Genomic DNA, 144179 nt, shown 5'->3' on the forward strand with positions numbered 1-144179 from the left:
CATTCTCTTTTATATCGAACAACGTACATCCAACTTTGTAATTGTAACAAGGTCCAACATACTCCATCGATGCGACAACTTTTTTGCAAGAGACTTTTATGTCATCCATCAAAAACAAGCCCAAACCATGCAATGATGATGGTGTAATGTGATATATCCTTTCATTAACACAAAAATGAATGTTTAGTGGAGAAAGTTCCTTAGGTATCCATTTCTTTTGTAGATGTTAGTACCTAAAGGGTAGCTTGGAGTCTCCTTCAGGCTTGTCATCATAAGAACATGACCCCCTTGAGCAAGGAAAAAATTCATGTGTTTATTGAATTGGAAGCTTGAATTATGATGATATTCCTATAGGAGAGTATTGTAGAAACATGATTAGATCATTATCATGATGATATATTACATTCATGACTGTGTTTGTCATTGATGTCAACATAACAGTTTTCTATGGTATCTGATAGAAGAACAATGGAAAGATTAAGTTAGTATGGACAGATTGTTAAGCAGTTTTAGTAGCAAGGTTAAAAGGAGATTATACTATGTGTCTAGTATATGAAGCTAACCTTAGAAGCATAAGATATTAAGTCTGGAAGAAGTTATGCAAGTTTTGGTGAAGACCATTCCGTGATAGAGTTTACAGAGGCATGTTCTCGTAAACTTCTTATATCTCTTAGTAGAGTTGTTATTCTAAGAAGCCAAAGTTAAAGATGTGAAGAAGACATGTTGGTGACGATGTGACTAACCTTGCTCATAATGATATGTGTACAGAAAAATATTCAACTTACAAGGTGAAAGATTAATTTTGTCGCTGAGTGTAACATGTTCTTAATGTGGTCCTATAATAATTAATCGAGAAGGTGTAACAGTCAACTCAGGGAATTGTTTTATAGATTTAGTATAAAGGAAGGACATTTTCCTTTAACATGTATGATGGATGTATGGAGGAATGTGAATGATTGTAAGCATCACAAAGAGCAGAATGCAAAGATAAGCAGAGCAGAGCAAAGGTGAAGGAAACTTCATTGTCGAGGTTTTATTGTATGATCCAAAGTTAGATACTTTGATCTGAGGTTGATACCCTAGCCTACAAGGTCTGACAGTGATTGGTTTGGTTGAAAAGACAAAGGAAAGAAGTTAAAGTATAGTACATATAATTATTCTACAAGGAATACTTGAGAGATCAGTTGGACAATGAGTTCGGTGATCTTGCCCCAAAAGTTGTTTGGACAGTGGGTCCTTTTGTCTTCTACAACTTTTAACAAGGTTGGCACAACTCCTAATAGGGTTGGAATCTTCTAACAGGGATTCAAAGTCTCCTAATAGGGACTCATATGTACTAAATGTTGTAACAGACTCCTAATAGGGTCCATCCTCTAACAAGGAATATTTATATTAGTACATCATCTTGTGGGCATCATTCCCACTAGGGTTTTCCCTTTGATCAAGGGTTTCCCTAGTTAACATATATGGTCTAATTGTCTATGTGCATCTTGTTATGGTTGTTGTTTACTTTGGTTTAACGGATAAGATTTTTTAAGGTTGATAAATGTTTTAATTATTGGGTAACTGATTCACCCCCCCCCCCCCCCTCTCAGTTATCTTGGTGGACTATTATTTCTAACAATTGGTATCAGAGCATTAGGTCCTTGAAGATAAAGTCTAACAACTTTGGGAGATCCATGGCAAAACATATTCAAAAAAGATAGTCCTACATCTGACAGAGGAAATTTCAACACTCGAATGGTGGAAATTCTTGGTGAGTTATCAGATTTGTGTAAAGAACAGAGCATTGAGTTTTCAGATCCAGAATCCTTCTATTGTATACAAAAAAATAGAAGCATAAGCAAAGATAAGTCCAAATTCGAAGAAAACATAAAGATAAAGAAAGGTATTGATCTACTTACAAAAAGAGAGCCAAAAGGTATGAAAATTTTTGTTTGTTGGACATGTAAAGAATTTGGTCATTTTTTGACTAGACGTCCTAAGAGAACAAAAAAAATGAGAAAGAGTTTACTTTTTGATAAAGTTGAAGAATTTAAAGCAAGTATGGAAAGATTCTTGAATGACTGTGAAAATGAGCCTAGATTGGTTAATAAAGAGGAAGTAATAGAAGAGACAACTTTGGTGACTATTATGGAAAGTGCAAATGTAAGAGTTGATGAGAAATTTAGGATACAAGAAAGAGTAGTTGATTACAATCAGATGATGATGTTGTTATTGTTATCTCTAAAAGTTGCACCCTGACTGGATGTCTTAATTCAGTCACTTTGAGTAACATGGAAACACTCCTAGGTAGTGCGTGTATCGGGATTAGGAGTGAATCTCCAGGTTCTAGGCAAGTTCCTCACGATGCTTCGCCTATTTGCTCCTTGAACATAAAATTAAACTTGGGAGGGAAAGAGATAGAAGGATTGCTTGCATGAAAATAAATGTTGAAAACTAAAATGAGATGATACACCAAATGATAAGATGGAAATTTTGTTGACCTAACGCAATGAATCTTTTCTAAACAATTAGAGAGGGGCACAATATTGACCTCATAAAACTCATATATAAATATTTTACAAGAAGAGTAAAATTTAAACAAGGTGCTGAGGGGAGTGATAACATTCCCAGTTAACAACCTAAGAAGAACCATAAACCCACGACTTGTAACCTATATGAATATTCCAAACTCATTTGCAAATAAAAATGGGACATAATTCAGGGATTCAAAATAAATCACAAGAATTATATCAGACCAATAATCCACACAACAAAAATGAACACAATAAGGGCTTTTGAATTGTTCCTTTATTCAAGATTCAAAGAATAGTTCAACAACATTCATCCAACTGGTTAGAAAGTAATCTGCAAGAAATATTATGAAAACTCCTAAGAGATCATGACAAAATGTTTTTTGCAAAGAACTAGCACCTGAAACATATTTATAACTGCCTTTTATAAAGTTCAGGCATAACTCTGATTTAGCCATGAAGTTCAAACCCCAATGAAGGTGGAGTCAAGTTGCAGAGAGAAGCAATAGATGAATATCAGACCTAAATCTAATCTTGAAATCAATCTGTTGCAGTGAAGTGATAGGCAAGGCAAAACAAATGACCTCAGCTATAAAAACAAAATCAAATCCCATGAGATTTGATCACTGCAATCCATAAAGAGGCATGGTGAAGCAAAGGTGTCATGCAAACAAGGTCAAAGAATTTCACTCAACATTAAAGAGTAGTCCTTGTAATGTATTATGGCTGCAACAAAAGAAATTGCGCCGCTATCAAAAGAAAATGTGAGATGGGATAACACGCAATGTTAAACCTCTGCGAAAATGCAGAGTCAACCCACGTGGAATAAAATTGATTTTCCCCCAATAATATGAGTCGTCAATGTAGATATTCATTCTAAAATAGATGGCTCAGATACTGCAAGAAATCTCCTCAGCAAGTGATTAAAACCAAATCGTAGATCAAGATCCCTTCATTCTCCAATGGACAATTATAATACACTTCAAAATATCTAAATATGTATACAAATCTGACAATCAAGAGTAGCCCAGCACAAGAAGGATCTGTCGTGTGGCATTAATATGTTGGTCGGTACATTCCCAAATGTATGGTGGAGGAGGTAGCATGTGATTTCACAATTTTGCGAAAGCAAGAAAAAGTCACTCCCTGAAATAGTGAAAATGGTTCACGCAAAATTTTAATCAGACAGAAAATGCATGTTAACCCACAACTCAGCAAATGAAGGAAAATGAGCAAACTAGGTCAATGAAGGAACTAAACTAGCTCGATCAATGAAGGAATCGAGCCAACCCAGCTCATGAAGAGACTAAGTTAACACAAAATGTTAACCTGACCAAAAGTGTGTTAACCCACATCAAAGAATTCAACCCATTGAATATCTCTCAGATCAGTTATTAGTGATGGGATGAATGGGGGGCAAAAATGGTCACAGTTATTAAAACAAGGAATAATGAAGTATTCTTTGAGATTAACAATGATTTATAGAATGAAGGAGAGCTAAGATAGGAACAAAGCTCAAAACCTTCAACAGAGCCAAGAGTTGAGATAACAACTACTACTTTGGGTAAGAATATGACAAAGAATCATCCACCCAAGCAGATCATTGAAAGCAGAGATAAAGGTGTGATGACAAGAAGCAGAATCAATGAAGAACTATGTTTGATATCTCAAGTTGAACCTAAGAATGCAAATAAATCATATGTATAGATGACTATTGGAAATAAGCTATGAAAGAGGAATTGGATCAGATAGTAAAAAATGAGACAAGGGAATTGGCCCCCAAACTAGTAGACAAGAATGTGATAGGAACTAAATTGGTATTTAGAAACAAAATGAATGAACAAGGTGAAGTAGTAAGGAACAAGGAAAGATTGGTATGTAAAGGTTACTCATAGCAAGAAGGAATAAACTACGATGAGACCTATGCTCTTGTGGAAAGAATAGAAGCAGTAAGGTTATTCTTAGCATATGCATCATATAAGAAATTCAAAGTATATCATATGGATGTCAAGTCAACATTTTTGAATGAAGAACTTGAAGAAGAGGCATACATAGAACAACTTGAAGGTTGTTCTTTGATAGATGACAAGGACATAGTGTGTAGACTGAAGAAAGCATTGTATGGCTTGAAGCAAGCACCTAGAACTTAGTATGCAAGGTTGGGAAAACATTTGACAAAGCTTGGATATAGCAAAGGTATGCCATATAGTAATCTCTATTGGAAAGAAATTAATGATGGATTAATGATTTTGGTAATATTTGTTGATGATATCATATTTGGAGGAAATGATGATAAAGTGACAAGTTTGTAGAAGAAATGAAGAAGGAATTTGAAATGAGCATGATAGGAGAAATGAAACATTTTATAGGATTACAAATCATACAAGATAAAGAAGGAATCTTTATTTCTTAGACTAAGTATTTGAAAGATTTACCAAAAAAGATTTGGTTTGGAAACATGTAAACTCATTGGAACACCTATGGTAACTGGACACAAGTTATCTACAAAGGATGAGACACCTACTCTTGAGTAGAAGAAGTACAAATCTATGATTAGAGGATTGCAATATCTAACTCACACAAGGCCAAATATATCAAATGTAGTTGGAATTATTGCAAGTTCCAAGATAATCCTAGAGAAGCACATTATGCAATAGTCAAAAGGATATTTAGATACCTGAAAGGAACACCTGAGTTATGATTGTGGTATGATAGATCTAATGATTTCACTCTATATGCTTATACTGATGCTGATTGGGCAGGCAATACAGATGATAGAAAGATCACTGGTGGTGGAGCCTTCTTTCTTGGAGGAAGATTGATTTCTTGGATAAGCAAGAAGCAGGATTGTACTTCACAAAGTACAACAAAAGCAGAAAATGTTACAGCAGCAGACAATTTTAATCAAGTTGTTTGGATGAAGCAGATGCTGAAGGATAGAATTTAGTGAACCTGTTGTCATACATTGTGACAACACAAGCATAGTAAATATGTCTAAGAATCTAGTGTTGCATTCTAAGACCAAGCACATTTCTATCAAGTGTCACACGTTGAGAGAAAAAGTTGCAAAAAAGGAAATTAGATTGGAGTATGTGAGCACTAAAGTGCATATTGCAGATATTTTCACTAAGCCTCTTCCCAAAGAGACTTTTGAGTATTTGCAAGGTATGCTAGGGGTTATGGCCCTTCCTATATCAGAGTAGATGATGCAAGAGTGCATCAATCCAGTGTAACAGAGTACTATTGTTTGTCTCGACTAAATGTTGATGCTTCCTATATGGGGGAGTATCTGTGATGGATAGAGTCGTCGAGGACTCTTATTGGATGTTGTTTTTGAACAATGTCTTTGGACACTTGAGCTAGTCAGAAACAATTGTTGTAGAAATTGTTGGTTGCTGAAATCTTTGACATTGATGTCAATGGGGGAGAAGTTTAGCATGAAAAATAGTTTGGGAAAAGTACAAAACAGACAAATAGTTTTATTTAGAGCACATTGAGGTATATCAATGGGGAGAATGATTGATGAAGAGTATTTGAAAATTTATTAATGAAGAGGATTTGAAAAAAAAGGTTAATAGTCTTTTGTAGTTGGTATTCTTGGAACTAGATGTTTTCATCTATGTTGCCATCAATGCCAAAGGGAGAGATTGTTGGAAGCGTGAATGCTAATGATATTCTTGTGGGGGAGTATTGTAGAAACATGATTAGATCATTATCATGATGATATGTTAAATTCATGATTGTGTTTGTCATTGATGTCAACATAGTAGTCTTCTGTGGTATCTGATAGAAGAACAATAGAAAGATCAAGTTGGTACAGACAAATCGTTGAGTACTTTTAGTAGCAAGGTTAAAGGGAGATTATAATATGTATCTAGTGTACGTAGCTAACCTCAGAAGCATAAGATATTAAGTTTGAAAGACGTTATGCAAGTTTAGGTGAAGACTGTTCTGTAATAGAGTTTACAGAGGCATGTTTTGGTAAACTTGTTATATCTCTTGGCCGAGTTGTTATTCCGAGAAGCCAAAGTTAAAGATGTGAAGAAGACATGTTGGTGATGAGGTGGCTAAGCTCGCTTGTCATAATGATATGTGTACAAAAAGATATTGAAGTTACAAGGTGGAAGATTAATGTTATCACTAAGTGTAACATGTTCTTAATGTGGTCTTATAATAATTAATTGAGAAGGTGTAACAACTGACTCAGGGAATTGTTTTATGGATTCGGTATAAAGGAACAACATTTTCCTTTATCATGTATGATGGATATATGGAGGAATGCAGATGATTGTAAGAAACACAAAGAGTAGGATGCAAAGATAAGCAAAGAAGAGCAAAGGTGAAGGAACTTTTATTGTGTGATCTGAAGTTGGATACTTGGATCTGAGGTTTGTGACCTAGTCTATTGAAAGTGATTGGTCTGGTTGATAGGATAGAGGAAATAAGTTAAAGTACAATACATGTAATTATTCTACAAGGAATAGTTGAGAGATCAGTTGGACAGTGAGTTTGATGATCTTGCCCTAGAAGCTGTTTGGACAGTGGGTCCTTCTATCTTCTACAACTCCTAACAAGGTCAGAATCTTCTAACAAGGATTCAAAGTCTCCTAACAGGGACTCGTATGTACTAAATAGTGTAATAGACTCCTAACATTAAGTTCCATTCTCTAACAAGGAATATTTATATTAGTACATCATCTTGTGGGCATCATTCCCAATGGGGTTTTCCCGCTGATCAAGGGTTTCCCTAGTTAACATATCTAGTGTAATTGTCTATGTGCATCTTGTTATGGTTGTTGTTTACTTTGGTTGAATGGATAACATTGTTTAAGGTTGATAAATGTTTTAATTATTGGATAACTGATTCACCCCCCCATCCCCCTCTCAATTATCTTGGTGGACAATTGTTTCTAACATTTTGACATCTAATTGATCTATTGATTAGAGACCTACTAGATGTCTCACTTTCATCTTCTATTCCTATATTTCCCTCACTCAAGGAAGACAGATTTGGAAAATAATTATTTATTGGTACCTGCACTCCATCAAATGTGAGAGAGAGAGAGAGAGAGAGAGAGAGAGAGAGAGAGAGAGAGAGAGAGAGAGAGAGAGAGAGAGAGAGAGAGAGAGAGAGAGATAGATAGATCTTATAATACATTAATATTACTATTCATAATTTATTAAATAAAGTATCTGTGTACAATATATTGACTTGTACCTATCAATCCACGAGACTATGAGGGATGCTTAGTAAAGGGGATCAGGTTCCTGCATATGTAATACAAGTAAATTATATTAGCTAAAAACTATACGATACGTATACTACAATGGGACCATGGTCGCTACAATATCTCTTAGCTACTTTGATGTTAGCTCTTCTAATCTTTATGCCCTTGCAATTTTTGCATGCCAGACCACAATCTAGCAAGTGTTAATATTTTCCATCACCTCTACATTTGAAGTTGAACCACAATCAAGCAAGTGTCTTCCTATTTTGTCCTTCACTTATATTATTTGACATGACTTGATAGGCTGCAAGAAAATAAAATTAAGCTATCAAAACTTTGGTCTATAACCATCACAAACTAAGCAAAAGGATGTCACAAGTACACTAATCGTCTTAGCCATAGTTATCTATGGAACTTAAAATATTAGTTATGAAATGATGTTTTAGTACAAGGAATGTTGACCATTGCATCAAGGGGGGTAATTATGGGTTATAGAGTTTTAAAGGGTTTTGTTTTGAGAAGAGGAGTTATGTCAATAAGGGTATGTTCCAAGATAAAGAAGATAAGTGTTTGGTCAAGACAAGTGTAGAATAAGAGTGTATTTACGGGAAACCAATTCTTCCCTTGATATCATTCTATCTTGCTTTTAACAACTAATTGCAAACCAAGTAAAGCAAGAACATGAGGAATCATGAACTCACAAACATAAATAACCAATGTAAGCACATCTATAAATAAAAACCATGAAATAATATGATAACATTATAGAATAATCCACATGAGAATCATGAAGTAGTACTTAACAAATTGCATTATAGAAGTATACTTAGAGAGATCACATTGACCAATGAGCCATAATTTATACAATAATTGAAAAAGGATATTGATGTGGAAATAAGCATACTAATTTCAAAAAGAGGAAGACAATTGATGCAAGAGGAAAAACTAATGATAATGATAGGGTGCACTATTAGTTCAACCTTAGTTTTTGATAGTTCTATCAATAATAAAGATGTTAAACTCGTAAGTTGTTGATAATATAGAAACAAGGTCACACTTCAACCCTTATGATAAGAATTTCACATGGACATTACATATTCTCAATAAAATGACAAGATTTATTGATACTAAAAAGATCTTCAAACATCTTCTGATGCAATGAGTATGGCACTTCAACAATGACCCTTCCTATGAAACTGCTATCTAAAACCTTTCTCATGAGATAATATTTTACGAGATCTTCATCAGTGGGATGAAACCTAAATCTAGGAGGTAGTTGTGCATCACCCTTATCATGACTATAACCAAAGTTAAGTGCCTCCATTATTTGGATTATAAAATTAGGTCATAGGGGAACATATAGAAGTTTGTGGGATTGTAGCTAAGATCAATAAATGATTATTCAAATTGCCTGCTACATGATCATATGATGGGCATGAACAAGCCTAGACCTAATTCTTATTTATGATCGTAATATAGTCTGCCTATACAAATATAGTATGGTATAGTTAGTATCATTGCTACTATTGACTAACCTAGCCTCCTGCTACTCCTGCTAGCCACTAATGTGGTTGTATGTAAGCCACTTGTACTACTGTGTATACAAGACCCCTCATTTTCCTTTTCCCTTCCTTCCTTCTCCACTAAAATAGATCACTGCAGAGACATAGATCACAAGGGCACAATAAGAGACAAAATATATATTCACTCTTGAGTCCTAATTAATGAATGAAAAAACTAGGTAGGGGCATAAGTTATAATACAAGCAATCAAGATTTAATGACTTTTCGTTTCCCTTCCATTCCCCCAACTCAACAAAATATTCCATTGTGCAGCCCCTTGGTTTCTCTTTATCATTGGTTTGTGTTTATGTAAAGAGGAGAGAGTGAAGATCCTATGATCATAACACCACATCAAATTCATGTACAACAAGGAACTATACTGTTAAGTGCTTGGTCATTCATGATTGTTTATATTCTTACCCTCCAAAAAATCCCAACTATTTCTCATCAAATCCCATCTAGCTTTATAAATCAAAACAACACAAACCAGAATAAAGAAAAACATAATCAGGGTCAGTGGATACTAAATGAATATATGAATGCCACGAGAATGGGCATATTGTATAGTTGGGCTAGGGGGTTGTGTGTGCTAAAACTTAGTGCTGATTAGAAGTTGTCTCAAAAAGATGGTGCCACAAATTGTGCTACTCAAACACATCACGAGTTATAGTGTTCTTAGGGTATAATTGATGGTGTTTTTGCACATATTTTTTGTAGTTTTAGGCAAATTCCATTTTGAAAAAAAAGAGAGGTTTTAAAAAATTTCATTTTTCAAATTACATAAATCAAGTTTCAAGTGATTTCATTTTCAAATCACATAAACTTGAGGCAATACACATCCTTATCCTAGTAATGTTGATGATATATCAACATGCAACATTGAGACACTAGCATGAAACTTGTGTGCTCAAATGTTGTGTCCGAATAGTGCCTTTCACACCTAATCAATTGTGAAAATAATTTGGTGTTTGTCTATTGGAATTCCTCGTTATCATCTAAAATATGACAGTTTTAACCTAGGTAGTCATAATTTAAACAACATTGGGGTGCATTTGAAACAAAAACACCAATTTCACAAAATGTGCCCCCTCTGTCAGAAAGTAACGTCAAAAAATAGGGCTAAATGTAGTAGTGATTGGATGTAGAAGGTACCCTTGTTGAACATAAAGAGGTTGAAGAGGACCCTAATGTGGTGTATCAACAAATTATGCAGGACTGTGACATAACTTTAATAATAGAAATACCATCTTCTCCTATTCCTTCTACGCATTTGATTCTTTGACTTGCATGTATTGGTCTATTGGGAGAAGGTGATACTAATAGTGTTGGATCAAGCCTCACTTCCACTATCTAGTTGAAACATATGGTGGAGAAGAAAAGTAACCCCAAACACTGATGAAGTAGAAATTGTTTCCTTTCTCTTTCAAAGTGCTAGGAATCCTAAGAAGGCCAAGATAACATCTAGAACCATTGTCAATTCTGGTAATAGGCATAATATTTTTGAAATAGTTAACCCTAATAAGGATGTAAACATGGATACAATCACAAAGGTTGACTATAATATCTCTCGTGTTGGTATGGGACCTTCTTACCTATAAAGTGAAGCCTATCATTCAAATTTCCATATAAAAGCACCAACTAAAAGGGCCACAGAATTGAAGAGGAAGAATTATGAGCTACAAAATAATTTGGCAATGATCAAACCTATAAGGAATCTATGATCTCTATCATCAATTCTATTAGGGGAGAAAACTCTATCTCCATTCAAGTTCTCCTTAATGCATAAGTCCTCGATCAATTCAAAAATGGCATCAATAGCATACAAGTATTAGCTAAGTAGGTTGAACAAACACAAAATCAAAGTATGACACACCTAACCACCCTCATAAACCTATATATCAACATAACAAATAAAGGGAAATCCTTGATTTAAGAATTACAACAAATGAGAGATGTACAAATTAGCTTATATGTTCTGGTGAAAATCATTGAAAAATATACTGAAACTAAAGCCTGCAATATTAATAACTGGAAAGATAGAAGATACTCAAGTGCTGAAATTTAGACCTCCTAGTTATATTCTACCTATTGGAAACTCTCTATGTATAAATATTACATTGGTTATTTTAACCAAGTCCTCAAGTACTACTTTCACAATCTGATTAATATTAAAGGTGATTTCAATTCTTTGGATGTGGACCTGGCAGATAAATTTAGAGATAAAGTTATTGAATTGAGGGAAACCTAGAAGCAATACAAAGAGATGTTGTTTGAAGGGGTGGGGGAGGTCCATGATAGTAATATAGAAATGTTCAATAGGGTAAGCAACTTGTACATGATCCTAAAGACTCTTAAGGTCGAGGATACAACGATTCCTAAAGATATTAGGGATACAAAAAAAGAGTTGGCCAAATAGAGAACCAAGCTATAGGTCACAACCATCTCAGATCATGGAAGAGTCATGACATATGCTAGTAAGTACCATGCATATCATTGGATATTGAAGGAAGTTGAAGTGACAAAGGGAGTTGTAGGGGTTGAGGTGACAAGTGTCCAAGGCTGAGGAATAATGGAAGCTTAGAACTCTTCATGAGTTTTATTTTCAAATGGATTTTCAAAAACTTTATTTTTTGGTCATACAAAATACTTGGTAAAGTAATAGTTTTGGAGAACTGCAATTTTGTGATGTTTTAAATAGTGGAATGAATGCTTAGTTTTTCAAGATCTTTTGGGTGGACTTTGATTGTCTCTTAAATGAAAATTAATACTGCTATATGTTTTCTTACTTTTTCAAAAGACTTCAATACAAAGTGTCATGTTGAAGTTCTGTATATTTGATCTTCGAATCAAGATGCGTGAATGTTTTCCTGTGGAAAGATATCAATAGATAAATGTGTTAATTTTTTCTTTTATCTTTATGGAATATGGAAATCTTATTTGTGGACGGGTTCCCATGAAATATCTCAATTTGCTGGAATCTCTTAGTTTAATATTTCTTTGTGTGGATTGAATACCTTTGCAACCTTTTTGGTTAAAAGCCCATTTTTATTGATTTATGGTTAAAAACAACTTCAAGATAGTATTTTGTTTTAATTATAAATTATATGTAGGTAGCTACCACCTTTGAAAATAAGCAGAGAATTGACAAATAATAGATATTGTATGATCAATTCAAGTGTGGTTGCATTTATCACCTTGTTTGGGCGTTGGAAGATTAGGTGGTAAATCCACTAACCAACAAATGTAGACAAATACTTCCCCTATTACTCGTTTATTTTCTCCCCTTGTTATTGGCTACTCACTTTCAATTTACTTCCTTTTACAAACAACTTTTCTTGAAGCTTTTATGGACATTTTCTTTGACTATGGTCTTTCATGTCTTACAATTTTACAATATTCTTCTTGTAATGGTCTTATTAATTCTATTCTCTTACGATGAACAAGGCACCGTATTTTATGCTCACACCATTACATTCCACATCTTATTGCCATTGTAAGACATCCCTCAATATTAATTAAAAACATCCTCTCATAATTAGTACATACCCTAGAAATCATAACCTCTATTAATCTTCCAAATCATTTCCTACTCATTTCTCAATACCAAAAATATCCACACCTCCCTTTGAAGTTTCCACATATTCATCTCTTTTTATCTAAAAAGAGAACTTTTATTATTATTATTAAAGAAACAAATTACAATTTTTGTTTTTAAAGTTTCAAAGCATTCATAAGAGGGTTGTAGCACCCCGGTTTAGAGTCTGAAGGCTATAAACCATTTATGTTAAACACGTGATCTCTGCCAATATATGCAAATTATCATCACACTTCCATCGGCTGAATGTGGTGAGATCCGAAACTCCGATCTCGACATTTTGCAGTTGCAGGGCAGCAACAATCAGTAGGAGCCATGTATGGATTCGAAGCGCTGACATTTAATATTCATGGAGGATATCTGGAGGCCGTTGTACGTGGGTATCGTTCGGGCCTCTTAACAGCGGCGGATTACAACAATTTATGCCAATGTGAGACTCTCGACGACATCAAAATGCATCTCTCTGCCACAGACTATGGCCCCTACTTGCAGAACGGTAAAAACTGTCTTTTTTTTGGCGAATAACAATAGGGTTTTATTGAATTGCGAACATTGCGTTATTCAGATCTTTGATATTTGGTCATACTAAAGCATGCATCCACCCGACGATAGGAGTTCCCGATCTAAGAATTTGGCAAGAAAATGCCAATTTTCCCAATATTGTTAACATTAGTAAAGAAAAGAAGGATTTGCAACGACTGTTTCAAAATAGTTGATTCTTGATATTTTGGACCGACCTCTTAAATTGCTTTTGATGTGCTTGAATTGTCCAGAGGGTAGCCTCAACAAAAATCGACCATGAAAGCTCATTTCGGGAATTTGTTCGTCTATTTGTTTCTAGAGCCAGGGAGAGGCAGACAATAGTTGAATTTAAGTGATAATAATGTAGTTAGTAATTGTTCTGAAATTTCGTGAGGGATAATCTAATGGTGGGCCATATGTACAGTGGCTTTCAATCTTTGAGGGGTAAAACTGAGCGAATCTTTGTATTCTAATCAAAACGATATTTGTACCATATAGAGGGAGGATGTATAGATACTGACTCCAGGATATGCATCCCAAAACTTGCCTCTAGATTTGGAAATTTATTAATATAAGCTCATGTGGTGTCTTTGGAACTACACTTGGCTTATAAGGTTCTCGAATTGAATCAAATGCTACCCTATGCTATATCGGAACACCCGAGTTCAAAGCTTGTGGGTGGAGAAATTATATAGCAGTTGGGCATTTCCCGTTGCTTGAAAGTTCAATTTAGTTGCAGGAGGAATCGCACAGCTCTCTGGATGTTAAAATCCCTGGAATGTATATTAGGGACAGTGAAAAATGGTACATGGTTCATAGTATTGAGATTCTGCGAGTCTTTATGAGACTTTTATGGTCTTGACCCAAGTGAACGGCAGTGAGTTTTGTTGGGTCAACAGGTCAGAACCTGCCACCATTTACCGTACTTTACAAATGTTATAAAATTTTTGTACCTGCAAATCTCTCTAATCTTTGTTGTTGTTTCTCTCCATGTTCAACGCTTTATGCTTTGTGAAAGGATGGCTTAAAAATTTCGGGCTCTAGATGTGCTGTTTCTGCTCAGATTAGATTTGCACATCTGCAACTATGTGTCTTACCTTAGGCTTGTGTGCGTGTGCCCCTATCCATGTGTGGGTGTGCATGTGTGTGAGTGCACACATTGGGTGGTTGTGTGTGTGCTCGTGCTTGTGCATGTGTGCGCATGAGTGTGTTGGTGTGCATGTGTGTTAGAATATTTGAATACCTCATATTCATAATTTGTAAAAATGAAAATACTCAAGTTTTAAATGTTATTAGACAATGAAACTTTGAAATTGCAATCAATATTTAATAGTCTTTATATTCTTCTTTGTCAAAAGCATCAAGGTCAACTTTTGGTTCAATTTAATTGGAACCACAATCAATAGGAGTGCCACTCCTACTAGCCATGCCGCCTACAGTGGCTGCCCAATCTATAAAGACTTTGGCAAGTTATGAATTTGTAGCATCTAAATCAACACACTGAAGTGTTTGATCCCAATTCTTTGTTGCACCCTCCTGTATTCAAGTGTCTAATGCAACTAGAGACTGTTGTTGGAGAGTACATAGATCAAACTCTTTGCTTATTTTGCACCCAAGCAGTTGCAATTACTGAGTGGATGGAATACGCACTCCAATTCTACTCAATTGAAGAAGAATTTGCAACCCTGTGAGGTTGCATACACCATTTAGTATACTAATTTTATAAATTCAAAACATAAACTATAAAATTATATTATTAAAAAATATAATATATAGAATAACATCCAACAAAAAAAACTAGGAAAAAAGGACACATACCTGTGATAGAATTCTAATTGCAAGAGGCTGCAAGTAAATGGAGACTTGAACATCTTTACTATATTTGTTTAAAAGCGTGAGGACATCATGATTCTTTGAAGATATGAAATGGCCAAAATCGCCCAAGACAATATTTTGGGTGTGTCTCCATTTGAAAATATCATTGTAAATGCAGCCTTGTAGCCGTGAGCAACCTTCTCATTTGTAAATGGTAGTATTCTCCTTGGAAATGAAAGTATCTTTTTGCTATTCTACTTTGGCAACAAAGCAAATGTTAAGGGATATAGGGGGTGGTCATCTTGTTCCAGTGATCTACCATAATCTTTTCTACAATTTTGAAAAATGTTTCCATTGGGTCATGTTACTTGGCTTGTATTCTTATTCTTATTTTATATGGAGTCGATGCCATCATAAATTTCATCCAATTATGGTAAATCAGTTTCGAGTTTCGACATACCTAATAATGCTGATGATGTGTTCAATGATATTCAAAACATATTCCACACGGGCCTCCTAGTCATCATCTAGGATCAATGCTTTTACTTTTTGGGCTTGGATACCTCTATACAATCCACAGGTTGTTGATGACCATTGAACTCAAAACTTTCACACCTTCACAAGTTGTCTTAAGACAATTGTTTGATGCAAATCAAGTTTCAACAACCTAACATGATATAAAAAATACATGTCAAATAAAACAAATAAAGAATAAAAAATATATTATTTAATAAAATTATTTTCAACAATCCAACTTGGAGAAGGTGATGAAGATGTCAGATGGCATATGATAACTAGTCACAAACATTTGGATCTCCTTACGCTCTTGTCGATTTGTTTCTTTCACTTAATTTGTGTGCCAATATTTTGGTCATATCAAATTAAGGAAGTGGATTGTACATGGTGTCCAAACACTATGACTATATGTACCATTTACCATTGACCCAACTGCTCTACAATTTTTAGTGTTGTTTGCTCTGATTCGGACAACATTTTTAGACCCCACCATTTCTATGGATTGTATGATGATATTGGCAATAAAACTTGCATCTTTTATTTGCCCCCCACAATCCATTTCCTTAAAAAAGCTCCCCTTTACAGGACATTGCTACCATTAATCAATAGTTTATTTTTGCAAACTTTCTATCCATCAAGAATGATGGATACTCAATCTTCAGTTAATATATCCTTGATTACTCTCAATGATGTCTCTATTGAAGATTTATCCTTCTCGCCAATAAGGTGGTTTACACTGATTCATACCCAAGATGAATTGAAAAGGGTTATCACCATTTCCCGCCAATAAGGTGATCTAACTATGTTGAAAGGTGAACATTGCCACAAATGCAATGAGCAATGCCTAATCTGCAATCTCCCTCACTTCATTTTTGAAGGCATTCTTTGATGGATTTATTAGCATGAAAGAAAGTGGGCCAGGTGGTTGTGATAAGCCAGTAAGAGGGTTTGTGCAACCTTTTTTTGGCAAGAGAATATGTAAGAGCATTTGATCTATTACTTGCTATGACATCCTCTTTTTCTTTAACATAAGTCAATATTTGTTTGTTTGACAAACCTTTTTTATTTAGCCGAAGACAATTTTTTACTCCCTATTAAAGATAGTGCAAAGTGAGCTTTCACTCAAAAGCATGAGCTTTTATACTCTTTCTATGACAAACGGATTTTCATATCTAATTCAAGACGTTTTATACTAAAACTTTACAACATTTATATAAATAACTGGATCCTTTTCACATGACAATGACTACTTTTAACAATTAACAAAAAATAACAGTAATCATATTCAAGATCGACTATTAACTATTCATAACTGTACTTCATGGTCAGCTGAAATAGATAGAACAATGACTATCTTTCATAACTGTAATCACGATCGACTGAAAATAAACATAACCATATTCAATTGAAATAACAATTAACTATTCCTAACTGTAGTCATGTTCAACTGAAATAAATTGACTAACACATGCATTCATGATAAATGATAAACAAGTAATGTAAATGCTTTATCTGGTAGTGCAAGCATCAACATCGGTGAAAGGAGAAGCATTGTCATAGGCTTAACCTCCCAACTTCGGACCATACTTATCTCCACACATCCTATTATATTAGAATGGCCCTCCCTACCTCGGGATCGGGCTTGGGATGTTCTTCAGTCCAGCCATCTGAGCTTCCGGGTGTTTTGAGTGCCCACTTAGTTATACCTATATAATTGATGTTATGGACATCAAGTGATCATTAGATGGCACATATGCCTATAAACTACCTTGGCCAAGGATTTCCGATGGGTTCATCGACCCGATCACCACCGCTCGACTTGACAACAGGTTCCATTATAGGGATAAGCATGAGCTATTAAGTATATTTCTTTTAAGTGATTCATGTCTGATTTCTTTTCTGTTTTCCATCTTGTAGATTCAGTTCACCTCTTCACCACGCATGGCTACATAGCCGGGTGATTCCCAGGTGCTTAAATGATTTATTAGCACTCTGCCCTATTTACACCTCTTCACCCTTCAAGCTACATCACTGGGGAATCTCATGTGTTTTGGAAATGATGAGCATTCTGCCCTTATTATCTTTTAATACAGTTGTGACAACATGAAGCAAATTCTTAAGATCAGCATTACTCATTGGATAGTATTTCCAGTTCAAATGTTAATATACTTTAAGACACTTTCATATGGGTTGTATCTAATTGACTTGTGAAAGTTTAAGGAAAAAGGACTGTCAAAGAGGATATTGAATTAAGTAACAATTCATATTGAATTTTGATAATAAAACTAATATGATAATTATCTTAGACGCCTAACTGGCTGCTTGGAAAATAAAATAATATGGTAATGTCATTACAAGACTTGATATAAACTTGGGATATGCTTGAATCCCTTGCAAATCCGAATTGGAGGCTGTTCCTCTTTTGCTGCAGACGTTTCAATGTAGACTTCTCCAAGGTCTGAGTCATCACGGCATAATTTCTCTGACAGTTGGGAGCATAAACTAGAAGTTGATATAGTGAACTTCGACTCATGGGATTATGTGGACTCGAATGTTAAAGATATTAGAGGGATAAGGAATGCAGTAGGTTTTGGAAGGTTGATGGTAAAATGATAACAAAGGGACGTAGTAGTATGAAGATGGTTGAGATGTGCGGAAATACATTTACGGTTGAGCTTGAATGCAAAGGCAATCGAGCATAAATAAGTGCTGGTCCTCTTGCCCGACTTAAGTTTAAGGAAGCCCGTGCCTTCTTGGCTTCCGCCAGTTTTTAAAAGATTTAAAACCATTCAAATTCCAAGTATTAAATCGAATAAGAAATGAACAATTTAAAATTAGGGCAAAATTTGGGATGTAACATACCCTCCCCCTTAGATTTTTCATCGTCCTCGATAAATATCACAACAAAAATTTAAACAATACTTAATCAGTTTATTTTAAGAAAGAAAAGAAATGTTTAGTTTCCAACCCTAGAGAAAAGATGAGGGTATTTTTGGAAAATTTCATGATAATCCACTCAAGTGGCATTATCCTCTGCATATTGATCCCACTGGACCTTGCATTGAGTCACCTCTCGATTTCGTAAGCGTAGCTTACACACCTCGAGTATTCTGGGTGGTCCTACCTCTACCACCCTTGGTGCTCGCATCTGTAATAATTTCCAATTGATTATATGATCATGATGGGTAATGTATTTCTTAAGATACGACACATGGAAGACATCATGCATCTTGGCAAGGGCTGGCGGTAAAGCAATTCTGTAAGCTACTGGGTTCACAACTTCCAGTATTTCAAAGGGTCCCACATACATTGGGGCTAATTTGGCATTCTTACCAAACTTGATAGTACTCTTGTGAGGTTTTACCCTTAATAGTACCTTTTCTCCTACGGAGAATTCTCTATGTGTTCTTTTTGCAACTGCATAGCTTTTCTGTTTGTCATTAGCTTCCTTCAATCTTTGAGAAATCTGGATTATTTGTTCTTCCGTTTCCTTCAGCATTTCGGGTCCAACAGTGATTTTGTCTTCCAAACGATTCCAACTCACAGGAGTTCTACATTTACGGCCATACATGGCTTCAAAGGGAGCCATTTTAATGGTGGACTGATAGGAATTGTTATACGCAAATTCCACCAAGGGTAAGTATGTTTCCCACTAGTATTGTCAATCCATACAATATACTCTCAGAAGATCTTCCAATACTTGATTTACTCTTTTTGTTTGAGCATTTGTCTCAGGATGATAAGCTGAATTGATGTTTAGTTTAGTACCCAATGCTGAAAATAATGTTTGCTAGAATCTAGACGTTATCCTAGCATCCCTATTTGAAATAATTTTCTCTAGAATTCCATACAATCTAAAAATTTCTTTTACAAATTTATGAGCAATTTCTGGTGCTCCATTAGTTAGATTTCCTGGTATAAAATGAGCAACCTTTGTCAATCCATCAACCACTACCAGAATGGTATTGTGTCGATTCATTGTCATAGGTAACCCTTGTACAAAGTCCATGGAAATTATCTGCCATTTCCACTCGGGTACCTCATTAGGGTGCAAAAGACCTGTTGGGTATCAATGTTCTACCTTTACTCTTTGGCATTCTAGACAACCTATGACAAATTCTGTTATCTCTCTTTTCATTCCTTTCCAAAAATATTGGGGTTTTATATCAGATAACATTTTAGTTACCTAGGGTGTCCTAAATATGGAGCTGAATGAGATTCTTCCAGAATCATTCTTCGGAGTTCAAGGTTGTTAGGTATATAAATCTTGCTATGATATCTTAGTAATTCGTCCTCTCCTAAACTAAATTCCGAAAACTTAGAATCCTGTGGGTCCCTGATAAGAGCTAAGCTGATTTCTGCATAAAACTTGTCATGTTCTAGATACTGTAGAATCTGGTCTTTAATATGAAGTTTATAGTAACCATTGCAAAAATGTACCTTCTCCTACTTAGGGCATCTGCCACTTTGTTTTCCTTGCCTTTAATATAATTTATGTCGAATTCGTAGTCTGCTAAAAATTCCAGCCATCTTCTTTGTCTAGCATTTAGATTTAGTTGTGTGAAAATATATTTCAGACCGTGATGATCAGATCGAAGTTCAAAAGGTTTTCCGATTAAGTAATGTCTCCACATTTGCAGAGCATGTACAATAGCTGCTAATTCGAGATCGTGAGGTGCGTAATTCTGTTCATAATTCTTCAATTTCCTAGATTCATATGTAATTACCTATTCATCCTGCATTAACACACCTCCTAATCCTTCTTCAGATGCATCTATTATAACTACAAATTGCTTTGGTGGATCAAGTACCTTTAATATGGGTGCTGTAGTTAGCTTTTTTTTCAAATACTCAAAGGCCGATTGACATTTTTCTGTCCAGATGAATTTCTTTCCCTTTCTCTGAAGTGATGTGATCAGATAAGCTATCCGTGAGAAGTTCCTGAGAAATTTTCTATAAAATCTTGCTAATCCCATAAAACTTCTAACTTCTGACACATTTTTAGGTATAGGCCATTCGCTAATTGCTTTAATTTTTGACGAATCTACGGCTATGCCCTGAGCTGATATAATGTGCCCTAAATATTGAATTTCCTTTTGATAAAATGCACATTTAGAGAAATTTTCCATACAATTTATGTGCTCTTAATCTTTGCAAAACCGTTTCCAAATGCTTTTGATGTTCTTCCTCATTCTTAAAATAGATTAGAATATCATTTATAAAGACCAACACAAACTTAATTAGGCAGTCTTGAAATATGCTATTCATTAGGTTCATAAAAGCTACTGGGGCATTGGTTAACCCGAATGGCAATATTGTAAATTCATAATGTTCGTACCTAGTTCTGAATGCAGTTTTGTGTATATCTTCGTCCTTAATATGAAGCTGGTGATAACCTGATCTGAAATCAATTTTTGAAAAAAGTGTCGCGCCCTTCATTTGATCAAAAAGATCATCTATTCTAGGAAGTGGATACCGGTTCTTGATGGTAACTTTATTGAGCATTCTGTAATCTATGCATAGTCTCATGGTTCCGTCCTTCTTCCTAACAAACAACACTGGGGCTCCCCATGGTGAAATGCTGGGCCGGATCAATTTCTTGTCTAACATGTCCTATAGTTGTATCTGTAACTCCAATTAATTCCTTGGTAGTCATTCTATATGGTGCTTGCGAAATGGGTTTTGCACCTGGTATCAAATCTAAGGTGAAATCAAAGGCTCGGGAAGATGGTAGACCAAGGAGTTCTTCAGGAAACACTTCTTGATAATTCTTTAGATAGGAATATTTTTCTTCAAAAGATTCCTTTAACTTTTCTTTTATTTCTCCATCTTCATAAATATAGTCATCTCCGTATGTGGTGTTTTTTGGTCCTCTCATGTCCTCAACCTTGACTGCAAAGATCTCATAGCCTTTTCTTCCATATTTCTTAAGTTGCATAACATATATTTGTTTTGATTTAATTTCATGTTTAATCCCTATAATACTTGTCGGCCTACCTCGATCATCCAAACAATTTATAGTTTTCGCAAGACAATTCACCTTGGCCTTATGCTCACTAAGCCAATTGATGCCTATGATAATGTCGTAAGACCCAAGAGGTGCTACATATAAGTTCAGTTCCGTTGAAAATTTGGAAAGTCAACCCGAGCCTCAAATACACACTGCTCTGCCTTAGCCCTTGACTGGTTTGCATATTCGACTGTCCATGGTTTTGCCATAAAAGTAGATCTCTTTGGAAATCTACTTAACAGTCTAGGTGATATAAAATATTCATAAGCTCCAGTATCAATTAAAATGGAGATAGGGTTTCCATAGATCTTACCTGGAGTTTCAGTTGGGCCTATTTGCTGTTCTGCTTGTCCATTATCCAGGACTGCATGGATCCTTTGCTAATAAACTTGCTGTTGTTGTAGAAGAGGTGGTCGTTGTGGCTGATTGGTGTTGGGTTTGTTGGGGTATTTATTAGCAAAATGATCTCTTCCACAAGTGAAGCACCCTGAAAGTGGTCCCTTCCTCTCATTACTATTATTATCCTATTTGCATTAAAATTACTTTTAACATCCTTAACTCTGTTTCCCTTTGACTCTGGTTTGCTGTACTTGAAATCCTTAAATTGTCTTTTTCGAGATCCAAAATCAGCACCTTCTGAATTCCAATTTGTTTTCCTTTTATTGTCCCGGATGGAGTCATCTTTCTTGATTTTGTGTTCTTGCTGAACAACCTTTTCTAGAGCTTCCTCCATGGTTCGAGGAGTGAGAACATCAATTGCTCCACCTATTTTGTTGTTTAGATCCATAATGAATTTCCTCACCTTCAGATTTGTATCCTGCTGATAAGGTGGTACATACTTCAACAGTCGGGTAAATTTCTCCTAGTACTTATGTACTGTCATATCTCCCTGCTTCAAATTTGGGAAGTCTAGAAGTTTCTGGTCATAAAAGGTTTGGGGCAGCCAACGGGTCTTAAAAATGGTTACAAACTTTTCCCAAGTAATCTCGGTGGTTTTAATGTTTTGCTCGACTTTGGTGTTTCCCCACTAGGTTGCAGCTTCTCCAGTAAAGTGGTATATTCCCCAAACTACTTTTGAGGTTTCAGAAAAGTTTCTAATTTCAAAATATTGTTCCATTTCAGTTAGTCAAGCTTTTGCGTCCTCCCTAGACTCAGAATCGACAAACTTGGGTGGTTTGATTTTCTTAATATCTGCTGATAGATCAGCCACTATTTCTTGTTTCTTTTGTTTTTCGATTTGTTTGGGTGAAGAGGTTCTCTTGTTATATCCGGAGACTTTTGTCTCTATTCTAAGAGGAGGTGATGATTGTGCTTCCTTGTGATTATGCCTCATCTGGGCTGCCATCTCATTCATTCTTCTTTCCATGTTTTCCAACTTCAGTTGTGTTTCTTGCAAAATCTGAAGTAACAAGTCATTAGAAAATTGAGTGTTTTCACGGACTGTCCCGATCTGCAACGTTCTCGTTGTTGTTCATTTTATTGGTTTCACCTGTTAATTTTATAGAATTTGTGTTAATTTATTGAATTCATACATGTTTTAAGTATTTCCACAGTAGAAAGAGCTTGTGAATGCATGAAACATATGAGATAAATTTATTTAATTAATTTAATACTTTGCTACTGTACTTAGAGCAGCCTTATTTATGAAAATTTCCTCTATTGAGGATGTTTACATCAAAATATTTAATCTTGCTCTTCAGCATTTAGTTTTGGCTCAGATTAGTACATATTACGCACCATCCAGGATCTGTGGAATTGCAAAAGAGAGTTGCCTTGTCGAGCATTCTAGTTTTGAATTAACTTGTTCCTATATGCTGCTTTACTAGCAGGGGTCCACTTGACTCTTTCTTTCTTCATTTGTTGTAATGCCTGGTTCAGAGTTTCGTTGTCTTGGGGCATGGAGCAGCAAGTGTAATCGTATTTAGGCATGTTTTTAATTAAATTAGGGAAAATGGGATGTTGAGCCTTCTTGCGGGGTGTTTTACGTATTTACATCCTATACAATCATTCTAGAACTTTTAGGTTTACATAGAAGGTAGTGTGCCCTAGGCTCAATGTTGAACCCAGTGCTCTGATACCATATGTGACAAATGGATTTTCATATCTAATTCAAGACGTTTTATACTAAAACCTTCCAACATTTATATAAATAATTGGATCCTTTTCACATGACAGTGACTACTTTTAACAATTAACAGAAAATAACTGAATCATATTCAAGATCGACTATTAACTATTCATAACTGTACTTCATGTTCAGTTGAAATAGATAGAACAATGACTATCTTTCATAACTGTAATCATGATCAACTAAAAATAAACATAATCATATTCAATTGAAATAACAATTAACTATTTTTAATTGTAATCATGTTCAACTGAAATAAAATGACTAACACACATATGCATTCATGATAAATGATTAACAAGTAAAGTAAATACTTAACAAGGAAGAAGGAACATACAAGCATCATCGACAGATCTTTTATCTGGTTGTGCAATCCTCAACATTGGTGGGAGGAGGAGCAATGTCATAGACTTAACATCCCAACCTCAGACAATACTTATCCCCGCACATTCTATTATATTAGAATGGCCCTCCCTACCTTGGGAACAGACTTGGGATGTTCTTTAGTCTAGCCATCTGAGCTTCCGGGTGTTTTGAGTGCCTACTCAGTTATACTTATATAACTAACGTTACGGACATCAAGTGATCATTAGATTGCACATATGCCTATAAACCAGTGTAACGAGACTTTGCGAGTCCGAGGCAGAGGCAACCTTTCCGAGGCAAATGGCCTCTGGACTTTGACTCGGCCGAGTCCTGGCAGAGTCCACGTGGACTCACTGAGTCCAGGGATTCTGCCTTTTCAAAATTTAAAAAGATAAAATTTTTGGAAGGTGTTTTTTTTAGTGTATATTATTTTTGAAAATCGTTAAATCCTTAAAAATCTTTGAATTTCATGGGTTTTTTGATTTTTCGAGTCCTTGCCGAGTCCTGGCCGAGTCTAGTTGCCGAGTTTGAGTCTGAGTCGGATTTTGACTTTTTGAGTCAGAGGCGAGTCCTAGTCCCGTAACTATGTTATAAACTACCTTGACCAAGGATTTCCGATGGGTTCATTGACCTGATCACCACTGCTCGACTTGACAACAGGTTCCATTGCAGGGATAAGCATGAGCCATTAAGTATATTTCTTTTAAGTGATTCATGTTTGATTTCTTTTTTGTTTTCTATTCTTGCAGATTTAGTTCACCTCTTCACCATGCATGGCTACATAGCCGGGTGATTCCCAGGTGCTTAAATGATTTACGAGCACTTTGCCCTACTTTCACCTCTTCACCCTTTGGCTACATCGCCGGGGAATCCTAAGTGTTTTGGAAATGATGAGCATTCTGCCCTTATTATCTTTTAATACAGTTGTGACAACATGAAGCATATTCTTAAGATCAGCATTACTCATTGGATAGTATTTCCAGTTCAGATGTTAATATACTTTAAGACACTTTCATATGGGTTGTATCTAATTGACTTGTGAAAGCTTAAGGAAAAAGGACTGTCAAAGAGGACATTGAATTAAGTAACAACTCGTATTGAATCTTGATAATAAATCTAATATGATAATTATCTAAGACGCCTAACTGGCTGCTTGGAAAATAAAATAATATGGTAATGTCATCACAAGACCTGATATAAAGTCGGGATATGTTTGAACTTTGAATCCCCTGCAAATCCGAATTGGAAGCTGTTCCTCTTTTGCTGCAAACGTTTCAATGCAGGCTTCTCCAAGGTCTGAGTCCTCACGGCAGAATTTCTATGACAGTTGGGAGCATAAACTAGAAATCGATATAGTGAACTTCGACTCACGGGATTATGTGGACTCGAATGTTAAATATATTAGAGGGACAAGGAATGCAGTAGGTATTGGAAGGCTGATGGTAAAATGATAACAAAGGAACGCAGTAGTATGAAGATGGTTGAGATGTGCAGAAATACATTCAAGGTTGAGTCTGAATGCAAAGGTAATCGAGCATAAATAAGTGCTGGTCCTCATGCATGGCTTAAGTTTAAGGAAGGCTGTGCCTTCTTGGCTTCTGTCGGTTTTTTAAAAGATTTATTATTGTAATATATATTTATGCACGTTTATGTAAGTATATAAATGGGGTGACATCATTTGGTTATGTTATTATAATTTTTTGGTGCCACTTCATTTGTGTATTTATATGTACCTATATAAGTATTTATTATAAAAATATGATGAAGATCATTTTAAATAAAAAATAAAAAAATCTCTTGAGGTATGTTTTATATTTTAAATTAGATTATTTTTTCCTAGATTATTTTCTTAATAGGTCATGTGGGTCCCATAAATGTACCCTGTGGTCAAGTCATTACATCCCATCCAAGGAAGTTTAAGGTCATACCTGCCGATCTTGGTGATTGAACTAAGTGAACATCCCATTCCGATGATCCCGTTTAGCAATGCCTCCCCTCTCTTCATCTTCTCCTGCAATCACCCATGAAAAACACTTTCGCCATAATAATAACTCCATAGTAATTCATAAAAACATATTAATCGTTATTTTAAATCAAACAACTGCTAATCATCTAATAACAGTTATGGGTTACCGACCATTTCATCAACAGTCAATACAACGTATATAAATAACTAACTATTTCACATGATCATGAAAGAATAATTCGTTAAATCCAACAATTGTGAACAAATTTAAAATTAGGGCAAAATTTGGGATGTAACACTTTCCACATTGCCTACAATGCCAAAGATAAACCCTACCATTAGGAAGTTGCTGAATGATTTGTTGTATAACACCAAAGATGTGATGATGCATCAAATTTAAAAGAATTTTCTACATTTTGGGAAATCAATCTAGAACTTCCATAATCCATCCGTTTTGTACTAATCTGATTTTTAACATTGATTAAAGATAAAATTTAAACTATTCTGTAGCTTCTTCCTAGTTTCATCAACTTGGTCACCAAGAATACAATCCGTATTGTTATAAAAATGCATACATTACTTAATGTCCTTAAGCTTTGGGATGCATGAGAAGCGAATTAATTCATTGAAAATCAAATTTGTTTTAGTGAAATACATGTTAATATATACATTTTTGTTTGTCAAGTCAAACTGGTTTTTAATCGAGGACGAGTTTCAATACTATGATGTGCAATAAGTTAGATGTAGGACAAACACAGGACAGGGCAGTGAAAATAAGCATACGCGAAGTTATTAGATACATTGGATTACCCATTATGTATCTATATTGCTACATACAACATTTATGTGGACATATGATCTTTACAGACCATTTTTTTTTGGTATTTGTAAGATGGCTTGAATACATTGATGTTAAGCATATAACCTGATAATCTCTAGGTCTGGAAGTGCAGGTCGCACTTAATCTTCTTACTCTAAATGTCTGCGAATGGCTTTATATACTCTCCTTGGTTTCCTATTGTTAGGCGGCAACTTTCCAGATTGACTTGGTATTGACACTAACCTAACACAATATGTCAGTTAGTGACTGATTCTAAATTAACTTGAAATTGCCGATTCATGAGAAGGTATATTAAAGCCGACTAAGGAAAGGGACATGCCTTTTGAGGGTGACGTCTTTTGGTCTAGATATTTAGAGGGATGGTGATGCAGTTTTGAAGGACACACAAAAACACAATTCAGTCTGCTCCTTCAAGCATCTATATCCAGCGATAACATAGCTGAGAGACTCTCATTTAATATCAGATCAGGATTGATTATTCCCAGTTATATCAGAGTTAAAGAAGTACAGTATTAACCTACTAAGGATAGTTGATAAGGTCTGATCAAAGCATAGAATTTGCAGATTATTTTCATGGTAGCAGAGCTCTGTTAGTCGAACCTAGGTTCTGCAAAATTCAGTAATCAAACTTCGTATATATCTAGCAACTATCTCCTATCTTCAATGGCATACACAATCAGACCTGAGGATAGATTTGATGGGAAAGAGCATTTTGATGTCTGGAAATTCAGAATCATGATGATTCTCGAAGAGAATGATGTAAAACAATTTGTTGAGAGAGCTTCCAATCAACCTTCAGTTGAACCTCATAAATTTATCTGGAGTAGAGGAAATAGAAAAGCAATTCAAATCATATTAGATGGAGTAAAAAATGATATTGTACCCATGCTTACAAAACATCAAAATGCATTTGATATGATGAAAGCATTACAAAATGTTTATGAGGTCAACAACGCAACTAGGGTTCTCGCACTAAAAGGACAACTAAATCACATTCAGATAAAGTAAGGAGAATCAATGAATTCCTTCTTTCTAAGGGTTGCCGACATTAGAGATGAACTGTCAAGTATAGGAACCATTATTAGTGACTCAGGTTTAACACTAATTGCTATAGATGGATTGCCAGATTCATGGGAGACTTTTGCACAAGGGATAAGTGCAAGAGATAAACTTCCTGACTTCAACAGATTGAAGAACAATTGTCTTCAAGAAGAATCCAAAAAACTAAAGAAAGGAGGGAAACCGAAAATAGAAGATGAAGAACTTCATGTTCTTAATACAAACTCCTATATAGGCAAGAAGAAACATTTCAAAAAGAAAAGGGGAAATCAAAAGAATGGAAAACCCAAGAAAGATTTATCTAAGATAAAGTGTTTCAAATGTGAAAAGTTTAGACGCTACAAATCTAATTGTCCTGAGAATTCTAAACAACAAGCAAACTGTACTAATGTTTACTAGAGAAGAAGATACCTATGACCCTGACAATCGAGTATTGTACTCATCACTATCAAATGAAATTTCAAGTAAAGCATGGGTAATTGATAGTGGATCTTCTAGACACATAACGAGATACAAAGAAGCACTAGACTTCTTTTCAGAAAAGGTTAATGGCAAAGCCACCATTGGTTATAATTCAGCACATTCTGTTGAAGGAATTGGAAATTGCACTTTGAAGCTAAAATCTGGGAATTCTCTTCTTCTCAAAGGTGTACTCTACGTACCAGGAATTAAAAAAAATCTAATCTCAATTACAGCGCTTGAAGATGATGGGCATAATGTTGCATTCATGGATGACAATGTGTTAACTTGGGCAAAGAATTCCTCAATCAAGAAAGCAAAGTTGATAGGCTAGAGAAAAGGATATTTTAATGAACTGAATATAGAATCTAGCCGACATATTCAAGCCTTAATTCATGAAGCTGCAGACATAAATGAGATATGGCACAGAAGATTAGGGCACCTAAATTTCAAAAACCTATCAACTATGGAGAGGATGGTTATTGGGTTACATAAACTAAATAAAGACCACTCAAGTATATGCAAAGGGTGTGCTTTGGGTAAGAACACCAGAAGTCCATTTCATGATAGTACTAGGAAAACAAATAATGTATTAGAATTAATTCATTCAGATTTATGTGGACCTATGTTTGTTCCTTCTCTTGGAGGATTTTGGTATTACATTTTGTTACTAAATGACTTCTCTAGGAAAACATGGATTTACTTCTGAAAATGCAAAGAATCAGAAGATATTCTAAAGAGATTCAAAGAATTGAAGACATTAACTGAAAACTTTTTAGGACTTAAAATTAAAACCCTTAGAACTGATAACGGAGGGGAATATACCTCAAACTTGTTTAAAAGTTTTTGTAAAGAATCAGGGATTAAGAGGGAGTACACCGTTCCTTATAATCCAGAACAAAATGAGGTAGCAGAAAGAAAGAATAGAACAATTATAGAAGTTGCTAGAGTTATGATTTTTGATCAAAATCTAGAATATTATCTTTGGGCAGAAGCCTCTTGTACTGCTGTATATATTCAAAATAGAAGCCCTCACTCTTACCTTAGAGATAAAACTCCTGAAGAAATATTTACGAAGGTCAAACCCAATATAAGTCATCGTAGGATTTTTGGGTGTCCCGTATATATCCATGTTCCAAAATAAAAAGAACCAAATTGGAACCCTCTGGGAGGACAGGTATTTTTGTAAGGTATAGTGAAACATCTAAGGCATATAGGGTTTTCATACCTAGATAGAAAAGTATTGAACTTAGTAGGGATGTGATTTTTGAAGAAGATCTTGCATTGAAAAGAGCCCTAAGTTCTGAGGAGCCTTCTCCTTTATCTAGTTTTGAAAGAAATAGTGAATCTGGGTCCCGGAGGGAGAACTTAGAAGAAATTGAAGATGAAATTCAAAACCTGAATTTTGAAAAAAATAAAAATTTAAAGAAAAAACCACTTTGGGCTATTAAAACAATCGAGGTAGCTCGAGACTTTGTTGTACCTTCCAGAACAGTCAGAGTAAGCAAAAGACCTAAAAGATTCTCTAATTATACAACAAACATGAGTTATTTATCCAAAACAGAACCAACCAATCCTTCTGATGCTATTAAACAGACAACTTGGAAAGAAGCTATGACAGAAGAATACCGATCTATTATGAAAAATGGTGTTTGGGAAATTGTTGCAAGACCTAAAGAAAAATCTGTTGTTTCTTCCAAATGGATATTTAAAATAAAGCATGCTGCTAACGGTAGTATTGAGAAGTACAAAGCCAAATTTGTAGCTAGAGGATTTTCTCAGAAAGAAGGGATTGATTATGAAGAAACCTTTGCTCTTGTTGCCAGATATACCTCCGTAAGAGCAGTCTTAGCAATTTCTGCATTGAAGGGATGGAAGGTACATCAGATGGATGTAAAAACAACATTCCTAAATGGAAAGATTACAGAAGAAGTATATCTGGAGCAACCCGAAGGATTTGAAATTCATGATCCTAACATTTTTGTTTGCAGGCTCAAGAAAGCTCTCTATGGGCTTAAACAGGCTCCAAGGGCTTGGTATGAAAGAATTGATAAGTATCTCATCAGCTTAGGATTCTCCAAGAATGAAGCCGATTCAAATTTATATTATAAAAGAGATAAAGATGATATGGTAATTCTGATATTGTATGGTGATGATTTATTAATCACAGGTGATGATCATCTTATAGATCAATGCAAGAAAGATCTAACTAGAGAATTCGAGATGGAAGACTTGGGGGGCTTTTTCATTACTTCTTAGGATTGGAAATACGACACAATTCTGACAGTATCATAGTTAATCAAGGGAAGTATACATCAGATATTTTGAAGAGATTTGGAATGTGGAACTGCAAGTCTATGTTTTCTTCAATGGAGACTAATTTACATAAACTTAAAGAAGCAACAACAGAATCACCTTCCATAGATTCTACTCTCTATAGACAGATGATTGGGTCCCTTATGTATTTAGTTAATACAAGACCGGATATTTGCTATGTTGTTAATGCCTTAAGCCAGTTTATGTGTGAGCCAAAGGAAATTCACCTAGTTGCAGTTAAGCACATTATGAGATACTTACAAGGCACTCTTAATTTTGGACTCAAATATGAGAAGGTTGTTTTAAATTTGCATGGATTCACCGACTCAGATTGGGGTGGAAGTGTTAAAGACAGAAAAAGTTACTTTAGGATGTTGTTTCAGTCTAGGATGAACTATGAGATCTTGGATATGCAAAAAGCAGTCTTCAATAGCTCAGAGCTCCATAGAAGCTGAATATATTGTAGCAGCAATGGCCTCTCGAGAAGCAGCCTGGCTAAGGAAGTTACTTGTAGGATTATTTGGGCAAGCCATGGATCCTACGATTATTCATTGTGATAATGAGAGTTCCATCAAGCTTTCAGTGAATCCAGTTTTTCATGACAGATCCAAGCATATTGAAATTCCTTACCATTATGTAAGAGATATGGTAAACAGGAATTCTGTAAAGTTAGAATGCATTTGCACTGCAGATTAGACAACAGATATTCTCACCAAACCTCTATCTAGAGTAAAGATAGACCACTTCAGGAGAAGAATTGGTATGGTTGAATTATAATCCATTTGTATTCTTTAAATTATTAATAAAATAATTTTTGTCAGGCTATTGACTATTATGGGCTCCACCATTTGTATTCATTATTTTAGAGGTGACGATCTCTGAAATGATGAACACTTGTATGAAAACATTATGAGAGGTGACGATCTCTTAGATAATGTGCTAAATAGTAGAGTTCTATTATAAGATCTAGATGAGTTCAAGACCATATTGTGATGTAGACATTGCTATGTTTATGAGTCACAATTTGGATAAAGGAAGAATTTTAGTATTCTCCGGGTTTATCTTGTATTTTGGTAGATCTTAAACTTAGGATCTCGTTGTGATATAGAAATATCAGTTTCTATGAGTCACAACTTGGATAAATGAAGAAATTAAATTACTCTTCAGATTTATCTTGTATCTTATCACTAGTAGCAATGATTCGTCATAGCACAGGTTTAGTAATATGACATTGTATTATGTGCTCTATGATACCACATACTAAGAAGATTCAGACTGATATAGAGTATTAATTCTTACTTATTCATCTGTATTGATGTTGCTAGATATAATATCTCTCTGTATGATTATCAAGTTGGGAGTGTTAAGCATATAACCTGATAATCTCTAGGTCTGGAAGTGCAGGTCGCACTTAATCTTCTTACTCTAAATGTCTGCGAATGGCTTTATATACTCTCCTTGGTTTCCTATTGTTAGACGGTGACTTTCTAGATTGACTTGGTATTAACACTAACCTAACACAATGTGTTAGTTAGTGACTGATTTTAAATTAACTTGAAATTGCTGATTCATGAGAAGGTATATTAAAGCCGACTAAGGAAAGGGACATGCCCTTTGGTCTAGATATTTAGAGGGATGGTGATGCAGTTTTGAATGACACACAAAAACACAATTCACTCTGCTCCTTCAAGCATCTATATCCAGCGATAACATAGCAGAGAGACTCTCATTTAATATCAGATCAGGATTGATTATTCCCAGTTATATCAGAGTTAAAGAAGTACAGTATTAACCTACTAAGGATAGTTGATAAAGTCTGATCAAAGCATAGAATTTGCAGATTATTTACAATTAATAGTAGGTTTCTGGTCAGAGGAGGACAATTATATCGAGTTTATATCCAATATAACTTGTTTAGTACATCAGGAAAAATACCTGCTTTCTTATCATCTCAACCCAATTTTTGAGCATGTCTAGTACAGCTGTTTTTATTTATTTGATTGGTGAATGCTGCCAAGGAGACTGCACCTTTTAATGAGTACGGAATGTTTATCTTGGACCACATCAGGTGAGGCCATAAATGAGTGATCTCATCCCTTTGAACAAACATCCCTTTCAGCAAGAGTTTCCATAAATAGGATACACAACATTATGAGACACCTCTAAGGTTCTGCTTGTCATTTGTTGTGGGAGCAAAGGAGCATATTGAAATATACTTCATCTTTTCCCCTTTTCCTTTGGACCCCAGTTTTTTTATTTTGATTTGAGATTTCCCTTCACTCAGCCTCATCTAATATTACTGGAGGAAAATACTTCACCAACAGACAGGGTATTTGATTTCTCTGTCTGGTTCACCAACTCCTCAATTGTAATGAGGTACATAGCAGCATAGTTGGAAAACTCGCCAAATGCAAAAACTCGCCAAGCTCCCCAAAAGTTTAATCGGGAAAAACTCGGCGATTTAAAAAAAAAACTCGGGAAAAACTCGGGAACCTAAAAAACCGCTGAAATTTAATTAAAAATACATTTATTTTGCAAAATTTAATGAGAAGATGCATCTAATAAGTTAATTAAAGACAATACAAAAGAAAGAAACAAAGTTTAGATATATATAAATGCATAATGCGTACAAAATTGCATTCTCATGCAGAATGCTCATGGTAGGAAGCAAAATAGTAAATTACTAAATAGTTTCAATCTGTCAAACTAGAAGTAAATACTAAAAGTCTAAATACATCAATACAATGTGACAATGCCAATCACATCTTCCTCTTTCCACTTGCACTAGCAGGAAAGCGAGGGGGTCTAGTCCTAGAAGAAGTGCCCCGCACTGGGATAGGGCGTGAGCTGCGTGACTGTGAACTCTGTGGCTGTGCCCCCTCGCTCGACGTCCCTTCTGACTGGCTCAGCGTCCTGGAAGAGGATGCATCTCCTCCTAATGGTAATGTCTGATCCTCGCCTGAATCATCATCATCCTCGTCCTCATCCTCAATGTCATCCATAGTGAACTGAAAATCAGTGTCAACCTCCCCCTCCATGGCCTGCCTCTCCAAATCAGCGATCTCATCTGGTGTAAAAAATGGACTTGGCTCCTGTGCTGTCCAATCAGAATAAGGATCTATCTCATCTAGATCAAGCGGACCAGGTAGTTCTAAGAGCTGTGACTTTTTTATGCGCAACTTAAGATTATAGTGCACATAAACAAGGTCATTAAGCCGTTTTTGAGTCATTCTGTTTCTTTTCTTTGTATGGATGGACTCAAATAAGCTCCAATTGCGCTCACAATGGGATGAGCTACAAGGTTGGGATAGGACTCTGAGAGCAAATTTCCTTAAATTGGGGGTATTGCCACCCCAACTTGCCCACCAAGCATCTGCAAAACAAAATTTAAAAAGTTATAAAGCAATAAAAAACAAAATCAGAAGCACAACTTATCAATTAGCAAAAGTTTTAATGTTTGACGCTTTACCTGGTGCTTGAGTAGATCTTGCTCTCTTTGCTAGCATAGAAGAGAACAAAGGACCCCTTGATTCCACATAGATTTGTTGTTCGGTCACAATAAGGTCTCTCTCCTCTTCACTTGATATCATTCTCTCAATGCATTTAGAGAGACCTTCCATGACCTCTCCATTAGGATCTGAGTAGGAATCATCAACCCTAAAACAAATAGAAAATGATATCAAGTCTTACTACACAACTTTAAAAAGTAAAGTAAAATAAAGACTTATTAAAATCCCAACTTCAAGGACAATCAATTATCATAGTACCTGAATTTGGGATTGAGGAAGTAGCCTGCTGCATGAATAGGTTGGTGGAGCATATTGTTCCACCTCCTATCAATTATTTCCCAAATGGGGTCAAATCTGAGACTGTCCCCGTGATAGTAACTTCTAACAGCCTCTTTCGCCCTATCCATGGCCTCATAAAGACCTCCCATTGGGGATTGCTGCCCATCACATGTGCGCAAGACTAGAACCAGGGGCAGAGACATCTACATTTGAAATTTGAAAAATACAAATTAGTTAATAACATAGTAAGTTATGAACTGAAAATGAAACTTGAATAAACTAAAAGTCTAAAAATATAATGAAGTTACCTCCACAATCTCCTTAGCCTTTGCAAAAAAGCTATCATCAAAGACTATTCGTGCCATAGCTTCTCCTTCGGGCTTCTTTGAGTAAGGTGAAGCAACCCAATCAGCACACACAAACATTTGCTTCAAAGCCAATATGTGGTCAAGAATACTTTGCAACGTCAAGAAGACCGTTGCAAACCTTGTCATAGCAGGTCTCATCAAATCTTTGCCTTTAGTGGCTTTTCTCATCAAACTAAGAACCCATGGGTGATTATAGATATATTTCGTGACTCGCCTAGCATCTTCCACAACTGGACTCACCCAATCAAGTTTTCCTATGTCCTCCAAAAGAAGGTCAAGGACATGTGCTGCACAAGGTGACCAAAAAAGTGTGGGATGCCTCTCTTGGAGGATTCTACCTAAAAGATTAGCAAAAAATCAATAATCAGTAACAAACTTTCCATATTTAGTATTTACAAATTACATCAAATCTAAATTGAATAATACCATAGCATTACATTCATGATTCATATTGATTCAAATATAAAAAATTAAATCTACCTGCTGCCACATATGCTGCTGCATTATCTGTGATTATTTGCACCACATTCTCTATTCCCACCTCCATGACAACATTCTCCAACATTAAAGCCAATGTGGCTGCATTTTTCACTTTGTTGGAGGCATCGACAGATTTCCAAAACACCACATCATCTTTGCAAGCAATCAAGAAGTTAATAATGGTTCTACTTCTTCCATCTGTCCACCCATCAGATAAAATGGTGCAGCCATACTTCTTCCACTCTTTCTTTTGGTCTTCTATCAACAATCTTGCCCTACCAACCGCTTTGTCAAGCAACCTACAAAATTTAAGTGTAATATTAAATAAAGTGTAAGTGTTAGTAAAAAATTAGGAAATAAGTTATAACAATTAAGATTTAAAATATAACAATGAACTAAAGTGAATCTCAATTATTTACAATTACTAAATAGTAAAATACTAACCTTCCACTCATATCCTTGCGATTAGGCGGCTTGTACCCTTTGCCTGATATTGTCATTGCATTCACCATATTGACCCAATAGGGACTATCAGCGGCATTCATTGAGATATTGTTGAAAAACCAAAAATCAGCTGCTGCAATATCAGTTTGCTCATGCACCTCCTTAAACCATGCAGTGCCCTCTAATGATGGCTGTGCTCCAGGTGTGTTCCTGGGCACAAAATAACCACCTATCCCTGATGGGGATCTGGATGGTGATGATGAAGAAGTAGGAGATGTAGAAGAAGTGGAACCGGTAAAAGAGAAATTTTGTTTGCGGATCCGTGGGCCACGAAGAGATCCTGGTATGTTCTCAAGTGCTTCTTCTTCCTCTTGCATATCAAAAGGAGCTCCTTCAGATTCAGCTATGGCTGCCCTCATAGCTATTTTTGCCCTCTCCCTATTCAATTTTTTCTCTTCAGCAGCTGCAAGTAGGGCATGGATGAATCTTTTTTCTTCATCAGTTACCTTGAGACAAGGATTTGAGTCATGTTTCTTTATGCCTGCAAGGTGGTATTTGAGGCGGTTTATGCCTCCAGAAATAATTCTCTCACAGGGAATGCATATCACCTTCCCAATATCATTTGGATTTGGAGCTTCATAGGCATACCGCCATGCCTTATCTCTTGCATTTTTAGGCCGAGTGCCTATATATCCAGATGGGCATGGTGTTTGTGGCCACTCTTCTTGTGGGTTTGTCATTTTTTTAATGGTTGACCGTTGCCCTACACATAAATATATAGAGAAATGAATAAACAAAGTTAGAACTTAGAAGCTAGGGTTTCAAATGATTCAAACTTCAAACTTGAACCATATCCTTAGCAAACAACAAACTTCAACCATATCCTTAGAAGCTAGGGTTTCAAATGATTCAAAATGATTTTAAATGATTTGAAAACATTTACAAAAAACAACAAAAACAAAAGAACATTTGTTATAAAACTATAAAAAGTTTTCAAACTATGATAAGATGAACATACCTGGAAAGAAATTTGTCTTCTAAAATCTGTTAGAATCCTCTACAATCCACTCAAATCCGCCTTGAATCACTTGCAATCAGCCAAGAATGCCTCCAAACCTTCTTCTCTTCACTCCTCAAGGTTCTAAACAATGCAAATACAAGAAAGAATGAGAAAAAACACACTCACTGCCGCTTAAATCCTCACAGGCCGCGTTCACCAGTAAACCGCGAGTTTTTAGGGAAAACTCGCCGAGTTTTTACCAGTTTGCCGAGTTTTTAAATCGGCGAGTTAACTGGTTAAAAACTCGCCGAGCTAGGAAACTCGGCGAGTTTTAAAAACTCGCCGAGTACTCGGCGAGTTTTCCATCTATGCATAGCAGCATCAATGATGTCCTCTTCCATAGGAGGAGATCCCTCTGAAGCCTTTGGTGTGGCCTCAATAGTGATTTGTAATTCTTTTGATTGCACTAGCTCTGAGGTAGCTGCAGGGTATTATATTCTTGAATGGAATTATCATTATCCACTGTAAAATGATGAGGGGAGACATCTCTTCAGTAGGTTGTTTGGTTATTAAACTTACATCATGCAGTGTGCAACAATATGACTTGTATTAAAGCATCTGCACCAATGAAAGCACAAACCATTGTAGTCCAGCAGTTGATTCCAAATTCTGCCAACTGTTTTCAGAGACCATCTCCACAAGAGTACAAGCATAAGTAGTGTGATAATAATTTGAGGAGCCCTCTTCCGCCCTTATAAACTTGCTCATAGAAATTTGTATGGCCTTGAAACAAGATGCATAGCAAAATTGTAAAGGTAGGTATGGGATCTCACCTAGATTGGAGTAGCATCAAAGAATTCAGAAATAGGCTTGGAAGCAACATGGTTTCAACATTAACATAAACTGTTCGTAGCTCTATTGATAGTGGCATATAATTCTGTTCCTATCTCAAACATTATCCAATACCACCATGAAGAAAAATCGTGTGCATGGGTATATTTGGGCATCACCCTCTAGAAAGGGGTGCCAAGTATCTATAATCCAATGGTGCTACACTGAGAGGCTTGGCTGGAATCCTTTGGATCTCGCAACCGATCCCATTTCTGAGAAGTATGCTTCATTTTCAGTCACTTCATGTCTAATTTCTTCTCCAAAAATCTCTTTTGGGGATATAACTTCCATACTGGTGCATTTGGATCGATGAGGTGCTGGACTAAACCCCCACTTTAACATGTGGGGGCTTTGCTTCTTTGTCTGCCCCTGATGTGAAACCCTTGTCTGGTCCATTCTGATATTGCATACTTTTCTTAAAACTAGCCTGTGATAACTCCCCCTTCTTGTCATCAACAGCCTCTTTGTAATGTTCTACCCCAGATAGTGTTTTCCAATTCTGATTTCTTTTTTCAAATCTAAGTATGGCCAGCATATGGAAGTTCTGATTTTTTAAATGATCAATTTTTTTCTGTTTTATTTTTGAAGTGTTTTTGCCTTTTTGTGTTTTTTTATGATGATTGTGCAAAGAACAAAGACTGGGACTAGGAAATGCTGAAAATAAGCAATAATCGAACTTAACACCGAAGTGAACTAAATAACTAATTTCTTTAACAATGTGAGCTGTATGGAGTACAAATCTGAATCTTGAAAGTGGATGTATGACTGGTATGGAATTGTTATCTGTTGTAGATGCCTGACAATCTTCTGATTTTTTGTGATATTTTCTGCCTCCACTGACCCATGTGCTGACCTGGTAGTAAATATATCTGATTTGCTGGTTATGGTCTGCTACCACAGTAGATGTTCAGATCTGAGACTATATTGCTGAAGTCTCTTGATATGTGGCTGGTGCTTCCAATATTGTTTTGCCTGGTGACTTGCGGAGAGGCTGCACAGGCCTAAAAACCAACTCCCTCTGCCCAGACACCTGATTATTAAGTCTGATCTGCATTCTTTTCAAACCTGCATCCAATATGGATCTGATATATTGCTTCTGGGAAGGGTACGAGAGACGTGGTACAATTCCATGATGTAACAAATGCATCACAACACCCAATCTGCACTGAATGCTCCAAATTTTAACTTATAAATCAGATGTATTATTTACCTCTACTGAAAGTTATCCTTTCTTCACCTTTCAACTCAATGTATGCTGAATTTCGAACCTCAAGGGTCGGATTTCGTCCATCACTTTATCGTGTCAAGAGGCTATGTTCCTGAAGAATTCGGTGCCAGAGCTCCAAACCAGAAAACATTGAAACAATGAATTAGCAAATGCCTGGAATGAATGCTTTTTCCCTCATTTTTCCCCTTTATGGCAATTCTTTTCCTTCCAAGAGCAAATCATACCATATTAGGGTTTTGTGGCATTTAATAAACATAAAAATGTTTATTTTATTAAGTCCCTCTCTCTAGGAAATGGCCAACATGAAGGTCTTTTATTCATTGAAAATTGCCCACTTATTAAGTTATAATATCAAGTTATATGCTTTGGCAATAGGGCCAATTGTTTTACTAACTTGTCATATTGTAAAGTGATTATAATAATCACCTTTAATATTAATTTATTAAGCCAAACATGGGGAATAATTAAATTATCTCCAAATTATTTGTAGCTCACTCATTTGGACCCCAATCTAGATTCTGTCTGATGCTCCCCTTCCATTGATGTTGTCTGACCACTGCGAGCTTGTTGGTAGTCCCTGCCTTAAATTTAGGAACTCTCCTAAAAAATGGAAACCATGCCAGAAGTGTCTAGGCTGATCCCAGAGGTCTCTTGGTGTGTCTCTGCTGACTCCCAGTTCATCTCTAAAAATTAGGGATTCCTCCTAAAATTTAGGAGACTGCTCAAAACTGGTCAAACTGGCTCTCCGAGCCATGATAAGTCGTCAGGAGTCCTTAAAAGGGTTCCCCATCCATCTCAGTGGCCTATGGGACCCCACTAATAGGCCAATCCTGCTAGTTAGCACTATACTAAGGGAGGTGTAAAAATGGGGACATACACTCTCTTTGCACCCTTGGCACACTTCCTTCTTGCCATATCTGTAAAGGACCTCCCCCCATGCTGCTCTGAAAAACCCTCTGCACGCTCACACTTGCCTGCCTTGGATTGTTGTTTCCTGTTTCCAGGAAGCATTCTGCTTGTCGCTAAAGATTGCAAATATTCACCAGTAAAGTTTTCAATCAGAAGCCCTTTTGCCAGTTACAGCAGAATGCTATCCTTGGAGGACCTTAGCAGAGGCTGCATCACTCTGATCAGAAGCGTTTGTAACTTTTTTAACAAATTATGTGTTCTTGATAGCTGGCAGTTGATTGGTTGTGGCGAAGACATTAATAGTCATTAGAATTCCTCTTATTGACATGAAAAATATTTCATGTCTCTAGTAGAGACTAGAGTTGCTGAAAAAATTATTCATTCCATTTATAGAATTATGAATATTAGTTACTAAAATGCATCTTAGGCCCCTGCAGTTGTATATCTAGCAAAAATTGACGGAGAGCGAATAAATGAACAATATCAATGAGGCATACGGGATTATAGGAATGAAATAAAAAAATACCTGAAAAAGTGCATAAAATTTTGCAGTGGCTACCCTATCAGATTTTACAATTTTTATCACAGAGTCCAGATGCATTAATAAGATGAACACTAAAATGTTGGAATTTTATGTTGACGCATATAAAAAGAAGCAAACAATTTAAAACTCATCATTCAATCCAAGGTTTGTGCTACGCCCTTAATATTGGTGTATATAGGGTTATGAATAGTCTACTTGTGGCTATCTTAATCCTTAATTAAATCATGTTATCATTATTATACTATTATTTAGGAAGGTGGGTCGTTCCAGGTGTTATGTAGGGTTGTATCTATTCAGCCTAAGCATAATTAGGTATCTATAGGAGGTTGTGAGTCTTATTTCAACATCATATTGTGAAGTGTGTTCTCATTGGAGATATTTGGAGGTTGCCCCCTCGAAGTGGCCTATTACTCTCAGTTATTATCAAGTATTTATTGAATATTTCATGTTATCTCTTCCATTGTGCAAGTTATTTCATTATAGTTTGATGTTGTAAGGGCGTATCATTATATCGTTTGTCTTTGGGGGTATCTGAAATCTTTATATCTGTAACAGTATCCATATATTGATAAGTTATTGTATAAGTGGCAGAAAACATCAGATAACTGTTAGAGACCAAATTTGTGAATCTGTATTTTGGAAGTGCCAAGTGCTTGCAAAAGTAGAAAGCTTCACCTAGAAATGCATGTTGACAGAAGAAGTGAAGCCCCAGGCAAGGATTTTAGAGGCCTTGATTGGAAGTTACAATAATTAACAAATGAACTTCTGCTTGAAATGTTTGCCCCCATCCTAGGGCAGTGACAAAACATGGAGCAATGAGCATCAGGACACTGTTACAACAATGGTGCTTTAGAGCTTAGTTTGCATACCTGGACTGGGTAGATCAAAATTTTTCGACTTAGCAAAAACTTGGCGAAGTTTGACAATACTACTCACAGCTTAGAAATAAAATTGTTGTGGTGAAAATGTTGTAATTGTGTGATTTGGAAAATTGTTTTATTGGCAGGAACTTTCCAATCATGTAAGCAAAGAGTTGGCATCAACAAATTCTTATTTTGCATAAATGATCATGATGAAGGAAGCAAAACAGAGAAAAATCTGTGATAGGTAAAGGGACAATTCATCTTAAATCTTGGACATGTTGGCAGAAGTTATTTGTGATGGCAAACTAGTGAAAACCATAGTAGCAGAGATAAACGAAAAGGTATGATTAATTCCCAAAATTGCAATACACCACTGCAGACATTATTTTCCCCTGTGGAATTGCATTTAAAATAAAATTGTGGTGAATGTTAGTTGACTGGTTTATTCCCATCTACAGGGTAAAATTCCATTGAAATTGTGTTTAAATTGCATTCTGTAATCTTCAGCAATTTTTAAGCCATCCCGTGATTCTTTGCAATCAGGGTTTCCAATATCACTTTTAATTCCCTGTACAAACTTGGCATCACTATTTATAATTTTAGGATGAATAATAAGTAAAAGAGAAGGATCATGATTGCAATTTACACCATATACTCTACTATTTTATTTTTTAATAAATCTCACTTGAGTCATCACTTCTCCAAAGCCCATGGAAAAACACTGATTCTAACAAGAAGTATATGACTTCAAATATGCGCACTATAGCGAACCCACAGAATGACTGGAGAATTATGTTAATGGTTAACCAACAAGTGTATAAGGAAAACCTGTCAAGTCAAAGATGGAGGATGCAATCCCCCTGGGCTCTACTTCTGGGCAGTGATCCTAGATCATGAAAATATTCTTCAACAACTTTCCATAGTTATTTAACAGCCAAACCTCTTTGTAGACACTAGACCCATCTAGGATTTCTGTTCAAACACCAGTTTGCAACATTTTAGAAACATCTTGCTCATACAATTTATAAGAATTCCGTTATTTGTTAATAAATATCTCACTATTCTATCTTTTGGCCTATGTAAAATTAATGACATTATAACAATGCTCATATGATTTTGATACAAGATAGAGAAATTACCGAGTGTTGAGCATATAAATGAGATGAGAATGGAATGGAGGGCTAGGATGATGAGATGAAGATCAAGGGTTGGGAATACATGTGATCTCTCAAGGTATGAAATGATCACAAGTGTCACATTGAGAGTCCTTGAGAAGGAGATTGGTACCTTCGAGCTTCTTTGGAGCATCGAATTTTTTTGCCATAAAGACAAATGTTTTTTTGAGGTAAGATAAAGGGACGAAAGGAATTTGAAATTCCTTTGAGGTACTTTTGGAAGGGATACCCATGTGGGATCCCTTCCAAAAAGAGAAAGATTTATGAGGGGAGGACAAAGTGTGGGTAGCAATAAATGGAAAGGGTTAGCAAGCTAAGTGGGCTTAACCTTGGAAGAAAATCCATGGTTAAAGTGTGCTTGAGATGGTGTTGTACTAGGATGTGGATCCCTTCCCAAAGGGGGAAGATTTATGAGGGGAGGACAAAATGTGGGTAGCAATAAATGGAAAGTGGTAGCAAGCTAAGTAGTTTTAACCTTGGTCAAAATTGCATGGCTAAGCATGCTTGAGATGGTGTCATATCGGGATGGTGACCTCCTACGAAGGCCCAATGCTTTAACTCTTTGGGCATCACCTAGATCCAATGAGTGCTAAGTGTTCCATTCATTCTCGTGAAAGATTGGTCCTTGTGAACTTCACTCATGAAACTTGGGTCAACATGAGTGCTCTAGCTATTTAATCCAAACAACACAAACAACAAACGCAAGACATAGATTAGGCATGAGACTCAAATCGACATAGAAATGGATGAAATGAAAGTATGTCGAATCTTCCATTGTGCTTGATTTGCCCAACATGCTTGATTTGGATTTTTCTCACTAACAAATTTAACTTCAATACAATGTTTGGTTGCCAAATGATTGAGAGTGTAAAATGGTTAAGTGTGGAATATATATGGTTGGGGGATGGATGATTGAGTTTGAGAGATAAAAATCAAGAATGGAGGATGATTTGGACCTCTAACCAATGGGATGGTGACGAGTGGCATCATGAGGCAAGAGGAGAGGACGCTGTTACTTTTGAGTGTGAAAGATCTTGCCCTACAGGCAAGGTTTGTTGTTACACTCAAAAGGGGAGGAATGATAGGCATAGGAATTGAAAATTTCTTTGGAGTTCTTGAGTGTACTAGGAGGGGACAAGACCCATATGGCATGGTATTGAGGTTTGTACATGATTTGGTGGGAGTAGGGTAACTGCACTTAATCAAGTTTATAGAAATGATTGGGGGTAGGTTAGGATTGATTAGAGGATAGTTTAAAATAGATGGAGAATTTGACATGTGAGGGTAAATCAAATGACTAAAAGTTATTTATTTAATTTTCAAAAGAAATTGGATAGGGATAAGGGTAAATAAGAAAATTAATTATTTAGGCTAGGTTAAGACTTGGGAAAGTAGATGAGAACATGGATAATCTAATTAATATAAATGATGGGAATTAACAAAATAGAGAAATTGACCAAACACAAGTGGTTAATTTTGGTTGTTTATAGACCCCTTCAATGGCCTCTCTTAAGTTTTGAAATTGAAACTCAAAATCATTGTGTTTCTTGAGTAATCAGTTGCCTTCAAGAATTAAGGTCTGTCAATCCATGAAACTATAAGGTTGATGAGCGGGGTGTCAAATATTCAACCACTCATCATGATCATGCTAATACCATGTGTTAACCATTTGGCTCCCTCTCCTCCATATGGGGTCTCATGCTAGAGCTTTAAGTGTGCTATATAGGCTTACAATAATGCTTGTCATTGTAGTAATAAAAATATATTAGAGCTGCTGCAACACCCAAAGATATTGGATTCTTGGTTTGCAAAAAAAGAAAAAGTAGGCTCTAATTTAAATGATTTCTATCATGCAAAATAAACAATGGAAGAGAAGGTGGATGTGGAAGTTGAGCCTTTGCTTAGTGGATCAGCTACTAGTTCTTCTCATGCACATGACAAGGGAGACTCTTCACAGAGACATCAAGGTATGCTTTTTTTGTTTGAGGACAGCTGCATTGAGTCTCATTGTTTCCATGAGACAGGAGCTTGCGATCATGGGAATGCTGATGACATGACAACTACCATTGATGGCAGCCCTACATCAATAGATAGTAATGAAGTTATAAATGATACAGGTTCTGATTTTTACAGTAGTAGTCCTATGTTTGTGCCTATTGATGGCTTTGATGATAGGGCAAGTGTGGAGGATATCGTTGGTGCCACCTTGAGTTTTGACACACATGATGGTAGTTTCACTTTTGAAGAGTGCATGGAAAGTATGAGCTCTTATAGCTCTGATTTTTATGACATCAGTCATAATGGTGAGCCTATGCAGGGGATACCAACCTTTCCATGTGCAGGAGATGATTGTGTGTAGTTTCCCAGTGTTAACACTCATGATTTGGGTGTTAGAAATGAGTTATATGATATAGATTCATTCCATAATGATCTTGATTTTGATGACAACAATGACAGGTGTTTGCATTAGCATGAGATATCAAAGGTCTTACAAATAGAGGATGTTGATACTTTGGATTTGTGTACTAGTGATGTTATTTGAGGAAGACTCTTGCGGCACTAAGTCTAATATTTCATATCAAACATTAGGAAGTGAACTCAAGAATTCATTGGTTGATGATAGATCCCAACATTGTGACTTACAATTATATGGGGTGTGGGAGTGTGTGAGGAGATTGATATAGCAACAACTTTTACTCTTTCGGTTGAGTCATTTGTTGAGGTACCCAACAACAATATGCCAGTTGTTGATGTGCATAGGGATGATAGTGCTCGTGATGATATCGATAATCAGGTGAGCATAATAGACACATAGGAGTCTCCAAGTTTAGAGACATCATTTGAGTGGGCGATTGAAGGTGAATGATAATCAGATGTTAGCTATATTTGGATGGGGTGCTCCTATGTCAGATGACCACAATGGTAGTAACCTTTTCGTAGTAGAGATTCATTCACTATGAGAAGCTATCGGAATCACGAAATATAATTACTTGCAGTTATTAGCTGACAAGGACTACTTTTTGAGTGGGCTTTAACTTCTTGTGATTCTTTGATAGGAAAGGAAGAAGAGGTAGTTGAGCTCCCTCCTGAGCTTGAGGCGACTTCAAAGATATCAGTTAGCTTTCAGTTGGCTCTTAAAGAGTCACAACTTTAGTTGGATTAGGTTATTGTGGAGTTGAGTACAACCTTCATCAACTACAAATTTAGTTCAACTTCCTATAGTAGCAATTGGTGATGAATTGATACCCATTGGTTGTAGTGAGGATGTTACTACATCTATTACTGATTTAGGTGTAGTGGATTTAGTTGGGATGAGTACTTTGATCGAGAGAGTCTCTTGTTGTATCAGGTTCTTTAGTAGTCTTCACATTGACAAATGATGCACATTGGATTATTAAGAGTCCTTGTGAGGTACAAGTGGATTTGTCAGTGAGTTTTATGACAATTCATGGCAATACTCCATCTTCTTTACGGAATATATGTAGAGTACATTTGGTTGGAAGGTTAATTCTCATGTTGGGTTGTTTGCCTTTGGAAACGATCTTGTTATTTCATCCCATGCAGTTGATTCTGTTTAATAATTTGCTGAGCCTCAGAGATGGAGGGACTTGTTGACAGTTTTTGGAGAGAAGGTTGATTCAACCTTGTCTTGTTTTGACTATACACATAAATATGTTGAATACCTACTTTGGAGAACTGAATTTGAGCATAGGTAGTATGGTGTTGAGGCTGGTTCTCAAATTTATGATTTGAGGTTCATCTAGAAGGCTTTGGACACACTTAAGTCATTGTTAGAAAGTAAAGTCCACCGAGGTAACTGGGGGGGTGGGGGGGGGGTGGGGTGTTAACCAGTTATCTAACTATTAAAATATTTATCAATCTTATTAATCCTTAAACATGTGAGCAATATAATCAGCAACCATAAGAAGATACTCATACACAATAACACCTTATATGTTAAACTAGGGAAACCCTTGACCAGAGGGAAAACCATGGTGAGGATGGTACCCACAAAATGATGTACTAACATAAATGTTCCTTGTAAGAGGGTGGACTTTGTTAGGAGCCAATGAAATAAATTCATTACATATCAGTCTTTGTTAGGAGACTTTTAATCCTTGTTAGGAGATTCCAACCCTGTTATTGTTAGCAGTTGTAGAAGGCAAAAGGACCCACTGTCCAAACAGCTACAAGGCAAGACCACCAAACTCATTGTCCAATTGGTCTTTGTACTATTCCTTGCAGAATAATAGAAATGAATAATCTTGAACTCCTCTGTCCTCTTGACTGGACCACTCCTCTTTTGATCTCAATACTAGATCACCAACTTCGCATCCAAATAATCCCTTGGATCGCTTACAAGCATTTACCAACTTCGCATAGCATTTGTACGATTTGCACTTTACACATAAATCACATACTTCACAATAAGGAAAATAACCTTCCTTTATACCATATCCTCAAAATAATTCCTTGAGTTGGCCTTGAGGCTTTCCCAATTAATTATAATAGGATCTTATTAAGATATTATAGTTATTTTATAATTACACGACACTGTCATCTCACAGTCTTCACAACTTCTCACACGTGCGATCTTTGACCTTGCGCACTCGCTGATGTTATCATTAGGCTGTCTTCTATCATTGTCTAACTTTGCTCATCATGATTCTTTCCCTGTTAAGAGATATAGTCCAAACATTAGAAACCACTTATCAGGTACTCTATCTACTTACTGTCTTCTGTAATTCAAGATTAACTTCTGCATGTCTTCGATTCTCTGTACGTGCTCTTGTCCATAGAACCAGGACACAGTGTAGAATACATCCTCAACTACGATTGACTTGATTATCAATACATAGTCCGTACGACCTTGTTCTCTGTCTGCTACTTTGCCAGTCTTCAGAGAAACAATGCTATGTTGACATCAATGACAAACACAGTCATGAATGCAACATGTCAATCATTCTAACAATCTTTCCAATGCTTAGGATGCTCCCCCTAAGTAATACCATCAGCATTCATGCTAACAATCATAATATCTCCACTTGCTTCATGGTAGAGTATGTGATTGGGTATGCAGAGATGTTTGACAGGGCATCTACCCAGTTAGCTGATTGGAGCCGTATTTTGATTCTTGAGTTGTCATTGATGAGCTACTGACAGAGATCAAAGCCTTTTACTGTAGCTACACAGTAAGGGGCGCACATCATTTCTCTTCTGATTCACAAGTAGAGGACTTGGTTATGCATCTATGTGGGTTCCAAGATCATACCATTCTTTATGGGGTGGTTATATGCCATGTTCAATTGATAGGGTTGGTGAGTGGAATTTAGTGGTAGACTACTTGTAGATTTAGTGCATCCATGGTAGTTTAGCGGAAAATGGAGATTATGGTTGTGATACAGACACCCTTTGGAGTTTTCTCCATAGTACAATTGGGTCCCACACCCATGGGGGATTGCTAGAATGTAAATGGAGATTTGATCTACCCGATGTGTCCATATACCCTGAGTTATTTTTACTTTGGGACCTTGGAGGTCACGAGGTTAGCGCTATAGATAAGATGGGTCTCATCGAGTTGCTACACCATTTGCAACATGGTGGCATTGGGATTAGATTAGTGAGGCCAAAAATGAGGTTTGTTCTTTTTAGTTGCCTTTGCTTTAGGATTTGGGATCCATGCATATTTGGTTGGACACTCTTCAGTGTGCTATAGGGTCCTTCGCGTGCATTAGGATTCCAGTTAGGGTTCATTGGGGAGTATTGCAATGTGTACATGGTGTGGATTAGTCCCCGTTTCATTTATGATTTTCATGTACATTATTGGTTTTAGATGCACAAGTCCATGGTGCAGGGATGGGATAGTTGATTTGTTCATTTCAATGCAAATGTGTTATGTTGATGCTTCAACAATGCTATTGTTATGTGGGATGTTTCATAGTCTTCCTTTGGACTTGTCATGCAATGGAGTTTCTTTGCAATTGTGATTGCTCAAGGACAAGCAAGCTTAGGGAGTGACTGTAATGCCCCCATTTTCATCACCATCAAAGTTTGAGGGGTCTATTGTTGCGACCCTCTTAGGCTAATTGCTTTGGATGTCTTTGAGGAAGAGGCTTGGTTAATGGAGGCCTTTTCCAGAATACAATATTTTCCAGCTTGGCCTTTGTTTGGGCTCTGTTTTGCTATACTTACTAATGCTAGTAAGTTTAAGGTTAATCAAGAATGGGCCTTTCTTTTCTAGTAAGGCATTGATATGGATAGAGGATGCAATGGTTGACTCCTTGGTTCAGATGGTTTGTCAAGTTAAATGAAATATTAATATTTTCATGACCTTTATTGATATTTAATTATTTGAGTTATATTATAAAGTTATAAATTAACTTTATAATAAAATTGGGGGCCATGTTGAGGATAATGACTAAGTAATACTCATTGATAAAGTGTGCTTTATGAATGATATATTAAAATCAGCTCATTATTATAAAAGATACCAAAATAATTAAAGAGCCTTGCTAATGAAGGTTCATAGAAAATTACTATAAATATTATGATATTAGATAGTTTCTATTTACTCTCTTCTGTCTTTTTGTAATGGTCACTCTTTTTGTATTGCTTCCATAAATTCCTTCAGTTCATTATGGGAACTTTCCCTCCCTCCTCAAAATGTTTCGATTTCTCTCTCTTTGTTCGTTATAGAAACATTCTTGTGTATATAGATCATTTATTATCTTTGAATAATAATACATTTATTATTTTACCATAATAATCAGAGTAAATTCCTAGCCTTTCGAAATTTTTTAATTTCTATGTTGAAATTATTAGTTCAAAATTTTGAAATATTTGCTGAGTGTGTTCAAAATTTGCATCCTTGTATTTCCCCCAAACTTGACTAGGAATTCGATGTCCAATTTTTTTGTTGTTGCAATTTTCTTTGTGAGAAATTGTAGGTCATTAAAATCCCATTTTTTCCTCAAGAATGTGGGCATCTTCCTCATGTTGCAGATGCGTCTCTAACTTTGGTCATGTTTTTCTTGTTTTGATAGGTGTTTTTTGGTCTTCTACAACTTTTTTTTATTCACCGACGGTCTCTTTTTTTGTAAAACGTGTGAGTTTTGTCGCCATTTTTTTAGTGTTTTTCTGCTACATTTTTGCTCATATGAGACACTTCTTTGACATTTCTTGCGATTTCTACCTCCATCTTCTGCATTCTTTTGCTAACATGACCCCCTGCATAGATTAAGATCTACCTTTTTTCAAATCCGCCCTTTGTTTAAGAACTATGCAAAATTTTTCAAGTTTTTAAATCCGACTAAGGTTTTTTTGAAAACCCTCGATTCTTGTGTCGGATTAACAGTATTTTTGCATATGTCTAGTGGGGTTTTGTAGATCTCAACTGGGTTAGTCTCGCTTTTTTTTGGGTGCATCATTTTTTGTGCCTCGATTTTTGAGCCAATAGAAAAAAAATTGATAGTAGATTCTATTTGGGTTTTTTGAGCTCTTATCCGATTGTCTCTTCAAATTTTTGGGTCTTCCATCAATTTGCCTTGATTTCATGCCATTTCTCATATTTATGCTTTTTGTGTCAAAAAATGTGGCATGGCATTTCTCACCAATCTTCTCTTGGAAGGCAATCAATGATTTAATGGAAAGAGCTACAACACCTGGAAGTAGAGAATGCTAACAATCTTCGAGTATCGTCGCCTTGAGATGCTTGTTCTAGGTACTGAGACTTGTCCTACCACAGTCAATGCTACTTAAGAGAAGTTTGATGAGGGTAATTGTGAAGTTGTTATGCTTATTCAGCTTTTAGTTACTGACGATCAACTGCCTCAAGTGTTGTCTGGCAAGACAACTGCATAGATCTGGACAACATTGAAGGATCTCCACAAGACATCATATAAAAGCAAAGCCTTCTTTTTGAAGAATCAACTATTCTATATTATTATGGATGAGCACGTCCTTACAAGAACATCTTCTAAAGATTATGGACATCAGAGATCAGCTTGAGGCTGTTGGCTGTACGATGGAGGAAGAGGATATGGTGGTCATTACTTTGATAAGTCTACCATCATCCTATGAGCACTTTATTGAGACGCTCAACATTATTGTAACTAATGTTGACCTTGAATTTCTAGATTTGTGCATGAAACTTCTGCAGCAGGTTTGTTGGAAACAATAGCTTGGTAGTAGTGCTCCTTCATCTCCCTTTGAACAAGCTTTTTCAGCCCAATCCTTTAACAAGGATAAAGGCCCATCTCAGTCCTCTGCTCAATCTCAAAATAGCTCCAAGAAGAAGCAAATCCGGTGCAACTATTGGTGCAACTATTGCCACAAATTTGGTAATGTGCTTCAAGAATGTAGAACTCGTATTACTTCTAACCAGCGGAAGCAGGGAGGGTCTCAGCCACATGCCAACATTCCAGAACATGTAGACCTCTCTGATCAACTCGAGGCTGCCTTTTACGCTTTTTGAGGACATGCAAATTTCTGTTTTTGGAAGATAGATTGACCATTAAGGGAGGGTATTATGATATTAGATAGTTTCTATTTATTCTCTCTTCCGTCATTTTCTAATGGTTACTCTTTTTGTAATGTTTCTATAAACTCCTTGTGTTTGTTTTGGAAACTTTCTCTTTCTCTCTTCAGAATGTTTCTATTTCTCTTTTTGTTCGTTATAGAAATATTCTTGTGTATACTTGTACAGATATATCATTTATGATATTTGTTTAATAACACATTCATTATTTTACCATAATAATAAAAGAGCCTTGGAGAGAAAACATAAAGGAATTTTTTTGTGCATTTTAAATTTTATGAATGTGAAGAGAAGTTTAGAGAAAAGGGTCTCAGATTTCAAGCTGCATAGTGAATTGGTGAAGCACCAACGAATGAGGCCAGAGAACTGTTAATTGGGGAGGTTTGATGATGTCCTAGGATTCATAATTGCTGTCTTCATTACTAATCGATGGAACATACATGTTACATTGTTAATTTATTTAGAGATTGAGGATATTTGATATTAACTTTAGAATTGGTGAAGCACCAACGAATGAGGCCAGAGAACTGTTAATTGGGGAGGTTTGATGATGTCCTAGGATTCATAATTGCTGTCTTCATTACTAATCGATGGAACATACATGTTACATTGTTAATTTATTTAGAGATTGAGGATATTTGATATTAACTTTAGAAATTATTTGCAAGTCCATGTCATCCTCAAATTGGCAAACATAGTTTTATTAAGACCTTGCTAACTATTTTTGCAAATGCATGGATGTATGTGCTTTATGCTGAAATTGATTATTGAATAGATTAATTAGTCTGAATAGATCTAAAGGTTTTCTGTTCTTTTGTGTTTGTTAGAGATGCTATATAGGTCAAGTTGTACACAGGATTGCATAAGGCTGTGTCTTAGTCTTATGACATGAAAGGTGAAATGATAACTACCTCTATGTACCCTAAGTAAACTGAAGTAACAAGTGTGAACAGGACCTAGGTGATGAACTAGCTAGGTAAAACACCTATTTCACACCAACACCTCGCCTTGAGTGCAACTTAGGGAGAATGCACACAAATGCATCTATTACTTAATGCAAAGATGGGTCTCGGCCATTAGGCCATGTTAGGTTCCAATGTACAAATGCAATGCAATCTCTCTCATAAATGGAGGAAATTGTAAAACCTAGTAGGGTAAAATTCCCTTCCAAAAAAGATGGAAACAAAAATGCTCTTTAATAAAGAACATGGACAAAACCCTATGCAAGGAAAAAGTCCTCCCATAAGAGAGAAGAAGAGTGACCATGCAACCCCACCTCACTGTAGAGTCTCTTGCAATGGTGGTAGATTGTTGACAATGATTTTTGAAGACATTTGAATCGCCAAAAGATGGTTTGAAGGATATCTTCCCATTGCTGAAATGAAGATGAGGGAAGAAAGATTAAGTATGATATTGTTGAACTCTTCTGAAGTGTCTTCGTGTTGATGCTGAAAGCTTAATCCACCAAATCAGGTGTTCTTGGCAACACTAATGAAGATGAAATTCCAAAATCTAGTAAAACTATTGTAGAATCCAATTTAAAGATAAGGATGCCTCCTCTGAAGATAAAAAAACCTCGTCCAAATGCTGCTCAAATATATCTACTCATGTCAAACTATATGAAGAATGATCATGTAGAGAAGAATCACCACCATCAAAGAAAGATTAGTGTAATCAATGGTGTACAATGGCATCTGCCAGGCCTGAAATGTGGGACTCTGTTAAGAAACCTGCAACATCTGTCAAGTAATCATCCCAAGTAACCATCTATGGAAGACGATGTATATGTCCGACCGCACTGAATCACAAGTAGCCAAAAGTGTGGCAATACATCATCAAATGCAATAGAAGACGAAGGAGATGAGATCTTAGTTCTTGCTGTTTGACTACACTTATCATCCCCAAAGTTGTCCAGAAGAGATGCCATAATGTGTCCATCAAGTGATTTTGTTTATGCTGGATTACTCAAGTTCTCAGCCTTCAATCGTTGACTCACAGATGAAGAAGATGAACCTTGTAATTTGGATTAGGAGCCATAGGAACTTGAGTCTTTATGGAAGGTTATATTGGAGGAGTCTCTCCAGCATCAAGATAACAAAAATGTTTTCATTCAACAACTACTACAGGCTACAGCTATTTTATCATCAATTGGACAAAACTCATCTAGTGGAACAAGACATTCCACAAATGATCATTAGGGAATGAAGGTTCATTTGAGTCTCTATACATGGTTATAAGTTCACGGGGGGACTCAATGCCATCAGTGGCCATTTGTGTCTCAAAATCACAACTACAACCAATTACTTCGAGGATATGTTCAATCTTTATGTCCAATACAACTCCTTTCCAATATGACGATGGTTTAGGAAGTTGTCCATGATAGGGTAAGAGATTAAGCCACCTACAATGTGTTAGGATTCCATCTCACCAATACTTGTAGTTTCATCTAGCCAACCTGATTAAAACATGATGTCTTTTGATACCCATGATTAACTTCTCAATTTTAGGCATTCAATAGACCAATCAAAAGATTCAATCCAACAGAAGCACAAGTTTACCACCCCAAATTATAATCGTAGAACCCCCCAACAAAGTATGATTTGATACTTTTTGCTTAGTGTGATTATAGGTGCTCAATGCCAAAAACAAGAAGCTGGACATGAGTGTGGTACACACAAATTGGAAATTTGGTCACAAGTTCAAAGCATAGTTTTTACACAGAATGAGACCAATCTGATCACACTGCTATGAAGTACAGGATAAATTGTGCATTAAAAAAACTGGCACCCAAAACTATTATCCCAGGAGGAAGAACAAAGCCCTGGAAGTTCTCAAAATGAGAATGGCGAATTAAAACCTCTAAGAATTTGTAATTGATGAAAAAACCAGGCACCAAAATAAAAAACTGATGACACCATTACGAAGAGTATAAAATTCTATGCCAAATTAAAACAGAACACTTGCAAGTTGGAGGTTTGGAGCCCGAGAGCTTTCACGGTTTGCCTGTCAAAATGAAAACTGAAACGGAGAGAGGCCTCAAAAGTTTATAGGAGCTTTATGTGGTTGCCAGTGTATACTATACAACGGAATATTTGTTGGAGATTCTTTGTTTAATGATGATGGAATTTTCTGCACAAAATATTCTTGTTTATTCGTTGACAGTTGTCCAAATTTTAAAAGGGCAGCTTGGTCAACAAAAATTGACTGACACTTCGCAACATAGTTGTGCTCCAGTCTTGTCAGTACCCAAATGTACAAACTGCAGGTGACATACCAACACAAGGAGTTGCAAACATTTTGCAATTTTCTTCTTGATGATTTATTGTAGAAAAAAATTGAATTTAAAAATTAGAAATGTTTTTCTGGTCATATCAGTGCAGTGACATGTGCATGTCAATGCCATTAATGCGACCATATGTTTGTTGTATGGATGATCTGAGGGGTGGAGCAATTTTTTTGGAGGGCTTTGGTTGAAGAACTCTCAAATTTTGACGAATTGATAATTGATTTCAGGAATATTGGGGATGTGATGGAAAGGTCTATTTTCACCTAAAATGCTCCATAATTGTAACCATGTTCTAGATCTTCCCTGAATTTGGACAAAACAAAATGCAAAACCTACTTCTGGAACCCTCTTAACTGAATAGCGAGCTCAAATGTGCACTAGTAATCTCTGATTTTTATCTACAATTCTAAGCCACAAAGAGGAAACATCCAGAATCTGATATTTCTATCAAGTTTGTTTGATTCCTGAGATCATCATGTTGTAAACTTATAAGATTGTTTATTAGTGGAGACTTGTATTGAAATAATGAATCTTATGGAGTTTTTAGATCTTCTTGAATATGTAAGTTCTGATTTATTTAAGCATGTGTATATATATGTGTGTGTGTGTGTGCAGATCTGAATATGCCTGAGAATGTAATGCCTTGTGATTGATATATTTTCACAAACAATATAAATTAATATCCTTTAAAATATTGATCGGATGTCTAACGCTTCATAACAGTTGCTTTAGACTTTATCAAGTCTTACACCCGATAATGCACCGTTTCACTTATAAGAGTTCTGTTAATATGGTATATGAAACATGATCGGTGTACATAATACAAGGAATATGATCGCATGTATAAACAACTTGATCGGCACTTTATAAACAGCTCTGATCGGTATTTAAAAGGATATATATATATAAGATTGAGTATAAGAGCATAAGGAATTAATATAAATAAATCTGTACATATATATATGTATGTATGTATGTATGTATAATCAGATTAATATACTGATTTATCATCAGATATATATAAGAATATATATACATAATTTTGCTTCAATTTCCTTGAAGCTAATCTTCTTAACACTCCCTCTTTAGCAATGAGGAAAATTGAAAAATATAATACAAGGTTATGTACCACCTTTAAAATGGTTTAATCAAAACTACAGTGTCTGCAAAATCCGGCCTGAAGAACAATGATAACGCATATTTCAACACTTTTGCTGTTAGAAGATAGATCAACTATAAATAAGGTTGTCACCTTACAATAGTGATCTTAAGCATAAGAAAGGTCGTCAACTTTCATAACACAAGTTTGCAAACATCTAATTTTATTGATGAATATAATAATTTACAATTGCATTTATAAATTTGTCATACCAAGTTTACCTCTGAAGTACACTATTTTCAACTTTGCAAGAGGCTTGGTGAAAATGTTAGCATTTTGCTCATTTGTGCTGATATAAATTAGTTTGATAACATTTCTGTCAACCATGTCTCTTATGTAATGATAGGGAGTCTCGATGTGCTTTGATTGATTGTGGAAAACAGGATTTGCAGAAAGTTTGATCCAGCTTTGGTTATCACAATGAATTAATGTAGGACTTAGTTGTTTTCCAAAGAGTCCAAATAATAGCTTTCTCAACCATACTATTTCGTGTGCTCCCATGGAGGCTGCCATGTACTCAGCTTTGGTGGAACTCAAGACGACTGTAGGTTGTTTTCTATTGAATCAGGATATCATTGCTGATCCAAGACTGAAGCAACACCCTGTAGTACTTTTGCGGTTTATAGAACAACCAGCCCAATCAGAATCAGTATATCCTTCAAGTTTGATCTCTACATTTTTGTACTTCAAACCAAGACCAATGGTACCACATAGAATCTCAAGATATGTTTGACAGCCATCAAGTGAATCCTTTTTGGTTCACACATAAAATGACTTAAAACATTTGTGGCATAGCATATATCAGGCCTAGTATTTACAAGATACATAAGAGATCCAATGATCTGTCTGTAAAGAGTGGGATCAATAAATTTTGAATTCACGACTTCTTTTAGTTTGTGTAGATTTGTTTCCATCGGAGTTGTTAGAGGTTTGCTGTCCATCATTCCAAATCTATTCAAGATGTCCTGAGTGTACTTCCCTTGATTGAGAAAAATATGATCTTTCTTTTGACAGACTTCTAGGCTCAAGAAATAGTGTAGTAGGCCTAAATCCTTCATTTCAAATTCCGCTATGAGATCTTGTTTGCATCTTTCAATCAAGTGATCATTATCTATTATCAATAGATCATCAACATATAAAACAAGTATTAACATGTCATCATTAGAAATTTTGAAGTATATGTTTGGATCATCTTCATTCTTTGAGTATCCTAGTTTGGTGAGGTAGCTATCTGTTCTTTCATACCAAGCTCGAGGTTCTTGTTTGAGGCCATAGAGAGTTTTCTTGAGTTTACATACATATTTATCCTTATCTTTTATAGCAAAACCTTTAGGTTGTTCAATATGTACTTCATCATTTATGACACCATTTAGGAATGCGGTCTTGGCATCCATTTGATCTATCTTCGAGCTCAATGTTGCAATTGTAATAATTGTTCTCATGGAAATGTAGCGAACAACTGGAGCAAAAGTTTCCTCATAATCAATACTTGCCTTTTGAGAGAACCCTCGAGAAACAAACCTTGCTTTATGCTTTTCAATACTATCGTCAGAAGCATATTTGATTTTGTATAACCATTTTGATGAAACAATTGATTTGTCTTTAGGTCTAGGTACAATATCCCAAACATCATTTTGTAATATGGATTGATATTCCTCAACCATAGCATCATTCCAAGCTTGAGAAGTTAGGGCTTCCTCAACAATTGACGGTTCAGATTTAGTAAGCTTAGTTACTAAAGCAGTGTAATAAGATTTGTTTTTGGTTTTCTTGCTTTTCTTGGAAATTTCATCTGGCTCAACATTATTTTCTTCAATCATTTTCCTCGCCCATAATGGCTTTTCCTTGATGCTAGTGATGTCTCCATTCTCTATATCTGGTAATAATTCATTTTCTTCTAATATGTTCTCCATTTGAATTTCAGTTTGTAGATTTTCATCTAAGTTTTTGATGGGCTCATCTTCTGTACTTGTAGATATTTTAAAAGCAATGTGTTCTTCAAATATGACATCTTTGCTTACTTCAACTAATCTTTGTTCAGGTACATAGACTCTATACCCTTTAGAGTTTTCACTGTATCCAACAAATATCCCTTTCTTCCCAGATGGTTCTAACTTGGTTCTTTTTTCTTTAGGTATGTGAATAGAAACATGGCAATCAAAAATTCTATGATGACTTAAGTCAGGCTTAGTTCTTGTAAAAACTTCTTTAGGTGTTATGTTTTCTAGTATTGAGTGTGGGCACCTGTTTTGAATATATACAACAGTATTGGTAGCCTCTGCGCAAAAAGAGAAGTGTAGGTTTTGATCATGAAGCATGACTTTTGCTGCTTCAACGGTGGTTCTATTTTTCTTTTTTGCTACCCCATTCTGTTGAGGAGTATAAGGTACTACATGCTCTCTCTTAATCCCAATAGATGTGCAAAAAACTCTGAAATTTTCAGAAGTATATTCTCCCCCATTGTCTGATCTTAGGGTTTTAATTCTTTTTGAAGTTTGGTTTTCCACAATCTCTTTGAATTCTCTAAAATTTGATAGAACCTCATTTGATTATTTGACTTTTAAAAATTAGATCCAAGTTTTCCTAGAGAAATCATCAATGAATATTATTTAGTAAGAGTAACCTTCTAGAGAAAGTGATGGCATAGGTCTACATAAGTCAGAGTGAACTAATTCCAGAACTGATTTAGATTTGTGTTCACTAGGAGGAAAAGGTCTTTTAATGTTCTTTCCTAGAGCACATCCTTTATAGATGCCTATATGTTTTGAACTTAGGCTTGGTGTTCCGGTGGTGATTTTCTCTACATTTGGAAGTGAACTAAATCCAATATGTTCGAGCCTTCTATGCCATACTTCATTAGAATTTGTTACTTCGTGGTTGAGAGCTTGCTTTTGAATGTTGCATAGTTTATATAGGGTTCCATCTCTAGTCCCTATGGTGATTGCATTTTTTAGATTAAAGTTTTTAGGCTAGTACAAAACTGTCCTTGTTGAAAGTAACTTGAAACCCTTCATCAGCTAATCCAAAAATCAAAACTAGATTTTTTTTATGCCTGGTACAAAGAGAACATCTTTCAATTTTAGTGTGACGCCAGTCCTTAGTTGTATAGAACAAGTCCCAATTCCTTTAATTGGATAGGTTGAGTTGTTTCCAATGGTGACTCCTTCAGTAAGATAATTTCCAAATGTTTCAAATTTATCTTTGAATCCTGTTATATGTTGAGAAGCACCACTATGTATTATCCACACATTTTTGTTGGATTTCATTTTCACTTGATAAGGTAGAGTAGAATAATAGATTTTCATCCTTCTTTGTTTCGGCTAAAGAAGCTAAGATTTTTCCCTTTTTGGACAATTTTTGAAGGTATGTCCAAGTTTCTCACATTGATAACACTTAACTTTGGAGAAGTCATTTCTTTTGTAGTTATTATTATTCTCTTTCCTTTTGTCATATTTCTTTCCTTTGAATTTCCTCTTTTTTCCTTTGTTGTTAGAGACTGAGAAGAGAGCTTGATTTTCTCCCTCTTGATTTGATATAATCGTTCTAGAGATTAGTCTTGATTCTTCTGATTTCCACTCATTTTTTGGTTGATCAAAGGCTAGTATTGAAGGTCTGTTGACAACTTGGATGAATGCCTCCTAAGACATGGGTAATCCTCTTAGTGCTATTATAGATAGTTCTTGGTCTTCTGCTTTGCTTCCAATCAGTGTAACGAGACTCGAACTTTGCTCGAACTTGGCAAGGGTAACTTGACTCGTGACTCCGCTCTGACTCGTGACCCAGCTCGGCGGTGAGTCGGCAAAGTGAAAAGATCTCAAAATTTTGAGATTTTTTAGGATTTAAAGAACATTCCATGCACGCATTATTCAATAAAGCATAAAGACACAATAACATCATTAAATAGAAGATAATTTGATCATAATGCACATACTTAAAGTTAAAACTTAAAACTTAAAAGTCAAACATCGATCATAAGTACAATACTACAAACTTACAAAGGTAAATTGCTAAAAGTAAATACTATATTACTAGTAATTAAAGTCAAACTAAGATAAATCCATGCAAACCATCAAAATGTATATGTATTATCATTTATGCATTATGAAATCCAACACATCAAGATTCAATAGTCATCATCAAATTCAAATGTTCCAAATGCTGATCATATATTAAGTTAAACTGTTAAACAAAAAGTTAAAACAAGACTATAAGTCTACAACTATGGCTCCTAGTCGGAGTCCTCATCATCATCCTCATCCTCAGGTTCATCCTCATCATCATCGTCATCGTCATCATCATCCTCATCCCCAACCTTAGACTCAACTTTAGGCTCAGTATAATCTATAAAATGCCTCTTAGTAAGGCGTCTAAGGTAGGTCCTGGATGTCTCACTAGCTTGTGAGGTGCCTCTAGGATCAACTGTACTCTTTGCCTCTGGCTCTGCCAATGTCTGTGAGGTGCCACTAGGAACAACTGGAGCTCTCTGGTCCTCCACTGCCATAGCCACAGCCTCAGCCTGGCCCTCTCTATCTGCCTGGTCAACCCACTGTAGGTCCTCATCATCAAAGACAGGATTAGTAGCCTCAGTGATCCAATCAGACTCTGGATCAACCTCCTCTAGAGTAATCAGAGAGGTGTCACCATCCAAAATCTCCCTGATCCTAATGTGCAGGTTGTGGTGCACAAAGACTAGACTATTCATTTTCTGCACAGACAACCTGTTACGCCTCTTTGAGTGGATGTGCTCGGACATGCTCCAGTTGCGTTCACATCAGAAGCGCTACTTGGCTGGCTCAAAATGCGGATGGCGATTTGCTGAAGGTTTTTGGTTGAAGGCCCAAACATTTGCCACCATCTATCTGAATTTTGAAAAAAGGAAAACAAAAAAGTATTAGTCTTATTTCAAAATTTGAACTTTAAGTTTAAAGCTAGAAATTTAGAAACTAGATTGTATAAGGCTTAAGCTGCAATTTTTATCTGGCTGCAATTTTGTACGACCTTCTTTGCAAATTTGACTTGAAAAAATAGGCCCTGATGCATTATTATAGGCATCCATCTCAAGCAATATATCTGTGGGATTAGGGGACATCTTCGATATCACTGTGTATAGGCCACTAAGAACCTCCTCATCTGTCTTGAAATCATCACAGAAATTGTATGCCGGATTGAGGTAATAGGCTGCTGCGTGGATGGGCTTATGAAGTTGATTTTGCCATCTCCTATCAATTATGTCCCATTTAGGGCCATAGTTTTTCTCAACTCCTACATATTTGGCCTTAATAGTCTCTTTGACCCTATCCATGCCCTCATAAATGTAGCCCATAGAGGGCTTCTCGCCATTAGCAACTCGTAGGAGGGCTACAAGGGGCTCGGTGATCTACAAAACAATTAAACAAAAAAACAATTTAGTGAATGATGAAACTTTGCAAAGTTGAACAATGAAAATAAAACAAAAATATGTATGAGACATTAATTTATAAAATTTTAAGACTTAAGCTTTTAAAATTTAAAATTACCTCCACAATCTTCGAACATGGCTCCCAAAAATCATCATCATCATAAATGCATTTTGTTGCATCTATCCCTGCAGGGTTGTTGGCAAAGGAGGAGGAACTCCATTCTGGACCAACAAACATGCACCTCAACTCTAACCTTGAACTCAGCAAGGATTTTAGTGTGATAAAGTTAGAGGCAAATCTTGTGATACCAGGATGAGCCAACTCCTTTCCCTTCGTGTATTTCCTCATAGTGCTAAGGACCAAGGCATGATTATAGATGAACTTACAAAGATTTTTGGCCTTGGTAACACATGATTTCACCCATACAAGCTTGCCAATATCCTCTAACATGAGGTCGATGCAATGGGCCGCACATGGAGTCCAAAAGATTTCAGGGTGTCTCTCCATCAATAGTTTTCCTGCAGCAATTTTAAATTAGTTAGTAAACAATGAAATTTTTTGATGTATTAAAAAACTTTTAATTTTCAAAATTTAATGAAAAACTAAAACACATTTTTTAGAAGTAGAACTTAGAAAGTTAGAAGTTAAAATTTTACCTGCAGCAACATAATTAGCTGCATTATCTGTCACCACTTGGACAACATTGTCTTCCCCCACCTCCCTTATGACCTCCTCAATTGTCTCACATAAGAATTTTGCATTTTTCACACATGAGGAAGCATCTATGGACCTCAAAAACATGGTGGATTCTGAAAGTGAAAATTAAACAAAATAATTATCATTCAAGAATCAATACTCAATAAAACGAAATTTTCATTATTCAATAATAGTATATATTAAGTTTTAGACTTCAAGAAGTAGAGCATGATGAATTACCTCCGCTAGAAACAAGAAAATTTAGGAGGGTTCTGGACCTCCTATCTGTCCATCCATCTGTCATGATGGTACACCCCTTTTGGCTCCAAATCTTTTTGTGGTCCTCCAACTCAAGTTTCATCTCCTCAACCATATTTAGCAAGAGGGGGCCACTCAACTCATCTTCAGTGGGGGCTTTGAACTCGGCACCACAGATGGAAACTGCATCAATCATCCCCTGCCAATAAGGAGTCCTATTACATTTATAAAAATATTTTAATTAACATATTTCAAATTTTCAACATCAAGTTAAAAGTATAAAATTGAATATAAATTTTAAAACTTAAAACGTAAAACAATCAAATATAAATGAAGTTGAAAACTTGAAGTACATAGCTGCTATAAATGGAATGTCGCAGAAAAACCAAAACTTGCAAATTGCTCTTACTCCAGCTTCATGTATCTCCCTATTCCAGCCCATGCTCTCAAGTGAGGGTTGTGCACTAGGAGTGGTACGCGATACAAAAAAGTTGTCCAACTTACTAGATTTTCTGACTCTAGGACGAAAGGTAAAGCTAGCACTACTAGAAGGGGCAGAAACAGTAGCATCACTAGAAGTGCAAGGAATAGATGTAGAAGAAGCACGAGCAACAGAAGCACTAGGACGATAGGGGGGACGGGAAGAACCTTCTCCAACACAGCCTACTGACTCAGAAACATTTGCAGATGAGCGTGGAAGGGAACTAGAACCAATTTGAGCTAACTCTTCTAATTGTTTTCTTTTTAATTCTTTTTCTTGTCCATATTTTTTCAAGGCTACATAACAAAAACGTTGAGCTTCAACAGTTGCAGCGCCACAAGGCTCAATATCATGACCACGTAAGCCAGCAATATGGTATTTTAATCTATTTATCCCCCCACTATTAATGGTTTTGCAAAATAGGCATTTTGTTTGAGTTCTCTTTCTACCCGGAAATTCTATGGTGAACTTCCAACACTCATCTTTTTTGTTGCCTTTAGAGAGCTTGGGTTTTTTTTTACCTCCGGAAGCCATTATGACTTAATTAAGGAAAAATGTAAAGGTTGCTGCAATAAGACATTTTAGACCAAATATTATCATTTCAGCATTGCATTTTATGAAGATCTAAAGTTATAAAAAAATTCATAAACAAACAAAAAAAATTCATGCAAAAAACCCATAAGCATAGACAAAAAAATCATCAAAATATAAACAATCCAGTCTTACCTCTTTCAAATGCTTTGGGAAGTGTTGAGAAGAGCTCCTATAAACTCCTTGATGATCTAAATGCAAGCTCCAATGTCACAAATGCAAGCTTTTCTCCTCCTCCTTTCAGCTGGTTGCAAAACAAGAAAATTCTATTTCTCTTCTACCTCTCTCTCTCTTTCTTCTTTTCACTATAGACTGTTATGGGAGCCCTTTTAGGGTTATATGAGTGAGAAATGTAAAAAAAAAATAAATTAAAAAAACTTTTAAAAATTTATATTTTAATAGTTGGATTTAGAGCCTGTCGTGGCCGGGTCAAGATGGGCCGGGTCACGTGAGTCGCTCCTTGTGACTCTATGTTCGCGGGTCACGAGTCATTGTGACTCAGCAAGGTCAGCGCGGCTCGCTGACTTGCCGCAAGTCACGTTACCCTGCTTCCAATAGAAGATAGATGATTTTTTATCTCGAATTTGTTTCCACAGTAGGATGAAGTTGATTCTCTTTTAATCATTTTAGTATTCATCAATTGATTTTTTAACGTAATCAATCTGCTTGAATTGTAGATTTCAAATGTATCCTTAATTCTCTTGAAAACTTCAAATGCTTTCTTTAGATTTGAGATGGATGGGAGGATATGATCTTTTACTGAATCAATAATGATTTTTCTAGCTTTATTATTTCATCTTTTCCAAGTGGCTTTTTCCGTCTCATCTTCAGGCATTGAGATATCTGATTCAATGAAAGATTCTAGTTCTAATTTTTCAAGAATTGTAGTAATTGGTATTTTCCATGAGAAGTTTGCTGCTCTTTCAAATCTGTCCTCTACTCACATTGTTTGACATATTGTTTACTTTTGTTTCAAGATTTTGAATTTGAATGTCTTTCTACCAACTAGGCTTTGATACCATGTAAACTTTTAAGATTGTTTATTGGTGGAGACTTGTATTGAAATAATGAATGTTATGTGAAGATTTCAGATCTTCTAGAATATGTAAGTTCTGATTTATCTAAGCATATATATTATATGTGTGTGTGTGTGTGTGTGTGTGTAGATCTGAATATGCCTGAGAATGTAATGCCTTGTGATTGATATATTTTCAAAATATATATAAATATATATATGCATTGAGATGTGTTTATGTAGGGTTGTGACCCTACGTAACTGTTAGCCTTTTTTGCCCCCCTGTTATCCTTATGCAGTTCAAGTTGCGATCTTGCGATCGTTCCTTGTTCGCTCTGTAGCATGGGGTTATGGCCTAACTGTCAAACAAACCACGAGAGCGCGAAGCGGCTATCTCCACGGTTAGTGCGGTTTCGCAACATTCCATGTTTGAATGCAGTAACTGTTTGTGAGGATGCAAAAGGCACAGGCATCTACTGTTGACTTTACTTGACCGTTGATCTAGAGTAGATCAACGGCTTGCGTATGCGCACTTTTTGGAGGTGCACAATGTTTAGCCATTGCGGGGAAATGACACGCTGCCTCGTGGACTTTTGGGGCCAGATCTAGCACGTGGGCCACGAAATGGATGTGTCAGAGGGAGTTCAAATGATGACGCTTGATTGGTGGAGAGTGCAAACTATGTTAGATTTCTCCCGTCTTCTCACAATCATTAGAACTTGTTAGATCGACGGCTGGCGTATGTGCACTTTCGGAAGGTGCAAGAACTTTAGCCATAGCAGGGAAGTGACGAGCTGCCTCGTGTTCGGGTGGGCCCAAGATTTTAGACTTCCTGTTCGCATCATCACAAGGGAAAATGACTTTATCGAGTGAAGACTTCTTTCATTTGATGCTTTCTTTCGAAAAAGGCTTCATGTTTCAGGTTGTGAAGGTGCGACAATGGAGGTAACTGCAATTGGGTTTCTGTGTTTTCGCTCGTTCGTAGGGTTTAATCCTGGGTTAATGGATCAAGGGGCGACGTTGCGGTTTACTTTTTGTTTGCGTAGTCACAAGGAGTTAAGGCTAACTTGAGGTTTAGACTGCGTAGCTGCGATTCAGTGCTCTTCGTATGATCGCTAGAGTTAACATGAAATCATGGGTTAGGGTTGCGAAGGCGTTACATAGTGTTATGAAGGTTCTAATGATGTGGCGGTTCGATGTTAGAACAATTGACAGGTTGGCAGTTCTTGATCGGTCAAGGATGCAGAGTATGCACAGGGATTTCAGAGTTGTCGTGATCGTTGGATCTTGTTAGATCGACAATTTTTGTATGTGCGCTTTATCAAGATGTAAAAACTTTAACTGATGCGAGAATACGACTAGCTGCCGCATGTCATGGTGGGCCAGGTCCACAGGGGTTGTCTTGGTCGCATCGTCGCAAGGCTTTTAAAATCATTCGAGTGAGGACTTCTTTCATTCTATACATTCCTTCGAAGAAACCCAATGTTCTAAGTTGTGATGATGCGCTAAATGAGGGCAGTTTCATCCTTGATCTTCACCATCAGATTCTACCAAAGCAATGGCTGCGAATGTGCACATTCTGGAATTGCATGAAGTTTAACAAATGCGGTATTATGCCCTTGCCACACTTGTCTCAGTGGAGCCCATGCATAGGCTTCCTTAAGCACAGGTTCACAAGGTTAGCATCAGCAGTTAAGTTTATGTTGCGATGGTGCGAAGTCAATTAATTTAACAATTTTGCTTGTTTGCCGTGGTTAGTAGAAGGGACCAGTTAACAACTGCGATTATGCAATAAACGACTTCAAGGGGTCTCCGCAGCTTCGTAGTGTCTAAGTTGCGATTAAATTTTATGTTGCGAAGTTGTGATAAGCATCAAACGGTTACAAAGGGTGGGATTGGCATGATTGTTGAGGTTAATGACGAGCCAGGGAAAACAACTGCGAAGTGGTGACGAGGCAAAAATAACTGTTTGTGCACCATCGCACGGTTAGAACACTGTTTGGTCTAAACCGTGATGATGGTGCGAAGGGCAAGTTTCATAGTGTTCGCAGGGTTGCGGCAATTAGTGGGAAACAATGATAAAGGGTTGCGAAGCAGCGATGACAGGTTGTGCGTGGTTTCGCAGGGGCAGATGGTTAGTAAGGATTCTTAGTTGGGAAGCCGCGAAGGAATAGATAGTCAACAAGTCAACACAGGAAAGAAAGCCAAACAGGGTGGCAGGGTATTCAAATGTCATTGGGCCACGTGGCAGGGTTGACAATTGATTTTGTTTGACTTGCTGACATATCTGATTTGGCCATGATCAGGAACACAAACCAGTGGCTCTTTAATGACCAGATTGATCTTATGATCGTTTAAAACTACTATTTTGTGTTCCCTATGCCCAGTGAATGTATTTTCTGTCTTTCTACTGCTTTGGGTTATCCATCTACCTAATCTTTCAGTTATGGCTTCCAGTTCTGTCCCTTCCAAGGTTGAATATGCACATACGGATCAGATTTCTACATATGGGTGTGCACCTGATCAAATCCTTCTGGATCAGCATTGATGTCTTTTTACTGCAACTTGATGCAGTGGTTGATTCTTGGCTTCCAGTAGAAGTTTTTCAGTTATGCTTGAGCTATAAAAACAAGTTTTGAACCCTTTCCAAGGGTTGATCTTTTCTCTGATTCTATAATAGTAGTATTCTATATTCTGTTATTGTAATTTCCTTTGCCTCTAAATTAATATAATTCTCTGTTGTATCACTTTCTTCCATTAATATAATGTGCAATACCTTCTTGCCTAATGTTAATGTATTGTCTTTATCCTTCAACTGTATGATTGTGTCTACTTGGCCTTTGAATGATATAGAGTGAAGTCTCTTCCTTATAGTATTCTTTTGGTTTTTGATCTGCATATAGTTGTTGAGTTAAACAAGAATTTAATCTATATATTTTGGGATTATATTGATGAACTATGCATTTCTAGGCAGAGATAAGGTTGAACATACTATTTGGTGTATCACCTCTTCTTAGATTATAATAGGTAGTTTGCTTTCATGCATTCCTTCTCCCTTTTCCTCTCAAGAACTAGTTAGGTGCATCCTGAGAGTAAGGAAGCCGGCCTTCTCCGAAGAATCAATCTGATTGGTCAAGTCCCACAACTTGGAGATGGTTTCCATGTTTCACAAGGTTGCCTTTAGGTCAAAACTTTACGCAAGGGTGCAAGCTTTTGTGACAACAGTAACCACACCTCAATACAAACAATATAAATTAATATCCTTTAAAACATTGATCGGATGTCCAACGCTTCATAACAGTTGCTAGACTTGATCAAGTCTTACACCCAATAATGCACTGTTTCACTTATAGCAGTTTTGTTAATATGGTATATGAAACATGATCGGTGTACATAATACAGGGAATATGATCACATGTATAAACAACTTGATCGGCACTTTATAAACAGCTCTGATCGGTATTTAAAAGGATGAATATAAATGTACACACACACATGATTGAGTATAAGTGCATAAGGAATATATATCAGATTAATATACTGATTTATCATCAGATATATATACATAATTTTGCTTCAATTTCCTTGAAGCTAATCTTCTTAACACATTTGATGCAAGAGAATAGCATACTCAACTTTTCAAGAATGACCAAAATTTGCAAATCATATGTTAAACTAGATTGAATTGAATTTGCAAATCATATGTTATTCAGGCCAAGGTGAACATAGAATTACATATGATTAAGCCACGTGTAATCTTATGACTTGAGACATGAAGTGAAACTATCCCACGTGTACCTTAAGTAAACTTATGTAACAAGTGTGATGAACTAGTGAGGCAGAACATCCCTTTCACATCAATAGTGTTACAAATAAGCTGAGGCGATGAAGTAGGTATTATAGTTTATTATAATGTGATAATTTGCTTCTATTGGAACATAATTGTTGGCTGTTCTCATATAACAGATGGAACTTCTACGATAGTCCAAGGAATGAGTTAGAAACGTAGTGCTGGACTTTTTTCCTAAACAATTTCTACTTATGTGCTATTTTTCAGGCTGCTAATTATTTTCTATTATGATTTTGTCCATTACTGTATATGTGAATAACAATTCAATAGGAATATGAATTAGGAGCCAATCCTTATGGCTCTGTATTTCTTCTCGAGTAGCATCTCGGAGCTGTGGATTCATATTTCACATTGATTTAAAAGCTTCCAATAATGAAAGCTTTTTGTGATATGACTGACATGTCAACTTTGTAGCATTCACAATCTTGGATAGTTAGACATGCATATTGGAACATGTATTTTGGTGACTTCTGTTTATATATTACAGGAAAAGCATATTCATATTGTCTCTCTCTCACACACACGTGTGCATGTATCATTTGACAATTATATCATTGTTTAGGCAATTTTCATTTTTTTGGGTTCAACTTGCAGAGCCCTCACCATTGCATACATCAACGATTGTTGAGAAGTGTACCCTGAAACTGGTGGATGAATACAGGCACGTGCTTTCTCAAGCGACTGAGCCATTGTCGACTTTCCTTGAATATATCACGTAGGTGTCTCCTTTCTCACTTAAGTAGAAAGATGGTTAGATTATTGTTAGGGCATGTCATCATTCTGACCTATTTATTGGGGTGGTTTTCAGGTATGGCCATATGATTGACAATGTGGTTCTTATTGTTACTGGGACTCTCCATGAAAGGGATGTTCATGAATTGCTAGAAAAATGCCATCCTCTAGGCATGTTTGACAGGTAGTGTTATATTTGAAATTTTATATCCTGTAGGGATAGTGTTAGGATGTGGCTTCTTCATGATTCATACGATTATAATATTATAAGATACTTTCCAGTATTGCAACGCTTGCAGTTGCACAGAATATGCGAGAACTGTACAGACTGGTGCTTGTTGATACACCTCTGGCTCCATACTTTTCAGAGTGTATTACCTCTGAGGTACTGAAGCATAGCTTTGAATGATTTATTAATCATATTGTTTTAAAGTGTTTTGAAGGGTCTGGTTAGCTGCTTTGTCAGTTTATAGTTCATTGTGGAGTTCCAAGTTTATTGCCAATTGTAGTAATTTCTTTTTTCACGGCTTTAGGATTTGGATGACATGAATATAGAAATTATGCGAAACACACTTTATAAAGCATATCTGGAAGACTTCTACAGGTTTTGCAAGGTATGTATTTCTCCTAACGTTTCTTGTGTACCTAATTATAGCATTTTTCTGTGGAGTTCTGATATATTTGTTGCCAACAGAAACTGGGAGGAGCTACTGAAGAAATAATGTGTAATTTATTGGCATTTGAAGCTGATAGAAGGGCCGTCAACATCACAATAAACAGGTACATAGCTACTGAATCTGTTGATTGCTTCATTTATTAATTTGTTTCAAACAGTTGTTTACATGCAAGCTGTTGGATCCTGAAGTTTTTATTAAATTGAAATTTCTGATTTTATGAATTACCAACAGAAGTTATGAAATTTATTGCTGAGTGTAGAACTTGCATCCTTGCAGTATTGGGACAGAATTGACTCGGGATGATCGACGAAAGCTTTATTCCAATTTTGGACTGCTGTAAGGATTACATAAATCATTGTATCCTGCCTACACGAGCTTAAATCACTTTGCGTTTTGTTTCACATTTTTTTGTTATGGGAGGTAGGCAAATTCATAAATTTAATCTTGGATGGCAGTTATCCTTATGGCCACGAAGAACTTGCTGCGTGCGATGACATTGACCAGGTAACTATAAAGTTGATCATTTTCATTTTTCATGATTATACAATCTTGGATTCTTTGAGGTTTACTCTTTTTGGTGCACTTATTAAAGCCATTTATTTGATAGGTGCGTGGGGCTATGGAAAAGTATCCACCATATCAAGCAATTTTTTCCAAGCTATCATATGCAGAGACTCAAATGCTTGACAAGGCTTTTTACGAAGAGGAAGTTAAGAGGCTTTGTCTGGCCTTCGAACAACAGGCATGAGCATCCCTGGAACTTGGATTGTTTTCCCTTTATCATTTTTTTGAGTTGAAATATTATTGTTGTATCACAATGCAGAATATTTGAGGAAATTCTATTCTACCTTGTTTAAGCTGTTTTTGGCTGGCATGCAGTTCCATTATGGCGTCTTCTTTGCCTATGTGAGATTGCGAGAGCAGGAGATTCGGAACTTGATGTGGATTTCTGAATGTGTTGCACAAAATCAAAAGTCCAGAGTTCATGATAGCATCGTTTTTATATTCTGATGACTTCTTTCTCCCTTGAAGATTGTTTATGATTGCTGGGAATCATGTCTGCATATTTTTCTTGTATCTTATTGCCATATAAAGTTATCTAGGCCTTTCAAATAATCATTCTCATCAGAGAAGGAGCTGGAGCTTTTTCTGGTACCACTGGGGTTATAATCTGTGTTGTGTATCAGAATACATCATTATTCTAAAGACAGCTACTGCCCTGTGATGTGTATCAGAATACATCATTATTCTAAAGACAGCTACTGCTCATGCTGTAATGTTTTTGAACATTGAAGTAATTGAATTCTTTAAATGTCAGGATTAAAATGTGCAAAGGTTGATGTTCCATAGGTTATAGAGATGGCAAAAAGTGTTAGACCAAGTTTTCTGGATTGGGGGATGGCCTCACATTTGTCAAATGTTAGGACACTGGGGGGATGACCATTTTTCCCCAAATTCTTGGGATTAAGCTAAAAGCAGTTGTCATTTTAATCTTTCAGTCTGTCCGCCCAAATAGGGACCTAGAATCTAAGTCATTGTCCGGTAAGTTGGGGAAGTTATCTAAATACCTGGGGATACACCCCTTTCAAATACTGCGTTTCTTATTATGCTATTGGTTTTACTTTTGACAAAGCCACGAAAAAGTACAATGAATGTGTCTTCCTTTACCAAGATACATAGCTAGCTATATTTTTTGGGTGCGTGAATGGCTTAGAAAAAAATTAATTCCAACCTATATGCTATCTTTCATCATGTATGTTAACAGATGTGACAGTTTCTGAAGTTTTTGTTGGCGGATTCTGAATTCTGTTATTATCAGCTGCAAAATTTCAGCTATTGGAGGATGGTTCTTTAACAAACCAAAAACAGTTGAGATTAAAAAAATGTTAGTTATAATATTGCTGAATTTGCAATTACAATGATCATTAGGTTTTTTAGTCAAGAACATCAGTTTTCCACAATCCGTTTGATTTAGTTTAATGCTTCTAGTTTTCAATTGTGTCAAGTTTTTGAATCAACGTATTGGATCACACTCTGTGATCCATCATCAGGATAACACAGTAAGAGAGCTTTTTAGTCAATTCTAGTACCAATTTTTTTTTTTCAGAAACTATTTTTTTTAATATCTAAGCACCAAAAGGAGCAGGCTGCCTATCATATGGAAAAGGGATGTCCTATACGCATCCCCAAGCCCATGGGAGATTAGGAAGTTGACACCTGCTGTATGATAACGTAGCATTAAATTTTTGACATTTAATGATTAAATTACGAATAAAATACAACTGTATTCTAACTTAATTATTAAATTAAAAAACTTGTCTCACAGGCTCTCTGATGTCTATGTAGGGAATTCCATTTTGTCATACTTTGTGATTTTGCTAGATATGAGAAAGTAGCATACCGAGTCCTTAATTAACCAGTTACAGAGCTAGTTTTTTGCAAGACTAGTTCTTTGGCGCTAGTGATCATTTCAAGTGATAAGTGACAATTTGCTCGCTTTTGAAGTTCAATGTAACTCACAGAAATCTCAGTTAAAATTGGAGGAAGTTGTTTTCTTTAAAAGTTTGATAGGGTTCAGACTTTTGGAGGGAGTTGAACATAAGGATTTACCGATTGTAACAGTTTTAGTGGTATTCATGTATATATTTTCTTGTTTTGCATAAATTGTAATGTTTTTAATATATATTTTTGTTTAATATTAAAAGCAGAATAAAGGTGCTGAACCTTACACAATCATACTTAACGAGCATTATAAAAGATTAACACACTAATAAAGGTGCTGGCTATTACAAATAAATGCCATTAAAGACACATTAACAACAAAATTAGTAGTCTATTTTCAAAATTTAACTATATACCGATGAGCAAGGATGGTTTGGTGCTGGCATTGGTGATGGTCATGTTGTTGGTGTTGGTGCTAGTGCTGGCGCGATTGTTGGTGCTAGGGTGTTGTATCTTTTGTTGGGGTTATTGTTGGCTATGGTGCCACTGGCTTAGGGGTCGCTAGAGTTGGAGTTGGAAATGGGTCTGGTGTTAGCGTTGGTGATGGCGTATTTGCTAGCACTATGCTGTTGGTGTTTGATGGTGATGTTGGCTCTAGTGTGGCCTGTTCAGCGGTAGTCGCAGGTTCAGGGGAGGTGTCAGCGTTGGTCTCGGCGCCAGTGTTGGTGTTGGCATTGTTTTGTCGGCTGTTGGCGATGCCGTTGGTTCCTATGTGGTTGGTTTGAGGGTTGTTGTGGGTTATTGGGTAGGTGCTAGTGTGGGTGTTGGCGCTAAGGCTTTGCTGACGGTTGGTGCCATTCACTACAACATTTGGGATCAAATTGCGGTGTGATTTGTTTGTGATTTTTATGTTTTTTTTTTTTTGAAGTGTGCCCGACGCTGTTGTTATATTGACGATGATGTTGTAATTGCGACGTTTGCGTGATTACAAAAAAATAGAAAAAGAGAACACGAGATTAATCATTCCCCATTTGATTTGATCGATTGTGGAGAGCTGCGTGCGAAAGAGTGTGGAGAGTTCCAAATGAGCATGGAGATCTCTAAACATTGGTGGAGATCTAGGATTTCGTTGTTGTGCCCTTGTGATCTCTGTGCCCTTGCTCTGCGATTTCATTGCTGTGTTTGCAATTTTGTTGCTGTGTCGTGCCCTTGCTTTGCGATTTTCTTCAAGGGGAGAAGAGGTACCTATGTAAATGTTCTTTTTTTCATCTTCTAAACACTTATCTCTTTATATTTCCCCCCAACAGGTGATTATAGAAGCTTTTCTTTCACTTGGGGTCTTAAGTCAAAGATTTGTTCTAGAGCCACCAATCCCTTGGGGATGTTTTTATCTCAGATGATATTACATGTGGTTGAGCCTTCATTCGTTTATAATATGTTATAGTGACTTTTGATTTCTTCTCACCTCCTGAGAACTTACGACCAGTAGAACTAAAAATGTTGCCTTTATCAAATTGCTGCATTCCATATCTACCACCACTGGCCTGTGTGTAGCCAATAAGCACCAACATTTACACAGGTTCTCTCTCTATTTCACGTTCACCAATACATGAATTATTGAGATTTCATACACTTTCCTGTCATTCTTCACAACTCGCATAGATGAAAAAATAACCTTTCTTACATTCTCAAGATCTACCGAACAATAAGTCCCATGGGCATTGGTGGCATTTTGTCAAACAATTCAAGCTATCTCCTTTTCCTCGGGAGTGAGCGGATTGTGGGCATGGTTGGTGCTTCGTTGATTGCAACCCGATCACTATATGTCCCACGTTTGACCACATGGTGAGAACGTATAATTATGCATTTCCTACACCAATGTTCCTTGATAAATATACTAGGGATGTACGTATGTTTATCGGGTATTAGTGGGTGAAATTGTCGAACTTGATAGGTGCATTTTGTCGATAACTTTGATTGCTAACAGTCCACGTGTCCATAGTCATGCAATTGTTAATCAGATAAAAGTCTCCCTTCAAATGAATCCAAACAAATTTGTTAATGGAAAATGATCAACTCTTGATTTAAACCTTACATTTCCAATGACACTTCCAAGTCTTAATGTTGATTCACCCTCTCAACGGTGCTTGAGATAATGCATATGATTTCCTTTTGGGAAATCAAATTGACAACTTGCATAGTCATCAAAATGTTTGGCTTGGGCTCATTCATCGTGCTAATTAGACAATGTGGGTAAATCATTTTCAGCTACCATGCTTTTTAATCACATAATGGAAGTTTGTGATGTTTAACAGAATGCTATGAACATAAGTAACACTTCCTCCATTGCCCCCCATCCCCATGCACAGTTGCAGAGTATTGATGCTCTGCCAAACTCATTTGGCATAAGATCCTTCTGTTTAATAGATTTACAATACATTGGCAATCAACCTAATTTTGTAAAGATCTTGACACAACAAGAACAATAACATTTTACCTTCCATATTTAAGATTCTAAATTGCTAAAAGTTGTAAAAAAAATCACCCAACTAACGTTTTTGATCCAAAGAGAATAACCATTTTAATACCAAAAGATGGGGGTTAAAACTTAGGTGGGTTGTTCTTGCTACTAGAATTCAGCCATTTTCACCAAATCTATATTTCATGTTAAATAATTTCAAATTTATTGTAAATGTAACCTCCAAAACATTTGGCCACCATGAACATGGCAGTGCCCTCTATGTGAATGTTCCACCACTCCAAAATACGCGAGATATCTGGGTGGGAATTCCACATTCTTTGGAATATGAAGGGGAAGTTACGTTTAATAACAATGGGATCCAAAGTGAGAGAAATAGTAGAGTGATCTGAACCAGTCCAAGCCATTAGAGATAAATTACAATAGTTGGAATTCATCCAATCTAAAGATATGAGAGCCTTGTCTAGCCGCACTTGGATGCAATCCCTGCCCATTCTTCTATTAGACCAGGTATAGAAGCCTCCCTGAAGCTCCACTTCCATCAACGCTAGATCATTGATGAAGTTAAAAAGGTCCTACCTACTCTCCAGATCTGGAGCCAGACCACCCTATTTCTCATCATCCCTTAAGGGGGTATTAAAGTCCCCCATAATGATACAATTGCCCACATGGAATCTAGTAAAAATATTCCTAATCTTAACCCAATAGTTCCTCCTACCATTCTTAGAGTTAGGAGTGTATACATTCAAAAGATACCAACATTCATTGTTTTTGATATTAAGAACTTGAATGAGTAGAATATTACCTTCACCATATAGGACTTGAGACTTGGAAATGTTGGAGTTGCAGAAGGTAAGTAGACCCCCCAAAGCCCTATTTGAGTTCGTAGCAAACCTCTTCATACTATTGCTGAAGAAGATTCTCTCCGCACTCTCCTTTTTCAGAAGTGGAATAAGTAGGATTTTGGTAACATATTCCAATCCAAAGCCAAGATTTTAGAGGACCTCAATATTATTCAGGGTGCTATTCAGAAGAGGGATATAATGAGGAGAGGCTAGAGGAGGAAAAATTCATTCTTACCGATCTTTACAATATTATTGGGCAAGAGGAGGCTTTCTGGAGATAGAGATCAAGAGCCGCTTGACTAAGAGAGGGGGACTAGAACACTAGATTCTTCCATATCTCTACTCTGAAGCACAAAGTTCATAACAGAATCAATAGCATCAAGAAGGGGCATGCTGTTTTGGAGGATGAAAAAGAAATTGTTGCAGAGGCCATCTCTTTCTTCTCCAATCTTCTGACTAGAGAACTCAATCTTGAGGATGGGGACCAATAGGATATATTATCCCCAACATTCTAGTTTTGATCCTGCCAGATCATAACTCCATGATTGAGGCTATTCCTTCCCCTTTAGAAATTGAACAGGCTGTTTTCTCCCTTCTTGCAGAGAAGTCTTCGGACTCGGATGGTTTCCCTACTTTCTTATTTCACTTGTTATGGGAAGTGGTCCATCAGGATGTTATCAAAGAGGTTCAAGAGTTTTTTGGAGCTAAAAGTTTGCTCAAGGAGGTGAATGCTACCTTTTTAGTGCTTATCCCTAGAATGCCAGGGGTAGATTCTATGGATCATTTTAGACCCACCAACCTCTGCAATTCTTTCTATAAGATTATTTCTAAAGTCCTGGCTAATAGGATAATCAAGATCCTCTCTTTGATTATTGCTCCTCAGTAGTCCGATTTTGTTTCGGGGAGACAAATCCTAGATTCTGTAATAACCCCAATAGGTTATAACTTCTTCAAATACCAAAATTTGCTCTAGTTTAGTTGTTTGACATTTTGTCAACACTTTTCAAGCAAGCTTTGATACCAATGTAATATCCTCTTATAAGGAACTAATATGCAAGTGCAATTCTTTTGGTATTTTCAATGGAAATACATGGAAACTAGCTATGAAATGCAAAACAATTGACATACAATAATGATTACAGTAATGCCAAAATTTGATTATGAATTATCACAACAAAATCATATGCTTGTGAAGTACAATGATAACTACTAATAGTTACAAGAGGAACCTGATAATAGTGATGCCTAAGAATGGAAATGAATCAAACATAAATACTACATCGTGACATCGTGCATGCGTACTGTAGCAACCAAAATCTATTCTCCAATTTTAGCACAAATAGAAGTCCTGAATTGAAGCTCTCCTGAGTACCAAATTCAATGGATATTTCACCACCTCAAATGGTTACAACACTGAAGAGTTGACGTTCTCCAATGGCTGACTGAAATCAGAAACCTTAGTTTCTTCTCCCAACTTAATATCAAATGCAATTCAAAATAAGCAGATGATAAACAATGAAGCTCTCACTTCTATTTATACTTTTCCTTCACCCTTCTAGAAGGAAATAAAATATTTAATAACTGCATTCTCTAGAAGTTTCTCCCTTTCCAATAATTAATGTGCTTTTAGCAAATTAAATTACTAGAAGTTTCCCCCTTCCAATAATTAATGCACTCGCTAGAAGCTTCTCTCTTGCAATACAATAATTAATTGTGCTTCTAGAAAATTAAATTACTAGAAGTTTCCCCGTTCCAATAATTAATGCACTCTCAATTAATTAAATTAATTAAATATAAAATCACCTTTTTATTTTAATTTATTTAATGACTTTATAAGAAATTAATTTAATCGATTTCTCCTTATTTCTCCACTTAGCCTTCAGAGAATGTCAAGGCTAAGAACTCCATTGAGATGCTAAAATGATAGGGACATTACAATCTGCCCTCCCTGAAATTGTTTGTCCTCAAGAAACTTCAAGTCTAGATGCTATAAAATCTCCTCATTCTCCCATGTCGTCTCCTCTACTGGCAGGTCCTTCCATTTCACCAAGTACTCCCTTATAGTGCACCACCTCAAGTTTCTTTCCCTAAAATCAATGATAGCCTCTAGCATCAATATCAATTTCCCTCATCATCCAAGGGTGGGAGGACTGTGATGTCCTAGCGCCTTCTTGAGGTGTGACACATGAAAAACGTTGTGCACCTTGCTCTTTGCTAGCAAATCTAACTCATAAGCCACCTGTCCCACTTTCCTAATAATCCTGAATGGACCATAGTATCATGGCTTAAGTTCCTCGACATCACTCTTCTTGAGAGTGGATTGACGGTAGGGCTGCAGCATAAGATACACCATATCTCCAACCTCAAAAGTCCACTCTATCCTCTTCTGGTCTACATGCTACTTCTGTGCCTTGGTTATATTATCCTTGAGAGTCTTAACAATGTCTTGACTCTCCTATAGCAAATCACCTCCACTGGGCACTCTACTATCACTCAAAAGCAGATCCATAAGATTGGGTGCCTCATATCCATACATGGCCATAAATGGTGACATCTGAATAGACATGTGATAAGTGGTATTGTAGCAATACTCATAGAGATAAAATCACTTTGCCCATGCCTTCTGTTGCTCTGCTATATAATTTCTGAGATATCCCTCCACCCATTTATTCACTATCTTTGTTTGACCATTTGTCTGAGTGTGGTAGTTGGTACTCGTAGTGAGCTCTGTCGCACACAACCTGAATAGCTCATGCAAAAAATGACTCATAAACCTACTGTCTCTATCACTCACAATGCTCCGAGGTAAGCCATGCAATCTAAATATCTCCTTGAAGAACAACTCTGCCACTTGTGTAGCAGTGTATGTAGCAATGATCAGAAAAAAGTGTGCAAACTTCGTAAGGCGATCCACAACCACATATATGCAGTCCCTGCCTTGGGCTCTAGGCAGTCCTGTGATGAAGTCCATAGATAAACACTCCCACTTCCTATCAAGAATCAAAAGTGACTGAAGTTAATTGCCTGGATAGGAGTGATCCTGCTTATTCAGCTGGCAGGTGGGACACTCCCTAATATATTGAAGTACTTCTGCTTTGAGCCCTTTCCATGTGAAGCACTGTCTAATCTGCTGGTATGTATTGTAGAAACCAGGATGTCCTGCCATAAGTGAATCATGAAAAGATTTCAAAACCATCCTTCTCATTGTTGAGCTTGAAACCAAAAATATTCACCCTTTGTAAATGATGAGCTCATTCACAAGGGTGTATTTGTTGTTTGAATAGTTCCATCTATGAATCCGACAGTCCACGCATCCTTTTCATACTCTACAAGGATCATGTGTCTCCAATCCTCCAATATATTTGTTAATAAGCTCAAATGGGGCTTACATGATAAAGCATCAGCAACTACATTCTGTGTCCCTTTAAAATATGTAATATCAAAGTCATAGGACTGTAACTTGCTCACCCACTTCTATTGCCTATCATTGAGATCTCGCTGCCCCAAAAAGTGTTTTAGGATGTTATGGTCGGTGGTTTGATACAAAATTTGCTACCTACCAAATATTGCCTGAATTTAGCCAAAGCATGCATAATGGCTAACATCTCTTTGTCATATATGCTAAAGCTCCGTTTTGGCCCTCTTAATTTTCTACTCTCATAAGTAATAGGGTGCTTCTCTTGCATAAGCACTGCTCCAATTCCCTCTCCAGAAGCATCACAGTGTAGCTCAAAAGATTTGCTGAAATCTGGTAATGCTAACACTAGACAGGAAGTCATCAACTCCTTAAATTTCTCCAAACAATCCTGGTGTCTCAGGAGTCCACAATAAAGCTCCCTTTCTTATCAAATCTGTCAAGGGTGCTGCATTCTTGGAATATCCATCCACAAACCTCTTGTAGAAACCACAATCCAAGAAAGCCCCTCAACTGTGTAAGGTTCACCGGTGAAGGCCACTCAATAATGACATGAATCTTTTCAAGACCCATGCATATGCCTTCTGCACTGATGATGTGACCCAAATACAACAACTCTGTCATACCTAAACCACATTTCGACTCCTTTCCATACAAGGACTCTCTGCCCAATATATCCAACACTATGTCAAGGTGAACCAAGTGCTCCTCCCAAGATCTACTGTACACCAAGATATAATCAAAGAAGACAAGTACAAATTTCTTCAATTGAGGATGGAAAACCCTATTCATTGTTGCTTGAAAAGTAGCAGGTGCATTAGTTAGCCCAAATGGCATAACTACAAATTCAAAATGGCCACAATGACATCTAAAGGATGTCTTCTTGATGTCCTGCTCTCTAACTCTGATTTGGTGATAACCTGATTTCAAATCTATTTTTGAGAAGAAGCAAGATCCATGAAGCTCATCTATCAACTCATCAATCTTAGGAATGGGGTACCTATTTTTAATTGTCTTCCTATTAAGCACCCTGTAATTAATGCACATCCTTAATGTCCCATCCTTCTTTTTCACCAACACCACTGAAGAAGAAAAAGGAGACTTACTTGGTCTAATGTATCCCATAGCAAGTAACTCCTTTATGGTTTTTTCAATTTCATCCTTCAAACTCTTCGGATGCCTGTAAGGTGTAATCATGATGGGCTTAACCCCCTCCTCTAACTCAATGATATTCTCAATACCCTTGTCTAGTGGTCTACTTGGTGGAATGTCACTGAACACCTTAGAGTGTTTAAATCTAAGTTTTTGAATATCAGGAGGGTATTCAGTCTTCTGCTACCCCTCCTGTGATGGCATCAACATGCACTCTGCTGCCCACTCTACCTGATCATGTCAAATCAATCTAGCCATCCTCTGGAAAGAGACTATTCTGAAATCACTATTCCTGATTGCCTTAAGAATTTGTGTCTTCCCATTTACTTTAAAACTCATCTCCATCTCCTTGAGATTAAGAGTGAACTCACCAATATCGTGCAACCAACTCATTCCAAGGACTATATCTGTATCTCCCATAGGCACAACATAGAAATCTGCCTTAAAGACATAATTATTAACTTCCAATGGGAGTCTAGTGATCTTACGATCATAATTGAGGACATAGCCATCAACTACCCTCACTCTAATTCCTCCAAACTCCTCTATTTGTATGCCACGCCTTTCTAGCAACCTAGCATCAATGAAATTATGAGTAGCACTGGTATCAACCAAAGTGATAACTTGCTGTCCAGCAAGTACTCCTCTCATTCGAAATGATCCTTCTTGCTTAATACTAGTGAGATGAGCTTCCCTGAGTTGCCCATCTCCTTCCCCATCCTTAAACTGCATTTTAGACAAGTTTTCAACCTTGTCTTTTTTTTTTCCACCATTTATTTCCTCTATATCAGATTGCTGGTCTGAATTATCTGATTCTGATTCCTCATAGTATGTCCACATAACTCTGTTAGCTTTGCCCTTTGGTCTAAGAGGACAATCATGGTTTGCATCATAGGGTCCCTTATAGTAGAAACATAATTTTTTCTTTCTCAAATTATTTAATGTTTCCCGATCAAAAGGTGTTGGAGTTTTGTCTTTAGAATCATTTTTGGAATTAGTCCTCTCTGGTTTTTTATAAAATGGTTTGTTATCCTTACTAGAAGATGCTCCTTTGGACTGAAATTTGTTTCTTGGGACTACATGTTTCAGACTTCTTGCTTTTTTCATAGCTTCCTGTAAAGAAATGGGATCCAATGCTTTTATCCAACCTCTTAGTGGTTCGAATAGGCCTTCAATGAAAAGAACTATCAATCTACGCTTTGTTATGTTTGGCACCATGACTTCCAACCGCTGAAACTCACCAATGAAATACTCTAAGTTGCCTAGTTGTTTCAGCTATGCTAATTCCTAGAAATAAACCTCTGGATCTTTCTTGTCAAATCTTTAAACCAACCTATCCACAAAGTCCTGGTACTATGTTACCTGATTATGCTGAAGTGTTACCATGCCATGGCACCACCAATCATGTGCTACTCCTTCCAAATGTAAAGTAGTGTGTTTGATAGCTTCAATCTATGTCATTGGCCTTAGTGCCAAAAATGTGTCAAGCTTATGAATCCAAGCTTGAGCTGTCATCTTAACATTCCCATCAAATGTAGGCATAGCAAGCTTGCCTGTAGCCCTCTTCAGCTCACTATTTTGACCCCTAGGCCTCCTATCCTGTTTGAGTGACCTGTAATGTTCTCTTCTCTAATTTAAAAAGTGTTCAAAGGTCATCCTCTCCCGAACCTGTGGTGCCAATAATTCCCATTCATCATTTGCAGCCATAAGGATATCTGCAAATGTCTCATCCTCAACTTCCTCTTCTGGTTCATGTACTGGTTCTTCTCTAACAAAGGTCGGATGTGTGGGCTTGTCTGCTATTTTGGAAAGAGTTCTATGAGCTCTAGGTGATCCCATTGCACTCCTGTTATCCTCTTGTTCCTAATTCTGTCTATCCTGTGGAGTCATGTGCTCAACCATGGTGGTGAGTGTCTGCAAAGATTGAGCCATCCACTCTTGTCCTATAACCATTGCTCTGTAAAATTTCCTTGTTTCTTGATCCTCATTCCTATTGTCTCTTGGTGGGCTACGCTCTTGCCTGTCACCCATGATGTCTAGCTACCTGCAAAAATCTTGTTCCCTATCAAATAACGCTTGCATGTGAGTGGAAAATTTGTGAGAGCCAACCCTAGGCTTTCCACTCACATGAAAGCTTTATTTGATAGGGAACAAGATTTTTATAGGTAGCTAGACACCATGGGTGACAGGAAAGAGCGTAGCCTGATAAAGCCTCAGGATGATAGGATTTAGCTCTGATACCAATGTAATAACCTTAACAGGTTATAACTTCATCAAATACCAAAATTTTCTTTAGTTCAGTTGTTCGACATTTTGTCAACACTTTTCAAGAAAGCTCTAATACCAACGTAATATCCTCTTACAAGGAACTAATATGCAAGTGCAATTCTTTTGGTATTTTCAATGCAAATACATGGAAACTAGATATGAAATGAAAAACAATTGACATACAATAATGATTACGGTAATGCCAAAATTTGATTTTGAATTATCACAACAAAATCATATGCTTGTGAAGTACAATGATAACTACTAATAGTTACAAGAGGAACCTGATAATAGTGATGCCTGAGAATGGAAATGAATCAAACATAAATACTACAGCGTGACATCGTGCATGCGTACTCTAGCAACCAAAATCTATTCTTCAATTTTAGCACAAATAGAACTCTTGAATTGAAGCTCTCCTGAGTACCAAATTCAATGGATATTTCACCACCTCAAATGGTTGCAACATTGAAGAGTTGACGTTCTCCAATGGCTAACTGAAATCAGAAACCTTAGTTTCTTCTCCCAACTTAATGTCAAATGCAATTCAAAATAAGTGGATGATAAACAATGAAGCTCTCACTTCTATTTATACTTTTCCTTCACCCTTCTAGAAGGAAATAAAATATTTAATAATTGCATTCTCTAGAAGTTTCTTCCTTTCCAATAATTAATGTGCTTTTAGCAAATTAAATTACTAGAAGTTTCCCCCTTCCAATAATTAATTACTGAGATATTAAAAAGATGGGGACATTATAGATTCTATTATGACTGTCCATGAAGTCATCCACTCCTTGGAAGAAGACAAGAGAGAAGGCTTTCTCGTAAAGATGGACCCGTCCAAGGCTTACGATCAGGTGGACTCGTCTTTTCTCTTTAAGGTCCTTTGGGTTTGATTCAAAGGTTTGCAAGCTTATCAACCAGCTGATTTTGAACTCCTCTTTGGTTGTTTTGGTCAATGGTTCTCCTTCTATGTTCCTCAAACCCTTAAGGGGGTTAAGACAAGGTGACCCCCTATCACCCATTCTTTTCATCATTTTGGTTGAGTGCTTGGGAAGGATGACTTCTACCAACAGAATATCTAGGGCTTTGAAAGGTATTAGAATTTCTGTAGGCACCCTAGTGTTCTCTCACCAACAATATTTGAATGACACTATCTTGGGGGGGGGGGGAGCTTCAATTGGGGAACCCAGGGTGATCAAAAAGAGTTTGAGCTCGTACACCAAGAGTTTGGGACATCTTATCAATTGGAACAAGAGCTTTGTCTTCTTCATCAATACTCCAACTATGAGACAAAGGAAGATAGCTGATATTTTAGGATGTGGCATAGGTAGCCTTCCCTCGAACTATCTGGGTTTCCCTATGGGCCTCAAACCCCGTGATTCTTTCTAGACCAGTCTTATCGATAGGTTAAATAAGAAATTAGCTGGCCGAATGGATATAACCCTTAGCCAAGCTGGAAAAATTTAGTTGGTTAAATCCACTCTTCAGAATCTTCCTACTTATGCGATGAGTCCATTTAGGATTCCTTGTAAGTATTCCGACTTGTTGGAGAAGATCAAGAGGAATTTTTTTTGGTATGGTTTAGAGGAACAAAAGAGATTTCCTCTCATTGCTTGGGATAATGTATGCCTCCCCAAACACTTAGGGGGCTTGGGAATAAGAAAAATGAGACCTTTCAATAAAGCCCTTCAAGCCAGACAATTTTGGAGAATCTTTTCTAGCAAGGGGGATTGGCGTGATATCATGGAAGATAAATACCTTGGGAGACCTTCCATTAGAAAATTATTCAATGAAGCCACCAATCCCAAGGGCCCTTACATTTAGAATGGTATGATCAAAGCTAGAGAAATGGCCAAAAGCAAGGCGAAATGGAGAGTGGGCAAGGGTACATAGATTATGTTCTAGCAGGACAACTGGCCAATCCAGGGGCCTCACCTCAATCTTCTTTCTTTTGACAGATGGGCTAACACTTGCATTTAGAGGTTTGGCAACAAAGTCAATGACTAAAAATTATGAAAATAATGGAGAGACCTTTCCTTAATCTTTGAGAAGCTCAAACCTTTGATGACTATCCTTCACATTGTGATTTTGAATGAGGACCAGGACTAGTTAGTGTGGGAAAACACTTCTTCTGGCATTTACTTGGTGGCCTTAGGGTACCAAGCTCAGTTGAAATAGGATTCCATACCAATATGGGCAAAGGCCTAGTACCCTAGCCTTATTCCTAAAATCAACATTTTCTTTTGGCTTTTCCTCTAGAATAGGGTGCTTACTATTGACAATCTCATCTAAAAAGGTCTTTACATTCCTAATAGATGCATCCTTTGCAAAAGTTAGGCTGAGACTGTGGATCACTTGTTTATTCATTGCTCTTTCTTGAGAGAGGTTTGGTCTTTTTTCAATGATGTTTTTGGGTTGGACTGGTGTGCCCCTGCTATGATTACTGAATTCCTTAGGCAATGGGATGACTCATGGAAGGGCTATGGTCTTCAAGCCATCAGTAAATGGGCTCTACCTCACTTTGGTTGGAGAATATGGAAAGAACACAATAATCAAATATTCAGGGAAGTTAGCCTCCTCGCCAAGATTGTGTCAGGTAAAATTCTTAATGCCCTTTTGGAAAACTACCCCTTTTGCAAAGATTCTAACCCATTTGCAGGAGACCCTAAGGGCAATAATGTCACACAGAAAAGAAGAGAGGAATGTCAATGCACATTGCCCCTTGTGGGTGGCACAAAGAAAATTTTGATGGGGTGGCTAAAGGAAATCTGGGGCAAGCTGGCAGTGGTGGGGTGATTCAAAATTGCTACGGTTACCTTCTCTCTAGGGCACCAAACCAACCACTTCACTAAGGTGTGTGCTACCCTTCAAACTACTATGCTAGCTAAGGATATTGGTGTTAAATGCCTTTGGCTTGAGGGGGACTTGAACAACATCATAAAATGCCTAATAGGTGAGCATCCTCCCTCCTAGTCAATCAAGAATTTGGTGGAAGAAACCAAAAAAAATTTGCTCACTTTCGACAGGGTCCACATATCATAGGAATATAGAGAGGCTAACTTGGTTTCCGGCTAGATGGTCAATGAGGTAGTCAAAATTGAAACACCATACATGTGGATTAATGGTGACCAGCTTCCGACAGCAACAAAAAACATGATAGAGATTGAGAGAATCTAGGGGAGGACGGGAAATGTTAAGAGTAATAATGAAAGGTAATGTTGTCAAAATCACATTAATTTTATTGAGAGCTAAGCACAGGCCAAACACGAGTTATCTTAATAGGGAGGCTTTTTGGAAAGCTTTATGGATGATTGATAAGCTTAATTACTATTGCATTCTTGAGAACAAAGGTAAACTTTTTTTCAATGATTTTTATAAGAAATTAGTTCTTCATTATCAGAGGTTGTAGAAAATTTCTACTCTAAGAAACAAGATGGTGGGCGAAAGGCATTGTGGAGAGCCAGAGGATGAGGTGGTGAAATAAAAATGGTGGTCAAAGGTATGAGAGAAACTGAGGGATGGTGGAATTTCCAAGTTCATTGAGAAATTTCATGTTTGGAACCCTAAGGTTACTGATCTTATGGTCACGTCCTAGAAAGATGGGAGAGTAAAGATTGATAGGGTTGATTTCTGGGTTAATGAAGGCACCATAGTGGAGGTCATGGTTCCCCTGCCAAGGGAATCAAACTCTCTAGGGATAAGAAAGTTTTCCTTAATGTAGTGAAGGATTTTGCTAAAGATGCCAACGAGATGAAAAATTGGTGAAGATGGGAGTGTACTATGAACTAGATTCAATTAAAAAACTTTGGAGGTTCATCCTGAGGGTGATTATTTCTTACATTACATTGGATACAAGGTATGATAGAATTGTAACCATCACTTTTTCATCCTTAACCACTTTAGGTATGGCACAAAAATCTCCATACCCTACTACCTCTTCTTCTCATTTAATAAGAATATCATGGGTTACAAGAAGAAATTGTATGCTAACCTAGCTTTCCATGAGGGTTTGTTGTTACTAATCTATGAGCACTTCAAGGCTCAAACCCATGACAGATCTATTGCCCATAAAGTGGAGTCCTTAGACGATACAAAAATATGATATCTCCCTTTTGATACCGAGGATAGTGTGCGGCTCCACTTGAATGATGATGAGGAGGTGGCCAAGATAATTAAGGATTTGGACAAGAACATGAAGAAAACGACTAGAAAAGGCTTGGTGGGCAAAAGTTTCAAGTCTAAGGTTAATTTAGCTAAGGATTATAATGAAGAGGATGAGGGGATGGATACGAAAGAGGAGATTGTTGTGAAAGAGGAGGGTACTAGCAAGGTCTAGGCTCGCAGGAAGGTGGAAATCCTAACAAAGAGAAGGAGAATTGAAAGTGAAGCTGATTAGGATTCTAGAAAGGGTCAAGAGACAACTCCCATCGCCAAGGAGGTCAGGAATGAGGATTATGGCAAGGAGAAAACTACCATATCTTTTGGCTCCAAGGGCAGGAAAAAGGTCTGGAGGAACTTTGAGTCTTAGACTGCGAAGATGGGCATTGTTAGAGAGATTATACAACCTAAGGTATTAGAGGGAGATGATGGTAAAATCCATTTGGAGTAACTTATTGATTTGACAATGGTGGTTCTTAGTGACAATGCTAGGAAGGTGGGGATGAATCTCCTCAATAATGCCCACAACATCATGGTGGATAACTTCCAGTCAATCAAGTGGATTTTCCATGAAACTGAAGAGCTAAAGAACAAGGTTATGGGGTTGGAAGGGAAGGAAGGAGATGAAGGGTCTGATAGAATTAACATTATGGAAACTAAGGTTACTAAGATGGATAAGAGATTGGACAAGATGGAGTGCACTCTTCACAGTTCTACTAACCAAAGCCTTAATATTATCAAAGGATTAAATGATAATATCAAAACTATGAAAGAGATGATGGAGGTTGGGACAGACGAGAATGTTGACATAGTCAACGAGGAAAACAAGAATCCTAAAGTGGATGCCAACCCCTTGGATGAAAGCTTGAGCTATAAAGTGAGATCAAACAAGAGGAAGAGGGACAAGGAGGATACTCTAGATGAAAATTAGCTGATAAATAAAGCAACAAAGACCATGGAAAAGATGGAGCTCAAGATAGTTGAGCTGGTCAAAGACACGGTCCCCTGATTTGTTCTCCTAGCTTTTTTGTTTTTTCCCCCTTATTTTTAGTTTAGTTGGGTTTGCCTACTCCTTTAGAGGCTGTTTTGTCTTAGGATTGGTTTGTGGCCTCCCTTGGCATGTTGTTTATTGTTGTTCTACTTTATGTTCTGAACTTTAATTCGGTATTTTATTGTTTACTGTGGGGTTTTAGGCACCCGTTAAAACCTATTTTACTTAATCCAAAACCTCCAAAACATCTAGTCATTTATTTAATTAGATTCAACCCTCTGGAAAAAAATACTTAACTACATATTTGAAACACAAGTGGTACTTCAATATGTTACTTATACTAACACATCTTATGGTGGATTCTAAATCATTTTATGAATATAACCAACTTCATTAATTTGAAACCAATAGCATCTCAATATCATCACAATAAAGGTATAACCACATGATTCAAAAACTTGTAACTAAACTCAAATACCTCATCTTCAATAGTCTAGCAATTTAGATTTATTCTCATCAAAATATCAATTCTTTGAATATTCTACTTCTACAATGGCACACCTAGAAGAATATATCTCCACATACAACTCACTCAAATACTTTATTAGTTACGTAGTTTGGAGACAAAATATTTTACAAAGCATACATCAATAAATTAGAATTCCTCATTAATGACAAGACCATATTTTTAGAGCTTTTTCCTCCAAAAGATTGATGACTTGGAAGCTAGGATGCTCCTACATTACATAGACGATCATCCTACCATTTATTTTATTTCTCAAGTTTTTGAAGGCCATTTTTTTAACGTGGAATGGTGGTTGAACATATTAAAAAATGAATTAGGGCCTTCTCAAGAATGTCATGATTTCCCTTCTTTCTACTTAAGTTGTGGAGAAAATGGAATGGATAAGCTTATGTAAATTGAAGTCTGATTGATTTTTTTACAAATGCATATAAAGATTAAATTCTAGAAGGAAAGTAGAATATCATATTTCTTGTATATTTTTAATTAATGTTAAGGGATTTCAGAAATATAATTTAAATCTTAATTTAATTATATTTAATATAAATACATACATGCATGCATACATAACTACATACATACATACATACATACAATACATACATACTGTATGTATGTATATATACAAAGAGATCTTTTTTAAGGTTCTTATTACATCTTAGCACAACATAAAAATTGATCCAGCTGTATAAATATTCTAGAATCCAAATCATAAAATAATAAAACTCACTCAACCTGTGCTAAGTGACTTACCTCAAGATCCTTCACAAAAATAATGCAGACTAGAAAAAATGGGCAGTGTTTGCAAGAAATTTTACAAAAACATATCATAATAGATATTTTTAGAAAGAAACGAGCCATAACCCTGTTAAATTGTTCTAGTTGCTGATTAGCTGGGCTGATTACAAATTCTTGTAGTACTATCATCATATGAGGTACAATAAAATGAGCAATCAACTGTTCCTAGCTAGCAAGATCAAATATAGTTTTCCAAGGTGATACAATTGCATATGCAGATGCATCACTTGCATGCTAGGTATGAAGCACATTCCCCAACTTATAAAAAATGGTTGGATATAATGATTCCATACACTGGCCCAACAATGGAAGCCAAGGATGCAACCATACATGTATTGGCATAGTTTCCTTGCGAGGATCCCAAGTATCTACTACATAGGTTTAGGGTCCCTTGGCTCTTATGAATTTATAGCAGTTATTCTCACTGGTGGAATAATAACTTTAGTGAAGAGTCAAGTGTAAGGAGTTGAAGAAGTAAGTTCTATTTCTCTATAATTGCAATAATCACAAGGCCCATTCCCTTGCATAAGCCTCTTCCACAATGACATTACCTCTAAACCATGCAAAGGATGTTGAAGTTGTTCCCAACCTTGAAACACTCTTATAAGCAATGCCAAAGCAAATGCAAATGCAATACATGACAAATTGCATAACTTGTAGTCCTCCCAATATTTGGATTGTAAATTCTCAAAGACACTTGCAAGTGATTCCAATGTCATAGTACCTATTGCAACACTTTCCTAGATTGTATCCAGTACTCCCATAATATGCTTTATGTTGTCTAGTTGTTTTTTCTGCTGTGCAGTCTCTTTCTAAAGCCACTCCTTCTCCTTTTGGTATATTGCCACAAACTCTCTCTCATGTCTTAAATTTTGACAAACTTATGGATATCTGCCTCTACCACATCTAAAATCAACTTCAAATTGTGTTGTAACTCTAGCATAGGTGTTTGATCCTCGATAGTTTTCATTTCAACATTTCAGCATTCAACTTTTCAAGTTTCTTCTTCATTATATGTTTGGTTTATCAATGATTTCCTCCAGTTTGATTACAGTGCATCTCAAATAGATGCTCCAATGATGAAATCACTCATCTATCTCTAGATTGTGCAAGAACTTGTTGTTTTATAAAATCTAGATAAATATTAATAGTTCTAAATCCATAAACATGAAGACCATCATGTGTGCGTCCCACTTTAGGGAAAAATTGGATGTCATATTCTTGTGCATATGTTACAATCACTTACTTCAAACTCAACTGAGGTGTGCCCATGGAATTATTAAGGTGAATCCCATTGCCCATGGAAGTTGAGGCTTGTTTTTGAGCATATGCTACTATTGAAGTGCCTCAAATTGGCACTACTCTGTCACCCTAAGATAGCTTACATTCTTTCTAGCTCCAAGTTGTTCCAAAGTCGTACCCTCTTCAACTTGATTCATCATTTGAAGGGCTAAAAATTAGTTGACATCTTACCTTCTCATTAGAAAGAAGCTTGGGGTGAAATAGTCCTTTCCACCCTAAAAACCATTGTGTTACTTCATTAAAATTAGAACTTGAACAAAGCCAATGATACATAACTTGCTGCCACTTTGGAATAAAATGAAACCATATGATAAATGGGAATAGAAAATGCCCAAGCCATAACCTAGTTAAATTGGTCTAGTTGCTGATTAGTTGTGTTGATTACAAACTCCTATAGAACTATCATTAGATTAGGTACGATAAATCAAACAATCAGCTATTCCCAGCTAGTAGGACCAAATATAGTTTTCCAAGGTGATAAAATTGCATATGCAAATGCATCACTTGCATGCCAAGCATGAAGCACATTCCCTAACTTATAACAAATGGTTGGATATAAAGGCTCCATATGCTAGCCTAACAATGGAAATAAACCATAAACAACATTAAAGGAAACACATGCTTTCCCATGCAACAACTATGATCTAAAATCACTAAGCTGTCTCCATTGTGACGGTCTATTTCAATGGCTAGTCATTTCTTGCACAACACAGCTATCACAACAATGTCGTAACTATGACAATTAGATCCAATGGATAACCATTGCTTATACAAAACCACTATTGCATACACATTGCAATTGCAACAATTGACTAGAAGTTGAAACCATCGTAAGTACAATGACCTACTATCGCAATTGTGACATCAAGAACATGAACTTTTGTCCCTCCCATCTTCTAAGTTATGACAGTGTCAATTGTCACCATTATGATGGTTGCCTTCATCATCAAAATTTGCAAAAAAAGAAGTATGATGACCATATGACGAGAGCCAATTCATGGTTCTATCACTAGGGCAATGAGTAGACATCACAATTGTGATGACTTACCATCACAAAATAGGTCCAAATATAGTAGTGATTGCAGGCTCTGAAGTTTCTAGTTTGAGTGTTGGCATGAGTCTTGGAGCTGAAGCTGGTGGTAGTGCTAGTAAAGTTATTGGTGCTAGGGTCTAGATTTTTTTTGTTGACTCTAGTGTTTCTGGGTTGGGTGTTGGCACCGATGATGGTGCTAGCATGGGTACTAGAGGTATAGTTTCTACTACCCGCATTGTGGTTGACACTAGGGTGCTTGGTGGTTCTTTGTCGTATGCTAATAGGGTTGCGAGAGGGTATATGATTCCTACTAATGGTGGATTAGGCTCTTTTCCTAAGGATCCCTTTCCTATCCTTTCTCCATTCTTTCTCTGTTTGGAGGAGGATGAGGTGAATGATATTGTGGTTTCTTTTAACAACCTTACAACTCACATTACCATTTGTTGCATCTAGGGCATATGGGAGTCTTTTAGATTTGCATGCATGGATCTTCGTAGAGTGGGAACCTATTTTATCAAGTATTGTCCACATTTTCCCCATGACCAAGGGGCTTTTTATTGCTAAGTTTGATGATATTGAGGATTGAAAGAAGATCCTTTGTGCCTCTTCTTTTGCTTTATCATCTCAACCCACCTACTATTGGTGAAACTGTAACATCCTTATTTCTCCTCTACTACTAAATCTTTCACCAAGTTTTGAATTTTGGTTAGGTTTCTCTACCTTCCTATTAATCTTTGGGTTGATTCCTTATTGAAAGCTATGGGTGATTCAATTGGTGATTTCTTGATAGTTGATGAAGCATCATCAAATATTCTGCATTCCACTTCTGCAAAAATCCTTGTTGAGGTAAATATTTCTAAGGGTTTTCTTGAGCAATTCAAAATTGTGCTTCCTAATTGGAGTTGGGTTCAAAATTTGGACTATGAAGGGATCCCCTTTACATGTAGAAAATGGTACAAAACTAGGCATTTGGCGACTCAATGTGGTTTATAGAGGACTAAGTCAAAAAGGGCTTCATGATGGAAGGGGTCTTGTTCTAAACATTATACTATGGCTAAGAAGGGTGGATAGGTTTCCCCAAATGTTGATCCTGCCTCAAATATTCCTTCTTTGATTGATACAACTTGTGTTGCTGGAGGTAGTGTTGTGGTGGGTTTCGATGCCGCTACTGTTGGCAATGGTGCTAGTTCTATTCCTTTAGGGTTTGTTGATTATTCTCATGGATGCCCTGTAGTCACTACTATTCTTTAGTCATTGAACATGTCCCTTGGTTCCCCTACTTCTATTGTGGGTTCCCTTGTACTGGAGAAGGTTGTTTATACTAGGTTTTCTACTAGTGTTGGTTCTGTAATTGCTATTTTGTCTTTTGTTGGTTCATTAGCTACTAGTTTTGCCTTGGCTTTTGGATAGGTTGAGGTAGATAAGCTTATTTTGGAATCATAGAAGGAAATTTCATTGGTTGAGGAGGGGTGGATCCTTGTTATTGGAAAACATAATAAGAAATCCTCTCCTCATTTCAACATGATGCTTCACTCCCAGAAATAGGGAGATAATGGAAAATCCTAGTGTTTTCCTTGTTTTTACTAGATGAGGGTTTTCATTCCCTCAAGGCAGATTGGGTCTTTACTTTTTCTATTTTTACCTATTTGTCTCGTTTGGTCTAGTGGTTAATTTTGTATAGGCACTGGCTTGTTTGCTGGCTTTTTTGTGAGGTTGCTGGATCTGTTCAACCTTAATCCATTTTGGGGCTTTATTTTTATATATTTTGTATCTTTATGAGGTTTTGGGTCTCCTTAAAATCGATTTTAACCCTTATCGGGAAAAAAAATTAGTAGTCCACCACAAGACATTGTAGATGATTCACCTACAACATGTGGAGGAGAATGAGAGGCTACAAAATGATTTAACTTCATTGTTAGATAACTGTCCAAGATACAATCACTAGGATCCCCACCACAACAAGAATAAGTGATAGAAACCTATTAGAAATACTGTAAGCTCAAGGGGTAGAGTGTTGAGAAGGCTACATATTGTTAGCCAAAGATTTGAGTAGATTCGTAGTAGCACACAAAGAAGGGTTTATTGAGTTGGAGGTAGTTGACCCAACAACAATACGAGTTGTACTTGCAACAACAAGAGTTATAGAGAATAGATTTGTAGTAGGAGCATCATCCAGATTTGTCTCAACACCATCATCTAGAAGGGAGTCATCCTCAGTTTGCAATGCATTAATAGATGAATATTTAGAAACATGAACTATCAATTGTTCACCATTAGCATCTTTCCACCAAGTGGCAACACCTTTACATTGCAAGAGAGAACAATAAGAGGCAAGGTAGCTAGTCGAGAAGCATGGATGACATAAAAAGGGGGATTCTCATATTCTAATGGTTGCGTCAATAACCTATCCCCCACCATGAGACCACATCTCTAAGGAGAGGTGAGGAGATGTCAATGCCTACCAAAATATGTGAAAAAGTGGAAAGATCCATGGTAGTTGTGGTATTATCCACCTTTAGAAAATGATCAATGTTGCTAATGAACTCAAAGAAAATATCATTCTAGAAATGGAGGGAGAGATTTCAAAAATAAACCCACATGGGTTGCTTACTAAAAGGATTGATTTAGGGGTTGAAGGAGATTACCTAGGGTTTGGCCAATGTAGAGTGGTTCACCTATTGCTCATCACCAAGTCACATTTGAGGAAGCAAAAACAACGATAAAAAATAGCCTCATATAAGGAAAACTCTCAATGTTACTTGAGATCAAGGGTTTCCAAAAACTTGTCACTCAAGGGTGCAAGTCGCTTAGAGAAGGCTAAAAACATTAAATTTGCAAACTATCTTAGAATTTTGGAAGTACACCATGCTTCCAATCATGTCTAGGCCATAGAACACCACAAGGAAGGTCTTGGCACAAGCTAGAGGTCAAGGTTCCATAATAGATTTGAAAACTCTTGTGAAGCTTCGTCCACTAAGAAGCTTAGACCCAAGTCACATGCTTGATGCATCACCCCAAACTAGTGTATGTTCCACTACAATGACCATAGTGTTAGTAGGCCCAATTTTTTTTTTACAAAATGAAGCTTGGAAAAATATCCATCTCCACCAACACCTAGTGCCACCCCCACAGAGAAAATACCACCATTTAGCATTCACCAGGAACCCAAGCCCCACAACTTGTGATGCAAATCATTTCAAAACTAGATTAGATACTAACTAATTTTTCATCTAAAGTAAAAAACTACTAGAAATAATCATTTATGTCACAAGAATCCTATTATTATTATTATAATATTGACAAATTTCAACAACAATAATAACAAAAAATATGATTCTCAAAGAACATTTAAACAAGGGACACAAGCGTCAAAATTCCTGCCTATTGTGTTGGTGAGATGGAAGAATGGTTTGTGTAAAATGAGAAGGATGAAACCTATTGCAATTTTAATTTAGTTAATTGATTTGGGATAGTGTTTCCAAAGACTACATTTTGTTGTAAGATTATTTTTCTAGTATTGGTTAAATATCTTTTAGGATAATTAGTTGTTTAAGTGATAATTTGAAAAGAATTTTACATTATGAGGAGCCATAGTAGAAGCAGGTAAGTATCAAGATATAGGTGTGTGTGATTTTGAATATCTTTATCTTTCAAACTAGTTTGTAGATTATTCCACGTGCCTCTTTCTTCTTCCCGCAAACACTTCCTCTACCATTTATCTAAGAAAATTGTTAGAATGTAATTGAATATAAAAACATAGTCAACAAAATATTGGACTATTAAATTATAAGTTTTTATGTAATAATACATAATAATGTGTGTGGGGATGGAGATAGAGGGGCAAAGAAAATTATGGAGTTCTAAGAAGGAGAAGGAGATAGAGTGATTGTTTAAAGATAGAGGGAGTCATGTCTAGAGAGAGACTATATAACTTAAAAATGTTTAATTTTAACATATTTTATTCTATATTCAAACTATAGTCACAAAAAGAAGTATATCAAAAGAGGATAATATACAACTGTACAATGGAAAATAAAACATTAAAGAAAACATTCAATAAAAGTTATAAATTTTGATGATTGAAAAAAATTAATAGATACAAATAGTAATAGGGTGCAACATTTCTTATAAAACAATACTTAACTACTGTATAAATATGCAATGATGGGGATAAAAGGGCAAAGAGAATTATGGAGTTCTAAGAAGAAGATAGAGTGAATATTTAAAGATAGAGCGAGTCAAGTCTAAGGAGACTATATAATTTAAAAATAATTGATTCTAACACATTTTATTCAACATTCAAACTATAATCACTTAATTTGTTTTTTTTAACAAGCATAATCTACTCAATTTAAATATTAAATTATTACTAGTGAACATCTAATGCCAATGTTATATTTTAGGTTTGAAAGCTATCAAACTATTATTTTTATTGAGATTTGATGGAATTTAATTAAATTAATTTTCTAAAGTAAATACAAGTAATTAATATTTAAGTAAAGAATTATTTGATTTTTTCAATTAAAAGTATACAAAAGGATAGGCTATGCCTCATAGTAACCACCTTGAGATATACATCAATGCCCCTTCTAATTTATCAAACATCTAATATAGAGCAATTTTTTAAAAATTTAATCAAGCAATTGAAAAAATTACAAAATAAAATCTACAAAAGTTGTAGAAAAAAATAACAAATAATATAATTTTTCTCATTGCCTTTTGTAGTAGGAGCCAATAGATCAAATTTGAAAATTGATTAAAATAACAAACTAATATCATAACTCTAGTTTTTATTGTTGCTTCTTTCATCGACCCATTTATCTTCATATCTTCAAGCTTATCCATTTTTGTTCTACGACTGCAAATTGTGCCCAAAATCATCTTCCCTATGATTGTTTGTTGCTCCATGTTTAAAGGTTATCTCTGCAAAAACTCCATCATACCTTTGTTTTCCCTCATTCCTTTTAACATCTTCTGCTCCATCATCTTCTTCTTTTCTCTTTGCCTTCAATTCTTTTTCTATGATCTCTTTGTTAGGAATCACCATGTCTTTTACTACTCGCGAGTCTTCTTCTAGCTCTTCTTATATATTTTCATTTTGTACATCACTATTTCATTTCTCATCATCCGTTGTGTCTTGTACATTGTTGTGTTCAGTTGGTCATGTGACTCCTTCACAACCATACCAAACTTGTACTTTTCCCCTATGTTCTTTGCAAATTGCCTATGTTTATTTTTATTCTTTTTCTTTTTGTATTTTCTCTTCCTTATTTGATTCTCATCGATAAGCCTCTAGAGTTCGATCTCATATTTGAAAATCTCATCATCATCATTTATGTCCATTTCATTGTCATCCTCTTCTTGTAAACTCTTTATTGACAACTTTTTTCAAAGATTAAAAAACATAATCATTGTTTATATCTGAAATATTATCCGTTTTCTTCAACACCTTTTGCCTTTAGTGCCATCTTTTGCACCATATTTGCACTATCATTTCCATTCTTTTCTCTATGATATTGTCAAACAAAAAATATCAACAAGCCTTCGTAGTTTCTTCAGTCTCCAAAATTGCTACAAATTTATGCTTAACTTTTCCACTTTCAACCACTAATACCCTTATCTTTTCATCTTCATTTGTTTCTTTTGTGCCCTCTATAACACATGTTGCACTTGCAAATATTTTCTCTTCTTCACAAGTTTTAGCTTGATGTCTTGTCAAGTCTTTCTACAATATTAATTCTTGAACCTCTCTTTCATGCCTACAATCACATTCTTTTATTGTCTTAACCTTCCATGTTTTGGTTTCCATGGCCTTATGTTGATGACTTTTTATTGGTGCACTTGTACAGTTTGATTTGTGCCTTAAAAAGTTTTCTTTATGCTTCCTTGCTTGCCAAGTTGACATAGTCATAGTAGGAGGATCCTGAAAGAGGATAGCGAAACAATGCAACAAGTCACATAGAGGAAAAAAATTCAAAAGGAAACAATGAGCAAAGAGAGAGTAGGATCAAATGCTTGCTTTACTATGTATTCACAAAATCATATACAATTGACTAGAAATATGAAGGCTTACCTATTGCAGATTGAAACTATGACTATCCTCCCATTTGAGCCTTCAATAGGTTATCTACCATCCCACTTCTTCTAAATGGGTCAAATACATCAATATATGGAGCCTTCACAATGATAAGGTTGACCAATAAAGATTATATTTTCCAAGGTGGGCAAGTATTACCAATTATAGGTTAGGACCCAAATCATGAAGAACTCCATCAACAAGATTTGAAATGAATTGTAAACCCATAGGTAGGTCAACCACAAACTTAGGAATATTGAACAACAAGCCACATAGGATCACAATTCAAGTAAATTGTTCTTAAGATTGAAAAGCTCCACCAGACCGTAAAACGTAAAGAATAAATAGGTTGAGCCACAATCAAAGAGATCTCCACCTAGAAGAAATAGATTGAGATGCAAACCTAGAAATAGATCTAACATAATGTCTAAAACATGCCAAAAGGTTCACACAAGAAAATGATCCAAATCAAAGGAATGCCACACAAAAAACTTTAATTGACAAAATATGAACAATTGAGAACATGAATTTTTTGGTTGATGCAAGAAATCTAAGAGACCAAGGATGCTCCAACATCAAACATCCTTGGTAAGAAAACATGTTCCATGATAGGAACTCATGAACATCTAACGAGACCATAGATATAAATCTCATGCTCATTCTTGATCTAAATGTCTTCCTCATCTATACCTTTCTTCTCCTTTACCTCTTTTATTTCTTTTTCCAGATCCTTCAGTTTCTCCTTCTCTTCACCTTTTTTTCCTCACCTCATATCTACATATATAGTAATGGACATTTACCCTTACTCTCTCTTCTACTTATTTGAGTTACCTCTTCTTCAAGACCCCATCTTATCTATAATCAAGGCCTGCTCTTGCATAACTTGTCTTTTACCATTCGATACTATCTTATTTCAAGATCTGCCAATAAGGTTCTTCTTTAAATCTACACCATACTCCATTATGATATCTTCATTCTTCTTCTTAGCATAAATCTGAAGAATCATGGTCCTAACTCAATTCTCTTTTTCTAGTAAGGAAACCAAAGTAAACTTCTTCCCATCCTTCTTTATAGTACCTAGGTTCCTTCTGCACTCATAGATAACTCCATCAAATTGCCAAGGTCTTCCCAATAGAAAATGACAAGCACTCATAAATAAGACATCACACAAGATTTTATCTCTGAAAGGCCTAATATTAAAGTTTACCAAACCCTTCTCTTTCACCTGTACTACACGATTATCTTGCAACCAAATTATCTTATATGGACAAGGATGCTAAAGAATCTTCAAGACAAGTTTCTCTACCATATCTCTAGATACAAGGTTATTAATACTTCCACTATCTACAATAACCTTAAAATACATACCTCTTGGTTTGCATAGAGTATTTAAAATATTTCCCTTTGTATATTTTAAATCTCCTCTCTACTATATTCCATCAACACTCCCTTAAGCATAAGGGATTCTCCCAATCTGGTTCTATCATACTTCCATCTAGTGATCTAGTTGCTCCTTATGTGCCATGGAATTCTTTTTACAAGTGCCTTTACTTGATCCCTTGGAACACTCAAAATATCTAGTCCCAATTTCTCCACACACAATACATTTACCTACGTATTCCTTGTTGCAACTTCCTCTTCTTTGTTCCCTATAATCTAGTTCTTTATTCCACTTAGATCTTGATTCTTCTTGATTCTCTTTCTTTTTCTTCTTGTTTCTACTTCCTTCTGTTTTCCTCTAAGGTCATTTTATTGTTTTCTCTTTACTTTGTATTTCATCTTAAGAGCATATTGTTAAGCATCATTTATTGTGGAAATTCTTAGCATACTCATCTCATCTTGAATTTTAAATTTGAATCCATTTATATATCTAGCCACTTTCTCCCTAGTTATTTATCCATGTCTAGACATGTTTTTCATCTTGTAAAATTTCTCAATGTACTCTTGCAGAATTATGTCCTTTTTCGTCATGTTCTACTTCTTGAACAATTCCAATTCATAGTCTTCTGGAATGAATTTAACCTTTTTTCTTGTAATGATGTACCTCCGCTAGGTGATTTTCATTTCATCATTTTCCACTTCATCCTTTTGAAAATCTTTCCACCATAAAGAAACATGTCCTTTCAACTTAGATTTTACTAACCTAAAATTTTGTAGATATTTAATATCTTCAAGCTCAAAGTAGTCTATCAAATCTTCTAGATGTAATCATCCATAAAAGTGAGAGATCTCAATTCTATAAATTTTACTTACATGGTCTGCAAATCTCAACAATCTCTCTTCTCTCTCATTTATCGATTAGTTAGCCTATTCATTCTCAAGTTCATTTGTAGCCTTTGCATATTCATCCTCTAATTTTGAATTCCTTCACAAACAAACTCTTTCATTTTGGATATCATCCCTCACCTCATTTATGAAGTCTTCCACCATTTTCTCTATCCTTTTAGGGATCATCCTTCTTGGGGATACCTCTCCCTATGCTTTGGTGCAACTTCCTTGACTCAACGATCTGACTACATGGTTCTAATTACCTTTCACTTAGTGATCTATTGAAAAAACTTATAGATTGCCTTTAATAAATGATATGTTGATCCACACATTCCATCAAGGGCCTCAACTCATTCTTGGTTCAAAACCAACTTTGATACCATTTGACATAATCATGGTAGGAGGATCCTCAAAGAGGACAATCTGAACCATGCAAAAAGATTCAGATAATGGAAATAAAAATCAATAGGAAACAAGGAATAGGTAGAATACATGATCAAATGTCAGATTATTCTAGATTCATGAAATCAAGTATAGTTGGCTAATAACATGCAATCTTATATTCTAGACATATAGACTTGATTGCATATTGAAATTATAGACTATTCTTCCATTCAAACGTTCAAGAGGTTATCTACCATCCTGCTGTTGGAATACTAAGAAAATACACAAATTCCAATATTTGAGAGTTGTGTTGTTATTGACCTCAAAATACTTCTCTATTGAGATAATATTATAGAAGTTGTTATAGAAATATTTTATGGAAAGAATGGATATGTGTGATTACTATGTTGGCAGTTATGTGTTGTGAAGGAATAAATATGTTAAGGGATATCTATAATTGACTTATGTCAAGTTACAAAGGTGTGCAAGAGTTATAATTTATTTATCAAAGATTTAGATTTTGATAAACAAAATAAGAGTTCAACCAAAAACAAAGAGACAATGTCTGAATCAATGAACATTAAAGGGATATAATTAATGAATGCGAAGGTAGTGGTATGTTTAGGACTTGGTTGTCAATGCTTGATTGTAATTTTTTGTGGTCATGATAATCAAAAACCATGTTTGTGGGATGAAAAAATTAAAGCATAGATGACAATTTTTTTTCTTATCCAGCCTAATGGTGTAGTGTGTTCTGATGGATCATGGTATGATTTATAGAGCTATTGCATGTTCATAGATGTTGTTACTAATCATTTATAATCTTGCACATCATACAATAGATCACTTTTTAATTTGAGTTGAAATGGATAAATATTTTTTAATTAGGTGTTTAGTAAGGGCAGTCTTGTTTATTTCTATAAGGTTATGAATTGTATAAATGAATGTAATCATTTATAGTTGCAAAGTGTGATAGGTGTTTGAATGGATGTGAGCTATGCATTTTTTACTATGAAAAGAGGTACGAGTGAAACCCAATATAATTCATCAGAATTGATCATGAATTTTTAAGATGATGCCATAGCTTGTGGATTATTTTTCACCATTGGATTTCAATCCATATGTTTTACAAGGAAGCAAGCCTTCCTTTGAATAGTAGACTCTATCTAATATTCCTAAATGCTAAAGGATTCCCTTTGTAATACATTATACTTTTAATATGGTATAGCTTATTATTGGTTTCAATCCCACCATGATTACTTCCCTAAGAGGGTTTCCATAGAAAATTTTGGTATTATGTGTTCATTTGATGTTGTGAATATGTGCTTACATGCTTAACATTATAATTAATGGTTTAAAGGTTTTATTATGAAAGTTTATTTAGAGTTTAGGTGGTTAGGACACAACTAATTCAACCCCCTCTAAATTGTGTGGTGCTTCTATATTTACAAAAATCAATATCAGAGTGTGGTTCCTCTTTCAAAGCCTAAATACTTGAGATGATCAAGGATGCCAACTTTCAAGGAAGATAGTCCAAGGTTTGATATTACAGGTTATGAATTTTGGAGATTTTGAATACTCATTTGAGATGCCTTTGAAATGAACATTAGGAGTTCACAAAAAATCCTTATAATCATTCTATAGATATGAAAAATGCTATTGATGATAAAAACACAAAATTTGATGCTAACATTAGAGAAAATGAAGCTTTCTTGAGTGTTTTAACATATTCAAAATATTCCAATGTCATGGAATTGGAGATAGATAATGAGATATGAAAAATTTATGGATCTACATGAAGGAGAAACATAAGTAAACATGGAAGAATTGTGAAACTAAGAGGGAGATATGAATCCTTAAATATGAGAGAAGATGAGAGTGTTTCTATCTACATACAAAAAGTGATTGAAATTTCTTGTGCAAGGATGCGTGTTAGTAGAAAAATTGACGATGATAAAATTGTGGAAATTTTTTTGATACTATTACATCCTTCCTACAAGAAATAGGGTGCAACCATAGAAGAAATAAAAACAATAACTGAGGTGACAAAACACACGTTACTTGCTAATTTACGTACCTATGAGTTAAGTGCATTTGGTAATTCCTTAGAGGATACTATATCTAAGAACAAGAAAATATATGACCCTAGAGAGAGTTCATCAAAGTATACTTTAATTTATGCCAAATAGATTGAAGATATGGTGGAAGAAGAAAAGAATCTTAAAGAACTTGAATCCCTGGTTGTGAAAACAATATCTAAAGGAGATGGTAAGATGAAGGAAAACTACCTCTAAAATGTTTTTCTTGCAATAAAATTGGTCATTTTTCATCAAGATGCCTTGAGAGAGTTTTTAAAGAAAATTTGAGGATATATCAACCTAGGTACCAGAAGATATGTTGCTATAATGAAGGTGTGACTGATGAATAATATGAGAAAGATGATAAGAGTGATAAAGAATGGGGATTCATTTCTATGAAGGAAGAAGATCCAAGTCTTATGAATAAGGGAAGATTTTTGGTTACATATGTTGAGGAGAGAAATGAACGAGTTATTGATAGAGGATGCTCACACCATATGACAAGAGGAAAAATAAAATTTGTGGAATTGCAAACGTATGACAGTGGTATAGTTAATGTTGATGATAATAGTCCTTATTTTATTTGAGGTAGATGATCCATTACCCTTGATGTTAATAATTAATTCAATGAAGTTTTATATGTTGAATGAATAAATCATAATCTCTCAAGTGTTGGACAAATAGTTGATAAGGGATATGATTTGAAACATAAGAATGGAAAATGCATAATATTGGGAAGACAGGGAGATGAGATTGCATCAGGTACAAAGTCAAAAAGCTAATTTTTTCATTTGAATATTACTAAAATAACATGTTTGATTGCTCAAATTGATGACAATTGGCTATGGCATAAGAGAAGGTGTCATTTGAATTTTGACAACATTGTGAAGTACAACACTACTAAGGCAATGAGAGATCTACCTAAAATGATGAAACTTGCTAATGCTATATGAAAGGAATATTTGATATGTAAGAAAACTAGATCCATTTTTAAGAGAAAAAATCATTTAAAAAAAGTATTGTTAGATCTTGTGCATACTTATTTGTGTAGTCAATATATAACTATGAGTTATCATGGAGATATATATTTCTTATTATTTGTGCATGGTGATTCAAAGACGATGTAAATTGCCTTCTTTATGGAGAAATTTGGAACTTTGAATAATTTGGTCTTGTAGCTAGATTTGGTTATATCTAGGAGGTATGGCCTATAATTGAGGATATTATTTGAGAATCGAGGGAACTATATGCATGTAAGGGAATTTATTCCACTGGGAAGTCACGATGTAATTGATGTTCTTATAGATATAACATTGAGGTGAGAGTTTCCATAGCATTTACTGCTTTATTCTTTGCTCTTCATATATGTTGTAAGGTGTTAAAACAAAGAATTTATTCAAGTCATCAACCATCCTCTTGTATGGAATAATATTTTCATCTTTGGTTTGGTACTAAACATTGAGTTGATTGATGATTAACTAAGAGTGTCCATGAATATGTAATTCCATAATTTTCCATTCAATTGCTAGTTTTAATCCATTCACTAAAGAATTATACTGAACAATATTGTTGTTATAGAAAAAAAATATTTTATAAGCTTTAGGAATCTTATATCCTTGTGAAGTTATGAAGAGTACACTAACTTTTGACCCTTGTTGGATGAATGATCCATCAAAGCACATTTTCCATGTGTGATTTATGAGATGTAAAATATATTCATTAGGACACTCTATTGTCACTGGTTTATTACCTTGGAGAAGTGCATCAATTGTACAATAATTTGGCCTTTAATTACCTTTCTATCCACATATTCAATATCAAACTCACTTAGTATCAGTACCCATTTTTCTAGACTTCTTGTTAGTGTTGCTTTTTTCATAAATACTTTACTGGATCAATTTTTGCAATTATCTTTATATAATGAGCTAACATGTAGTACCTACATTAATGAGGAAAATATTACTAATAGGTCAGCTTTTCAAGAAACTATATAATTGAGTTCATATGAAACAAAATTTCTGTTGATGTAGTATATCATTCTTTATTTTTTTGGGTCTTCATGCTATGCTAAAGAGCTAAAAAAGATGTTGTTGCTAATATATACAATAGTAATGGTTGTTTACCTTGAATAAGTTCTATTAGGATGGATAGGTTATCTAAGCATTCTTTTATTTTATTAAAATTGTTCCCACATTTTGCATCCTTTTTAAAGGTTACACCTTTTTGTAATGTCTTCGTAAGTGTTGTTCTTATCCTTCTAGTTGGGATATGAATCTTATGATTGATACCCTTATAGTGTCTTGATCTAACTGATGTTCTTTAGTGATTTGATTTTTGTGATGGCTTTGAATTTTATTGGATCAAATTCGATGCCTATTTCTAATACAATGTATCATAGGAGTTTTCCTAATGTTACACCAAAGGTGCACTTCTTCAAGTTTAATCTAAATCTAAATTTCTCTATTCTATCAAAGATCTTTTCAAAGTCAGCCAAGTGTGGTTTTGTTTTTGTTGATTTAGCTAATGTATCATCAATATTGTTCTCCATGTTTTTGTGCAATATATTAGGAAATATAGTGGTCATTTATCTTTTCTACATTGCACCATCACTTATAAGTCTGAATAGCATGATATTCCAACAAAATGGCCCAAGCACAAGTGAAAGTTGTGTTTTCTTGACCCTCCAATGTGATTTTGATTGATTATAACTAGAAAATCCATCCATATAAGAATACATTTCATACCTAGCTATGAGGACAAATATCATATTGATGTTAGGAAGTGGGAAATAATCTTTTTGAAAATAATAATTTATATCTCAAAAATTTGCACACACTCTAATTAATATTTCTTGTATAGAAACTAGTACAATATTTGAAATTGAGTCAATTTTTCATATAAAATTGTCTTTTAGTAACTTCTCTAGTTTTTGTTTTACTAATAATGCCACATGCATATAGATTTTTCCAATATTTTGTTTTACTATTTTGACTTCTAGTACAATTGATAGGTGATGCATGATTAAGTCATGTTCTAGACCTAACATATTATAATAAGACCATGCAAAGTTGATCTTGTTATTCATATAAAATTGTATGAATTGTTATTTCTCCTCCTCTAACAAAGATTGTGCTATGTGAATTGGTTGAGAAGATTTTTTTTATTCCCAATTTGACTAGTGTATTGGTTCTATTAGCACTAAAGATCTCTCTTTAAAAAATTCATGAAATATATCAAGTTTCCCAACCTTTGGCACCTCATAGAGACTTTAACAATTTGATACATCATTTATTTTTACTAATTTGGGTTCTAACACTGCCACAATATTGCTAGGCCTATTTTCCTATTTTCTTTTTGTTTTTGAGACTACGAAACTTGATATCCTCCTCCATCATATTTATTCTCATTGCACTAGTGGAAAATGTTATGGGTTCAACTAAACTTAAGTAACAAGCTAATGTATGGTTATTAGTCATGAATAATGTAATGATCCTGGAAGACTTTCTAAAGGTAGGAAATACCTATGGTCACTAGATGCATATCATACTAAACTCATTCCCTATTGATTGGGATCCTCAAGATATGGTAAGTGATCTCCAAAGTCACAATGACCTCTCCCATTAGTATGTGAAAGGTGTTGTAAGGATTAAACCATAGACACAAATAAAAATTACATGCAAATATAACCAATAATAGAAAGTAATATATCACACAGAAAAGAACACAAGACACCAAGATTTAACGTGGTTCACCCAATCCTTGGCCTATGTCCACCAAACAACAAGTCTGATATTATTACGATCTAGTGATTATAACCTGATTACAATCCGTAACCCCTTACAACTCAATACCATCGCAAGAACCAATTTTTCATCACAACTATGAAACAATTCCTAACCATAAGCTCTTTTATACAAGTATTTTTACCACTTTAGGGTTATAATTAAAAATTACATGTTGGCCCTAAATCCTGATAAAATAGGCCCCAATTTTTTTTTGGGGTGATACCCCAAGCCCCAAAGAATTTAGGAAGTATGTACAGTAATTTCTTGATCAATCACCACAATCTAACAATCTCCCACTTGGGGACTGATCAGGCTCCACACTAAACAACAATCTCCTACTTGGAGACTAATCTTGTAGCTATGCTGGTACTCCATGAGGCTCCCACTAGATCAAACCACCTTGGAAATTTCTATTCTTTTATTCATGTTTAGTCTAGAAGACCAACCAAAGCTAAAGAGGAGTTTAGCTTCTCCCTAGTTACTACCTTTGTTAACATATCTACTAGATTATCATTTGTATGTATCTTCTCTAGCTTTAATTGTCCATTCTCCAAAACTAATCAAATGAAATGGTACCACAATTGTATGTGTTTGGTCTTTGAATCTAGAGCTAAATTTTTTTGCAAAATGAATGGCACTTTGACTATCTATAAACAAATAATTATCCTTCTAAGGTTGTCCCAATTCTTCCAAGAAGAACTAAAGCCAAATCATCTCCTTGGATGTCTCTGTAGTAACTACATACTCTGCTTCTATAGAGTGGATAAATAATGAACCTTTTGTAACCAAGAAACCTAGCTCATGGCTACCCCACCAATAGTAAAGAAATAACTTGTAGTACTCTGCTTGGTATCAATATCCCTTGCCAAATCTAAGTCAACATAGCCTTGTAAATCAATAGTAGAGCCCCCAAAGTATAAATACTTATTAGATGTAACTCTCAAATATGTGAGAATCCATTTGACAACATTCCAATGTTCAATTCATGGATGATTTATATACCTGCTAATGACTCCCACTGCATGTGCAATATCTGGCCTAGTACATACCATAAAATACATCAAGCTTCCTATAGCTAAAGAATAGGGTACCTTGGAAATCTTATCCTCCTCTTCTTGTGTCTTAGGAAACATCTCCTTAGTCAACTTCAAATGACCAAGTAAAGGTGTGCTGACAGCTTTAGCATTCTCCATAGAGAAACGTTGCGACACCTTCTCCACATAATCAGCCTGAGATAGCATCAATGTTCTATTCTTCCTATCTCTAAAAAGATTCATATCAAGGATTTGTTTTTCTACCCCCAAATCCTTCATAGAAAATGCATGTGCTAATTGGTGTTTCAGCCCCTTAATGTGATCCATGTTAGACCTAGCCACAAGCATATCATCAACATATAAACATAAAATAATGTAGCTATCATCATCCAACCTCTTAAAATATAATGACACCTATTGTATCCATGCTCATGCATAAAACTATCAAATTTTAGATACCATTGCCAAGGTGCTTGCTTCAAGCCATATAAACTTTTCTTCAATTTGCACACTAAGTTCTCCTTACCTTTGACTGCAAGTCCCTGTGGCTAAGCTATATATATCTCTTCACCCAATTCACCATGAAGGAAGGCTATTTTAACATCAAGCTACTCTAAAGGAAAATCTTCAATAGCCATAAGACTTAAAATAGTATGGATAGAAGTCATCTTAACAACAGGAGAAAATATCTCATCAAAATCAATGCCCTTTTTCTATGCAAATCCTTTCACAACTAACCTAGCTTTAAATATTTTTTTACCCCCTTCCTCTTCTTTCAACTTGTAAACCAACTTATTCTATAAAACTCTTTTACCTATAGGCAACTTGCATAAGTCCCATGTCTTATTATTTAGCAAAGAGTCCATTTCGTCTTTTATTGCAGACTCCCATTGAATCTTAGTATCCACCTACATAGCTTCATCATAACATTGAGGTTCACTAGCATCAGTAAGTAAAATTGAATACAGAGAGGGAGAGAATCTTTCTAGAGGTCTAATTTTCCTTGTTGACTGTCTAACATTCACCGGTGTGTGTGGTATTTGTTGTTGCAGTTGTTGCACATCATGAGAAATGGCTAGAACATCAACTTGCAGAGTATCATCGAACACTACGTAATCATTTTCTTTCTTCTCATGTTGCTACAACATATCTTTGTACAACACTTTCTCATTGAATATGACATCCCTTCTTCTTAAAATTTTATGATTGTGAAAATCTCAAAGCTTATAACCAAATTCATTAATGCCATATCCAACAAATACACATTTCTTTGACTTAGCTTCTAGCTTGGTTCTATTTTTAGAATTTATGTAAGAAAATGCTTCACAACCAAAGGTTTTGAGAAAAGAATAACTCACCTTCTTACCATTCCATGCTTCCTCTAGAATATCACAACCCAAAGGAGTAGAGGGACCTCTATTAATAAAATATACAAAAGTATTGACAACTTTCGCCCACATGCTCCTTGCATGCTCCATTATAGTCCTGTTCATGCATTCAACCACTCCATTTTCCTGTGGAGTCCTTGGAACAATTTTCTATCTATGAATACCATTAGTGGAGCAATAATCTTCAAATTCATGACTTCAATACTCACCACCATTATCAAATTTGAGACATTTTAATTTATTTCTAGTCTCATTTTCAACCAAGCATTTCCATTTCTTAAAAGTTTGAAATACATTAGATTTTTGTCTAAGGAAAAAAACCCATACTTTTCTATTTGCGTCATCAATAAATGTAACATAATAATGAGATCCACCAAGGGAAGATACCTGAGCCAGTCCCCATACATCTGTGTGCACAAGCTCTAATTTCTCCTTTTTGTTTTCCTTCCCAGTCTTTACAAAACTCACTCTCTTTTGTTTTCCATACACAACTTTCACAAAAATTCATATTAACACATTTTAGACATGGTAAAAATTTCTTTGAATGAAGTACTTTCATACCTTTCTCACTCATGTTTGTTGTGCCACAATGCTGTATCAGAATCTACATCAACTATTTGTTCTCCTTGCTCAACTGCAACAATTGTTCTCGAACATTAATTTTTCTCTGAAATAATTAAAGTAGAAGGAACAATATGACCTATACAAAGATATAAGCTGCCTACTTTCAAAACTCTACTACAAGGGAACCTTTTATCATTAAAAGTAACTACACAACCCTCATCACCAAGTTTTCCTACTGAAATTAAATTCCTACTCAACCTTGGAACATGTCTTACCTCATGTAGTAGTCAATGATTCTCACTCTACAACTTAATCTTAAGTTTTCCCTTTCCAACAATCTAACAGGGTTCATTATCCCCCAAAAAAACAAGCCCAAAATCCCCTTGGACATAATCAATGAAATAACCTCTATGAGGTGTAGCATGAAATGAAGCACCAGAATCTAAAATTAATGAATCATCAACACTTTCTAAAGAGAGAAGCAAAGCATTCTCTTCAGATTTGTTACCACATTTGCCTCCTTGTCTTCATCTGGTTTATCTCCTTCATTTTTCTTTTGATTCTAGCAATCTTTCTTTTTATGACCTAGTTTCCCATAGTACCAATAGTCGTTCGGTCCTCTCGATTGAGACCTCCTCCCCTTTGACTTTCCTCTTGATTTTCCACAATTTTTGGAATTACTTCCTCTCTCAATAATTCTACCCTTGCTTTGTGCATTCAAAGCACTTCTTGATGTAGATCCACCTAAGGATTTCCTATGAGTTTCCTCACTCAAAATAACACCAATCACATCATCATATTTTTGAGTATTAGATCCAGGAACAAAATTACTCACAACTATTACCAAGCCATTCTAGCTTGCAGGAAAAGAACATAAGATCAAGAGAGCCCTAATTTCCTCCTCAAAATTGATACCCACAAAAGATAACTGACTAGTAATAGTATTAAAATCATTTAAATGATCTACAACAGATCCACCTTCTGCCATTTTCATATTAAATAAATGCTTCATGATAAAAACCTTATTTGAAGCAGAGGGCTTTTCATACAGTGTTGCTAGGGTTTTCATCAACTCTTTTGTTGTCTTCACTTTTGTAATATTAAATGCCACCGATGGTGCCAAGCATAATTGAATGCTTCCAAGTTCCTTTTTGTCCAAAAGATCCCATTCATCATTTGACATAGATCCCTGATTCTTTGCTTTGCCTTCCAACGACTTCCATAAATCCTTCTGATAAAGATAGTCTTCCATAACTAGAAGTTTTTCCCATTAAACCTGTCAACCCTTAGCTTACCCTCATCTTTCATCACTCCCACTCAATCATGAGACTCCCACTCAACCGTGAGACTTTCCCACAAAGGATAACTGAAAAAACAAGTAGGCTTTGATACCACTTGTTAGGATTAAACCATAGACAAAAATAACAATCACATGAAAATATAACCAATAACAAAAAAAAATAGATAACACAGAAAAGAACACAAGACACCAAGATTTAATGTGGTTCACCCAAGCCTTGGGCTACATCCACCAAACAACAAGTCTGATATTATTGAGATCTAGTGATTATAACCTGATTATAATTTGTAACCCCTTACAACTCAATACTGCCATAAGAACCAATTTTGCATCACAACTATGAAACAATTCCTAACCCTAAGCTCTTTTATACAAGTATTTTTACCACTTTAGGTTTATAATTAATAATTACATGTCAACCCAAATTTTTTTCCAGGGCGATGGCCCGAACCCCAAAGAATTTATGAATATGTACAGTACTTTCCTGATTAGTCACCACAATCTAATAGGAAATACCTGTGGTCACTGGATGCATAATATAGTACACTCATTCCCTATTTATTGGGATCCTCAAGATATAATAAATGATCTCCAAAGTCACAATGATCTCTCCCATTAGTATGTGAAAGCTGTTGTGCTCCAAATGGAACAACTCTACCAATGTTGTCAAAATACCTTAATTTTACCGAATGTTAGACAAATAAAGAAGACAAAGGAAGCCATATTTCTTGAGAATAACTGAATCTACATCTCACAAAGTGAAATGAATGATAAGTTAATGAATAAAGTTAATCAAGCAACTTGATTGTTAAAATAATTTTCTCGTATATGAAATAGCACTTGCACCAAATAGTGCAAGGTTTTAGCCAATTTTTTTGATTATGAATATCTACGTACTGATCTAAAGTGAACTCTAATACTTATATTGACCTAATCATATGAACTCTCTCTCTCTCTCTCTCTCTCTCGTATCTCACCCTCTCCTCTCATCTCCTACTCTCTCTCACACCATCTTACAGTTGAAAAATTTATCAAAATCTCAAAAGACACAACCCAATTATATATATTATGGAAATATACCAAAAGTGCCTCCAATTATATATATTCTCCTCCTCCTCCTCTCCTTGGTCTTTTTCATCTATTCTTTTCCTCTTCTTCCTCTTCTTCTTGGTCTTTTTCATCTCTATCTTCTTTGTTTCATCTCCTCCTTCTCCTTTTAGTTCCATTTCTTTTTATTCTCCTCCTCCCTTCTTCCTCTTTTTTGTTTCTTCTTTGGTTTCACCTTCTTTCCATATTTCTTATAGTCCTCTTTTTTTTTTTTTTTTTTTTTCTACCACGTTTCCTCTATTTTCTTTTCCTTTTTCTTCTTATGACCCCCCCCACTTCTTCACCTCCTTTTCCTCCTCCCCTTTATTCTTCTCCTCTTCCTCATTTCCTTCTTGTCCTCTCCTTTTTATGCTCCCCCTTCTTTTTGAACACATTATTATCATTGGGATGATACATGCATAAGCAATATCAAACTTATTTGATAATTGTCTTATATATAACCTAGTTACCTTATACTTACAAATAATTGTTAAAGTATTAAAATATTTTATTTATAAGCTCTAATTTTGGTAATAATTCAATTCTAAATGTGTAATAGTCTATATATAAAAATAAATGATATATATTACAAATAGAAAATTTGAAAGCTAATATATATTTTAATTGCAAAATAGAAAATAGATATATGTATGTTTTTAAACGTACATATATTTAAATGTGTATTCTAATACAAATTATATTCCACAAATAAATTTTATAAAATTATAAATTTAGATTCACATAAAACAAAATAATAAATTAATTCTATCCTTACGTATTACAAATGATAGAATAAAATTAATAAAAAAATAATTATAAATTTTACACAAAATAAAATAACTTATATGTAATAGAAAGTTTAAATTTGATATACTATTAACTAATTAATAGAAAGAACATATGAATTAAAACTAAGTGAACAAATAAGAAAACACGACTCAAATTTATTACAATTAATTTCCTATATCATAAGAATACAAAACCAAACTAGCTACGCGATGCATTCTATTACTAAGATTCTAATTTGGTTCTAACCAGTACCTGGTCAATAGAGGGATTTTGTTGTGTTCAATCCCTCCTTGTATGGAGTGAAATATCTATACAATGTACTAATCTTATTTTTTATAGTCAATTGTTCATTCAATAAATTGGTTGGCTTATGGTTGAAAAAAATGAAGTACATCTCTATATAATTTTTAATTCTAAACTTCTATTTCTAGACTACATACATTGTTCTCAAACTTCTATTTCTAGACTGTTGGAATTTAAAGTTGGAGCATATCCTATTGAGTTGAAGTTTGATCACAGTCCACTCTTAGTGAAATTGGATATTCAAAATCAGAGATTGTAGGAAGCAGATAAAATCTTGCACAAGAACAATAATTCTCAAGGGAAAATCAACTTAAACCAAGAAAATTAGGAGCTATTTGTGACCACATTGGAGCATCATCTTCGAATCTCACAAGTGAACAAGGAGCATATTTGCAGCAACCAATTCATCCCTATAATCCATAAAGCTTTAGAAAAATGTAAAAGATCTTGGTCTAAAAAGAGGGACAACAAAACTTTCCCTTCCAACCCTTGGTGTGAAAAATAGTGCAAGACAACCAAAAAAGCACTCAAAAAGGATGAATCAACCAAGAAAAAGAAAATATCAAATTAGAAGTTGATAAGAGTTAAAAAGGAGAGATATGTCACATCAAGAAGAGAAGAGCTGATCTATTTGGGGAAGCACAATCCTAGGAGGTTTTGGAAAGAACTACAAAAAAAGATGCATCAAATTAGAAACAATATTATGGACAACCAATGGTTTGAGTATGAAAAAATCCTTTTTGAGAGAATCCAAGATAGAAATACACCTCCAAAAATAAAGAATCTAGCAAGTAATAAAGCAAAGGATATTGATGGGCTGCAAGCTGAAATTTTAAAGTGGGGCATGGAACTTCTCACTCTGCACATTCTAGATATTCACAACAAAGTTAATCAAAATGGATTTTCAACAAGTTGGACCACTAACATGCTCATACCTCTACACAAGAGTGGAGAAATCAACAATCCATATAACTACCACATGATTATGGTTAATACCCTCCTTGGAAAATTATTTGGAGGCATGATAGAGCACATAATTAGTTGTTGGGCTGAGAAAGAAGGAAAGAGAGCAAAAGGGTAGGCTAAGTTTAGACCTAAATATTCTATGATTGACCATTACATCACTCTTAGACACATTATTGAGAAGGTTTGGGCTATCGAAGGCAAAGAGGCTTTTTGTTGTTTTGTGGATTTCAAAAAAGATTTTGACACTATCCCTAGAGAAAAACTTTGGAAACAAATGGAGGAACTTAAAATTCCAAATGAGCTTAGAGCAGTCTTATATAGAATTTATGAGAATGTTTAAACTACAATCAGAATAGAAGATGGCATGTCAAAATGTTTTAGTAGTGATATTGGGGTTAAGAAGGTCTACACTCTCTCACCTACCCTATTTGGCTTATATATTGATAAGTTGGAGGAATGGTTAAATAAAACTTTAGGGGGAGGAGTCCAACTTGCCAAATATGTGGTGAAGTTGCTTCTCTATGCAGATGGTCTTATCCTAATTTTACAAAAAACCAAGGATCTAAGAGAATACTTGAAAATTTCGGAGAGCTTTTTCCACAAAGTTGGGATGCAAGTGAACACTAGAAAGACTAAAGTTATGGTCTTCTCTCTAAGAAAGAAACAACAATAAGTTGACTTAAAATTTTAAGGAAATACTCTTGAGATTGTGGAAGAGTATAAATACTTGGGCATAGACTTTAACAACAGGATCAATTACGAAATTTGTAGAGCTATGTAGATACAAGAAGGTTGGAGGGCTTCCTTTTTGCTACAAAATAGGTGTAGACAAGTAGAGATTTGGGAGTGGAGAACCAAAAAGATTCTTTTTGGATTGCTAGTCACTCTTGTTGTGTTATATAGGTGTGAGGCTTGGGGGAGTAGTCTATCCAACTAAAAATGGAAGAAAATAGAAAGAAAACAAAAGAACCTCATCACTACTAACCTTGAAGTTAAATCAACCATACCATACGAGATCTTATTGGCTAAAGCAATGGTGCTCCTAATGGAAGCCTTTGCAGTTATATATTTGTTAAGATATTTAAACAAGGTGGAAAATATGGACAAGAAATGATGGCCCAAACCGGTGGTTGAAGAGGGGCTATCCTAAAGAAAGAAAATGTGGATGAAGCAAAATGAAAAATGGCTAATTAAGTGGGACATTAACATACTAGAATGCCCTAACACCAATGAAGAGATAAAATGTCTTGTGCTGGAAAAATTTAAAGCAGTCATGTGACAAAATAACTAGGGAAGAAAAAGGCCCACTATGTGAAAGAGTTCAACCCCAAGTGGTGCCATGAGATTAAAGATTACCTTCATGTAGATATGAAAGGTAAAAATAGGCTATTAGTAGTGTATTAATGAATGAGATCCCATCATTTACTATAGTAAAGGATGTGTCAAAATGGAATGACACTTCATATTTGAGTGTGTGACATACCAAGATATCCAAGAGTAGTTTAAGGAAAATTTGAAGAAGGACCAATTACACCAAATTTTTGAGAAAACAAGACTACATAAAATAATGAGCTTCTTAAAGAAGATTCATAACAGATGAGATGAGATTGAAAAGAGCATGAAAAGGGTTTTATAGGCTGGCTAGTCTCATGGACGTCATTAAAATACCTTCATTAATTCATTCAAACATTTATATCAATTTAAGAGTATTAGATCTCCAATGTGAAACAACATATGCCACCCATCGCTCCATATTGGTCCAGCCCATTTCACATGAATCGTACAAGTTGTAGAAGAATTCCCACCTTTGTCCACACTCTTCACTCCCTAATTTATTTATTTTTGACTTGAACATCACTGACATTCAGTTTTTTCTAAGTTTCATTTACCATCCACTAAAAATAAAACCATGACCTCAACTTTTGAAAGGTTGAACATTATGGGGCACAACATGATGATTCTTGTCACACTTCACCCCATTAATAGCCTTTTACTTAGCTAGATTATAATTAGTAAATTGTATGAGATTAAAAGTAGGTATGAGATACAATTAAATACCATAAAAGAAAACATCCTAAATGCAACTCAAATATGAGTAAAAGGTCCAATACATATGAGCTATGCCATTACTACATATTACATAAAACAAAATATGAGTAATGAAATCCCCTCTATGCATTATGACCTTGGCATAAAAAACCATATGAGAAAAAAAAAAACTCTACATGGCTTACGATTCTAAACACTCTAACCTAAGAATATGAGAAAATTATGCCAAAATTGAAAAAAAAAAAGAGGGGAATTGGATATTCAAAGGTGGTGGATAGCAAGCCAACCTTTGGCATTGCCATGAATACGTGACTAAATGTCTATCTATCAGAATCAACATAGTGGTAACATAGTTCAAAAAACAAAGCAGTGAGTAGTGAAAATAAATAGTAAAAAGTGACTTTTATCTATTTAACCATCTAAGGTAACTATAATGAATTTTAACATAACACCTAAAAATCACCGACAAGGGTAGGTTAAAGCAATAATCTTGACCAAAATACAAATTAGCAAATTCAAAATCAACCAAAAATTTGGGTCAAACCTAAAGTCAACTATGCATAAAAAATTCAAATTTAGTAGAATAGTGCAATTTAGTAGTGAAATGACTAAAACAAGGGGAAAAACAATGCATAGTTAGTAAGAAAAAAATTTCTCAACTAGATCTAACATATTCCAAAACTTGAATTTTTATTTCTAGTTGAGCAACTAGATCAACCAAGCTATCTACAATGGAGAGATGAGGATCTCTCTAAACTAAGTCCTTTGTGTTGGAAAATTGCCAAGATTAGAAGATTGGTTTGATGATGATATGTTACATTCATGATTGAGTTTGTCATTGCTGTCAACATAGCATGTTTGATGTCTTCTGTGGTATCTGACAAAAGAACAACAAAAATATTAAGTTTTTATAGACAACTAGTTGGGCATGATAACCACCCGAGGGAATGGGAGGTACTTTTAAGTATCTAGTATATGTAATTAAAATCACAAGCTGAACAGATAAGTCTAGAAGAAGTTATGTAAGTTTTGGTGATGTCTATTCTGAGATAGAGTTTACAATGACATGTTCTAGTAAACTTGTTATATTTATTAGTAGAGTTGATATCTTGATGATCAAGGTTGAGGACATGTAGAAGAAATTTTGAGGATGACATGGCTAAGATCACTTGTAATATTGTGTGTACAAAAAGATATTCAAGTTGCAAGGTGGAAGATTAAGGTTATTGCTAAGTGTAACATGTTCTTATTGAGGTCTTATAATAATTAATTGAGAAGGACTAACAACCGAATCAAGAATTGTTTTATGGAGTTAGTATAAAGGAAGGAAATTTTCCTTTATCATGGTATGTGTTGATATGGATGAATATGAATTGTGAATTTTTGGAAAGCAGGAGAGAGTACAAAGGGCGAAGTTGAACAGAGCAGTGTGGAAGTAAATGAAACTTCATTGCTGACATTTTGCTGAGTGATTTGAGGTTTGGTATTTGGATCCAAATTTTTGTGACTTGGTCTATAAGGTCTGATAATGATTGGTCTAGTTTATAGGACAAAGGAAATGATAGAGGAAAGAAGAATATATTAATAAATTACTTGTTTGAGCAGTGAGCTCTTCTTGTAGTTGAAATTTCATGTTTGGGTAGTGGGCTATTCTTGCATACATTGTACCACAACTCCTAATAGGGTTGGAATCTCTTAACATGGATTCAAAGTCTCCTAATAAGGAATCATTGTTAGAATTTCTTTAGAATAACTAGGAGGGGGGGTGAATCAATTATTCAAGGTTCAAATTTCCTATTCAAACTTTTCACTAAATGTAGTGAACCCATTCAACCATTCATTCATCCAAGCTTTAACTTTTCTAATCAACAAGTTATTGTAAATCAACATGCAAGCATTAACACATAAGAAATCAACACATGACACAATGATTTACGTGGAAACCCAATTTGGTTTTTACCACCAGTAACATGCTACTCAATTCTCACTCTTTTGAAGTGATGCCCTGTGAAAGGCCTGCCTTGTTAAAGGCTTACAACACACTATTAAATGTTACCTTATTAGAGGATTTAACCACACTATTAGAAGTGGGCCTAGTTAAAGGACTTTAGAACATTCACTAGGAATGCCACCCTAGTAAAGGATTTACAAATGGCTGTTAGGCCAACCTAAGTCCATAGGATTTTCAGATCTAATAAAATTGCTAAAGAGTATTAGAAAATCTTGACCTGACTACAACATAAAACTTATCTTGTAGATCTCAGATCACTTCTCAGCTCATACCCTTGCTTGGCCTTCAATCTCTGCAACTCTTGATAGCTTGCCTTTCTTTCAAGCTTAGTCCTCTTGAGTCTCCATGCTCAATGTACCAGTGAAATCATCTCTTCATCACCACTCATAGAAGCAGAGCCTCTATGCTCTTCCTTGTCCTAGATGTCTCCTCCTTGACACCCTTCTAAACACTTCACAGATTTGGCTCTTCAACAACAATAGTATTAGAAACTCTTTGCTTCTTGGTCTATGACTTCTTAAAAAGAAGTCTTGGAGTACCTTTTCCTCTTCGATTCTTCCATTTTTCAATTTCAATTTGCATGGATTAGGAAGGATTCATTGCATCCAACCCATATTCTATTTCCTCTAGAAACTTCTTGAATAATCCTTTAGAATTCATACAAAAATAGTTTACATAGGATTCTGTGCCACCAAATCGTCATCCTTATCTTCCAACTCATTCACAAAATTCAATGTAACCACTATGTCAACTTAGATTTGGAAAATCTTCATCTTTTGAAATAATGCAACAGCTCGACACTATTAAAATACTGGTGCTCGGGACATAATGTGTTACTCAGCATCAAATGTGTCTTTCCTGATGCTCAACACCTGAAGATCACTCAACACGAACTAATTTTTTTTTGATGCTCGGTACCTGATCTTCACTCAGCACATAAAGATCACTCAACACACACTAGAATTGTCTATTACTCAGCTTCTACTAAAAATTTTCTTGGCTTCAACTAACTTGCTCGACACCCACTTATGATCTTAGTTTAAGCTTTGCAGTCAACCTTGTTTCAACTTCTTCCTCCAATGTTTTTAAGTGTGACCAACCTTTGTATCCTTGAGTATGTCATCAATACATTACTTAACCATTGTCTTAATTGATCCTTGTAGTTCATTACAACATCATAACTCAACCTCTCTCTTGGGTGCTCTTGTTACATCTTGTTGATCCAATCCTCTTCATCAATCAACTAAGTGATAGTACTTGGATCTTATAAGAAAATATTATCCCTACAAATAGAAAGTTTGACATCAGTGACAAAATAATGATTGAAAAAATTCTTTTACAACAATCTTCTTTCTTTGCAACAATCTCCTTCTTTGATCTTCAACAATGAGCTTTTTCAATCATATTTCCAACACTCATTGTACTAAATGTTATAACAGACTCCTAATAGGGTCTATTCTCTAACAAGGAATATTTATATTAGTACATCATCTTGTGGGCATCATTCCCATTGAGGTTTTCCCTCTGATCAAGAGTTTTTGTAGTCAACATATCTAGTGTAATTGTCTATGTGCATCTTTGTATGGTTTTTGTTTACTTTGATTGAATGGTTAAGTTTGTTTTAAGAAGATAAGTGTTTTAATTATTGGATAATTGATTCACCCTACCTCTTAGTTATCTTGGTAGACTATTATTTCTAATAATTGGTATCATAGCAACAGGTCCTTGAAGAAAATTTTTAATAGATTTGGGAGATCCATGGAGAACATGTTCAAGAAAGATAGTCCCGAAGTTTGATGGAACAAACTATGATAGCTGGAAGGAAAACATGATCACACATTTGTTGTGTATGGGTCTAGGATATTGTATTTTGACAAAATTAGCATGACAATCATTGAAGAAAAGGTTTTGGAAACTTGCACCAAAGTAGAAAGAGATATTTTCATGTGTGACATGAGATCTAGAGTAGCACTATTGACTATACTTTCTAAAATTGAGTACAATTAGGTAAAATCACTTCCCACTTCACATTTAATTTGAAAATCTTTAGAAAATAGTTTTGAAGGTGATGCACATTCTAAGAAGTTGAGGCTACAAAGTTGGATTTGTGTATTTCAAGATGCTAAGATGATGGAAGATGAATTTGTAAGAACATATATAGGTAGGATATTACAAATTACTATAGGTATTAAAGGTCAAGGAGGAAAAAAAATAAGATGATGAGGTTATATGGAATATATTGAAGACTCTAACATGCCCATTCAAGCCAATAGTTTAAATGATATAGTTGTTGATATCTTGTACCAAAGATTTCACTAAGGAGACATTGGTTGGAAGACTTGAAGAAGTTGAGAATGAACTTAGATAGTTCAAAGAATTAATCAGAATAGAGACAACTTTCAGTGCCTTGAATATTTTACCTAACCTATCTAGGAGCACAAGTGCTAGAGGAGATTTTGCTAGCAGCAACAAATCTAAAAAAGACAGAAAGATTGATGAAGCAATAGCCCTTTTGGTAAGAAGAGAGAAAGGAGGTAAGAAAATCTTTAAATGTTGGACTTGTGATGTGTATGGTCATTATGCATCTAAGTGTCCTAAAAGGGAGAAAAAGTATAAGGAAATTCATAAGCCTAGAAAAGATAGAGATTGTTTGTATGCAAATGAAGATAATGATTTTGATGATCAAGCATTGAGTGCTAGTGATGATGAAATTGGATTTGTGGAAATTAAAGAGGAAATTCCAGAGAAGGTAGCTTTGGTATCACAGGTTGAGAAGAAATCTAATTGGAAAATTGATAGTGGTTGTTCACATCATATGACTGGTGATATGAACAAGTTTGTTGAATTCAAAAGTTAGGATGGAGGAATTGTCAAAGTTAAATACAATGCAACATGCCAAGTAAAAGGTATTGGATCTATAAGTCTTGATGGTCAAACTAATACTGAGGATGTATACTTTGTTGATGGTTTAAAGCACAATCTTTTGAGTGTTGGACAACTAGTAGAAAAAGGTTATCGATTGTAGTTCACAAAAAAGACATGCATGATCAGAGATAAAGATGGAAAGGTAATTGGAATAGGAACCAGATCTAGAGGTAATGTATTTCAGTTGAATCCCACTAAAATGACACGTTTGGTTGCAAAGGTAGATGACAATTGGTTATGGCATAAGATATTCTATCATATAAACATTTATAGTATTGTGAGGACTAGTAAAATGTTTGTTGTTAGAGATTTGTCAAAGATTGTAAAGCTTACTAACACAATTTGTAAGGAATGTGTTTTGGCAAAGCATAACAAAAATTGTTTTCCCAGCAAAAAGTTTACTACTACATCGAAGTTGGAGATTGTACACACAGATCTTAGTGGTTCTATAGAGGCTAGAGTATTCTATGGTGAAAGGTATTTTATGATTATTGTTGATGATTTTTCTAGAATGATGTGGGTTGCATTTCTTAAAGAGAAATCTGAGGCATTTGACAAGTTTAAGATATTCAAGAATAGAGTTGAGAATGAATCTGGTGTGAAGATTAAATGTTTAAGATTAGATAGAGGAGAAGAATTTACTTCAAATGAGTTTAACATATTTTGTGAGGAAAATGGAATTAAGAGATAACTATCAGCCATGAGAACCCTTGAACAGAATGGCATTACAGAGAGAAGAAATAAGTCTATAATAGAAGTAGCTAGAGCTATGTTAGCTGAAAATGATGTATCCAAGACATTTTGGAGAGAAGCAATGAATACAACAATCTACACTATGAACAAAGTTCAAGTCAGGAAGGACAGAAACAAGATACCTTATGAACTGTGGTTTGGTCACTCACCTATAGTTAAGTATTTTAGAATATTTGGAAGTAAATGTTACATAAAGAGAGATGATGCCATTGGTAACTTTGATGCTAGAAGTGATGAAGCTATGTTTCTTGGTTGTTCATTGAAAAGAAAAGATTATAGATGTTATAATAAGAGAAATAAGACTATTATGGAAAGTGCTAATGTGAGAATTGATGAGAAATTCAAAGTACAAGAGAGAATAATTGATTAAAATTCAAATGATGATTTTATTGTTACCAAGCCAAGGAATGACAAGGTATTTCTTGAAACTAAGAATGATTTGTAGAATGAAGGAGAGAAAAGGTAGGAACAAAGCTTAGAACCTTTAGTAGAGCCAAGAGTTGAGATAACAACTCCTACTTTAGGAAAGAACATGATAAAGAATCACCCATCCAAATAGATCATTGGAAGAAAAGACAAAGGTGTATAAGAAGCAAAGTTAATGAAGAACTATGCTTGATATCTCAAGTTGAGTTGAAGAATGTAGATGAAGTTGTAAAGATGATTATTGGAAGAAAGCTATGAAAGAAGAATTGGATCAGATAGTAAAGAATGAGACATGGAAATCGGTCCCCAGATCAACAGATAAGAATGTGATAGGAACTACATGAGTATTTAGGAACAAGATGAATGAGCAAGGTGAAGTTGTAAGAAACAAAGAAAGATTGGTATGTAAAGGTTACTCACAATAAGAAGAAATAGATTATGAGGAGACTTATGCTCCAGTGGTTAGAATAGAAGCTGTAAGATTATTCTTAGCCTATGCATCACAAAAGAAATTCAAAGTATATCAGATGGATGTCAAATTAGCATTTTTGAATGGAAAACTTGAAGAAGAGGTATACTTTGAGTAGCCTAAAGGATGTTCTTTGATAAATGACAAGGACATAGTATACAAACTAAGTAAAGCATTGCATGAATTTAAGCAAGCACCTAGAACCTAGTATGCAAGGTTGGACAAGCATTTGACAAAGCTCAGATATATAAAAGGTATGGCAGATAGTAATGTATATCGGAAGGAAACTGATGATGGTTTGATGATTTTGGTAATATTTGTTGATGATATCATATTTGGAGGAAATGATGAAGAAAGTAAGAAGTTTTTAGAAGAAATGAAGAAAGAATTTGAAATGAATATGCTAGGAGAGATGAAATATTTTCTAGGATTGCAGATACTACAAAATAAAGAAGGAATCTTTATTTCTCAAACTAAGTACTTGAAGGATTTTCTAAAAAATTTTGGTTTGGAAACATGTAAACCTATTGGAACACCTATGGAATTGGACACAAGTTATCTACTAAGGATGAGACACCTACTATTGAGCAGAAGAAATACAGAACTATAATTGGAGGTTTGCAATATCTGACTCACACAAGGTTGGATATAGAAAATGCAGTTGGAATTGTTGCAAGATTCCAAGCTGATCCTAGAGAAGCACATTGTGCAATAGTGAAAAGGATATTTAGATATCTAAAAGGAACTTCATAATTTGGATTATGTTATGATAGATCTAATGATTTTACTCTAGGTTCTTATATTGATGTAGATTGGGCAAGCAGTATGGATGAAAAAAAGAGCACCGGTGGAGGAGCTTCTTTTGTGGAGGAATTTTTGGTTTCTTGGTTAAGCAAGAAGTAGGATTGTGCATCTCAAAGTGCAATAGAAGAAAAGTATGTTGTAGTAGAAAATAATTACAATCAAGTTATTTGGATGAAGTAGATGCTGAAGGATATAAGGATAGAAATCAATGAACCTGTTGTTATACATTGTGATAACAAAAGCATGGTAAATATGTCTAAGAATTTGGTATTGCATTCAAGGATGAAACAAATTTCTATTAACTATCATATGTTGAGAGAAAAAGTTGTAGTAAAGGAAATTAGATTGGAGTATGTGAGAACTAAAGAAAAGATTGTAGATATATTCACTAAGCCTCTTCCCAAAGAGACTTTTGAGTATTTGTGAGGTATGCTTGGGGTTATGCCCCTTCCTACATCAGAGTAAGAAGATGCAAGAGTGCACCAATCTAGGGTAATAGAGCACCATTGTTTGTTTGGATTGGATGCTGATGCTTGCTATATGGGGGAGTATATGTGATGGATAGAGTCATTCAAGACTCTTATTGATGTTGTTGATGTTTTGAATAGTGTTTTTTGACTCTCAAGCTGAGTAAGTATCAGTTGTTTTAGAGTTTGATGTAGAGATATTGGTTGTAGGAAACTTTGACATTGATGTTAATGGGGGAGAAGTGTGGCATGAAAAACATTATACTATGGGGGAGAAGTATTGCAATAGGGGAGAAGTATTGTAGGAAGATGTTTGACATAAGCATAGTATTTGTAATAACAATTTGGTACTGAGCACATTGAGGTATATCAATGGGGGAGTATGATTGATGGATAGGGTTTGAGGACTATTTATCTATTGTTGGTATTCTTGGAACTAGATGTTTTTCATCTATGTTGCCATCAATGCCAAAGGGGGAGATTGTTGGAAGATTGGCAAGATTGGAAGATTGGTTTGATGACGTATGTTACATTCATGACTAAGTTTTTCATTGAAGTCAACATAGCATGTTTGATGTCTTTTGTGGTATCTGACAGAAGAACAACGAAAATATTAAGTTGGTAAGGACAACTAGTTGAGCATGATAATCACCCAAAGTTATGGGAGATACTTTTGAGTAGCTAGTGTATGCAGTTAATGTCAGAAGCTGAATAGATAAGTTTAGAAGAAGTTATTTAAGTTTTGGTGATGTCTATTTTGAGATAGAGTTTACAACGACATGTTCTAATAAACTTGTTATATCTCTTAGCAGATTTGATATCTTGATGATCGAGGTTGAGGACATGTAGAAGACATATTGAGGATGATGTGGTTAAGCTTTCTCTTCATAATATTGCATGCATGAAAAGATATTCAAGTTATAAAGTGGAAGATTAAGGTTATCGCTATGTGTAACATGTTCTTGGTGAGGTCCTATAATAATTAATTGAGAAGGACTAACAATTGAATTAGGAATTGTTTTATGTAATTGGCATAAAGGAATGACATTTTACTTTATCATGGTATGTGTTGATATGGATGAATGTGAATTGTGAATGTTTGGAAAGAATAAGAGAGTATGAAATGCAAAGCTGAGCAGAGCAATGTGGAAGTGAAGGAAACTTCATTGCCGAGGTTTTGTTGAAGGTTTGGTATTTGGCTCCAAGGTTTGTGACCTAGTCTACAAGGTTTGACAGTGATTGGTCTAGTTGACAAGACAAAGGAAAGGATAGAGGAAAGAAGAAGATACCAATAAATTACTTATTTGAGTAGTGAGCTCTTCTTATATTTGAAATTGCATGTTTGGGCAATGGGCTCTTCTTGCATACATTGTACCACAACTCCTAACAAGGTTGACACAAATCCTAACATGGTTGCAATCTACTAATAGGGATTCAAATTCTCCTAACAGGGACTCATTGTACTAAATTTTTTAACAAACTCTTAATAGGGTCTATCCTTTAATAAGGAATATTTATATTAGTACATCATCTTGTGGGAATCATTCCCATTGGGGTTTTCCCTCTGATCAAGGGTTTCCCTAGTCAACATATTTGGTGTAATTATCTATGTGCATCTTTGTATGGTTGCTATTTACTTTGATTGAATGGTTAAGTTTGTTTAAAGAAAATAAGTGTTTTAATTATTGGATAGCTAATTCACACCCCCCCCCCCCCCCCCCCCCTAGTTATCTTGTTAGACTATTATTTCTTACACTTTGTAGCTATCAGTTTCCTTTGTATGACCTCTAAATGAGGTATTAACATTTTCTTAGTGGAGATTAATTTAGCCCTTATGGTTCCATCTTTAGCCATAAAATTGGGTAATCTCCCTTGGGCATAACTCATCTTATTAAAATGAATAGAGCTTGAACTCGCGTCCATGCTCAAAGAGTGTCATGTTGACTTTAAATTTGACTGAATCTTCTTAATAAGTTATTGGTTTTCCATAGTAAATAGTTCTACATCACAAAGATTTTTATACAAAGAATGAACATTTTTTTATAACTCTCTCTAAATTATTTACAAGGTTAGAGAGTTCAACCTATTTTATTGCAATCTTTGTTGAAACTTTCTCCAAAACTTTGGTCTCAAACCTCTTTTCAGACCACTTCATCAACTTCTTATTAGTTTCTATATAGTCATTATTGGCCTTCTCAAGAATGTGAAATCATTGATCGATAAGAGGTACCTTCTCATTCATACCTTGAATATCAAATGCATCAACAAAAATATCTTTCATCTCATGTAAACCTACCTTTGTTGATGTTCCCTTTTCAATTCTTCTTGCTTGGTTTTTCTTGTCAAAAAATCTTGTAAAATTTGTATCTGATCAAGGGTCAAGTTGTCAAGATCCAAATTTGGAATCACTATTACCTCATCAAGTGTTATTGGCTTCCTAGGTGATTCAATTTTCTTCTTCAAAATTTTCATCTTTGGTGTGTTGCTACTCAGCAAGGTGAGCTATAATGATGATACACCAATACTCAATCTCTACTTCTCTTGCACTTTACTAGTGTCAACACTAACTATAGTTATCTCCATATGAGTAGAGATCACCTGCTGATCAAGTGTGGTAGTTGTCTTTATTTTAGTCAGTCTAGGGAGTTCTATACACAACAATTGAACTAGTGGCTCTTGTGTCTCCTTAGTCCTTGGTGGTTCAACCTCCTTTGCCCCCTCAAAATGAGGTCCTAAGACATTTATTGTAGAATGATCTACCTGAGCTTGCACGCTCACGTATCCTTCCTCTACATTTATTACAAGGTTGGACTTAGGAGGTGGATGTAAAACTATACTTACTGGCTTGCCTAGTTTCTCAACACTCTCACCTTTTATAATTTTCTCTTCAACTATGATTATAGTTATTGTGAAACTATCAGGTGTTGATTCCATAGTTGGTGTGCTCTCTATCCTTGGATAATCATGAATTTGGATCAAAGTTGGATTTATGCATGGTAGAGACGTGTTTGAAGTTTCCATTGTGATTGCTTCACTTCTAAGCTCTTCCTTAGTCAAGGCATTGCCATCCATTTGTGTATCCTCAAGTACATCCTAAATAGTGACATCTAGTTTCCCACTCTCCTCTACCTTCTTCCTTATTGCCTCTCTTGTTTTTGATAAGAAAAATAGGTTTTACAGGGACCCTAAAACTCAATAGTTATAACAAAAACTAGGGCTAATAATAAGCAGTTAAAGCCCAACCAAAAATAGACAAGTCACAAGGCTTATAATAAGCATGAAAGCTGAGCCAAAAAAAAAGGACAACGAAAAGGCCAGTTCAACTTACATCCAAAAATCCATAACAAGAAAAAGCCAACTTAACAAAAAATAGTAGAAAACTAACAATAAAAGACAGGAAAAAATAAATCATGATTACTCTTTTGTCTTTTGCTTGAGCTCCTACATTATCTAAGCTGCTTCATAGACTTTGTGAGTCTCCTCAGCCATCTACTCCTAATTCTTTTGAGCTTCCTGATCTAGGCTACTAAAAGTTATTTTTGTCACTGCATCCTCTTCCACCCTAGCTCTTTCTTTGTCCTTGACCTCACTCTCATCCAACAAAACTCTGACTTTTAACATTCTAGTAAGGGATAAAATGTTATCATTGATAGAATTGAGGATGAAAATCATCTGATTCACCAGATTATGATTATAGTTTCCCAAGTTCAGGATTCTCTTCTTAGCTAAATTGATTCAATCCTCCTGGTCCTTCTAATTTCCTAGACCTGGCTCCTTCCTATTGTTTTCTAGTTGGCCAATTTTTTCCCTAACCTCTTCCAATTCATGGTAAAGCCATTTGATTGACCTAAAATTTTCAATCATGTTGTTTCAAGCATTATTCAACAAATTCATGCCTATTTCCATAGCATTATTCAACAAATTCATGCCTATTTCCCTAGCATTATCTGTTATTGCTACCATAGCTGGATTGATGAGTTCTTTGAACTTGAGCTGCCCCTATTTTTCTTCTAGGATTTGAGGATTCATTGTCTCTCTAACAATCCCCATCTTGGATGTTCTTACATTGAAATTTCTACATACATTTTTCCTATCCTTAATAATCACTTCTCCACCCTCTCCACCAATTTTCTCCTTCTCCTACTCCTGGTGATGAATAGGGGAAAGAGAAATTGCTGAGATATCTGACCCTAACCCCAAAACCCCCTTAACTTCCACCTCTTTTTCCCTCTTCCATTTTTTAGCAACTAGTTCTTCCCTCATAATTTCCATCTCCTTCTCATCCTCATCATCAGATTTCATTTCCTCCCCCTCTTCATTGTAATCTTCATCACCCTGGCCTATTAGTTTAGGCCCATGTCCTCTAGAGCTCTTCCTTCTTGGGGTAATAGATGAAGGAAATTTTTTTTTTTGACTTTTTGGCCTTCTTTCTAGAGGAAACATTTTCCTTCCCCTCTGAGCTGATACTTTGAATATCCTCTAAATCAGAGGAAAAACTAGAGTAGCCCAAGTTCTCAGAGGCATTCACACTAGGCAAAGGAGTTTTGCTCAGAGTCCAGGCTTTAAAATGCTCATAAATTAACAAAAATAATACCTCATGGAGGGTAGGATTCGTAGAGGGTTTTTTCTTGAATCTTATAATAGCCTTGCTCATAGAAGTAAATAAATAAAAGGGAAAAGAAATCTTAATGCCATGGCATAAATGGTTGAGAAGAACAAAGTGGTGAGTACTCACCCTGTCAAATCTAGTATCCAATTGAATATACTATATAACAACTCATAAAACATACCTCCAACAATTTTTTTTGATGGAATCCATTTCATAGTACATTTCACATTTTACTAGTTCATTCCTCTTCTTTGATCTCTTTGCAAAATTCTTGACCACATTCACCAATAGCTTCTTGTCTCTATAAAATTTGAAGCCCTTCGCCAGAATTTTAGACACCAGAGCAATGACTTCCTCTGTAACCTGAAATGGAACTCCATTCACTTTAACCCTCCTATCCTTCCAAGAGTTAACCATATTGTTAGTTACATCTAGGTCAAAGCCATGGAGTTTAGCAATGTAATTTTCTATACCTCCCTTCTCCAATTTCTCCCATACTTTTTCCCTTTGTTTCCATTTTTTTGCTTCCCCCGCAGGCTCCTTCCTACTTTTTTCCCCCACCATTTATGCATTATCCACCCCTACAATTCTCATAAATGCTAACTTCTGCAAACCCTTCTCAACCCTTTGAATGCTTTGGTTTTTGCTTCTCTAAAAAGTGCTGATATATTTTTCTATACCCTAGGAGAAAAAGGCGGGTGAAAAAATTGACCCACAAAATGTGTTGTTATGACACTAATAACCTTAACTAACTACATTTATCATAAACACCATTATTAAAATAACTCACACCCTAGCTTCCATTAATAAACATTATTACATTAAGATCTCCATCATACCTCCCTAGATTTTTTTTCAATTTGATAAGATTCCTCACTTCTGGAATATCCTCACTTGAATTCCAGGTCATCACCTTATCTTTCCTGATAGCTTCATTGGAAAACTAGTTTACCATGGGGTTAGCCTCCCTATAAACATGGGTGACATGGACACATTCAAAATTTTGAAGGAAATTTCAAGTCTCTTCTATTAAATTAGCAATAGACCATGAAGGTTGAGTGATTCCTTTAATACATCTTATAATGTTATTAGAATCACCCTCCAACCATAATTTTTTAATCCCCATGTCAAAGGCCAATTTAACTATATGGTAAGCAGCATTAGCTTTTGCAAAATGGTTAGTTTGGAAACCCAAAGGATGAGAAAAAGCTACCACCCCATGAACATAATTATTTCTTATGATTCGTCCACAACCTAAAGGTCTAGGGTTACCTATTGATGCACCATCAAAATTTTATTTATGCCATCCCTAAAAAAGGAGCAACCATTTCACTTCCTATCTTTTTGACCTCCTGTCCTTTTCTTTCTCCTTCTTATTACCACCATTTTTAATATCTCCCCCCTTCCTTACATCATAGTTTTCCTTTATGTTTCTATAAATATTCTCCCCTAGAACATAAGTAGGTTCCTCTATGTCTCTAAAAATTCTATTGTTTCTTTCCTTCCAGAGTCCCCAACAAAAATGAGGCAAAGTCCAAGTGCTTAAATCTAGCTGCCTCTCTTGTTGCCTCGAGCTGCTGTGGTATAATATACATGTCAATATTTTGATTCTCAATGATCTTTTCCAACTTATAGGCCTCCATCTCCAAGATCTTAACTCTCAAGTGGTTAGACTTCTTTTACGAGAACTAAGGCTTTGATAACAATTTTTGGAAGTTTATTGAGAAAGTAAGATAGTGAGACGGGGGGGGTTTGTTGGGGTGAATCAAGATCTATAATTTTTTTTCATTTAAAACAAATATCAAACTATTACCAGTAAACTCTTATCTCAACAATATCATAGATCACATAAACAAGTACTGTAATGATATGTTAGATCTGATCTACTGATCACAATGATAAGCTTGAAAGTAAATGAGAAACACATAACACAAAATATTTGGTTATGTAGAAATCCTCCAAGGTGAAGGTAAAACTATGGTTAAAATGACACCCACAAATCTTTGCTTTTACAGCAATTAAGTGTGCCTATTAAGGCTACAATGTTTGACCACTTCTAGTGATCTACCTTGTGAGGGGTCTTCCATACTAAGAGCTTACAAGACTTATTTAGTTTACCTTGATTAAAGGATTTAAAACTTACAACAAAGTAAACACTTTTTTAGGTGATTTATATAGGCTTATTAGGACCACTCTATTAAGAGATTTACCCTTCTTCAAATGCTAGATACCAATTTTTCAAAGTTTATTGAGAAAGTAAGATAGTGAGATGGGGGGGGGGGGGGGGTTGGGATGAATCAAGATCTATACTTTTTTTTTCATTTAAAATAAATATCAAACTATCACCACTAACTCTTATCTCAAAAATATCATAGATCACATAAACAAGTATTGAAATGATATGTTAGATCTAATCTACTGATCATAATGATAAGCTTGAAAGTAAATGAGAAACACATTTCAAAAAATATTTGGTTATGCAGAAATTCTCTAGGGTGAAGGTAAAACTACAGTGAGAATTACACCAAGAAATCTTTTCTTTTGCAGAAATTAAGTGTGCCTGTTAAGGCTATAATGTTTGACCACTTCTAGTGATCTACCCTATGAAGGGTCTTCTCTACTAAGAGTTTACAAGACTTATTTAGTTTACCTTGATTAAAGGATTTAAAACTTATGACAAAGTAAACACTTTGTTAGGTGATTTATATAGGCCTATTAGGACCACTCTATTAAGAGATTTACCCTTCTTCAATTACTATAATGTATTAGTACCTAATCCTTCGGTTAGCACTCTAATGATTGACTATAAATCTTCCCTTTCTAAATTTTGATCCTCTCTTTGATTTGATAACACTCATTTCTGCACTTCACTGCTCAATTGCTTTGCCTAGTTTTTGCTTCTAACATTCAAACATAGCCTCTTTCACACACATACACTTCAATCTTTTCTCTCATTCTAATTTAGGGTTTGGATCCTCCTTAAATAGGAAATTGGTGAAGCTTCTAGATCAAGATCAATGATCTATATTCAACACTTTTTCTATTCATGCATTCCCCTTTATTTGATTGGTTGCACATCTTTTATAAGGATTAATAATAAAAAAGAAATGCTGATCATCTCCTTGAATTATTCCTTGATCCTTAAAATATGCATAGAAGTCGACCAAAATGACTTACCTAAGTGTTTTGTGCCATTCCAAACACATATACCTAAACTGGCTTACTCGACATAAATATTCTAGTGCTCAGTCATAACTATTATCCATATGTTGTTAATCAACATTCACACTACTCAGTATAAACTATCACTCGACATATACTAGAGTACTTAAGAGACCAATGACTTGCTCGATAGTAACTACTTCTTAGTCCATACATGATATTTATACAAGTCAAATACATTGCTCAGCCTTAGTAGAATGGCTCGATCACAATGATGACTGACCGACTCTACCTTAGAAATGACTAAGTGTTTAATATTAATTGGAAACATGACTTGGAGATCAAAAAAATATATGAATGATTTAGTTATTAAAATGACAAATAGATGTATTTGGATTAGAAACTAAATTAAAAAATTGTAAATAACCATAAATTCAAATATTTATAATATTTATATTGATATGCTAATTTTTCAAAGATATAGGATTTTTACAATTTATACTTAATTATTTTAGAATAGAATTAAAAAATAGTAAGTTATGCATATATCAAATATGAATATGTATAAACATTTAAAATAAATATAAATACATAAAATAAAATAGTAATTTTAAAATATTTTATTTGAGAATCAAAACTTGAAAACATATCATTTAAATAAATAAATTAGTTTAAAATAAAAGAATAACATATTATAAATTTATCTAACTTAAATTAAAAAAGTTATTTTCACACATAGTCTCATTGGACATCACAAGTACTATCAATTACCCATACAAGAGCAGTCACATCATTGACATGATAGGCATAAATATGATCATGATATGGTTCGGTGTAGATTTGTTGCATTGTAGCCAATGCCCTCCCCCTTTTCCCTTAATGATTACTTAGGTTTATGGCATTAAATTTCTCCTTTTGTTAAGGAATTGGGAAAGATACAAATGACTCATATACTTTTTGCAATAATTATTGTAAGTGTTTTATACTAGAAAATTAACTCAAAAGTCTTGTCACAAAGCCTCTAACAAAAGGAAACAAATTTTGGATCTCTTCCATCTCTTTTTAAACTTTTTTCTCCTTTCTTATTTGTCACTTTAGCTATGGAAACCAATATTATCTTGTATCATGTTTTGGAAAATAGAAATATGGCTTTCATGGGGACTATAAAGCTTAAAAGGTGGAATAGGATTTTTAACAATCTAGACGATCTTGCTAGGCATGCTTTTGAAAGGGTCCTAGGTGAGAGACATTTTAATTATTTTAGAACTTGGAGAACTAGAAATAACATTTTCAAGACTTTTATTGCATGTATTTTCAAGAAAAACTCATAAAATGAGATATCTTGGCTCTATGTCTAGTAGTCTTCAAGACGTAGCTCAAATGACTTAATAGTATCATTTTCAGTGTTAAAAAAAGGGGGGAGAAATCTCTTACCCATAGGAATATATGGAAGGCCCAATAAGTAGTTTGAAATTTGCTAAGACTTTTAGGAGTACTTATCATTAGAGATTTTCCAACATTCAAGGACATATGGTTGAATATGGAAAGAAACATCAAATTTATTCTATGGCTATTTAGTATTATTAAAGAGGAATACCTTATATGGATAGAAGTCTACTTAATTCCTATGGTTACCAAATCCCCCCTTCTTTGGATCTTAGCAATCTCAAATAGGTGAAATTTGTCCTTCCCAAGATTTACACATGCAACATAATTTGAAGAAATTAACAACACAAAAAGCTATCAATGGGAAAGTTAGGATCTGATCTCGTCTAGACTCTAAGGACATATAGGAAAAAATCATATTTGTTCATCTAATTAACATTATCAAATTTCCACAATCCATTTGAAATGTGTAAATTTTAATTCTGGATTCAATTGTGTAAATTTTTTTATCATCAACTCTTCAGATCACACTCTATGAGCCATCATTAGAATGATAGAATGTAAGGATAAGAATTATGTAGACCAAACCTTAGTAAGACACATTAAAAGAGGGAGAACAAAGACACAAAGAAAATAAAATTCAACAAGCACCTATTGTTTACAAACATAAAGAAAATAATAATATAAGGAAATAATCTCATCAAAACAAATAAAAATAATGCATAAAAAATGAGATTACTATATATTCTCTCTCTCTCTCTCTCTCTCTCTCTCTCTCTCTCTTTCACACATAGACACACACAGACACACAGACACAGACACAGACACACAGACACAGACACACACACACACACACACACACACACACACACACACACACACACACACACACACACACACACACACACACACACACACACACACACACACACACACACACACACACACAAGATAGATAGATATATAGATAGATAACATGAAAAATAAAAATATAAACCTAACAACCAAGGAACTTATAAAGCTAACACCTAACTAATAAGAAAAAGCTAATAAATAATACCATATATATATAAAAAAAAAAACAAAACTAGTAAATATATATAAACTAATAAAGAAATTGTGTGTGTGTGTGTGTGTGTATTTGGAAAAGTGAAATTATATATAAATTAAAGAAGAAAAATTGCCACCCCATAATAAATTTAAAAATAAATAAACAATAAGAAACAACAATAAAAACAAAAAATTAATGACAAAAAATTCAACAAGAGACACATGGTGTCATAGCTCTTACCTTTAGTCAAATGTAGATTTGAGATTAAGTAGGAAAATGAAGAGTGAAGGTTAGAATTGTAGTTCATTTATGCCTTTAGAAATTGTTTCATAATGAATGTTAAAGAAATTGATAAGATAGGGGAAACAAGCTAGTTGTCGCCCATATTTGTATTATCACCACGTTTGCCGCTACCTTTTCCCACCAATTATCACTCATAAAATCCCCCAAAAATGATCATACATGTACTAATAGCTGATTACATATGTTCTAATAGTTGATCACTTTTTAGTTTTCTTATTGATTGGTCCATTTGTTCAAAAAGTACTATTTTTTGGGTGAGCGACTACTAGGGGGTCTTAGTCACAAGTTTCGGGAGAACATTTTAAAATGGCACTTTTAGAGCACCTAGCACTTTACGAGTTCTACAGAGAGCTCCATAAATGTGGGAAAGCCAAAAGGTTAGCTTCAAGCTCTTCAATCACCTATGGAGGTTCACCAAAAAAATTGGCAAATTTTGACATGTAGCTAAGGAACTATAGGTGCACAAAGTTAGCCTATGCGGCTACTGGGTCATTTCCCCTAGTATAAATTTTAACTAAAAAATAACAATCATATTAAAAAATAAACAAATAACAATCATATAGAGATTTACAATCTTATAAAAAGTTTCTTTTGTTATTCATGCATAGATAACTCCAACTCTTAGAGGATTTTTTGTCCTATTGATTTCTTTTCCCAACACAAGGAAGTGTTACTTTCGAAAAAAATTAAAAAATTTGAATGATGGTGGAATTACCAAATGATGCTTCTTGACTCTCAAATTGTAGACTTGAAAAATTGATTCTAGATATTAGTGGTAACATGAGATTATACAACCAGACAATAGATTCTATAACGACCCTACCAGTGTAACTAACTTATAAATTGATTGGAAATAAAGAAAACAAATAAAAAAAATCAAATAGAGATGAATATGGAACACATAACAATATTTTAATTGGACCTCAATTCTTTACACTTAGGACAAACCCAAAAAATGTCCCATTATTGGAACTCTAACCTAGGTTTCACCGGTAAGAAATACCATAGACTACACGTCACTACACGCTAAATTACTTTTGATAATTCAAATTGGGAAATGTTTCCCCTCTAAAATAAAATCTTATTTTCCTTGTTATGAAAGTGGAATAATTAACTAGAAAAAATAAACTTACAACACAAATTAGATGCAAATAAATATTTAGAGAGATAATGAACAATAAAAACATAATTGACAATACACAAATGTACGTGGTAAAACCTTGAAAATTGTTAGCACCAAGTTAGTATTTCCATTAGTGACAACACTTATCCATATCAGTATAGCTACTGAGCTCAACACTTAATTTTCTACACTCATAGAGCATTCTAGTGTTAACCAAGCTTTGAATAGTTTAGCAATTTACACCAAGCAGACAGTGGCTACCGAGTGAATTCAGGCAATGTGTAGACTAGTAGTGTCTACTAAGCTTCATAGTGTCTACCCAGCAGTAAGTTTGTGTCATGAATATTTAGTGTAAATTGAGCATTGGAAGAAGTAGTGTTTACCGAGTGAAGCAAGGTAAACTTAGTGTGCAGTATCTACCAAGTGACACTACATCTACCGAGTCACCAGTGGTCACTAAGTTCAGAACTAAATTAAGTGATTAGTATGGACCAAGCCTTCACTTCTACCCAGTGCATGACGATGCCAAGTAATGTAGTGGACACTGTGTTTTAGAAGGTCACCAAGTCAGTTCAGTAAACCTGAATTATTTACTATTGGGCTGACTTTGTAATGTCTTGTTCACTTGTGTTTTGGCTGACCTTACAGTTTTGTAAATTTGAAAGGTATATATGTAAGGTGTATTGTAAGATATCGTATGTATGAAGTAATAGAAAAGTAATGTGAAGTAATTTTGAGAAGTGTCTATAAAGGATTATCAGCAGTAGTTCAAGGAATACAACAAGGTCATTATACAGGCAAAAATATTATATCCATCACATAAGGTGATCAATGCATAAAGGATCTTATCAGCAATCAATTGTAAGTAGATCCATTGCTTCATCTTAATAGGTGAATCAATTTCTAAATCTTCTAACAAGGTAGACTTAATAGTCTTTGTAAAAATCTCTTAATCGAGTGCATACTTCATTGTATGTTTTTAAATCCTCTAAGAAGGTGGACCTAACAATCCTTTGTGCTCCTAATAGGGCAGATCACCAGAGGTGGTCAATGTAAGCCTTAACAGGCCAAATTTATGTTGCAGTATTGAAGTTTTGTGGGTATCATCCCCACCCTTTGGAAGGTTTCTAGGTCACCAAAATATTGTGTTCTTTGGTGTGATGAATGTTTTAACTTTTAGTATTAATGCATGCAATAACATAGATTGATTTGTGGTAAATTTAAAAGGAATAATTTTAAAGTTACCAATTCACCCCTCCCCTCTTAGTAACTTTTCATATCTTGAATATTTTCAAAAATTGGTATCAGAGCTTTGTAGTTCTAAGGATAAAAGTTTGACAGCTTGAGCAAAGATCTAAGGACAAATGGAGATATTCAGACTTGACAAGGCATTTGAAAATGAAAAGCTAGATCTGGAGATGGCCATAGCTCAACTCAAAGAAGCAAAGGAGCATCTTTCCCAATCCCTAAAAAGAAGGAAGGAACTTGCAAGACAAATGGATGACCATTAGTATGTTGAAGACTTTTTTTCATCAAGCAACTCAAATGAAGCTAATGAGGCAATCAAGGAACTCCTAGCAAAGAATGGCTCTCTGCAGGAAGAAGTAACAAAACTCAAAAGAGAACAAGAAATCCAATCAATCAGGCTATGTGAAATTTTGGAACAAATGAATAAGGAAAATGAAGACTTGGAGGCAAGAAACAATGAAGAATAGAATCAATCCAATCAACATGAAGACATCATTGATCAAATCACTAGAGCAAATGAAGAAATCAAGATTCTCAAAGCATAGAATGAAAGAATAAGAAATGATCTAAATTAGGAAAGGGAAATTAATGAAAGAATAATGAGAGAACTAAGATGTGAAAAGAAAATTGTTGAAAAATTGAAGAATGATCTAAATGCTGAAAAACAAATCAATGAGAGAATGTTGAAATCACAAGAAGACATGAATCAATTGAATCAACAAAATGAGCAGAATCTTCATAGGCAAAAAGGTAAAGCAAGACTTGGATACAATGAAGAACAAGGTGAATCTTCCAAGCAAAGTGCAAAAAGGAATAAAAAAACCTCATGCAATCATTGTGGGAAAATTGGTCATACATCAAACAAATGCTAGAGCAATGGAAAAGAAAAATTCAATGGAAAGTGCTACAACTACAATCAGCATGGTCACAAAGCCAATGAATGCAAGGAGAAACCAAAATTTGAAGGTAAATGTCACAAATGCAAAAAGCATGGTCACAAGGCATCTCAATACAGATCCAAATCATTCAATCTAGATGAACAATTTGTAAAGGCAATATTTGGATGGGACTACAATACCTAGTGTGGATGTCATTATTGTGGAGAATATGGACACACTAGCATAAATTGTGCAAGGCATCACCTAAGAATGGAAGATACTACTATAAGGTGTTACACTTGCACTAAACTTGGTCATATAGCTAAAAACTGCATGAATATAGGCAAAGTTGAAGATGAAAAGAAAACAAGGGTTGACAACATAAGGAAACAAATGAGGCAGCAGTGGATTCCTAAATCTACTAAGGATACAAGCTCAAATCATGGTAGTGAAGTCACTCAGGAAGTGGGTGACTCCATCCCCTCAAACTAAATTCTTAAGAATGTATTAGAGCTGTGCTCAGTAAGGAAATCATAAGCAATTCAAGGAAATACAAGGAATGCAAATGATCCAATCAATATTCCAGATACACTAGGATCACAGAAAGGTCATCTTTTTCCCACTTGCATCAAACTCCACCAAGGAAAGTTGGTTGAAGAACCTATCGAGTGAGGTCAGGAGTAAGAGAAATTTGGTTCATCTACTAAGTTAATACTCTTTCTGAGTTAGGTCAGTGGATGACAGTCTGTCATGCACTGAGTCATTATGGTGCTGAGCATTTATGAATTTTTCTCAACAAAAAAGGGTAATTTCAATTTTATTTTTCACTATATTCTCAGCATTCAAAGAGCAAAGTGATTTGAAAGAGCATTGTAGTGTTTTCAAGAAATTTAGTAGTGAGATCTTCACAAATTTTATCATCTACCGAGCAGTGATGGCATCTACTAGTGGAAGCAACACTAAACCAAAGAAGGGTTCTAAAATGCTGGTTAAGGTTATTGAATGGAAATCACCAAACTTCAAAATTGTTTCGGCCGTTGTTGAATCACTTGATCCTTATGGTGCTCAATCACAAATCCTACCAAAGGTACTCCTAATTAATGACATACAGACTCACTTTAAATGTTCTATTCAAGAATTAAGGACATGAGAAATGGATAATGCCCTAGTAGAAATGTGCGTTGACAGAGTTTTGAAACCCGAGCATAAATATTTGGAAGCTAAAGGATTAACTCATATCCCTCACATGCCTCAAAATTTCCAAGTAAAATGGATAAAATATATATTGAGCTAGTTCCATAGTGGTCAATTATGGTTGGAGCAACCCATTCTAATTACAAATAAGATGATACACAAGGTTACGGGTTTGCCAATACTAAGCAAAGCTAAGTCAACCAAAACCCTAGGTCAGGAGGAACTACAGGAGAAAACCCTAGCCAAGTGGGACAATAGAGGTTTGAAATTAAACAATGTCATTGGCATAGAGCTTAGGTTTGGCATCTATATCATTGCACATAAGATCTACAACTTGAGTCAGTTGAACAACATCCCCTATGAGGTAGTTGACCTAGCATACAAGGTTATAAAGAATAACCTTGAATTTGATTTGTCAAATGTATTACTAAAGAAATTGAACAAAAAGATTGAAAGTTTGAAGACTTCCAAGAAAAATTCCTTCAAGTTTGGTTCATTGCTTGTTTGTTTATTCTTTTATGTTAAAAAATTCTTTCCATTTAAGGGCAAAGTTGTATGGAGGGAAGACACCCCTATCCTGTATCAGATAAATGAATTTATTGAAGAAATGGATGAAAATTTTGAAAGGGTGTTGGATAATTATTTTGAGGCATTCAAGGAGAAAATGAACAACAAATTTTGAATCCCACCCAAGCTTGTGGAAGAATACAAGGATGACATATGCTTCATGGTCGATTGTGACAGAGTGTACATTCAAGCAGTCATACTGAGAGTGGCATGGGTAAAACCATTGCCTTATGAAATTAACATTGATGAAGCTAGAGACATCATTGAGGCTTTAGTAAATGAGCTAGCCAATCCAAATCTTCCTGCATTTGGCACTAATGAGGAAGCCAAGAAGAGGATATAGCTCAGTATCAAGATTCCTCAAGCTCTCAGTAGAGGCAAGAAGAGAATTGCCAAATTGAAGATAGCTGAAGGTCCTCTAATGCTTACTGAGGGAAAGGGTGAAGATGAAGAAGACGAATATGAAGAAGAAGAAGAAGAATTAGAGAAAGAGGAACCAAGAAGGAAGAAAGTTAGAGTGATTATCACCAAACCTCAGAAGAAACCAACTGTAGTGTTCTCCAGGAGAGGTAGGAAAGGTAAAACTAAACATGTATTCATTTTCTCTCCACCTACATTTGAGGAAAGGATGAAATAGCTAAGAGTTGGAGCAAGAATATGTAACTTCAAAGTTCTCAAATATGAGACTCGGACTTCAACTAAGCAAAAAGAGATTGAGGACTTAGTCATGGAAAAGATGGGTATTTGGAAATACTCTCCTGCACAAATTGAACCTCAAATCCATGTAGATCTATTTTCCAAAATCAAAGTTAGATGGGAGAACACAGTGAAAACTGTAAAAGACATCTTTGAACAATAGTTGAGACAATTAGTACCTAATCTCACTAATGAAGAAGTAAAGAAGGCAATAAAAGAGCATGAAGATAGAATGACTCTAAAGCTTAACTCATGTTTTATATTAATGAATAACATAGAATTAGTGGTTAAGCATGCCTCAGATGTTTGGAGAGATGTATATCACCTCAACAAGCCATCAGATGAAACTATTATAATTAAAGATGATGATAGTGATGATGATGATGATGATGAAAACACTCCTTCCATCTTAGTTACTGCAGGAGAATTACATGCTCTAATGGAGGAAAATGAAGAAGAGGAGGAGGAAGTAGAAGAAATGGATGAAGAAGGAAAGGAGGAAGAAGTAGAAGAGGAAGAAAAGGATGAAGATGATCCAGTCAGAATTGTAGTAGAAGCAATTGCATCTTTTCCTCACACTCCACCACATACTATCACATCTATAGAGATAGCTTCTACTAGTGAGATTGTGAGCACAATAGCAACATCAATTGCTCAATCTTCACTAGCCACCTCCTAGCTCCAAGTGTCTATAATGGAAGTGTCAAGCACTTCATTGACTGAGATGATTGTTACTTCTTCAACTACTGAGTTAGCTCCCTCTACTTCTACATCTTTAGTTAGTGCATTAGTAAGTTCTACAATTTTGTCTTCATCAATTTCAGTAAGCTCTACAATTTTTTTTTTCATTAGCATTGTTTGCATCTACTTTGATTCCAATTAGTTCAGACATTTCTATGGGTATTCTATTGAGTGTGGCACCATTTTTGGGAAGTTTTTTAGTTTTTAATTTGGTTAGTACTCCTATTGGCATTAAATCCTTAAGCCCTATTCCATTTTTCACTACTAGCCCTTCTATCTCTACTATTGTGTCTGTTCCAAAGGTCAAACCAGTAATCACTGAAGTAAAACAAAGGCAACCATTAAAATTTTTGATCACTGGAAAAGAAATTGAAGAAGAAATTGACTTAGAAACATAGATAATAATACCTAAGATTGACTATGAGATTGCTACTATTGAAGAAATGAGGTTAGCTTGTCAACTCATAGAGAAGAAAGCTATGCAGAAGCAGTTAAAGTTTGAAAGGGATAAGGAGTATGGAATAATTGAAAATGCCAAGAATATAATCACAAAAGATTTAGGTGTTGAAGTGGATTCCACTCAACATATTTTGATTCAGTTAGAAGAAGCTGTACAGAAATATAATGAGGACTCCTCTAGACAAGAGAAGCTAATTGATAAGGCTGAAAGGAAGTTTGATAACAAGGTGCTAGAGCATATTGCTCAGCAGATAGCAATCAAACAAGTTGAATTGTCCACATTTTTGGGTAATTTTGAAAATTCTTTTAATAATGCAACATCACTTTTTGCCAAACTTTGTGATATGTCCAGTTTTACCAATGAAATAAAGGAGAAGCTAAATAAGATTGATGCTGACATGAAATCTAGTGCATCAAAGTTGCAGGCTGATCACTCTTCCAACTCCTCTCATCACACCAAGGTGAAATATCTGGCAGAAGTGTAGGCTAAACTTCTAAGAGAAGAAGCAAGAATAAGAGAAACCTTGATTGATATTTAGAACATGATCTTGCCAATAATGGATACAATGTAGAAACATATTACTCATTGCAAAACATTGGTCCAGGATCAGAACTTCTCAATGGCTGACCCCATGATCAAATTATCAGCAAAAGTTCAGATTGCTCTCTCCACTTGTCAAATTTTGCAAGAGAATTGGGAAAACTGATTTTCCCTCATTCTCTAGGTAAATCAAAAATTTCTCTCATTTTGGTGTAACTATATAGATAGTATATGTAGCCCTTTGGCATTACTATAAAAAAGGGGGAGTGATATGTAATATCAATATAAACAAAAGGGGAAATTTTGTATATAAAGAGAGATATTAGTATAAGTGAAAGGGGGAGATAGCACTCAATAGAGTCAACATGTATATGTGTATAGCTATGTACATAAGTATCTTTGTATATACATTATGTGTCATTAAGGAGATATATGTAGAAATGTATATGCAACAACTTTACAAAGATCAATTTTGAAAAACCAAAATTCAGTGAGTCAGACTGTGTACATATGTTTTGTCTTTTAAATGTTTTGTCACTAATGCCAAAGGGGGAGATTGTTGGCATCAAGTTAGTATTTCCATTAGTGACAACACGTATCCATATCAGTATAGCTACCAAGCTCAGCACTTAATTTTCTACACTCACCAAACATTCTAGTGTTAAACAAGCTTTAAAGAATTTAGTAGTTTACATCGAGAAGACAGTGGCTACCGAGTGAATTCAAGCAATGTGTAGACCAGTAGTGTCTACTGAGCTTCATAGTATCTACCAAGCAGTAAGTTTGTGTCATGAAGATTTAGTGTAAACTGAGCATTGGAAGAAGTAGTGTTTATCAAGTGAAGCAAGGTAAACTCAATGTGCAATATCTACCAAGTGACACTACATCTACTGAGTCACCAGTGGTCACCGAGTTTAGGGCTACATCAAGTGATTAGTATAGACTGAGCCTTCACTTCTACCGAGTGCATGACAATGCTAAGTAATGCAATGGACATCATGTATCAGAAGGTCACCGAGTCAGTTCAGTAAACCCAAGTTATTTACTATTGGGCCAACTTTGTAATGTATTGTTCACTTGTATTTTGGCCGACCTTGCAATTTTGTAAATTTGAAAGGTATATAGGTAAGATGTATTGTAAGATATTGTATGTATGAAGCAATAAAAAGTAATGTGAAGTAATTTTGAGAAGTGCTTGCGAAGGATTATTAGTAGCAGTTCAAAGAATACAACAAGGTCATTACAGAGGCAGAAAGGTTATATCCATCACATAAGGTGATCAGTGCATAAAGAATCTTATCAACAATTATTTGTAAGTAGATCCACTACTTCATCTTAATAGGTGAATTAGTTTCTAAATCCTTTAACAAGGTAGAATTAATATTCTTTGTACAAATCTCTTAATCGAGTGCATACTTCATTGTATGCTTGTAAATCCTCTAACAAGGTGGACCTAGTAGTCCTTTGTGCTCCTAATAGGGCAGATCACCAAAAGTGGTCAATGTAAGCCTTAATAGGCCAACTTTATACTGCAGTATTGAAGTTTTGTGGGTATCATCCCCACCCCAGTTTTACTTTCTATTTGGACGGTTTCTGGGTCACCAAAATATTGTGTTCTTTTGTGTGATGAATGTTTTAACTTTCAGTATTAATGCATGTAGTAGCATAGATTGATTTGTGGTAAATTTAAAAGGAATAATTTTAAAGTTACTGATTAACCCCTCCCCTCTCAGTAACTTTTTATATCTTGAATATTTTCAATAGACAATATGTCAATGAAACATCCATGGGGAAAGTATTGGTAATCTTATTGCTCAGAAGAAACTCTATTACATTCAAATTTTAATATTTTTGTTGCAATAAAAATCTTGAAAAATATTTTGTTATTGATTCATAGAGAAGAAATATATAACCTCTTGAAGATAAGATAAAAAATTCTCAACATAAAACTTTATTTATTCCTTAAAAAACTTAAAGTTTCATTTTGAAGATAACAACTATTCTTTTTTCTAAAATAGATAAAGATTGTTTTCACAATCTTATTTATTTTACTTTTTTTTCATTTGTTGTCATTATCTAACAATCTCCACCTTGAAAACAATTTACCTAATACTTGCCCAAGCCCATGTGTCACCCCTTTTTCAAATCAAGAGAAGCCACATTCCACTTCAACTTCTCTACCAACATTGGTTTAGTAAACATACCTACACAATTTTTAGGTGTATGGACTTGTTCAAGAGATACCTCACCTTCTTCAATAACTTTTCTTACAAAGTGGTACTTAATCTCGATATGCTTAGTTTTACTATGATAAGCTAGATTTTTAGACAAATGGATAGCACTTTGACTATCACAGAATATGATCACATTATCCTTTACTTTTCCAAAATCACCCAAAAATCCTTCAACCAAATTGCCTTTTTATAAGCATGTGAGACAACCATATATTCTACCTTAGTTGTTGATTGAACAATTGTTGCTTGAAGTTTTGGCATCCAACTAATTGCTCCACCTACAAGAGTAAATACATAACTTGATGTAGATATCCTTTTGTCCAAATCACCTACAAAATCAAAATCAACATAAGCACACACTAAATCACTATAACATTTATAGGTGATATAATAATTACTTGTGCCTCTTAGATATTGAAGAGACCATTTCACTGCTGTCCAATGCTCTTTACCTTGATTTTCCATGTATCTACTGACAACACCCACTAAATGTGAAAAATCTAGTCTTTTACATACCATCACATACATTAAACTTCTTATTGCATTTGCATACATATAATCCTTTTCTTCATTAGTACTAGGACATTAAATTGATGAAAACTTAAAATGGGAAGCTAAAGGGATACTAATAGGTTTTATATTTTGCATATTGAATATGATGAGAATCTTCTCCACATATTTATTCTATGATAACAAAATCTTACCATGTTCCCTATCACTGGCTATCTCAATACCCAAAATTTGTTTTGCTACTCTTAGATCCTTCATATTAAATGTCCTAGCCAACTGAGCCTTCAACTTATTAATTTCAGCCATGCTCTTACTTGCTACGAGCATATCAACAACATATAATACCAAGATAATAAAAAAACCATTCTCTAAAATTTTAAAGTAAACACAATGGTCATACTCACTTACAAAGTTTTGGCTCACCACGAAGGAATGAAACTTCTTGTACCATTGCTTGGGTGACTGTTTCAGGCTATACAATGACTTCTTGAGTTTGCAAAAAAATTTCTTTTGCAATCTTGAACAAACCCTCCTCGTTGTTCCATTTATATATCCTCCTCCAAATATCCATGTAGAGATTTCATTTAAACATCTAGTTTGTTCCATATATATATATATATATATATATATATCCTCATCCAAATATCCATGTAGAGATGTCATTTAAACATCTAGTTTCTCTAACTCAAGATTAAGTAATGTAACTAAATCTAATATAATATGATAGAAACAATCTTAACAATTGGTGAAAAAAACCTCATAAAAATCAATACCTTCTTTTTGAGAATATCTTTTTGTTACTAGCCTTGCCTTGTACCTTTCAATTTTATCATCAACATCCTTATTCAATTTGTAGATCCACTTGTAGCCAACA

The 144179-nt window shown here is 35.3% G+C and overlaps 3 protein-coding genes across 4 annotated transcripts; 1 reads left to right on the forward strand and 2 right to left on the reverse strand.

Moving 5' to 3' along the window:
* Positions 1 to 13141: 13141 nt before the first annotated feature.
* LOC149552199 (V-type proton ATPase subunit d2) lies at positions 13142 to 70595 on the forward strand. The gene is made up of 10 exons (XM_089787702.1): positions 13142 to 13397; positions 68455 to 68575; positions 68669 to 68776; positions 68875 to 68977; positions 69126 to 69206; positions 69287 to 69372; positions 69546 to 69605; positions 69725 to 69773; positions 69877 to 70011; positions 70149 to 70595. The coding sequence occupies exons 1-10, from the start codon at positions 13217 to 13219 to the stop codon at positions 70278 to 70280; spliced, it is 1056 nt and encodes a 351-aa protein (XP_089643828.1). The 5' UTR covers positions 13142 to 13216; the 3' UTR covers positions 70281 to 70595.
* Positions 33487 to 37200, reverse strand: LOC149552200 (uncharacterized). 2 transcript variants are annotated; one of them, XM_089787701.1, is made up of 7 exons: positions 36998 to 37200; positions 35980 to 36742; positions 35536 to 35834; positions 34996 to 35393; positions 34667 to 34890; positions 34369 to 34556; positions 33487 to 34272 (listed from the first exon to the last, which is right to left on the reverse strand). In XM_089787701.1, the coding sequence occupies exons 2-7, from the start codon at positions 36717 to 36719 to the stop codon at positions 33659 to 33661; spliced, it is 2463 nt and encodes an 820-aa protein (XP_089643827.1). In that variant the 5' UTR covers positions 36720 to 36742; positions 36998 to 37200; the 3' UTR covers positions 33487 to 33658. The 2 variants fall into 2 exon arrangements, with proteins under 2 accessions (XP_089643827.1, XP_089643826.1); XM_089787700.1 differs by lacking the exon at positions 36998 to 37200 and having other exon boundaries at positions 35980 to 36966.
* On the reverse strand, positions 47319 to 63343 carry LOC149552201 (uncharacterized). Its single transcript, XM_089789535.1, has 4 exons — positions 61087 to 63343; positions 60569 to 60947; positions 57232 to 57629; positions 47319 to 47486 (listed from the first exon to the last, which is right to left on the reverse strand). Exons 1-4 carry the CDS (start codon positions 61474 to 61476, stop codon positions 47319 to 47321), a joined length of 1335 nt encoding a protein of 444 aa, XP_089645661.1. The 5' UTR covers positions 61477 to 63343.
* Positions 70596 to 144179: the final 73584 nt, after the last annotated feature.

Source organism: Cupressus sempervirens, chromosome 6 (genome assembly GCF_028749045.1).
Source record: "Cupressus sempervirens isolate cs-2001-9-10 chromosome 6, ASM2874904v1, whole genome shotgun sequence".
Lineage (NCBI taxonomy): Eukaryota > Viridiplantae > Streptophyta > Pinopsida > Cupressales > Cupressaceae > Cupressus > Cupressus sempervirens.

Coding starts and splice junctions, on each gene's coding strand:
- LOC149552199 (XM_089787702.1), top strand. CDS start 13,217: ATGTATGGATTCGAAGCGCTGACATTTAATATTCATGGAGGATATCTG. Junction 68,576..68,668: donor ACTTTCCTTGAATATATCAC/GTAGGTGTCTCC, acceptor GGTGGTTTTCAG/GTATGGCCATATGATTGACA. Junction 69,207..69,286: donor ACTTCTACAGGTTTTGCAAG/GTATGTATTTCT, acceptor TGTTGCCAACAG/AAACTGGGAGGAGCTACTGA.
- LOC149552200 (XM_089787701.1), bottom strand. CDS start 36,719: ATGACAAACCCACAAGAAGAGTGGCCACAAACACCATGCCCATCTGGA. Junction 35,835..35,979: donor CGCAAGGATATGAGTGGAAG/GTTAGTATTTTA, acceptor TAAATTTTGTAG/GTTGCTTGACAAAGCGGTTG. Junction 34,557..34,666: donor TTCCTCAATCCCAAATTCAG/GTACTATGATAA, acceptor TATTTGTTTTAG/GGTTGATGATTCCTACTCAG.
- LOC149552201 (XM_089789535.1), bottom strand. CDS start 61,476: ATGGAGAGACACCCTGAAATCTTTTGGACTCCATGTGCGGCCCATTGC. Junction 57,630..60,568: donor AAGTCAAATTTGCAAAGAAG/GTCGTACAAAAT, acceptor AAAACTCTAAAG/GGTATAGAGTCTATGTACCT. Junction 47,487..57,231: donor AAGCTTGGAATGATGCTATG/GTTGAGGAATAT, acceptor GTTTCTCTGAAG/ACTGGCAAAGTAGCAGACAG.